The sequence below is a fragment of the Bufo gargarizans genome, chromosome 1, assembly GCF_014858855.1.
Source record: "Bufo gargarizans isolate SCDJY-AF-19 chromosome 1, ASM1485885v1, whole genome shotgun sequence".
NCBI classification, from domain to species: Eukaryota; Metazoa; Chordata; class Amphibia; order Anura; family Bufonidae; genus Bufo; species Bufo gargarizans.
This window is the reverse complement of record NC_058080.1, coordinates 501019390-501163568: the sequence shown is the minus strand read 5'-3', so window position 1 is coordinate 501163568 and position 144179 is coordinate 501019390. Positions and strand designations below refer to the sequence as shown.

At 43.2% G+C, this 144179-nt stretch overlaps 1 protein-coding gene across 4 annotated transcripts; it reads right to left on the bottom strand.

Annotated features, from left to right (window-relative positions):
* Positions 1-74830: 74830 nt before the first annotated feature.
* Positions 74831-138398, bottom strand: RIPK3 (receptor interacting serine/threonine kinase 3). Of its 4 annotated transcripts, XM_044274856.1 has the most exons (17): positions 138336-138365; positions 137353-137424; positions 132847-132942; positions 131433-132439; positions 127018-127339; positions 125219-125352; positions 109512-109561; positions 98235-98393; positions 98008-98090; positions 95831-95969; positions 95479-95549; positions 93380-93416; positions 91321-91409; positions 91169-91205; positions 84597-84637; positions 78843-78870; positions 74831-75866 (listed from the first exon to the last, which is right to left on the bottom strand). In XM_044274856.1, exons 4-17 carry the CDS (start codon positions 131564-131566, stop codon positions 75490-75492), a joined length of 1701 nt encoding a protein of 566 aa, XP_044130791.1. In that variant the 5' UTR covers positions 131567-132439; positions 132847-132942; positions 137353-137424; positions 138336-138365; the 3' UTR covers positions 74831-75489. The 4 variants fall into 4 exon arrangements, with proteins under 4 accessions (XP_044130791.1, XP_044130783.1, XP_044130768.1 ...); XM_044274848.1 differs by lacking the exon at positions 132847-132942 and having other exon boundaries at positions 131433-131594; positions 138336-138398; XM_044274833.1 differs by having other exon boundaries at positions 131433-132942.
* Positions 138399-144179: the final 5781 nt, after the last annotated feature.

The following is a 144179-nucleotide window of genomic DNA, read 5'->3' as shown; positions in this document are numbered from 1 at the left end:
GTCCGGCCGCTCGGCAACTCCCGGATCTGACATGTTAACTTATTACGAGGTGGCCGCTGGTGACTAAAGGGGCCGGAACAATCCCCTTCCCTCCGGATACAAGTTCTTACCGGTATCGCCGGGTTCGCGCAGGCCAAATCTCGTGAGACTCCGGACGTCCTGTGTACGCGGTGACGTTGCTGACGCAGGAAAAGCAGGGCCGCGGCGGTGCGATGATGAAGAGGGGCGGGATTCTCTGTGTCTTTGAAGGGATCCGCCCACGGAGGTCCTCAGCAGCGCGGGAAACTTTACTCCAGGCGGCCGGTGGCCATCTTGATCACGATTCCCTGACAGCAAGCAGGGTGTTGCAAAGTCCAATAAATCACAGTCCACAAATACGATTTTCCCTCTGGGGGTAGCGCAACACAGTACAGCGCCTCTGATTCCTCCCAGGCACAATTTTAATCCACCGGCTTGGAAATAAAGGGTTACAGTCTTTGCCATACGGTGGTGAAATAGTTAAAGCACACAGTTCACACTTCTCTGCACTGTAGAAGTATGCGGATCCTGTTCGTGACGCCAAAAAGAGCGATGCAGTGTCCCAGGGGGTCAGTAGTGTGTGCTGGGCTTTGTAGTGCAGATTGACCACTAACCTGGGATCCACTGTCGTCTTCAATTGGGGCAAATACTGGAACAGGCAGGTATTTAACAGTTCGTGACGCCAGTGTCAATTAAACGGTGACACGCCGTGTAAAGTATGGTGGACGCATGAAGCAAGCACAGGATAGCCAACAAAAACTGGAACTTTTACTGAATATCAGTCAGGATAATACATGGACACAGGTACAGCACAGTTCCATGAAAGACGGTTGGTTTCTTATAACAATACAGGTGGTTCTTGGGAGTTACAGAATGGCCGGTCCTTAGCAAGGCATTATACAGAGTGTTGATTACAGGAGATGCAGTACAGGCGGATTGCTCAATATTCCTGACTGGTCCTGCTACATGTGACTTTCTCTCCAAGGTCTAATGCCCTTTATCTGGCGTACCCTTGAATCTGTCCTTATCTAGTACCTCCTCTGTTGTCTTGAGTACCTCTTGCTTTCTCTGATCGGCCTCTGTGGTATTCTGTGTCTTCAGGCTGATTAGTTATGCCCTTCTGACTTCTATGCATGGACTCAGGAGGAAAACCTCTCTGCACTGAGTCTGGAAACTTCTCCCTTCTGAGCTAGGCCCTAGCCTATTTATACTGAACTGGGGGCTCCCTCTGCTGGCTGTGACAAGAATTACCGGTAACCGGCCTGACTGGCTTAAAGGGAACTACACACTCAAATCTAGCAGTGTCGGGTAGCCTACCCGTATGCTGCATCCCCACTTAGAAAAAAAAGCAAACGGGACAGTAGCAGATATTTTATATATTTTTTGCTTTAAGCCACTTCTCTGACCCCAACCAATTCCTATCCATATCCAGTTTGTAGCCCCACACAGTAATAGTGCCTCTCTGTGCCCACCACTCATTGAGGTTGCCCATAAACAGTAACACTGCTCCTTACTCTCTCTCAGACTATAATGATGGCCCCTTTCTGCCCCCAGACAGTATAATGCCCCGTTAGTGCCTCCTCCATCTGTATTGTACCCCCATGCAGAATGATGCCCCCTTAGTGTCCCCATGTAGCATGATGACCCCTTTGTGCCCCCCAAGCAGAATGATGCCTGTGGCGAAACCAACCTCGCCACTGGGTTTTGGAGAGGGCTGTTTAAAAGCCTCTTGCCTCAGGATTATGGCCCATAGTAACTTTAAAGGAGAAGACAGACCGGCCGCACAGCTTAAATCTGTCTGTAGAATTGTATTTTATGTTATTATGCGTTCGGTTAAATTGTATGTTATGTGAGGGCACCCAGATAGCTAATATTATTGTATTCATGTATTCTGAGTGCCAGTCACCTAATGATATGCACTCAGACTTGAGCTATCTGGGGATATGTTAAATGTCTGTGTTTGCTGTGGGGGTGTGCCATTGTGTGTTTGGGTGGTGATTCCTGTCCTGTTGTCTCCACATGTGTATTGGTGATCTCCCCTTTTTCCTGAGAGATAATTGGATTGTGTTCGGTCGTCTCCGGGACGGAGGGGAGGAAACCATGATGCATTGTGGGGATATGTTGTATCTGTCCTGTATCTGCAACAAACTGTAATAAAAACCAGGCTGGGTGTGCCAGCACATGAGAGCACTGCTTGACCCTCAACACGGAGCCTTGTCTCGTTATTGGGGGGATTCCCTGTATGCTGTTGGAGACTGATTGCCAGGAGTGTAAGCCGACTGAATGCTTTTCCTGTTCGCCTGCTGACAGCTACTCGCGAGGTTCCAGTTTGGAGTGTTATTTTGTATCCAGTTCGGGAGGTTGGTGTTCTGCAGTAGCTGTGCCTGTCTCTCGGAAAGGGGCATATCGCCTAAACGGATTTTAACCCCTTGTCTGCTGAAACCGTGCCGTTACATTGGTGGCAAGCAGCGGGATCGTTCCTACAGCCAGAAGGACAGCTACAGGAGACACCATTTCTGTGGATTCTACAATTTAAGGGCAACGCATGTCCCAGTACAGCGACCCTAAAAGCACCAGGATGGAACCAGCAGTGTTATACGAGGAGGAGGACCTGGATGGCCGGGATGCATTAAGGAAAGGCATCTGGTACCAGGCCCTGGATAATCTACAATACCAGCGGGGTGAGAGTCTCCCCAGTGAAGAGCAGCGGTTGCAGAAGCAAGTGGCCCTGCGGATGCCCTTCCTGGGAGAGCAGCCCCTGGAGGAATGGGTGAAGGAACTAGAGCACCGGGTATGGCAGGAGCTATGGCTGGAGGATGCCTACCAGGCGCTTTGGTGGTATATGGCACAGTATATACCCTGGACAGCCGAACATGACAAGCCAGAGGGAGAGGAGTTTGATGGTCCTGGCTTGTTATGGGAGTCCTTTGCAGAGCCTGACTTCGGGAGCCCTGCACAGTCCAGACTTCAGGACATTTTTTATGAGAGGGAGGCTAGGCATGAGTGGGATGACCCCCATGAAGTAGAGCAAGACCTGGCTCACCTAGCAACCCTGGAGTGGGAACTGGAGCAGGACTACCGAGATCTCTTCCACTCCATTGAGAAGGCTCAGCAGGACGGTAAGGTGACAGACCCAGATCCAGACCCATTCCGCTGGGCAGATATTGTAGAGTGTTACTGGGAAGGACCCCAGGTGGCCGGTAGAGATGGGACCGAGGTCTCTCCACCGGTCCTGCAGGGAATTGGGAGCCTAGTCTCCATTCCCCAGCGGCAGGCTGAGTTACAGGGGGCAGAGGTAGTTATTCCTGCCCCCCAGCAGCAGAGTGATATGCCGGGAAGGCAGTGTGAAATGCAGGGAGAGGAGAGCAACGGCCTCCCTTCCCAGCGGCAGGCTGAGTTACAGGGGGCAGAGGTAGTTGTTCCTGCCCCCCAGCAGCAGCATGATTTTTTGGGAATTGGGAGCCTAGTCTCCATTCCCCAGCGGCAGTGTGAAGTGCAGGGAGGGGAGAGCAGCGGCCTCCCTCCCCAGCGGCAGGCTGAGTTACAGGGGGCAGAGGTAGTTGTTCCTGCCCCCCAGCAGCAGCATGATTTTTTGGGAATTGGGAGCCGAGTCTCCATTCCCCAGCGGCAGACGGAGTTACAGGGGGCAGAGACAGTCGGTCCTGTCCCCCAGCGGCAGAGTGTCCTACAGGGAATAGAGAGCCCAGTCTCCTTTCCCCAGCAGCAGGACACTGTATTGGGAGCGGAGGCGGTCGGTCGCCCTCCCCAGCGGCTGGAAGTATGTATGGGAGAGGAGCACGTTACCCCCTCTTCCCAGCGGCAGCTTAACACACCAGGGGGAGACAGTAAGCCCCACAACTGTGCAGATGGGACCGTGGTCTCTGCACTTACAGCACAGGGGGTAGGGACAGTCGGTCCTGTCCCCCAGCAACAGGGCTGTTTAGCCAAAGGGGAGACAGTCGGTTTCCCCCTCCAACAACCAGACTCCAACCAGGCTTCTTTCGTGGTAACGCTGGCACCAGGACAGAGTCCCGCTGATACCTGCCCACAAAGCAACCTCCACTCCAAGCCAGGGAGCAACACAGAGACCGGGAGTACCAGCTACCAATATAATCTTGGTGGATTCACTGGACAGAGACAGTCTACTAAATTCTACAGGTCCAGTATTGGGTTGTGGGTGGCCTGCCAGACTAACTCAGGTACCGACCGGCGTGAGGTCAGGTATCTGGTTAGTCTTCCCTGGGGGGGGGAGATGTGTGGCGAAACCAACCTCGCCACTGGGTTTTGGAGAGGGCTGTTTAAAAGCCTCTTGCCTCAGGATTATGGCCCATAGTAACTTTAAAGGAGAAAACAGACCGGCCGCACAGCTTAAATCTGTCTGTAGAATTGTATTTTATGTTATTATGCGTTCGGTTAAATTGTATGTTATGTGAGGGCACCCAGATAGCTAATATTATTGTATTCATGTATTCTGAGTGCCAGTCACCTAATGATATGCACTCAGACTTGAGCTATCTGGGGATATGTTAAATGTCTGTGTTTGCTGTGGGGGTGTGCCATTGTGTGTTTGGGTGGTGATTCCTGTCCTGTTGTCTCCACATGTGTGTTGGTGATCTCCCCTTTGTCCTGAGAGATAATTGGATTGTGTTCGGTCGTCTCCGGGACGGAGGGGAGGAAACCATGATGCATTGTGGGGATATGTTGTATCTGTCCTGTATCTGCAACAAACTGTAATAAAAACCAGGCTGGGTGTGCCAGCACATGAGAGCACTGCTTGACCCTCAACACGGAGCCTTGTCTCGTTATTGGGGGGATTCCCTGTATGCTGTTGGAGACTGATTGCCAGGAGTGTAAGCTGACTGATACACTTTTCCTGTTCGTCTGCCGGCAGCTATTTGCGAGGTTCCAGTTTGGAGTGCTATTTTGTATCCAGTTCAGGAGGTTGGTGTTCTGCAGTAGCTGTGCCTGTCTCTCGGAAAGGGGCATATCGCCTTTTAACCCATTGTCTGCTGAAACGGTCCGTTACAATGCCCACTTAGTGCCTCCCCCCTCTGTATGATGCCCCCTCTTGCTCCGATGCAGTATGATATTCCCTTGGAGCCCATAGAGACTGCCCACTTTGTAATAGTCATCCTTAATGCCCCATGAAGTATTATGCCCGTTAGTTCCCAACATGAAGTTGTATGCCCTCCTAGTGCCCACATGAAACATTGTGCCTTCTTAGTGACACCATAAAATACGTCCCCTTAATATCCCATGTAGTATGATGACCCCTTTGTGCCTTCCCACACAGTATGATGTTCCCTTGGTACCATTCCATGCAGTATGATACCCCCTTAGTGCCCCCCACACAGCATAATGCCCTCTTATTATCCACATGCAGTATGATGCATCCTTAGGGTGTCCATACACATAAGTCAATAGTTGATCAGAACAGAAAATTTTTAACCAAAATGAACATTTGTTGGTTTAAATTTAACAATGAATGATTGTTTTAGTTGACTGATGAAAAAAACATTATCATCTGGAAAGACGTCTGCCCTGTTTAATATTCTTGTCCGATAGTTAGACACAAAAGTTTCGTTCACAGAAGGATCATTTGTGAACTAAAGATCCTATAAAGAACTTTTGTTATCGCCCAGTTTCATCGAATGTGTATGGGCAGTTTAAACCACTGAAACAACCAATATGGACTTGGACATGTGCATAGCCGTGTCTGTGAAACAAACATTCACCAGTTGATTGTATGTTCAACTGCTGTTCAACCATCAACCAACTTCTATCTAATGTGTATGGCCATCTTTAGTGCTATCCATGCAGTATGATATCCCCTTAGTGCCTCCTCACACTGAATTATGCCTCCCCAGTGCCCCCATGAAGTATGATGCTCTGTTAGAGCATGCTCACACTCTATTATACCCCTTTAGTGCCCCCGATGAATTATTATTCCCGCTTAGTACTTCCAAACTTCATTCCTAGCTCCCGTGATGAATGGAGCTCACCAGCTCCACAGGACTCTTCTGACCAGTCCTGTATGCAACTCACAGCAGGCATGCAGGGCTCCCTGCTTCACCAGTATGGTCAATTGTATCTACGTCCTCATGACACAGATATAGTTGAAAGTGGGAGCTACTGCAGCTCTCCCAGGACTGCGGGACAATGCCGAAAATCTAGTACTGTTCTGTGGATCTGGGATGTTTTGGAGGCATGCAGAGATGCACTAGTAAGTTTACTGCCGCGCCTCAGTGCAAGATTCACAGCTTCACTCTTCAGTAGTGCTGTATGATGTCCTCCATACTGTTGCTGCTTCTGAGGGTGTGTGACAAAGACATCAGAATCTACTATTCTCTTTGGGTGCTGTGTATGGGAGACATCTTAGCAGCTAGTCTCCACCTGCTAGTTTATGGAAAGCTGACAATTGCAGATAGAGGTTGTATACGGGAAAAAGCATACAGCAGCATACAGTATATTGTACTGTACACACATGACAGTATATGCTGAAAAGTCAGTGACAGGTATTCTTTAAATACGCAAAAATTGAAAGAAGCTGGTTGATAAAAATCTGGTTTGTCAATCCTCTTTTCTCTGGTAAGGCTCTAGTGCTTATGTTTTCACCGGATTCCTGAGAAATCCATCATAATCCTTTATCATTTGTTTGGCATATCCTTCATAAACTCATTTTTCGCCTCATCCACTTAGGGTCTACCTGGTTTCCATTCTGTTACTTGGTCAGCATGCTACCCTATTAGATCATACCAGATGGAAACGGACTAATGCAATAGGGAACACATTTTGGTAAACAGGGTTGATTCCTGTCAAACATTTACAGTCATGTCATGTTTTTTTTTGCTGCAATTTGCCGAATCGTGGCCAAACTGCTGCGTGGTGTAGTGTGCTGTAGGTTGTGATTGAGCAGGCTTCTGCAGTCATCCACACAGATTAATTGAGGTCATGCTTTCGTCTCACGTGATCTGTTATATAACAGTAATGCTCAGATCATTATTAGACATGGTAGGGGCTGCTTAGCACTAATGCTTAGTATAGCTGAGGCTCTGTAGTGTCTTCTTACATAGGTCACGTCTATAGTCAAGAAGAAATGAGTACTGTATGTGCAGCCAGCTTCAGCGCCCACTGTTCATGCTGCATGTCCATAGACGAGGGTTAAATAAGTAGGTCGCCATGCCTTTTGGCTAGCAATTAAAATGTCATATAGGCTCGGCTGAATATTTATTCAATGGAGCAAAGAGAGCCAGATACTTCTGAACCAATCCATAGTCTCCACAGTATATGCTGTTAGAGGATCCAGTAGCTCTGTGCAAGCGTTCCAATGATATAACCAAGTATTCTGGGGATTGCCCAGGCGTCTCAATGGAGTTTTGTTAGATTTAATTAACTATATTACTGAAAACCATGACACTCGCAAGCAAACACTACACATATTATGTCTACCAGACATTTGCAGAAAGTAGTTTGTTCCCAGAAGAAATAATTATACGTAGCTTTCTATATTGAAATAATCTGGTTCTGTCATGGGGTGTCCATCTGTTCTCTCCCGAGGGAGAATTATAGGCTTGGTCGCTGTGCAGGTAATATCTTTCTGAAACGTATATTTCCATTACTAAAATAATAAAGTATATGGATTGAGAGTACACAGATGCACTGCAGGGGTTTATCGGTAGATTGCTATAGCAGAGCTTTCCATGGATTTGTGGTACAGAATGTGAGAAAATCAAAATGACCGTGCTCTCAGAAAATGTACTTTGCTACGCAGGTGTCTTTAAATTCCAGCTCGGCGCTTGTTTATTTTGAGCACAGTTTTTTCCTGTCTCAACCTGATATACGCTCCACACGATTTATGAAAACATTTGATTGGAACTAGGCTGCCCTCTGGTGATGGCATTGTTGTTTTGTGCCAGTGAACATAAACTGGGCATAAAACAATAAAAAAAAGGCATAACCCACCTTTATTCAAAATGAAAATATTACAATTCTATGTCAATTAATATTTTTTTCTAAATAATATAAATTACGGTACGTCTGCAGATTTGCTGATCTGGGCAGTGTTTTATGGTACCTCTAAATTAGATTTTTTGAAATCTGCTGGAAAAATCCACAGTGTACCCTAAGAAACCAGATTTTAACACTGCCAAAATCTGCCACTTATGCCGTGGCATAAACCCGATCGGTTTCTCTCGCAGTTGTTCAGCTTGGAAGCCACTCAAGGCTTAGCTCTTTTGGATGGAGCTAAATTGTTGTGGCTCCAAGTGGCAGCTGTCCACACACCATTTCAAGAAGAGACTACTGTTGAATATTTGAATCGCAAATTTGAGAATTCGCAAATATTTAGAATATAGTGCTATATTCTAATTGGGAATTTATCGCAAATTTATTGCAAATATCAATACCAATAGGAAAGTTGCCTACCCCTTAGGTCCCTTTCACATGAGTTTTCCGCGCAGGTGCAATGCATGACGTGAACGAATAGCACCCGCACTGAATCCTGACCCATTCATTTCAATGGGTCTGTGTACATGAGCGTTTTATTTTTCACGCATCAGTTCTGCATTGCGTGAAAAACGCAGCATGTTGTAGATTCAGCGTTTTTCACGCAGCCCTGGCCCCATAGAAGTGAATGGGGCTTCAGTGAAAAACGCATTGCACCCGAAAGCAAGTGCAGGATGCGATGCGTTATTCACTGATGGTTGCTAAGAGATGTTGTTTGTAAACCTTCAGTTTTTTATCACACACGCGGAAAAAACTGAACGGAATCGCAGACAAAACTGACTGAACTAACTTGTAAAATGGTGCGAGTTTCACTGAACGCATCTGGAACCAATCCGACAAGCTCGTGTGAAAGAGGCCTTAGGCCCCTTTCATATGGGCGAGTATTCGGCGCGGATGCAATGTGTGATGTGAACGCACTGCACCCTCACTGAATCTTGACCCATTAATTTCAGTGGGGCTGTGTACATGAGCGATGTTTGTCATGCAGCACTTGTGCGTTGCGTGAAAATTGCAGCAGATTCTGTATTCTGCGTTTTTCACGCAACGCAGGCCCCTTATAAATGAATGGGTCTGCATGAAAATCGCAAGCATCCGCAAGCAAGTGTGGATGCGGTGCGATTTTCACACATGGTTTCTAGGAGATGATAGGGATGAGCAACCCCGAACCCCATTAAAGTGTATTCACTGTATTATTTTCCCTTATAACATTGTTATAAGGGAAAATGATAGCATTCTTAATACAGAATGCTTAGTAAAATGTCAATTGAGGGGTTAAAAACAAAAAACAAAAAACTCACCTCATCCAATTGATCACAGTCTTCTTTCTTCTTCTTTTAGGCCCTGCAAAAGGACCTTTAATGACGTAATCTTCTATCTTCATTCAGCAGGACCTGCGCTGACGTCCCCACACTTACCACGTGGTGAGCGCAATTATGTCAAAGATCCTTTTGCAGGTCCTGAAAGAAGAAGAAAGAAGACGATGCCGGCTGCGCGATCAAGTGGATGAGGTGAGTTATTTTTTTTATTACCCCTAAATTGACATTTTAGTAAGCATTCTGTATAAAGAATGCTATTATTTTCCTTTATAACCATGTTATAACGGAAAATAATAAAATCTACAACCCAAACTTCAGTGAAAAAGTCTGGGTTCGGGTCTGGGTATCACAGTTAGTTTCTATCACACGCGTGCAAAATGCATTGCACTCATGCAGAAATAACTGAACAACGTAACGCAATTGCAGTCAAAACTGACTGAAATTCCATGCGCACTCGCGCAGGTTTCCTACAATGCACGCGCGACGCATCCGGAGAAAATCCGGGAGGACCGTGTATAAGAGGCCTCAGTGTTGATTGTAAATATTCTAATCGCGAACTTTTATCGCGAATATATTTCATTGCCGATTTTTCGCAATCAAGTAAATAATGGTTGGAGATCACGAATTCTCTATAATTTGCGAATTTATGGTGAATATTCAACCAAAAATTGGCGAAATATCGCGAATTTGAATATTGTCTATGCAGCTCATCACTAGAAGAGACATGGCTTGGTCATGGCTTTAAACTGCTGGCCTACGAACTGCAGCCCTGCCTCCCACTGAAAACAACAGGAGGCAGAAACCACAAGGTCGCTGACAGAATTTGGTGCAAGGTCCACGTTTTTTTCTCTCGTTGATAAAATAGTTTGGTTTGTTCCACCTATTTCAGATAAATCTGCGTAAGCCTGTGTTCACATCTGCATTGTTAATTCCTTTGTACTGCTCCACTATAGGTACAAAAATAGGGGCAGTGTTGGAGTTCCTCATGGTATCTATAATTTTACCGGACAGAATAATGCAACTTGCTGCTCTTTTTTGTCCAGCATTTTTATCATAGAATCTGCGATGGAGTCTCTTAAAGGGGTTGTCTGGGTCAGAGCTGAACTTGGACATACCTCCATTTTCACCCCGGCAGCCCACCTGACATGAGCATCGGAGCAGTTCATGCTCCGATGCTCTCCTTTGCCCTGCGCTAATACGCTCAGGGCAAAGGCATTTTTTAGATATCCAGTGACGTACCGGAGCTCTCCATGGGGCTGCCATGGGGATGTCACCGGCACTGATGGGCGGGATTTAGCTCTGCCCTAGCCAGTAAAACGGCCCATCAGAGCCGGTGACGTCACCGAACACACTGCCAGGCGGATGTTTCCGCCCGGCAGTGTGTTATTGAAAACAAAAGAGACCTTGCCCTGCGTGATTTAGCGCAGGGCAAGGGAGCGCATTGGAGCATGAGATGCTCCGATGCTAGCCTCAGGCGGGCTGCCTGGGTGAAAATAAGGGTATGTCCAGGTTCAGCCTGCAACATACAAGTGTGAACGAGGCCTAATAATCGCTGTGTCCATCAGTATCGCTCCCACAGGGGTTTGAAATAGAACATAGGTATGCACAAACCATTAAGTGTATCATTAGATAACAGGACAGATTTGCAGTTGGAGAAAGGTACCGTAAGTGAAATTCCTGTTAGGCTATGTTCACACGTAGCAGATGTCCTGTAAATTTGCCACCATAGATTTTGCATGCAGCATATCCACAGAGTTTTAGAGTACCAGCAATATCGATTAAATTTTAACACCTCTCATCAACACACTGAAAAAAAATCTGTAGCATAAATTGACCTGCAGTACAGATTTTAAATCTGCATCATGTCAACTTATCCACTGTGGATTTTACTCTTTGCTATGCACAGAAATCTAGCACCAAAATCCACAAATCTGCAGTGGAATTCTACAAATTCTGTTACGTGTAGTGCAATGAGCCGGACTGTGGGTACATTTACACGGACGCCAAATTATGCAGTGGGTCAGGATATGGGTATAAAAGTCCATGGTTTTGTTTGTGACGCCAATTGCAGCATGCGCAGGGTAGTGACACAGGGCCCTTTAACCATTTAAGGACCACAGGTTTATACCCCCCTAGTGACCAGGCCCTTTTTTACAAATCGGCACTCCACAACTTTAACGGTTTATTGCTCGGTCATGCAACTTACCACCCAAATGAATTTTACCTCCTTTTCTTCTCACTAACAGAGCTTTCATTTGGTGGTATTTCATTGCTGCTGACATTTTTACTTTTCTTGTTATTAATCGAAATTTAACTAAATTTTTGCAAAACAAAATGACATTTTTCACTTTCAGTTGTATATTTTTTATTTTTAAAACGACATCCATATGTACATTTTTCTCTAAATTTATTGTCCTACATGTCTTTGATAATAAAAAAATGTTTGGGTAAAAAAAAAAAAAAAAATTGTTTGGGTAAAAGCTATAGCGTTTACAAACTATGGTACAAAAATGTGAATTTCCGCTTTTTGAAGCAGCTCTGACTTTCTGAGCACCTGTCATGTTTCCTGAGGTTCTACAATGCCCAGACAGTAGAAAAACCCAACAAATGACCCCATTTCAGAAAGTAGACACCCTAAGGTATTCGCTGATGGGCATAGTGAGTTCATAGAACTTTTTATTTTTTGTCACAAGTTAGCGGAAAATTATTATTTTTTTTCCTTACAAAGTCTCATATTCCACCAACTTGTGACAAAAAATAAAAACATCCATGAACTCACTAAGCCCATCACGAAATACCTTGGGGTGTCTTCTTTCAAAAATGGGGTCACTTGTGGGGTAGTTATACTGCCCTGGCAATTTAGGGGCCCAAATGTGTGAGAAGAACTTTGCAATCAAAATGTGTAAAAAATGATCTGTGAAATCCTAAAGGTGCTCTTTGAATGTGGGTTGAGATAAATATCTCGGCAAAAGACAACTTTTCCCATTTTTTTTATACAAAGTTGGCATTTGACCAAGATATTTTTCTCACCCAGCATGGGTATATGTAAAATGACACCCCAAAACACATTGCCCAACTTCTCCTGAGTACGGCGATACCAGATGTGTGACACTTTTTTGCAGCCTAGATGCGCAAAGGGGCCCAAATTCCTTTTAGGAGGGCATTTTTAGACATTTGGATCCCAGACTTCTTCTCACGCTTTAGGGCCCCTAAAATGCCAGGGCAGTATAAATACCCCACATGTGACCCCATTTTGGAAAGAAGACACCCCAAGGTATTCAATGAGGGGCATGGCGAGTTCATAGAATTTTTTTTTTTTTGGCACAAGTTAGCGGAAATTGATTTTTTTTGTTTTTTCTCACAAAGTCTCCCTTTCCGCTAACTTGGGACAAAAATTTCAATCTTTAATGGACTCAATATGCGAATACCTTGGGGTGTCTTCTTTCCGAAATGGGGTCACATGTGGGGTATTTATACTGCCCTGGCATTTTAGGGGCCCTAAAGCGTGAGAAGAAGTCTGGAATATAAATGTCTAAAAAATTTTACGCATTTGGATTTCCGTTAGGGGTATGGTGAGTTCATGTGAGATTTTATTTTTTGACACAAGTTAGTGGAATATGAGACTTTGTAAGAAAAAAAAGAAAATCAATTTCCCGCTAACTTGGGCCCAAAAAAATGTCTGAATGGAGCCTTACAGGGGGGTGATCAGGGAGTCTATATGGGGTGATCACCCCCCTGTCATTGATCACCCCCCTGTAAGGCTCCATTCAGACGTCCGTATGTGTCTTGCGGATCCGATCCATGTATCCGTGGATATGTAAAAAACATATGGCCGTCTGAATGGAGCCTTACAGGGGGGTGATCAATGACAGGGGGGTGATCAATGACAGGGGGGGTGATCAATGACAGGGGGGGTGATCAGGGGTTAAAAAGGGACAGGGGGGGGTGTAGTGTAGTGTAGTGGTGTTTGGTGCTACTTTACAGAGCTGCCTGTGTCCTCTGGTGGTCGATCCAAGCAAAAGGGACCACCAGAGGACCAGGTAGCAGGTATATTAGACGCTGTTATAAAAACAGCGTCTAATATACCTGTTAGGGGTTAAAAAAAAAAAAAAAAAAAAAAAAAAAAAAAAAAATCGCATCTACAGCCTGCCAGCGAACGATCGCCGCTGGCAGGCTGTAGATCCACTCGCTTACCTTCCGATCCTGTGAACGCGCGCGCCTGTGTGCGCGCGTTCACAGGAAATCTCGGCTCACGCGAGATGACGCCAATCGGCGTTAGTGTAGCCTGAGAGCACCGCAGCAATGACGCCTTTCGGCGTTAGGTGTGCGGAAAGCGGTTAAGGTGTTGTAACTCACGTAACAGGTTAGGAATGCCAGAGTGGTGTAATGTCTCTGTGTGGTAGTAGTAATAGTGTCAACAGTGTCTCCTACCTTGGTACGGCTAGACTCCTGGATCCTGGCTCACTTGCAATAAAATGAGTGTATTGCTAGTAGGAGTAATTGAGAGATTTGCATCAATAATTGAGATGCAGACTTGGAATATAGTTCAAACTGGTCTTTACTTGATCGCCGCTGGCAGGCTGTAGATCCACTCGCTTACCTTCCGATCCTGTGAACGCGCGCGCCTGTGTGCGCGCGTTCACAGGAAATCTCGGCTCACGCGAGATGACGCCAATCGGCGTTAGTGTAGCCTGAGAGCACCGCAGCAATGACGCCTTTCGGCGTTAGGTGTGCGGAAAGCGGTTAAGGTGTTGTAACTCACGTAACAGGTTAGGAATGCCAGAGTGGTGTAATGTCTCTGTGTGGTAGTAGTAATAGTGTCAACAGTGTCTCCTACCTTGGTACGGCTAGACTCCTGGATCCTGGCTCACTTGCAATAAAATGAGTGTATTGCTAGTAGGAGTAATTGAGAGATTTGCATCAATAATTGAGATGCAGACTTGGAATATAGTTCAAACTGGTCTTTACTTGATCGCCGCTGGCAGGCTGTAGATCCACTCGCTTACCTTCCGATCCTGTGAACGCGCGCGCCTGTGTGCGCGCGTTCACAGGAAATCTCGGCTCACGCGAGATGACGCCAATCGGCGTTAGTGTAGCCTGAGAGCACCGCAGCAATGACGCCTTTCGGCGTTAGGTGTGCGGAAAGCGGTTAAGGTGTTGTAACTCACGTAACAGGTTAGGAATGCCAGAGTGGTGTAATGTCTCTGTGTGGTAGTAGTAATAGTGTCAACAGTGTCTCCTACCTTGGTACGGCTAGACTCCTGGATCCTGGCTCACTTGCAATAAAATGAGTGTATTGCTAGTAGGAGTAATTGAGAGATTTGCATCAATAATTGAGATGCAGACTTGGAATATAGTTCAAACTGGTCTTTACTTGATCGCCGCTGGCAGGCTGTAGATCCACTCGCTTACCTTCCGATCCTGTGAACGCGCGCGCCTGTGTGTGCGCGTTCACAGGAAATCTCGGCTCACGCGAGATGACGCCAATCGGCGTTAGTGTAGCCTGAGAGCACCGCAGCAATGACGCCTTTCGGCGTTAGGTGTGCGGAAAGCGGTTAAGGTGTTGTAACTCACGTAACAGGTTAGGAATGCCAGAGTGGTGTAATGTCTCTGTGTGGTAGTAGTAATAGTGTCAACAGTGTCTCCTACCTTGGTACGGCTAGACTCCTGGATCCTGGCTCACTTGCAATAAAATGAGTGTATTGCTAGTAGGAGTAATTGAGAGATTTGCATCAATAATTGAGATGCAGACTTGGAATATAGTTCAAACTGGTCTTTACTTGATGCAGCTTTCAGCCAAGTGAGATACAGCAATAGTCTGAAGTCCCAGCAGGTATTGGCAATGTGTGGCAGGAATCTATCTTCTGCTTGTATCATGTGCCTGGAGCTCTTTTGAAGGATAAGTCGTCTGCTTGTTGCTCTGTAATTTGGCAGGAATTAATATCTTCTGCGCTTACTATCTTTTACTGTATGGGGACTGACTAGCTGAGGAGGAATATGTCTTCTCCTGGTCTCTGGATGGTACTCACAGTTGGTTTTACAGGGTATGCTTCTTCCTGGAATACTGGAGGTGGCTGCTTGCTCTCTACCAGCTGAGGCTGAAAGGCTCAGACTGGGAATGATGATCTTTTGTCTCAGCCGAGATAAGATACTGGCTTGGATCCCTAGAACTGGGAGCTCCTACAAGCACAGCCTTCCCCTAGCCGGGATGGCTGGCACACTAACTCAACCTTCTTCTCTCCCCATGAGGCAGGACATGGGCGAGCCCACTCTGCTAAAATAGGGGGGAGCTAAACTGGAATAAACTATTCCAGTCTAGAAACACTAAACTGAACTAAGTCCCTGCTAAATACATTGCTGCCACCTGCAGCAATATTCATGTAACAGGGCTTATAATGCACATTTGTGAGAAAATTTGATAAAATCCCATTAGATGACAGTATAAATACACTTAACAGGTTGTAGCGGGGTAAAAGAGTTTCGTAACATAACTCTGGGATGTTACTGTAGCAGTAATTTTTTTTGACCAAATTGGTTGTGAGCTAGCGCTTCAAGAAACAACTTCATAGAGAATAAAACATTTTCTGTCTTTCATTCCCTTGAGATCTGTTTCTGCTTGCCTTGCATGAAAATCTGTGGAAAGTATGCAGACATTATGATTTTATTATCCATATATTGACTGGGGTCATGGTTCTGCTTCATCTGCAAAGAGTGTTGGGGTTTAGCAGCAGCTGCAGCTTAAAGGGGTTGTCTGCTTTTTTATATTAATGACCTATCCATCAATATCAGATCAGCAGGACCCTGACTGCCGTCAATCTCAACAGTCAGCTGTTTGAAGAGATCGACAACAAGCAGCTAAAATAGTGAAGGGAAGGCAGCGCTCGTACGAGTGCTCTGATATTGATGACCTATCCTAAGGAAGTCGAAAACCCCTTTATGGGCTGTTTCACACAAGCGAGTCCATTGTGGGAATCATGCTCTGTGTGTGAGCGCGATCCTCCATTCTGGACTTGCAGGAGCAAACGGCATTATCATGATTTATAATGCTACGTGCCTCTACATGACCTTACTTCTAAAAGAGCATAGTGCCACAAAGCTGTTTGTATGATTCTGTAGAAGTTAGCTCATGCAAAGTCACACAGCATTATAAATCATGATAATGCTGTGCAGTCCTGCATCGGAGAACAGAGGATCACGCTCACACATGGAAAACAGTCCAAATGCTGGAGGAACTATGTTGACCTGACAGTAGATGGTGCTGTTCCAGTGTATGTTCTCTCTGGTCATGATGGAAGTCTCTTATGTTCTCAATCTTGATGATGTTACAAATAATGGTTGCGGTTTGTTTCAGGTAAAGCAAACCAGTTTGTTCTCCCATAATGTCTGAGTGCAACAGGTTATGGACCAAGAACACAGCGCAATTTGGTGAGGGGACTAGCACCACAAATCTTTCAGGGGTCTCATCCTAGGAATAAAAGTAAGATACACTGTCTATACATATCTGTAAAGAATACAGTTGCAAGAAAAAGTATGTGAACCCTTTGGAATGATATGGATTTCTGCACAAATTGTTCATAAATATGATCTGATCATCTAAGTCACAATAGACAATCACAGTCTGCTTAACCACTTAAGGACCACAGGTTTATACCCCCCAGTGACCAGGCCCTTTTTTACAAATCGGCACTCCACAACTTTAGCGGTTTATTGCTCGGTCATGCAACTTACCACCCAAATTAATTTTACCTCCTTTTCTTCTCACTAATAGAGCTTTCATTTGGTGGTATTTCATTGCTGCTGACATTTTTACTTTTTTTGTTATTAATCGAAATTTAACGATTTTTTTGCAAAAAAATGACATTTTTCACTTTCAGTTGTAAAATTTTGCAACAAAAAAACGACATCCATATATAAATTTTTCGCTAAATTTATTGTTCTACATGTCTTTGATTAAAAAAAAATGTTTGGGTAAAAAAAAATGGTTTGGGTAAACGTTATAGCGTTTACAAACTATGGTACAAAAATGTGAATTTCCGCTTTTTGAAGCAGCTCTGACTTTCTGAGCACCTGTCATGTTTCCTGAGGTTCTACAATGCCCAGACAGTACAAACACCCCACAAATGACCCCATTTCAGAAAGTAGACACCCTAAGGTATTCGCTGATGGGCATAGTGAGTTCATAGAACTTTTTATTTTTTGTCACAAGTTAGCGGAAAATGATGATTTATTATTATTATTATTATTTTTTTCTTACAAAGTCTCATATTCCACTAACTTGTGACAAAAAATAAAAACTTCCATGAACTCACTATGCCCATCACAAAATACCTTGGGGTGTCTTCTTTCCAAAATGGGGTCACTTGTGGGGTAGTTATACTGCCCTGGCATTCTAGGGGCCCTAATGTGTGGTAAGTAGTTTGAAATCAAAATGTGTAAAAAAGGACCTGTGAAATCTGAAAGGTGCTCTTTGGAATGTGTGCCCCTTTGCCCACCTAGGCGGCAAAAAAGTGACACACATCTGGTATCGCCGTACTCAGGAGAAGTTGGGGAATGTGTTTTGGGGTGTCATTTTACATATACCCATGCTGGGTGAGAGAAATATCTTGGCAAAAGACAACTTTTCCCATTTTTTTATACACAGTTGGCATTTGACCAAGATATTTATTTTCACCCAGCATGGGTATATGTAAAATGACACCCCAAAACACATTGCCCAACTTCTCCTGAGTACGGCGATACTAGATGTGTGACACTTTTTTGCAGCCTGGGTGGGCAAAGGGGCCCACATTCCAAAGAGCACCTTTAGGATTTCACCAGCCATTTTTTACAGATTTTGATTTCAAACTACTAACCACACATTAGGGCCCCTAAATTGCCAGGGCAGTATAACTACCCCACAAGTGACCCCATTTTGGAAAGAAGACACCCCAAGGTATTCCGTGAGGGGCATGGCGAGTTCCTGGAATTTTTTATTTTTTGTCACAAGTTAGTGGAATATGAGACTTTGTAAGGAAAAAAAATAAAATAAAAATAATCATCATTTTCCGCTAACTTGTGACTAAAAATAAAAAATTCTAGGAACTCGCCATGCCCCTCACGGAATACCTTGGGGTGTCTTCTTTCCAAAATGGGGTCACTTGTGGGGTAGTTATACTGCCCTGGCATTCTAGGGGCCCTAATGTGTGGTAAGTAGTTTGAAATCAAAATGTGTAAAAAGGACCTGTGAAATCTGAAAGGTGCTCTTTGGAATGTGTGCCCCTTTGCCCACCTAGGCGGCAAAAAAGTGACACATCTGGTATCGCCGTACTCAGGAGAAGTTGGGGAATGTGTTTTGGGGTGTCATTTTACATATACCCATGCTGGGTGAGAGAAATATCTCTGCAAAAGACAATTTTTCCCTTTTTTTATACAAAGTTGGCATTTGACCAAGATATTTATCTCACCCAGCATGGGTATATGTAAAATGACACCCCAAAACACATTCCCCAACTTCTCCTGAGTACGGCGATACCACATGTGTGACACTTTATTGCAGCCTAGATGCGCAAAGCGGCCCAAATTCCTTTTAGGAGGGCATTTTTAGACATTTGGATCCCAGACTTCTTCTCACGCTTTCGGGCCCCTAACATGCCAGGGCAGTATAAATACCCCACATGTGACCCCATTTTGGAAAGAAGACACCCTAAGGTATTCAATGAGGGGCCTGGCGAGTTCATAGAATTTTTTTTTTTTTGGCACAAGTTAGCGGAAATTGATTTTTTTGGTATTTTCTCACAAAGTCTCCCTTTCCGCTAACTTGGGACAAAAATTTCAATCTTTCATGGACTCAATATGCCCCTCATGGAATACCTTGGGGTGTCTTCGTTCCGGAATGGGGTCACATGTGGGGTACTTATACTGCCCTGGCATTTTAGCGGCCCTACAGCGTCAGAAGAAGTCTGGAATATAAATGTCTAAAAAAATTTACGCATTTGGATTCCGTGAGGGGTATGGTGAGTTCATGTGAGATTTTATTTTTTGACACAAGTTAGTGGAATATGAGACTTAGTAAGAAAAACAAAAACAAACAAAAACTTTCCGCTAACTTGGGCCCAAAAAAAATGTCTAAATGGTGCCTTACAGGGGGTGATCAATGACAGGGGGTGATCAGGGAATCTATATGGGGTGATCACCCCTCTGTCATTGATCATCCCCCTGTAAGGCTCCATTCAGACGTCCGTATGATTTTTTACGGATCCACGGATACATGGATCGGATCCGCAAAACACATGCGGACGTCTGAATGGAGCCTTACAGGGGGGTGATCAATGACAGAGGGGTGATCACCGATATAGACTCCCTGATCACCTTCGTCATTGATCACCCCCCTGTAAGGCTACATTCAGACGTCCGTATGATTTTTTACGGATCCACGGATACATGGATCGGATCCGCAAAACACATGCGGACGTCTGAATGGAGCCTTACAGGGGGGTGATCAATGACAGGGGGGTGATCAATGACAGGGGGGTGATCAGGGAGTGTATATGGGGTGATCACCCCCCTGTCACTGATCACCCCCCTGTAAGGCTCCATTCAGACGTCTGTATGCGTTTTGCGGATCCGATCCATGTATCCGTGGATCCGTAAAAATCATACGGACGTCTGAATGGAGCCTTACAGGGGGGTGATCAATGACAGGAGGGTGATCAATGACAGGGGGGTGATCAGGGAGTCTATATGGGCTGATCAGTGGTTTATAAAGGGTTAATAAGTGACAGGGGGGGGGGTGTAGTGTAGTGTAGTGGTGTTTGGTGCTACTTTAGTGAGCTGCCTGAGTCCTCTGGTGGTCGATCCTAACAAAAGGGACCACCAGAGGACCAGGTAGCAGGTATATTAGACGCTGTTATCAAAACAGCGTCTAATATACCTGTTAGGGGTTAAAAAAAAATCACATCTCCAGCCTGCCAGCGAGCGATCGCTGCTGGCAGGCTGGAGATCCACTCGCTTACCTTCCGTTCCTGTGAGCGCGCGCGCCTGCGTTCACAGGAAATCTCGGCTCACGCGAGATGACGCCTATTGGCGTTAGTGTGACCTGGGAGAGCCGCCGCGATGACGCCTTTCGGCGTTAGCGTGGCGGCAAGCGGTTAAACTAATAACACACAAATAATTAAATGTTACCTTTGTTTTTATTGAACACACCATGTAAACATTCACAGTGCAGGTGGAAAAAATATGTGAACCCTTGGATTTAATAACTGGTTGAACCTCCTTAGGCAGCAATAACTTCAACCAAACGTTTCCTGTAGTTGAAGATCAGACGTGCACAACGGTCAGGAGTAATTCTTGACCATTCCTCTTTACAGAACTGTTTCAGTTTAGCAATATTCTTGGGATGTCTGGTGTGAATCGCTTTCTTGAGGTCATGCCACAGCATCTCAATCGGGTTGAGGTCAGGACTCTGACTGGGCCACTCCAGAAGGCGTATTTACTTCTGTTTGAGCCATTCTGTTGTTGATTTACTTCTATGCTTTGGATTGTTGTCCTGTTGCAACACCCATCTTCTGTTGAGCTTCAGCTGGTGGACAGATGGCCTTAAGTTCTCCTGCAAAATGTCTTGGTAAACTTGGGAATTCATTTTTACTTCGATGATAGCAATCTGTCCGGGCCCTGACGCAGCAAAGCAGCCCCAAACCATGATGCCCCCACCACCATACTTCACCGTTGGGATGAGGTTTTGATGTTGGTGTGCTGTGCCTCTTTTTCTCCACACATAGTGTTGTGTGTTTCCTCCAAACAACTCAACTTTGGTTTCATCTGTTCACAGAATATTTTGCCAGTACTGCTGTGGAACAGCCATGTGCTCTTGTGCAAACTGTAAACGTGCAGCAATGGGTTTTTTTGGACAGCAGTGGCTTCCTCTGTTGTATCCTCCCATGAAATCCATTCTTGTTTAGCGTTTTACATATCGTAGATTCGCTAACAGGGATGTTAGCATATGCCAGAGACTTTGTAAGTCTTTAGCTGACACTCTAGGATTCTTCTTCACCTCATTGAGCAGTCTGCGCTGTGCTCTTGCAGTCATCTTTACAGGACGGCCACTCCTAGGGAGAGTAGCAGCAGTGCTGAACTTTCTCCAATTATAGACAATTTGTCTTACCGTGGACTGATGAACAGCAAGGCTTTTGGAGATACTTTTATAACCCTTTCCAGCTTTATGCAAGTCAACAATTCTTAATCATAGGTCTTCTGAGAGCTCTTTTGTGCGAGGCATCATGCACATCAGGCAATGCTTCTTGTGAAAAGCAAACCCAGAACTGGTGTGTGTTTTTCATAGGGCAGGGCAGCTGTAACCAACACTTCCAATCTCATCTCATTGATTGGACTCCAGTTGACTGACATCTCACTCCAATTAGCTCTTGGAGATGTCATTAGTCTAGGGGTTCACATACTTTTTCCACCTGCACTGTGAATGTTTACATGGTGTGTTCAATAAAAACATGGTAACATTTAATTATTTGTGTGTTATTAGTTTAAGCAGACTGTGATTGTCTATTGTTGTGACTTAGATGATGATCAGGTCACATTTTATGACCAATTTGTGCAGAAATCCATATTATTCCAAAGGGTTCACATACTTTTTCTTGCAACTGTAAATCAAGGCAACTGGACTTACTGTAGATTTTTTCAAAACGTTTCACTCGTTCTTCCAACGAGTTTCTCAATTCTGAGTGACTGTACAAGAATTCTCTGGGAATAAATATGTAACTGAATCAACATCTGGTAATTATACCCAGCATGGGGTCAAAGGTGTTGATAAGGATAATGTGACCCCATGCTGGGTATAATTACCAGATGTTGATTCAGTTACATATTTATTCCCAGAGAATTCTTGTACAGTCACTCAGAATTGAGAAAGCTCGTTGGAAGAACGAATGAAACGCTTTCAAGAAATCTACAGTAAGTCCAGTTGCCTTGATTTATTCTTTACAGATATACCATGACCTGGATAAATGAGAACCTTCACAGACACTGTCTATACATAAAATACAGTGATCAAGTGAACAATGACAGTTACTAGCTGTGGAAATTTAAAGTGGAGATGTTACTATCCAGAGATGACTTGTGGGAGGTTATTACTACAGAGAGACCAGAGATCAATTATCAGGAATGGGACAAGAAAAATAGACAGACAAGGGCCTCCATAAATCTATAAACGGAGGATGACCAACCGTTCCACATCAGACATGTTAGCACTGCAAAAGGCATGTGGACTTCTCTGCAAAAGTTGCATGAAAGAACCAGTCTAGCAAGTTATTTCTACTGAGAAAACTGTACAAAATGAGGTATAACAAAGAAAAGGACACGCTGGAGCATATAAATGCAATGCGGGAGGTGGTTACACAACCGAGGTCAGTCGGTGAGGATATTAGACACCCATGTTGTAGCTATACTACTGTGTACTTTGCCTGACACATACAGTTCACTGAATAACGTGTTGGAGACGAGACCTGAGGCAGATCTGACACTGGAATTTGTGAAAAGCAGACTGATAGATGAAGACCAAAAAAGAAAGGAAAACATGCAGGACTCCAAAGAGAATGACAGTGGAATAGCTCTTAGAGCTACAGAGACAAGTTATCACAAGATGGAAACAAGAGCATGTTTCACACGTAACAAACAGGGACACCTAAAGAAAGACTGCACAAGCAGAGCAGTAGAAAAAAATATCAGAAAGGGACCAAACAAAAGGTCAAAACCACTATCTCTGATCTATGTACAGATAATTGGAATGGCATATTTAAAGCGACAGTCAGATGCTGCAAGGCTGGTACATTGACTCTGGAGCAACCAGTCACATAAGAAGTGACAGAAACTTTTACATGGAACTAGACTTAAACAACAAGGAAACCATCTATCTGGCAGATGGAAGCAGAATAAATGCAGAAGGAACAGGACATGGGATGTTTATGATTATTTGTTGCAGATTCAGTCGCAAAGGGGATTTGCATCCGAATCTGCAACTTCCTCCCATTCCACGCCACGTACACCAGTTCTAAAATAAGGAAGCATGGTGTGGATGGGAAAGAGGGTGGACCTGCAGACCCGTCTCATTTATCCATTACTTTGGCAGTTTTTGGCATAGAAAATTATCTAAATCTATGCCAGCAACGGTGTTGGCGTAGATTTAAGGCTGTTAGGTCCCGACAGTGGATGCGTCCAAGTTATGTAGAGTTGCCTACAACCCCAGTCTTAATAAATTACCCCAAATATAGCTATACTGGTGAAATATGTTCTATATGTTCATAATCTAGAAGGAGAACTGTTAATCTGTGAAACAATTAACAGCAAAAGGAATTTCATTGTGAAATTTCAAAGCAACTTTGTCATCCTGAACGGAAAGCAGGTCATAGCCAGTGCCAAGGCAGATGAACATCATCTCAAAATGGTGAAAGAACAGGTGAGGGTCTGCCTTCATGGACACAATTATTGTAGGCCACAGACATCCAGACATGATACAGGAGCTACAAAAGCGAAACCTAACAAAAGAATTTAAAGTGTCCACCTCTCCAGTAACAGTTGGATGTGAATGTTGAATTATATTTAAAGCTACATGGGTCACACTGAAAGACAGACTAGAGCCTCACAACCACTTGACCTAATATTCAGTGATTTTGGTGGTCCTCAGCAGCAACAGGTATACAGTAACCTTCATAGATGACTACTCTAGATACACAGGGAATTATCTAATGAAGAACAAGGATGAAGTTGTGGATAAATTGCAAGACTATGTAAGAAAGACAAGTAAAAGGTTTCAGAGAAAACCTTTTATATTTTGAAGTGGTAATGGAGGCGAATTCACAGGAGACAAATAAAAAATAATGGGGAAAAGAGGATCAAAAGACAGTCCCGTATACTCCAGTGCAAAATGGGGTAGCCAGAAGAAAGAACAGAAGTCTCAAATGATTAGATTCATGCTGACAGATTCTGGATTACCTTAAAACAGACTTTTCTCTAGAACGGTGGAGAAAACTCCATATGAACTAAGACATGGTGTTAAACCAAGCGTAAAGCATTTAAGGTTTTTTGAAAGTAGGAAATCTGTATATATTCTACAAGAAAAACATCCTAAATGCCAAAATGGAGCAATATAAGGAATCCCTGTCAGATACAGTGACTACTGCAAAGGGTAAAGAATACTAAACAGTGTCATTTTTGTGGAGGATCTGAAAGATGGTGTGATGACATCATTGGAAATGAGCAGAATAGAATACTGAAACTGACACCAATCAAACTACTTGTGAGTCTCCTGAACAAATAGCTGAAGTTAATGCAAGCCCAAACCCTGCCATTGAGACACAACCAAACCCAGTTACAGAGCCACAACGTTCAACAAGAGAAAACAAAGGTAAACCACCTGCATGTCTGTTATACAAGATGTTCACAGTCAGCCTATAAGAACCTACAGTACATCTTACAAAGAGCTATCCTAGCTTCCATAAGTGGAAGCCAACATATGGATTAAAGGGGTTTTCTGAGATTTCAATACTAAAACTAGAGATGAGCGAATTTCTCAAAAATTCAATTCAGTCAGTTTGCCGAATTTTCCAAAAAGATTTGTTTCGATCAGAATTTATTCACGGCGAATCGCGTTTAAAAACAGCAATATCCTGGTTGCAGAGAGCCTGTATAGTGGTGTAGAACACTGTGCCTTGCAGTAACACTCACATGGAGTCTGCTGTGGTAGTGAAACAATACTGTGAGTCAGTATGACACTCACAGGACAGGCTTCGATCTTAGAATCACTGCATACTTCACTTATTCGGGCAGTTATGGGGCCAAAACTGACTAAATAACTTAAGTGTGAACTTAGCCTTACTGTAACGGTCCGCAAAGAGTAGTCAGGTGGGAGCCGAGGTCACAATACCAGGAAGGATGCGCAGTACAGGAGGAGCAGGCAAAGGATTGTCAGGGAACAGGATCAGGTGAGTATTCAGTAGTCCAACAAATAGCCAGGAACCTAGAATTAACAGACAACCTGTGGCCAGCAGGCTGCCTGTATTTATAGTGGGGTCTGAGGGTCATGTGACATGCCCAGCGTCACATGACCGTCAGACAGACAAGTCGAGCACCGAGTGATCAGCTCGGCGCTCAAGGCAGACCTAGGAGCAGGAGCCTCCCAGCTAGCAAAGCTGCCCTGGGAACGATGCCAAACACAGATCCTCTCTCCTGAAGCTAAGCAGCAGGTCTGTGGCTGATGGGAGACCAAGTGCACCTTTGGCGCCCCGTGACACTTACAGGTCGATGTTAGCGCCAGGTATAAAGAACCGTGCAGAGGCCCAAGATCCTACTGTAGAATGACAGAGCGTACTCCTTTTACACCATCGTCAGCTGATTCCACATAGATGTCTACAGAACCTGTTCTATTAAACGCTTATACAAGTAGAGCCCCCCTGACAGAGTGGAGAGGGTGTCAGCAGTAAGTTTGTGTTGACGTAACTGATTATTTTGCCCTTCCTCTGATCCTTCAAAACAATAACCCCCCCCAAAAAATCCTGCTTGTTGAGCATCTGCCTTCACTTTCTCAGCATTTGGTCAGTAATCAATCCGTATTGCTAAAGCCCCAAAAAAACCAGGAGTGGATATGGAAATGGAATATTTGCATGTCTTCTTTGTTTTGTACCCACTCCTGCTTTTGGCTACCAAATCATCAGCCAATTCTGATGGGACCATACAGACCTTACAGCTGCTACACAGACAGGATCCGTTGTGCGTCTCATTTTATCTTCCTTCTGACAGATCAGAAGGATCAAATAAATGATGATGTCAACCAGGCCAAAAAGGCAAAATAGTGGCCTAGTCATGGGGTAGGGAGGGTGGGAGAACAGCTTGAGAAGTCCACACAGTGGCCCAATGACATAGTGTAGAGGTAGCAGCAGCATGAGGAGACCACAGAGTTGCCCAGTGACATAGTGGGGAGGTGGCAGCAGCAGCAGCATGAGGAGACGACAGAGTGGCCCATTTACATAGTGTTGAGGTGGCAGCAGCATGAGGAAGCCACAGAGTGGCCTAGTGATATAGTGTTGAGTTAGCAGCAGCATGAGTAGGCCACAGACTGGCAAGGTAACATAATGTGTAGGTGGCAGCAGCAGCATGAGGAGGCCACGGAGTGGCCCAGTGACATAGTTTCGAGTTAGCAGCAGCATGAGAAGGCCACAGAGTGGCCCAGAGACATAGATTTGAATTAGCAGCAGCATGGGGAGACCACAGAGTGGCAAGGTGACATAGTGTGTAGGTGGCAGCAGCATGAGAAGGCCACAGACTGGCAAGGTGACACAGTGTTGAGTTAGCAGCAGCATGAGGAGGCCACAGAATGGCAATGTCACATAGTGTGGAGGTGGCAGCGGCAGCACCATTAGGAGGCCACATACTGTCAAGGTGACATAGAGTGGAGGTGGCAGTAGCAGCATAAGGAGGCCACAGAGTGGCACAATGGCAGAGTGTGGAGGTGGCAGCAGTATGAGGAGGCCACAGACTGGCATGGTGACATAGTGTGGAGGGGGCAGCATCAGCATCAGCATAAGGAGGCCACAGAGTGGCACAATGACAGAGTGTGGAGGTGGCAACAGCATGAGGGGGCCACAGACTGGCAAGGTGACATAATGTGGAGGTGGCAGCAGCAACTGCATGAGGAGGCCGCAGAGTGGCACAATGACACTGTGTAAGTGGCAGCAGCATGAGGAGACCACAGAGTGACACAATGACAGAGTGTAGAGGTGGCAGCGCAGCATGAGGAGGCCGCAGACTGGCAAGGTAAAGAGTATAGTGGTGGCAGCAGCAGCATGAGGAGGCCACAGACTGGAAATGTGACATAGTATGTAGGTGGCAGCAGCAGCATGTGGAGGCCACAGACTGGCAAGGTAAAATAGTGTGGAGGCATCATCAGCAGCAGCATGAGGAGGCCATAGAGTGGCACAATGACAGAGTGTGGAGGTGGCAGCAGCATCAGGAGACCACAGAGTGACCCGGTGACAGAGTGGGGAGGTGGGCGGCAATAACAGTACCCACTGATGATGGTGGGTGTAAGAAGAAGCACTTGGCATGAGATGTGTAGCATCAGGCGGATGGCAGCATCAGAATAGTAGCTGAGGCAGGTAGCCAGAAGAAACGGTCTCTTTTGTCATGGTTTGGGTGAGGCAGCATGGATGATCTAATCTGATGCATCAGGCATTGGTGGGTGGAAATCCTGGCTAATTCATGCCTGATTTATCTTGACAAAGGTCAGTCTCTCCACATTTTGGGTGGACAGGCGAGTTCTCCTTAACTTTGGGGTAACTATGGCCCCCGCCGCACTAAACACCCACTCTGATGCCACACTGCTGCCGGGCAGGACAGCTTTTCCAGGGCAAACTCGGACGGTTGCGGCCACAAATCCAGTTTGGCTGCCCAGTAGTCCAGCGGATCTTCAATGTGGGGTGGCAGAGTGCTGTCCAAGTATGCCACCACCTGCTCCAGGTGTAGCTGCTGCTGATAGGATTTGAATTGTTGGTCACCATGGTTCCGATTTTGAGTTGTTGCGGAGAAAGCCAGGATTCGATTTATTGATGAAGGTCACTAAGCAGTTCCTCCTCTGTGTGACTCCATTGATCCAGGCAAAGGAGGTGTATGTCTGTGAAGGTTCTCATTTATCCAGCTCATGGTATATCTGTAAAGAATAAATCAAGGCAACTGGACGCACTGTAGATTTCTTGAAAACTTTTCACTCGTTTTCAAGAAATCTACAGTACGTCCAGTTGCCTTGATTTATTCTTTGCAGATACAAAGGAGGTGTAGAACAGCATGACACCGCCGTGCCCTGCACATGTGGTATGCTGGAGGAGCACTGTGAATTGTCCCTGCAGTGAAGGCTGAGGACACAGTAGCGGATGAGGAGGCAGAGGTGGACATTGTCGCAGGACCAACAGCGTGAGAATGTGGAGGCGGAAGTGGCGTCACCTGGCCAAGTTGCTAGTTTGGCTGGGCAGGTTACAGGTCCACACGTTGGTGCTGCCGTGCACTTTGGCAGACACTGACAGGCTCAAGGACTGGACCACCTTCTGTTCTACATATTTGTGCAGGGCTGGTACTGACTTTTTGACAAAGAAATAACGGCTTGGGACTTTTCACCTCGGCTCGGCACAAGCCATCAGTTCTCTGAAAGGTGCAGAGTCCGCCACTTGGAAAGGGAAAGACTGCAGCACCAGCAACTTGGCCATCAGCATGTTCAGCTTCTGCGCCGTTGGATGAGTGCACATATACTGTTGTCTCTTGGCAATCACTTTGGTGATCAATTGCTGATGGAGCGACTGACAAGGAGGGCGAGGAGCAGGAGCATCAGGACCGGTAGATGATGGTAAGGACAGACAGCTGCCTTTGGCTGAGGTGGTGGAGCCTTGACTGCCTGAAATTGGCTGTGTGCCACTGGGTGATGCAACGGTTGCTGCGACAGGCTGGACCACTACATTGAAGCCACGGTTCTCCCAGGCCACTTTATGGTGATGCTGCATATGTTGACGCAGAGCCATGGTGCCAACATTGGCACCCTCGCCACGCTACACCTTTTGCCCACAGATTAGGCAAATGGCCATGTTCATCTCCTTTGACGGCTTAACAAAAACTGCCACACTGCTGAGTAGGTGAGCAGGGAGCTCAGGCCTCTCGAAGTGACCCCTGCTGCCAGACCCCCTTACTGTGCTGCGACCTGTGTCTGCGCCAGAAACATTTAGGTCTCTGCCTTTCCCCTGTGTTGGGCCTGTCACTTCTCTGTCTGACATACTGTTAGATCAAATAAGTAAATAAAAAGGAAATTAATACACCCCAAAAAAGGCTGTAATTTTGTCATTTCAGCACACAAAGGCAAATAATAATTTTTCCCACTAATACATGCCAAAAAAGGCTTTAGAATATATAACTGCACTGCTGAACGGCAAATAATATTTTTTTTGCCACTAATACACGCCAAAAAGGGCTGTAATTTTCTCACTTCACTACACAAGGGCTAATAAGCCATTTTTTCCCACTAATACACACCAAAAAAGCTTTAGAAAATATAACTGCATCGCTGAACGGCCAAAAAAGCTTTAGAATATATAAGTGCACTGCTGAATGGCAAATAATACTTTTTTTTGCCACTAATACACGCCAAAAAGGGTTGTAATTTTCTCACTTTACTTCACAACAGCAAATAATATTTTTTTTTGCCACTAATACACACCAAAAAAGGCTTAAGAACATATAACTGCACCGCTAAACAGCAAATAATACCTTTTTTTGCCACTAATACTTGCCAAAAAGGGCTGTCATTTTCTCACTTCACCACACAACAGCAAATAATACTTTTTTGTGCCACTAATACATGCCAAAAAAGACTTTAGAACATATAACTGCACCGCTTAACGGCAAATAAGCCCTTTTTTCCCACTTATACACACCAAAAAAGGCTGTAGCATACATAACTGCACCGCACAAGGGCTAATAAGACGTAGAAAATGTTCCTAGTAATACACCCTGTTAATGGCTGTATCACCCAGCACTTGCACCCCAATAAAGAGAACGGTTTGCTGGAATTACAGAGGTATCATCTATTGAAAACCTGAAAGCAGCAGTATAATGGCAATTTGGATCCCCAATCAGTGCAGCAAGGTGTAAGAGGATTCACTCCCCTATCTGACCCTGTTCTGCTTCAATACTGTTGAATAATTCCTCCCTTTCCTTTCCGTACACTTCGGATCGAATTCCACTTCGTCAACTTCGATTCGCTCATTTCTACTAATAACCTATCCTCAGGATAGGTCATCACTATCTGATTGGTGAGGATCCTACACCCAGGACTCCTGCCGATCAGCTAATTGAGAAGGCACTGGCGCTCCTGGTGAGCGACATGGCCTTCTCTCAGACTTCTATAGGCCAGTAACAACAAATTCATCAATCACCTGGTTAGTGAGCTGTGAGAAGGCCTCAACGTTCACAGGAGTGCAGGTGCCTTCTCAAACAGCTAATCAGATACTGATGACCTATCCATAGAAATACATTCTCAGAAAACCCTTTTAAGGCAGCAGAAGAACAAATTAGATCCATGCACTACACCAAAACATGGACTGCCACCCGGGAAAAATCTATAGGCTGTAAAAAATGAAACTCAGATATTGTATAGTACACAACAATCTCTTTAACAAAGCTAGAACCAGCCCTGTACCGCACATGTATCCAGAGATCTCCACATTCATTGCTCTGCTAGATTTATATCAAGCTCACAGCTCAAGAGGAGTGTCTTTTCTGCTGCAACCAAGGGTGTGTGTCCTTTCTGCTGCAGCTTTCTTGCTATCACAGCACAGGAGGCAGTTGAAGGATGAAACTAAGCATGTGCAGCCTTCTCAGTGAGCCGGACAAAGAAATAAGAAAAAACAAACAGGTGGCGCTATACAGATGACATTTTATTGAATTGTTATTGTCCCTATGTGGTCTAATCTGGTGCGAGAAGCACCTAAACTATTTATGGTGACCCCTCTTATTTGGGTTCCTCTATCTATTTATTAGTGTCTGGTGACATCTCATCATAGTATGGGGTCCTTCTCACTATTGTTTAAAAATCTGTTTATTTTTCTATGTTTTTCTTCCCTTTCAGTAATGGTAGCTAGTGATAATTTATCTGTACCAGATATACTATTGCTATATATATGGAAAATGCCTTTTGGGGTCGATTATAAGTATCATTTGGGGGCGTAGAGTCCATATTCCTAGTGGGCCTCTTCCTTTGACCTTATGTGCCTTCTCTTCTGTATACTCAGAGCGTTACGTTCCACACGTGCGTTTCGAGTACCGGAAGTCACGTGCTTGCGCTTCACCTATGCGCTCCATTGGCTGGAAGTCCTCTCTCCGGCGTCCGGAAGTTATTAGTGGAGTCTGCGCTTAAATTCTAAGCGCCGGCGTCTGTCACTAAGTACAATAACACCCCTGAATATCGGTGTGCCAGACTTTGTGGGTTTACCCGTGCCAGTAAGTATAGCTTTGTCTGATATAAGTCCACTGTTAAACTGTGTAATTGGATGGTGACATATTCTCTCCAAACATACTTTTTCCAGCCTCATATATCGACTGTTATGGTGCGCTTTATTTCAACTCCACAAGTGACCTCAGAGAGCTAAGTAACCATTTTATCTATTGATTTATCCCTACTATTTTCTTTAGTGATCTTTGGTGAGCCGCGAGTTGTGGAGGAAACATGCCGGGTCGCAATATTCTAGCTTATTTGGATACTTTCAGCAGTATATACATGCTGGGTATGTACTTGTATGTAGGGTTTCAACAGGGTATTGTTCAGGGCTTAGGTACGGGGACAGGGTACCTCCACCATCAGGGGGCATCCCTGGGCAGAGACTACCATCAGGGCTGGATAGGGATAGATTTTGTATCTACCCAGCCTCCTTACATCTGCCACCCCAGAGATATCGCTTATACCTGCTCCGTTCCTGTAAACGCATCTATTCCATACATTTTTATTGTTAGGCGAGTGCTATTTTTTCACATTTTGGTTATCAGTAGGTTTGTCCTATTACCCATATTATATAAATAAAGGTAATTTTAGAAGCACGTACATTTCTCTTTTTTACTTATGCTAATTTAATTATTACGTGTCCGTTATCTGAAACATCTGTTACTATATTCTAATTTTCACTATCGCCAGTTTTATGTCTGGGACTCTTTTTACTGAGGCTTTAATATAAGAAGCCCGAGATATATTTAAAAGATCTCTACACCGGATATAAAGAGAACATAAAATCGTGGTGGGAGGTGAGATCTCTAGAAAGCTATCTTGAAATTGTACCAAAGGGCCTTTGGATACCATCAAACCAGCAGCCAACATTTCATCCTCCCAATTATTAATTAAATGGGAGCAAGAACTAACTAATAGTTCATTAAAATTGATGTCCCTCTTGTTGGAAGAAGAAAAAAGGGTTTTCAAGGATACTTCAACTAAATTGAAAGAACTCACTGAATGTGCACTTAAATTCAAGTCAGATACTGATTTTAACAGGAGAGAATCTTCTCTTCAGACCTCTGTGGAGTGTTTTCAAAATCTCTTGAAGGAAAGGAAACATCGACAGTTTAATAAGGACTTAACAGAATTTAGGGACAAGAAGGCATATAATTTTGAGAACAAAATAGTCACTGATTTAGAGTCAGAGGTTTCCTCATCAGAAGTTGAATTCTCTGATTCGGAATCCACAGGGTCGTATAAGAACACGAATTATAATAAGAGCGGATACAATTCATCCACTCGTAGACCCGGATGTATGTGGCAAATGGGGGAGACAGCGAGGGAATGCTGGTTGAGCAGGCGGGGGTTCGCCTTATCTGCTGCCCCACCCTCCTCTTCCTCGTTTGCTTCTTCCCATCAGCCCAGGTCCCTTTTTTATCCAACTAAAGCCCTTATCAGTTAGGAGACTGCACAAAGGGTGGGGACAATCGCCCGTAACTGAAATTCTTCAAATTATCAATCTTTTGTCTCGTATTTTAACCAATATTGAGACAGGCGTATTACAGAGAGGTCTCTCCTTTGTACCTACGTCTAAATTAAATTTTTTACATGGATTAAAGATTTGAATCTTTTCTGTAGACGACTTAAGTGGCACAAGTTACATTTGAATACCAATAAACAAACATGTACTGAATTAGGAATTAATGTAGATGATTTTCCTGATTTACAGACCCTGATGGACTTATGGGAGGGGGGTTTGAAAGAACCAGGTCAGGGTCCCTTTACCAACTTACGTCTAATGAGCACTAGATTACCACCTCCGATAAATTCGTAACATATAGATATTTTTTTACAGTTAGTAGGTACCGCATTGGAGCAGCTTAACAGCAACAAATCAATATATCACTATTTGTCTCAATATGAGTCAAAAGCTCTTAGGAGCCTTGAAATTCACAACACCATCGTAATAAAACCATCTGACAAAGGTGGTAACTTGGTCATACTTGACCACCCACAATATCAGAAAATGTGCTTAGATCTGCTAAAAGATAAGAACAGCTATAGGACCCTCCTTGGTGATCCCTCCCCTGTGTTTCAGACGCAACTTAAATTCATCCTTCAGGAAGGTCTTGAAAAGGGAGTTATTAACAAAACAGAATATTTATTTATTTTTTCAAAGTCTCCACAATTGGCAACTTTTTATTGTCTCCTGAAGGTGCATAAGGGACTGCATGTCCTTAAGGGTTGGCCCATTGTATCGGGGGTTGACTCGCTTACACATCATTGCAGAGTGTATCTAGATAGGGTTCTGAGGGATTTTGTGCTGTCTTTGCCGTCATACACAAGAGATACTATGGATTTCTTATGCAAGATTGAAGCGATTTCTGTAGATTCTAACTGCTTCCTTGCCAGTATAGATGTGGAATCCTTATACACATACAGTACAGACCAAAAGTTTGGACACACCTTCTCATTCAAAAAGTTTTCTTTATTTTCATGACTATGAAAATTGTAGATTCACACTGAAGGCATCAAAACTATGAATTAACACATGTGGAATTATATACATAACAAAACAGTGTGAAACAACTGAAAATATGTCATATTCTAGGTTCTTCAAAGTAGCCACCTTTTGCTTTGATTACTGCTTTGCACACTCTTGGCATTCTCTTGATGAGCTTCAAGAGGTAGTCATCTGAAATGGTCTTCCAACAGTCTTGAAGGAGTTCCCAGAGATGCTTAGCACTTGTTGGCCCTTTTGCCTTCACCCTGCGGTCCAGCTCTCCCCAAACCATCTCGATTGGGTTCAGGTCCGGTGACTGTGGAGGCCAGGTCATCTGGCGCAGCACCCCATCACTCTCCTTCATGGTCAAATAGCCCTTACACAGCCTGGAGGTGTGTTTGGGGTCATTGTCCTGTTGAAAAATAAATGATGGTCCAACTAAACGCAAACCGGATGGAATAGCATGCCGCTGCAAGATGCTGTGGTAGCCATGCTGGTTCAGTATGCCTTCAATTTTGAATAAATCCCCAACAGTGTCACCAGCAAAGTACCCCCACACCATCACACCTCCTCCTCCATGCTTCACGGTAGGAACCAGGCATGTAGAGTCCATCCGTTCACCTTTTCTGCTTCGCACAAAGACACGGTGGTTGGAGCCAATGATCTAAAATTTGGACTCATCAGACCAAAGCACAGATTTCCACTGGTCTAATGTCCATTCCTTGTGTTCTTTAGCCCAAACAAGTCTCTTCTGCTTGTTGCCTGTCCTTAGCAGTGGTTTCCTAGCAGATATTCTACCATGAAGGCCTGATTCACACAGTCTCCTCTTAACAGTTGTTCTAGAGATGTGTCTGCTGCTAGACCTCTGTGTGGCATTGACCTGGTCTCTAATCTGAGCTGCTGTTAACCTGCGATTTCGGAGGCTGGTGACTCGGATGAACTTATCCTCCTCCGCAGAGGTGACTCTTGGTCTTCCTTTCCTGGGGCGGTCCGCATGTGAGCCACTTTCTTTGTAGCGCTTGATGGTTTTTGTGACTGCACTTGGGGACACTTTCAAAGTATTCCCAATTTTTCGGACTGACTGACCTTCATTTCTTAAAGTAATGATGGCCACTCGTTTTTCTTTACTTAGCTGCTTTTTATCTTGCCATAATACAAATTCTAACAGTCTATTCAGTAGGACTATCAGCTGTGTATCCACCTGACTTCTCCACAACGCAACTGATGGTCCCAACCCCATGTATAAGGCAAGAAATCCCACTTATTAAACCTGACACCTGTGAAGTGAAAACCATTTCAGGTGACTACCAAACTTTTGGTCTGTACTGTATATATACAGTATACATATTGTGGTATGTAGTTAGCTTTACAAATGGTAGGCAGTCGGCAGGATTGGATGCAACATAAGAGTTTTGTTGCAAAAAACAACAAAAATTGTTCCAACAGGATGGCTTGGCTTCAGCCCATCAAAGTTAAGTCACATAAAGTACTTATCTTCAGCTCTCATGTGTCATATAAACAATTAATTTTTAAACAGGCAGAAATATAGAAGTCACTATTGTGCAGAGTCTTGTCTCTTTACTTCTTTGGAACATTGTGGATAGGAATGCTCCTAAGTCCTCTCCAGACTAACACACACACACACACAAATTAGCTTCTAGCTGTGTGAGGTGGTAACACCCGAGATGGAGTATGGGAGTGACCTTCCCACCCAAACTCTTCAGTCACTCCTAAATCCAGGACCCAAATTTCAGCTACCACGAACTCAGCGATCTAACATCACTGGTGGCCATTTACATCCGGGATTTACATCACTGAGAGCAGCAACCTCAGTGACACATACTTGCCCTCAATAACCTCACCCCTTGGATGCTTACAATATATATATACACTGCCTGCCACAAAAAAAAAAAAGATTCTCAATGGGGTTAAGGTGATGGCCAATCCATGTGTGAAAATGATGTCTCATGCTCCCTGAACCACTCTTTCACAATTTGAGCCTGATGAATCCTGGCATTGTCATCTTGGAATATGCCCGTGCCATCAGGGAAGAACAAATCCATTGATTGAATAACCTGGTCATTCAGTATGTTCAGGTAGTCATCTGACCTCATTCTTGGAGCACATACTGTTGCTGAACCTAGACCTGACCAACTGCAGCAACCCCAGATCATAGCACTGCCCCCACAGACTTGTACAGTAGGCACTAGGCATGATGGGTGCCATGATGGATCACTTCATCTGCCTCTCTTCTTACCCTGATGCGCCCATCACTCTGGAACAGGGTAAATCTGGACTCATCAGACTACATGACCTTCTTCCATTGCTCCAGAGTCCAATCTTTATGCTCCCTAGAAAATTGAAGCCTTTTTTTCTGGTTTGCCTCACTGATTAGGGGTTTTCTCATGGATACACAGCTGTTCAGTCCCAATCCCTTGAGTTTCCTTTGCATCGTGCGTGTGGAAATACTCTTACTTTCACTATTAAACATAGCCCTGAGTTCTTCTGTTGTTTTTCCTTGATTTAATTTCACCAAACGTTTAAGTGATCGCTGATCACGATCATTCAGGATTTCTTTCCCGCCACATTTCTTCCTGGAATACAATGGGTCCCCACTATCCTTCCAGTTTTTAATAATGCGTTGGACAGTTCTTAAAGGATAACTTAGACCCTAATTTCAATTTTCATATATGTAGTTACTAATAACATGATATTCCAGAATCAGTTACTATTAGACTGACTTACCCCATATTTAATAAGATTCAGCCCTTAGCAACCAGTCTGCATAAAACTGCAATTTCACTATTCAGTTAAGATGACCGCCACTGCCCTCACCCTGAGGCTAATCCCGCCTGCCCTCACTAGCCAGTAACAATAGCCCCCCAAAAGTGTCAGTAACCAGAGCCCTCCCCCTAAAGGATTAATATCCTGCAGCACAAAGGGGTCCTCTTACCACATGTTGCTTTCATTTATACACTGAGCAGACGGCAGATCTCCCTTCCCTGGTCTGTGCTGCTTCAGCTCTGCCTTCTCCAGCTTTGCTGAGTGAGGGAGCGTCTGCCAAGCGCAGGGACAGGGAGAAGTGCACACAGCCGAGGCACTGTTATCAGCTGCTGGGGAGGACCTGGCTTTAATCATTTACTTACAGTCCCTGGCTGTCAGTAATGTGACCTTGCAGGCTGCGTGCTTCTGCGTCCTCCATCCTTCAACAGATAGACGGCCCACGCCTAGCAACCCTATTTTAAAGGGATTCTGTCACCAGTTTTTGACCCCCACATTCAAAAATATGGTTATGTGCATGGTGCCCTTGTGATTCCTAATGTGGTCTTATAAGCTAAATCTGTAGGCTCATTTAGTGTAAAAAACGTTTTATCTAACCTGTCATTCATCAGATTAAGGTGCCCAGGAGGACGCTCATGTCTCCAAGATGCCGCCCGCCGCCGCCGCCGTTCGTGCCCAGCTCCTCCTTTGCTTTCTGGGCACCTTAATCTGATGAATGACAGGTTAGATAAAATGTTTTTTACACTAAATGAGCCTACATATTTAGCTTATAAGACACACATTAGGAATCACAAGGGCACCATGCACATAACCATATTTTTGAATGTGGGGGTCAAAAACTGGTGACAGAATCCCTTTAAGCACAGGTAAAAGTAGGCAGTACAGGGAACAAAACTGTGGAATTAAGGGGTAATTGAATACACAGTGAAAAGTTGAAATAGGGCCACCAAGGAGATATTAATCACCACAATCCAATACTCCAAAAAAAAAAAGATGACAGTTATACTTTAACCAAATTTTAGTAGTTTCTGCAATCTCCTTAGATGTTTTCTCTGCTTGATGCATGCCAATGATTTGACCCTTCTCAAACAGACTAACATTTTTTCCACGACCAGAGATGTGTCTTTCGACATGGTTGTTTAAGAAATGAGAAGCAACTCATTGCACCAGTTGAGGTTAAATAACTCATTGCCAGCTGAAAGATAATCGCCCATGCAGTAATTATCCAATAGCAGGCTCACAACTATTTGCTTAGTTAAATCCAGGTGGCGACTTTTTTTTTTGGGACAGGCAGTGTATATTTATGCAAAAAGAACAGAGTAACCCTTTTTATTTTTTATATTCCTGATTTACTTCTGCACTTACTGTAACCAGCTTCTTCTACTATTTATTATGCAGTGAAGCTTTTGCTTGCATTATAGTCATCACTTTATATTCAAAGCCTTATCTATAAAAATAAGCTATTAGTAAACCTTAGTAATTATACTTTCCTAGAGGTTATGTCGAAGCATAAATTACACGGATTGATGTATGGCCTTCAAGCTTATTACCTTAGAACTTTTGATCTCATAAACTTTTCCAGGCAACAAGAAAGTGCAAAGTACAATTGGTACATTTGATATGTACAAATAGGTTAAGCGCCAAATATATAATCCATGGAGAGCACTCATTAAATGCTAAAATAGAAAGAAACTATTTTTCAGCACATCCATTTAAGAGGTCCACAACCAGAGATGAGAAAGAAGCAAATCTCAGAGCCAGTGCCTCCAGGTACGATGGGTGGAAGATCACCAAAATTTCCTCTCAGTGTCTTTGGAATGCACTTGAATTACAGTTTACAAAAGTACAGTAGGCATGATATGGCAGTTTATCAACATTAACCTTTGCACAGTAACATTAAAATAGTCAATAATTCCAGCCAGATAGGATGAGTAATAGATTTATGGAAATGCTGTGAAGATATCGTGCAGTCCTTATCACATGTAAACAAATACGGGAGGCAGGAATGCTCTGCCTGCACATATGAGCTTCATATCAGAAACTAAATGATGCTGCTTTATTATAAAGACACCCCGACCAGGCAGACGGTTATCGGGAGGGAAGCATTCCCTCCTGGCAATCGCCTGATCGCTTGCTGAGGAGACCACAGCTATTACATGCAGCGATCTCCTCCACAGCATGGGGAGGAGTGATTGCTATGCCATCGCTCGTCCCCATGCTGTACAGTGGTTTGCCGGTGGCAGATCACTATTATCCTGAACTTTCCGCATGCTGAATGATCTGGATTGCCCGATAAACGAGCGTTTACTCGTTCATCGTGCAATCAGTGGCATTATTACACTGCAAAGTGATCGCTAACTAGCGTAGTATACATTATGTCAGTGCTATCCAGTAGAGGAGGACAGCATTAACTGACAATCCCATAATATATGTAAGATCAGCAGGCTGAAGAACAGCCCGAGGTCAAAAACAGGCAGCAAGTGATCGGTTGCCTAGGGTAAGCATAAGCATTACTAATCAGCAAGTGGAGATTTGCTAGAAGGCACAACTGGGATTGGTGACTTGAAGTCAAAGGTTAGGTCTTAAGCTAGCCATACACATTAGATTAATGTTGGCATGTGTTTAGAGGGGGTGATTTGGAGAGATACTGTAGCTGTCCAAGCCATATTGTATGCATTAAAGGGAGTCTTCACCAGTAAATATTTTATCAATGAAATAGATAAAAAGGACATTGTTTGTATACCTACCTTTTTGGCCCTTTTGGCTACAGGGTTATCAATATAACCTTTCTAACTGCTGCATTGATGGCAAGTGCACAGACACAAATATTATGCCCCTAAAATTTGATCCTAGTGATAATAAATCCTGAAAAGCACTATGGTCTAATTCGACCAAATAAATCCCACTAGGGATCCTCACAAAGCTGTAGTTAAAACTTAGCGTTTAATAAGGATTTTATTAAAAAAAGAGAAAAATATGTACACCAAAAATATAATTAAAATTATCAGCTGCCTGCTAAAACGTATTCTTGGACTGCAAGACTGCAAGTGTTACTGGTTCAAGTCTTTGGGCTAGCATTCATCACTCTGCAGCCATTAGTAATGTATGGACAATGTCTAGATGAGATTCATTTAGGCTGGATTAACACCATGTTCTGCTCTTTATCAGATATATACTTAACAAAATATACTGCAAAAGGGGATGCACCTGTACCTCAACTATATGATAAGATCCATCAAATGTATCCATTGAAAAAGTATATATTTGCTGCCTGTTTTTTCACTTGAATGGGACTGAGCTGTGACTGATGAACTTGATGTCACATTGTAAGACCCTGACGCAGGGATGCGTTCGCATGTGCGCCGGAGGGGAAGACCGCATGGCTTTCGGGGACAGCTTGGCCAGGCTAGTGGCAGTGCGCCGCGGACGAGCTTGTCTCCGGTGTCTATTGCAGATTCTATTCCGGTGTCCATGTCGACATACTCGCGCACTCTAGCAGAGCTTGTCATGCATCAACATTTACGTTCGAAAACGGTTCACAAGGAGATACGCGGTCACGCGTACGCGCTTCTTATGCGCTTCGCCGACCAGCGAAGGGAATAGCACCTGGCCGCAAGTTCAAAGCAGATTAGGGGGCCGTCATTTGTCTAATTGACTAATGACTGACCAAAGCCTTGTACATAGGTGTAGGGCAGGATCATGACCTATGGGGAGTGGACATTTGGCGCCCTGGGATTTGTTAGCAGGCAAATAAAAGGTGGCCTCCCAGGTCGGTCAGTGCCCACTGTTATCCTTCCTTATCCAGGTACAGGTCAGTACTGCTAGCTACTGACTGAAGTTTGCTGGGACACCGTCCGCTCCAGTGGGACCCAGGAACCGGGACTTTCCGTGATGCATCCGTTTACCTGGCACGTTGCACAAAGACTTATGCACGGATTGGGACTACTCCTGGCTTTCCTTCGTTTTTTGTTTGCCTGATATTTGCCCAGAGAAGTTTACCTGGACTTTGTTTATTTTGTTAATAAACCCCTTTGACTTCATGCTCACTGGTCTGTTTCGTTGGTGCCTTGCATTACACACATGGCCTAGGAAGAGACCTAAACTCTCAAGATGTGTGGTGGCCTCTTTGCACAGTCGATCCAACTCCCGGGTCCTCTGCCAATCTAATATTTATTACCTGTCCTGAGGATAGGTCACCAATATGTAAATCCCGATGAACCACTTCATATGGACCTTTTATAGGGAGGTCTGCAGCATGGGAGAGACTTGAACAAACCTCTGGCTGTTTTAAAGCCTGGGTCTGGAGCTGGAATTCATTCATACATTGTGTGTGTATATATATATATATATATATATATATATATACACTTTTTAATATATATATAGAGCCATACAGCAAACCTCCTCCCCCATGCGTATTTGAATTTATATATATACACACACGCATACACTAGTACATAATTTGGGGTGTTGGGGTAATACACATTAATAATAATTGAGTACTGTATCTTTAAAGGGAACCTGTCACCGGGATTTTGGGTATAGAGCTGAGGACATGGGTTGCTAGATGGCCGCTAGCACATCCGCAATATCCAGTCCCCATAGCTCTGTGTGCTTTTATTGTGTAAAAAAAACTATTTGATACATATGCAAATTAACCTGAGACGAGTGAGAGCTTCAAAATATGACTCTTCTCTGGTCACACAAGTAAGATATGACTCTTATGTTAATTTGCATAAAAGTCGGGAAGTACAAAAATGCATAATACTTATTGAATTCGTCTGCAAATGAAATAAAAGTGTAATTTATATGTTTAGGGTAACACAATGAACATTTAGAAACGCTCAGTGAGGGTAGCATAGTGGAGGTGACAGGTTACCTCTCAATAAAATGGCTGCCAGCCTGTCTGAGGTTACACAATGACACACTAACTTCTGTCCTGTTTCTAAAACCTATCATTTTTTCAGTAATTATCATTTTTACTGTGAACTAACCTTTCTGACCCTAATGCCATTGCTCTTCCCAATAAGGAATCATTGTTTACCGCAGCAGAGTGCACAATCTGCCGCTATCTAATGATGATTTAGGTGTCGGCATGAATTATCCTATTACCCGATGAATGAGCTAAACTTATTGGGTAATTGGTGGCACCCTTACACAAGCAGATTATTACCAATGAGTGATACACTGCCTGAACATTGGGCAGTGTAAAGGGCCCTTAAAAGAAGTTCTGTCCCTCCAGTGTAGAAGCCCACAAAAACATGGCAGATCCAGGCATGGGATCCTATATAGTGCCAATGGAACCTGCACTAACATCATGATTGGCTGAGGCTGACTGCAAGCCCATTATAGGCAAGCGAGCTGGACAGGGTCACATGATCCTCCTTCTTCATCTTCTTATTTTCCCTGTATTTTGATATACGGTATAATATGCCAGACGCCATTTTGATTGATTTATGCAGGATGAATCCCTAAAACTTTGGATTTATTGTAAATCAAAGTTTTTGAGAGTTGGGAAATTAACTTTATTAGTTTAGAATCAATTTGCTGATCTCTAGCAAGGCTACAAAGATGACTTTTAAGTTCCCTTGCACCTCTATTATAAGAATGTCATTATAAATTCAGAACCAAAAAACATATTAAGAAATTGCTATGTGTGTCATTTTGTCAAATAATTGCATATTTTGGAAAAGGTAAATCTATGCTTTAAAGCATGGCTCTTATCAGTGTGGCCCACCCAGCACATAGCTCTCTTCTCATCACATTCATCAATCCAGAAGTGTGCTTGGTTCTGGCTATATATGTGAAAAAGCATCAAAATGAAAGGCTCTTTTCATTTTAGCAGGAGGCAGTTCATTAGATGAAACATTCCAGTCCCTTTTAAAATTCTCCTCAGAAGCTTTTCTCTCATGGTATGAATATCTAGAAATGACAAGTGCAAAGTGAATTCAGTTCAAATGAAAGGTAAATGAAGTACACAACATCATATTAAAGGGGTCATCCAATTTTTGAAACAGCCCCCCCATGTGCCGGGCCCCTTACAGATAATATACTTACCCCGCTCCTGGCACCGCTCCTGGTCCCCGCCGCTGCTGCTTCTGCCTGTACACGGATGAAAACATCCGGTGTTGGGGGGAGCAGCCAATGGCAGGCGGGGACGGGCCTCGCGGGTGACACTAGGGAGGCTCGTCCCCGCCTGCCATTGGCTGCTGCCCCCGACACCAAATGTTTTCATCCGTGTACAGGGAGAAGCAGCGGTGGCGTTTCGGGGACCGGGGTAAGTATATTACCTGTGAGGGGCCGCCACATGGGGGGGGGGGCTGTTTCAGAAATTGGATAACCCCTTTAACTACAACCATGATATGAAATCACATTGTTGTGTGCATCTCTTCATTGTGTCTGCTTTAGTTTGAACTTTTTTATGCACAAACTAAAACAGACCATAGATTTGTAGATCTTTTTTAAACTTTTGACAAAATCCCAGGTTTTAGACTTCCAGATCTGTAGACGGTTGAGACTGAGACTTGCTTTGACAGAAGTAGTACAATACACTGTACTCCATGCTGCAATACAATGCAGATCATCTGGAGAACATCACTTTTAATTTATTATTTGTAATATCAGTTACATTATTGTTGGCATCTTATGTAAGTACTGTAACTAAAATGATGTGTAAACGATAGAAACCATTTTTATCTGTTCTGTATCAATATATACAGCAGTATAATTTGGATTTTTGCTTACTGTGCTGCCATACAGTGCTGTATAGGAGAGCACCTCTGTACACGCAGAATCCTCTGGAGTGTTGTACATTTATCTTTCTGTTGAATTCTATGCCTCCATATAAAATTAGAGGTGTAGGAAGGTACGGCCATGTATAGCCATATGCCATGAGGCCTACTCAGGGATGAAAACATAATGGGGCAGATTTACTAATAGTGGCACAATTTACACTGTCTATGATTCTAATCACAGTCTTAATATTAGACAAATTTACTATTTATTATGGTGCATGGATCTTACCCCAGTTTTATGCTAGATTTGTCTGTGTGCCAAAAACTTGTACGTGCACAAGAAATTTGTTTGTGAGCCAAAAATTCTGTCTATGTGCCTAAAAGAATGTGTCTGTGGGCCATAAAACTGTCCAGTCTTAGTTTACAACACCTATAAGTTGGTGTACTTTTACTCAAAAGAATGAGCCAAAATTTAGGCGCAATTTTTGGCACCCCGATCTGCAATTAGGCCATGCCCCCTGTCCAGCCACACCCCTTTCTCACTAAGCTATGCTACCTTTTTGGGCAAGGAGTAAAATAGTTGGTAAAAGTGGTGCAAAGCATGTATCCAGTTTTTTGGTGCAAAATGCACCAAAGAAGTGGCACATTTTCAATAGTACTTCTGCCCCCATGAGAGGGATTAAGGGCTCATGAACACGGCGGTTTTGCAATACACGGGCATCGGCGGTGTGCATCCCGCATCGCAGATCACTGACCCATTCACTTGAATGGGTCTTCGATCTGGGAGATGCAGAACGGAGGCACAGATCGGAAGCCCACGGAAGCACTACAGCGCATGCACTACTTTTTTGCGGTGCGGACAGATCACGGACCCATTCAAGTTGAATGGATCTGGATCTGTCTGCGGCAGCCACACGGATGTTGCCGTGCATTGGAGACCGCAAATTGTGGTGCCCAATGCATGGAACGGCCGCACTATGGTCTTGTGCATGAGCCCTAAAGCAGAGGACTTCAGCTTCCTGAAGCTGGACAAGACACGCAGAAAAACTCAGCCTTTAACATGAGAAGATGTTGACCATCACCAAATCTGAAACAAATTGAGGGATATTTATCAATAATGAAGTAATTTGCACCAAAAAAAATCAAATACAAATCAAAAGTGGTGATTTCTTTTATCTAATATATATAAAGGCACACAGCACTTTTAAATGTGACTTTTAAAATATAAACCTGCTTATCTGCCTATTTCTATTTGACATTTTAATGCCAATAGCACTAAAATGTGGCTTTTTTAAACTGAAATGTGTCATTTCTGCCAACCCTTGCAAGAACATACATGTGACATTTGAAACATGTTTGCAACTTTTGAAGCATATTTTTGACATTTCCACTGGGAAATTGCGACTTTTGTATCAGACTCGGGACACTTTCATAATTGTTTTGTTTTTGTTGAATGTTAAAGGGATTCTGTCATGAGATTTTACCCCTATAACCTAAACATATGCTCATGTCTGGAGTAATAATAAGAATCCTAAGCTGGCCTTATTATACTTCACTGTGGCACTATTTGCCCAAAAAACAGGTTTTTATAACCTGTCAATCACTTACTTAAGGTGCCCAAGGGGAGGTCTGTTAATACAGGGTGCCCGGCCGGACCCCTCGCCGTCGGGGGCCCAGCACCGACTTCCCTAGCTCACCGCCGCCTCCGCAATCCTATCCGTCCCTCTGCCAGATCCCGCACCTGTGCACTAGGCTCAGCCGGATGCGCCGCGGACTCCTGGCAGCGGTTTCGTTGAGTGAAGTGCGCATGTGCATCAGGTCGGGGGTAAAATCTGATAACAGAATCCCTTTAATTTACTAACAAAACCCTGCGGTTTTTCAGTTTAGCTCATTTATATTAGAGAAAAATAAACGCATCCTGTTACTTACCTATCATTTGTTCCCACGATAAGTTGGTTTTTCTTTTCATAAATGCAACTTTTTGCACAAAACACCACCACATAAGCCGGCTTAATTGTCGGTAACTATTTGAGCCATTTCTGCTGAGAAGACGATGAAAAATGAGGCGTAATATGCGCCAATTTGATAGCGCCGTACACTTGACATTTAGAACTCATTTCTGGTGTGATGCATTCTTTATGGTGAAAATTCTGGAGAAAGCAGTTGATATATTTGGCGCAAATCAAAACGCCATTCTTTTTGGCGCATTTTACACCATAATTCTGGAGCAACATGCTTAGTAAATGTCCCCATTGTCTTCTGCACAGCCAGTTCTTTTTATTAAGTTGTATAGAATAACAACAAGCACCCATACAAATGTCCACAAATATTACAATTTTTGCTATTTTTTTTGCTGGCACTGTCAATTAAAGGAGTTTTCTGAGATTTTTATATTGATGGCCTGTCCTCAAGATAGGATATCAATATCTGGTGACATATTGGACAGAGCTGGTAAATGCAGGGCTGCTCCCATTCACTTCAGCGGAAGCAGCGCTGCAGTTCCTAGCATTGTCCATTACACAGTGGATAAAGCTGTGTACTGTGCAGATTAGAAACAAAGATAATAATTTTTTATATAATGTTCAATAGCTGTTAATAATTAATCAAAAGTGAAAGAACATTTTTGTTACTAAAAAACACCATAAATAGCTGATATTCCATTACTGATGTCCTGAAGGGATTGTTTCAAGCACAAAGCAGACAGCCAGACGTCAGTGCACAATGTACTGACTTTTTTTTAAATAGTGCAATAGTTATTTGCCAAAATCATAACTGAGAGTGATGCAATTATACTTTCACCTATTCATTTCACTATGTCTTTGCCTAATGGCTCCTAATATCCCCTGGGTCCCTGCTTTACCTACACGAGTCTACACTTTTTCCAAAAATATTTTTCATTACAGATTTTCAACTTTCTTAACCTTTGTCTTTCCTAATAGAGACAGCGCATGTACAGTCGCTGCTCCTGAAGCCAAATTTGAGCTTCGGTGCCTGGCCCGGTCAATGAACAGGCAGGTGGGTGCTACTTCCCTGTGGGGACTGCACTTCGCAGGTGAAGAACTCCTGCTAATGAAACAAATCGGTGGTTTCACTCATCCCTATGTCTTATCTGTATCCCCAATACCTGGAAACACCAACAACTGTTTTTTATGTTACTTACGCAGCATCAGACAGGCCATGGACCCTACTGGGAAGATTCCAGGTGGGCTGACGCCCAGGGGTCCATCCGAGCCCTCCTCATAGCTGCCCACCGGGTACATAATGATCTTACACTCCCAGCATTAATTGCTTATGTACCTGATTGGTGGCTGCAGATGCTATCCTGAATTTGACCATATCACGGTCCTCAGGACTGTGAAACATTTGAATGCTGCAACGGTGCATGGGAGTTGATGACTCCCTGCCTCACTATTCACCCCAATAGGCCCCAGACCACCAGGCCTGAAGCCTATTGCAGCAAGCACCTGAGTAGTCGATGTAGAGAACAGGAGTGGTAGTAGCCCTGATGAGATGTGTCCCAATGTACTCCCTCATGCCGTCGCTTCCTGAGGTTCGGTGCAGTGAAAGGGTGAAGTGAGAGCAACAGGCAGAAGTAGAAGTACCACAAACATTTTCCTTTACTGAGTGCAAAGGATGAGTTACAGTACATCCAGCTGTAGTCTCCAGATGATGAGGTATGGGGGCAGGCAAGATGGCAGATAATAGCACTCTGGAGTAAGCCTTCTGTCTCTCCTGATTTCCCTTAGCTAACAGCAGTAAGCTAGTACTGTGTCTATAGGTGTCCACTTGCGAAACGCTGGCTTTTGCATGTGCCTGCCCTGAACTGTGGTGATGGGTGTCTTACCTTGTTATCCTCTTACCTCTAGTGGAGTCTGTGTGAGATTGTGAAATAGCTATTTCTGCATAATGTCTGTACTTAAACTGTCATTTGGCATTCCGGGCACTAGCGGCCACTGTTTTGCAGCTACAGCCAGCACACTCTGAAATTTGAATATGCAAAACAGATGATGACTCATGCTGCTGCCTGTGAGTGAATCAGGAAGTGTGTTGATCTGGCATGGTTGAAGGATTGTGCTGTGAGGGACTGAATCCGATTCTATCCTGGCTTGCAGATGTCTGGCAGTTAATGGGCACTCAGAAGAAGGAGAGTAGCTGTAATATCCTTTCTGTATCCAGCTCTTTTGAAAGAGAGGTTGTCCCAGGAAGATCAGTCCAGTGTGTGGACAGAAGGCCTAACTATCAAGCAAGGCCGCACGGTTGCTGAGAGGTTGGTGGCCATCTCTGGTAGGCTGCATCCTCGGGCCCAGAACGGACACAGGTCAGCACACCTGGTTACTGATTGCAATATATTGTGTGGCGCCTGAAGTTACAGAGACTAGCCTAGGCCTAGCATTAGTTAGTCAGTTAGGATTTATATTGTTTTGCTAGGCTGTACTGTACTGGACTTCAGCACAGTTATTAACTTGCAGACTTTGCTGCGTTTGCCACTGGCTAGGGGTGTTCTCTGTAGCGGCACAGCACGACTTGCAGGCTCTGCTGTGTCCGCCATCGGCTAGGCCTGTCCATTGGGCAGGGATATTTACTGTGGGTCTGGGATATAGCATTTCTATGCATGTTTGTATTGCTTTGGTGATGCTTATGTTATTACTTGTTGTTTAAGTAAAGTTTTCTGTTCTTGCATATTAAGCTGGTGTCAGTGTCGCTTTCCTTGTCTGTGACTTCGCTGTATTCTGGGGAGCCCACACGGATACACGGCTTACAACTTGGCGTAGTCGACAGGATACAGCGACCATTATGGACGGGAACGCGGCGGGAGATCGTCCCCCGGCGCCAGTGGTGCCGGATCAGGACCCAGCCCAGGGTGCAAAGGCGCAAGTTCAGCTTGCCCCCAACAATATGGCTACCCCAGTAGGATACATCCCTGTAGGGGCACTGCTGCGTCATCTGCCAAAGTATGACGGTAGCAACATGACATTGCAGGACTGGACTGAAAGGGTGCGAAGTGCGGTTAAAATGTGTAACCTGACCCCCGAACTGCAGGCCGAGGTTGCATTGGGAGCCCTAGAGGGTGACGTCAGGCGGACAGTGATGGTAAGGCCTGACTCCGAGAGAGATACCCTAGAGAAGATATTCTCTCTGCTAGAGAGAGCCCAAGGGAGGCGGGCCAAAGTGGTACAGTTACGGAGTCACTTCTTTAACCGACCCCAGCGAGAGGGCGAGACCCTGATGCAATATTCCAATGCTCTACAGGAGACACTGAATGAGATACAACGACGAGACCCTGAGGCTATGGGTGCCTTCTGGGAGGTGGACCGGCTTCTACGAGATCAGTTCATAGTGGGATTCTCCAATAAATTCCTACAAGATAAATTACAAGAGATGACTCGAACAACGGCCGATATGACATTCTACAGCGTTTATTTAGCCGCCGTAGAGAGGGAGGAAGAGCCCATACCTACTGCAGTGAGAATGGTGAATAGCGCGCATGTTACAAGGGACCGGCTGGGATCTGAAGAATCAGAGTCCTCAAAGGATGTGGTCCAGGCCCTGCGGGCGGAATTGAAAGAGCTTCGGCTGGAAGTGTCCCAGATGAAGGCATAAGAGGGCCCCTCTGTTGAGTTTGCCGAAAGTACGGCCATATGGCCAGAGAGTGCCCAGAACAGGTAGCGTCAGAGCAGATGTTTAACTTCCGACCGCTGCAGTAGCTGGGCGTCCTGTGGCAGGACGAAGTTAAGCCCTCTGCGTGAAGAACGTGATCTGTATGCCAGCAGCCGAGCTAGAAGGCCGAAAGGTTTGCGGCCTAGTTGATACAGGTTCAGAGTGCACGCTAATGCCTTTGGAGTTCTTCGAGAGGCACTTCGGGCATATGATGAGCACGAAGATGGGAGCGTCATTAGGCTGACGGCTGCCGATAATAGAGAGATGGATGTTCGAGGGATAGTCTGGATGCGGGTCCGACTGTTTGGGCAAGACATCGGCAAGAAAGGGGTCGTGCTGGTGAACCATTCGTCCCGGAAAGGATTGGACGTGACTCTGGGCATGAATATACTGAGAGACCTAGACCATCAACTCTATGCCAAGGAAGGGCCGAAGTACTGGTAACGGGCCACCGCACACCGACCTACCAAGAAGGTCTTACAACAAATGGTGAGGAGCTGTAGCCTGCAAATGAGTAACCTGTCCAGACGGGCCATTGGAGACGTGAGGGTGCTACGGAGGACTCCGTTGAAGATCCCACCTCGACAGGAGCGAATATTGATGCTGCCAGTGGGGGCTGGACAACGACTGAATGGACTGGAGGTCCGGATCGAGCCTACTTATCAAGAAGAAGCGCAGATTCGCCCACTGGTAGCCCGGGGCCCTTGCCATTGTGAAAGACGGATGTGTGCCTATACGCTGCTGTAATGTTGAGGACTGCGAGTTAACCATCCCCGCAAACACCCTGCTGGCCAAAATTTGTGTCCGAAGGGGGTGTCGCTCAACGAAGGGGCTTTACGCTGCAGCCGAATAGGAGATCAGCCTGGACCTATGCTGTGGAGATCCATTCAAGGGAAACCCCGACAGCGGAGTGGAACGGTTGGGTGATCATGGCCCATATGGGAGTGGACTGCAGAACTCTGACCCCGGGGAACAAAAGCTGCTGGAAGACACCCTCTGGGATTTTCAGGAGGCCTTCTTAAGACATGATGAGGACTTTGGGTGTGCTACTGCCATCGAACATGAAATCCCAACCGGCGATGCTGCGCCGATCAGGGAACGCTACCGGCAGATCCCATCTAAGATGTATCAGGAGGTGAAAGATATGGTGGCCAGCATGTTGGAGAACCGGGTGATCCAGGAGAGTCAAAGTCCGTGGACTGTTCCAGTAGTCTTAGTGCGGAAGAAAGATGGGAGTCTCCGGTTATGCGTGAACTATCGTAAGCTGAATGCTCAGACTGTCCGGGATGCCTACCCCGTTCCGCGGATTGAAGAGTCATTATCATCCCTAAGCCAAGCTAAGTTCTTCTCAACTCTTGACTTGGCTAGTGGGTACTGGCAGGTGCCGGTTGCCAAGATGGACAAAGCCAAGACGGCCTTCATTCTACCTATGGGACTCTACGAGTTCAACCAGATGCCCTTCGGCCTCTCCAATGCTTCGGGGATATATCATGTGATTGATGGAACACTGTCTGGGGGACCTCAACTTTGAATCAGTGTTGATATACCTGGATGACATAGTAGTGTTCGGGGTCTCCTTTGAAGATCACCTCCAGAAGCTGCGGCAAGTCTTGGGACGGCTACGAGACCATGGGCTCAAGATCAAGCCAAAGAAATGCCAGCTGTTCCGACAGCAGATAGAGTACTTAGGACATGTGGTCACCCAGGAGGGGGTAAAACTGGCCCTCAGCAAGGTGGGGGCCGTTCAGAAGTGGCCCCGGCCAAGTACGCTACGGGAGGTACGGGAGGTACGGGGGTTCGTGGGACTGGCCGGCTGCTACAGGAGGTTTATACCCAAATACGCTCATCTGGTGGGCCCGTTAAACGAGTTGCTAAGAGGCACTGATAGGGGCCCGAAGAAACACCCCGTCAACTGGGGGCCCCGGCAACAAGAGGCCTTTGAAGCGGTGAAAGAGGCGCTGACCAATGCCCCGATCCTGGCTTACGCGTGGTTTAATACCCAATTCCTGCTGTATACTGATGGAAGCCTACATGGTCTGGGGGCCGTCTTGTCCCAAGTCCAGGATGGACGAGAGAGAGTCATCGCCTATGGGAGCTGGTCCCTAAGAGAGTCAGAAAGCAACCCTGATAACTATAGCTCCTTTAAACTGGAACTACTGGCACTGGTGTCGGCCATGACCGAAAGGTTTGCAGAATACCTGACTGGTGCAGAAGTGACCGTGATAACGGACAACAATCCGTTGGCACACCTGGAGAATGCCAAGCTTGGCGCACTCGAGCAAAGATGGTTGGCCCGCCTCTCTAAGTATCAATACCCCATCAAGTTAGGGAGAACGGCAACGCCGATGCACTCACTCAAGTTCCAGTAGGAGAGTCGACTCGATGAGGAGTTAGAGGATACTGAAACTCCTGACCTTGGTCGCTTACCTCTGTTCCCAGATGTGGCACATTCAAGTGGGGTGGCGTCTGGAATGACGCTGGTGCTGGGGAAAACGTTGACTGATTGGGAGGGAGTCCAGGATAGCTGCTGGGATTTGTGGAAGGTGAAAGAATGGGTTCGGAGCAAGATCTGGCCTCGGCCAGAAGAACAAGCCCTCCTGACCCCAGAGGGTCAGAAGTTGTTAAGGCAGTGGGACAAGCTGACAATTACTCGGGGCCTCCTGTGCCGGATCATATACTTACAGTCAGAGCTGCAGTACCGGCAACAGATTGTCATTCCCATGTCGTTGGGAATAGGGAGCTCATTTCGGGAGCGACAAAACGTTCAAGTGGCTCCAACGGCTGGTGTACTGTCCAGATCTGTCCGACATGGTGGCCACGGCATGTCTTAAGTGTCGATCCTGTGGGTTGAGTAAGAGTACTGAACAGCGGGCTCCTGTGCAGACCATCCACACCTCAGTGCCTCTAGAACTTCTGATGATCGATTATGTACAGATCGGATATTCTACCTCGGGACACTCGTACTGTCTAGTTATGACAGATCACTTTACCAAGTATGCAGTGGCTGTGCCCACCAGAGACCAAACCGCAGAGTCGGCCGTCGAAGCTGTCTGTAAACACTTTATACAGGTGTTCGGGTGTCCACGGAGGATACATTCTGACCAGGGAGCATGCTTTCAGGGTACTCTAATGAATGAACTGTACCAACTGTATGGGATTGAATGCTCCCGAACCACTCCATATCACCCACAAGGAAACGGGGCGTGTGAACGCTTCAATTGCACCTTGCTTCAGATGCTGCGGACTCTGAAAGACAGTCAGAAAGCCCAGTGGCCCGCATACCTACCTGAGTTGATGTGGACCTATAATAACAGAGTACACAGTACCACCGGATACTCTCCACATATGCTCATGTTTGGACGAGCCGGATGGGAGATTGAAGATCTCCACATGCCTAACCCGATGGAGCCACCACCGAGGAGTACCACCACATGGGTGCAGGAGCTCCGCCGCCGGCTGAGAGCGGTCCACAAATTTGTGGGGGAGCGCCTGGGACAGGTGGTACACCCTAACCCAAGACCAGTGCAGAAAGATGGGTATGTCCCTGGTGATCGGGTGATGGTCAACGCCAAATGGCCGTCAGGAAAGTTGGATGGATGGTGGGAGGCAGTTCCATACACGGTGAAGAGAAGGGTAGACCCCACTATTCCGGTCTATGAGGTAAAGCCAGTAGGGACAGGGGGACCCTCACGGAACTTACACCGTAATATGTTGAGACGTTGCAATTTTGATGAGCCGGTGTGCGTAGAAGGGGTGCCCCCTCAGACGAGGAAGAGGAGGAATGGTGGGCCGTCCCTGCTGAAGTGTCCACAGAGGTTCCGGCCGTGGCAGGTTTGCCACCCAGATGCAATGCTGAGCAATCAACAGCTCTTCTCTTGTCAAATAGGCCTGATGTCCCCAGTATTTCTGAAACCCCCAATCTGAGAAGGTCAGCGAGGCCCAATGCTGGTGTGCCTCCACAGCACTATGCTCAGGATGAGTTTGTATGGGGATAGTTGCCGAGGGCAACTTCTAGTGGGGTGGCATGTGAGATTGTGAAAAAGCTATTTCTGCATAATGTCTGTACTTAAACTGTCATTTGGCATTCCGGGCACTAGAGACCACTGTTTTGTAGCTACAGCCAGCACACTCTGAGATTTGAATATGCAAAACAGATGACGACTCATGCTGCTGTCTGTGAGTGAACCAGGAAGTGTGTTGATCTGGCATGGTGGAAGGATTGGGCTGTGAGGGACTGAATCCGATTCAATCCTGGCTTGCAGATGTCCGGCAATTAATGGACACTCAGAAGAAGGAGAGTAGCTGTAATATCTTTTCTGTATCCAGCTCTTTTGAAAGAGAAGTTGTCCCAGGAAGACCAGTCCAGAGTGTGGACAGAAGGCCTAACTATCAAGCAAGGCCGCATGGTTGCTGAGAGGTTGGTGGCCAACTCTAGTAGGCTGCATTCTCAGGCCCAGAACGGACACAGGTCAGTACACCAGGTTAGTGATTGCAATATATTGTGTGGTGCCTGAAGTTACAGAGACTAGCTAAGGCCTAGCATTAGTTAGTCAGTTAGGATTTATATTGTTTTGCTAGGCTGTACTGTACTGAACTGCAGCGCAGTTATTGACTTGCAGGCTCTGCTGCGTTTGCCACCGGCTAGGGGTGTTCTCTGTAGCGGCACAGCACGACTTGCAGGCTCTGCTGTGTCCGCCATCGGCTAGGCCTGTCCATTGGGCAGGGACATTTACTGTGGGTCTAGGATATAGCGTTTCTATGCATGTTTGTATTGCTTTGGTGATGCTTATGTTATTACTTGTTGTTTAAGTAAAGTTTTCTGTTCTTGCATATTAAGCTGGTGTCAGTGTCGCTTTCCTTGTCTGTGACTTCGCTGTATTCTGGGGAGCCCACCCCGGTACACGACTTACAACTGTATAGCTGTACAGTCGTGGCCAAAAGTTTTGAGAATGACACAAATATTAGTTTTCACAAAGTTTGCTGCTAAACTGCTTTTAGATCTTTGTTTCAGTTGTTTCTGTGATGTAGTGAAATATAATTACACGCACTTCATATGTTTCAAAGACTTTTATCGACAATTACATGACATTTATGCAAAGAGTCAGTATTTGCAGTGTTGGCCCTTCTTTTTCAGGACCATTGAATTTCGACTGGGCATGCTCTCAATCAACTTCTGGAACAATTCCTGACTGATAGCAACCCATACTTTCATAATTACTTCTTGGAGTTTGTCAGAATTAGTGGGTTTTGTTTGTCCACCCGCCTCTTGAGGATTGACCACAAGTTCTCAATGGGATTAAGATCTGGGGAGTTTCCAGGCCATGGACCCAAAATGTCAACGTTTTGGTCCCCGAGCCACTTAGTTATCACTTTTGCCTTATGGCACGGTGCTCCATCGTGCTGGAAAATGCATTGTTCTTCACCAAACTGTTGTTGGACTGTTGGAAGAAGTTGCTGTTGGAGGGTGTTTTGGTACCATTCTTTATTCATGGCTGTGTTTTTGGGCAAAATTGTGAGTGAGCCCACTCCCTTGGATGAGAAGCAACCCCACACATGAATGGTCTCAGGATGCTTTACTGTTGGCATGACACAGGACTGATGGTAGCACTCACCTTTTCTTCTCCAGACAAGCCTTTTTCCTGATGCCCCAAACAATCGGAAAGAGGCTTCATCGGGGAGAATATGACTTTGCCCCAGTCCTCAGCAGTCCATTCACCATATTTTCTGCAGAAGATCAATCTGTCCCTTTTTTGGGGAGAGAAGTGGCTTCTTTGCTGCCCTTCTTGACACCAGGCCATCTTCCAAAAGTCTTTGCCTCACTGTGCGTGCAGATGCGCTCACACCTGCCTGCTGCCATTCCTGAGCAAGCTCTGCACTGGTGGCACTCCGATCCCGCAGCTGAATCCTCTTGAGGAGACGATCCTGGCGCTTGCTGGACTTTCTTGGATGCCCTGAAGCCTTCTTAACAAGAATTGATCCTCTTTCCTTGAAGTTCTTGATGATCCTTTAAATTCCTTGCCTGTGAAGCCATTTTTATGCAACGCAATGATGGCTGCACGCGTTTCTTTGCAGGTCACCATGGTTAACAATGGAAGAACAATGATTTCAAGCATCACCCTCCTTTTAACAGGTCAAGTCTGCCATTTTAACCCAATCAGCCTGACATAATGATCTCCAGCCTTGTGCTCGTCAACATTCTCACCTGAGTTAACAAGACGATTAATGAAATGATCTCAGCGGGTCCTTTAATGACAGCAATGAAATGCAGTGGAAAGGTTTTTTGGGGATTAAGTTAATTTTAATGGAAAAGAAGGACTATGCAATTCATCTGATCACTCTTCATAACATTCTGGAGTATATGCAAATTGCTATTATAAAAACTTAAGCAGCAACTTTTCCAATTTCCAATATTTATTTAATTCTCAAAACTTTTGGCCACGACTCTGCTGACTGTAAATGCTGTAACCTGCAGATCTTCTAGTTACCTTATTATTCTGAAGCATACGCCAGATACATAACATAATATGAAATTACAATATATGATAAACAATTGCAGATACTCTATATGGGAATTATGAGGCAGTGTATAAATGGTGCAAGTCAATTACAACATTAGGAAGCACTACTGAGGGCAATTATCAACTTTTTGAGATTTAGTATCATCTGCGCTGCGATATGTGGTCAGCCATTTTGTGATGTATGGTAAAGGATCCCATAAATGCACAGGAGGCCCAATGAGACTAATAAACAAAAGAGAAGATAGGCGTTCAGTGTCAAGCCCACTCCTAATGGGTGACATCACCAAATTCATTGTACTGAAGCTCGTTTCACAATCACCGGATGTCACTGGAAGACTCTTAACTGCTGTCACCACTGGTTTCAGATTTTCAGGAATCTCTACACCACCATTATCAATGTAGTCTCTGAAACCTTCACAGATGGATGCATAGCTGAGACGGAATCTTTTGCATAGCTGCTCCAGCTTCGCTTCACCTTCAAACCACGGACTGTCCACATTGATTGGCCAGCGTTGTAAATTCAGGATGTAAATTTCAGAGACAAGAGTTTCAAATTCACTTGACTGTGATGAAGCTGCAGGTCTGTTGCTCGCAGTTAAAGCAGGAGCGTAAATTATCCACCAAACTTTGATAAAATTGAGGGAGATTTATCCTCACTTGGCCTTTTGAACTCTCTGGATCAATGGTCACACCTTTGAAATTCCCTTTCTCCAGAGATTCCATGACTTCTTTCAGATGTTTGCCAGGCATGTCTAATTTTTTCAACTGCACGAACTGAACGAAGTGTGAGGTCATCATCTTTGTACAGCTTCAGATAACAGTCCCATTTCCTGAACAGCATCCGCAACCCCAGGTTTAACAAATAATCTTCTCATGTCAAGACCTTGTTAAGGCCACTAAATACAGATTTCTGCTTACTGTTATGAGTGGAGCTTACGCTTGCTTTCAGGAAATGACTGTGTAGTGCAGGATATGACACCAAACTGCTCGTATAGCAACCCATCTAACTGAAAAAACGTTTCCAATTTTAAGAATCTGTACTTCTAATTCTTTTGCACATTCTGAGAGCTCTGCTAGATTTTTTGGGTGACTGATAATACATAGCATACAACTATTTAAAAAATTATGTTACATGATGAAGACCAGGAATAGAATCAATTGTATCTGAAAGGCACAATTCAAGCCTATGACACAACTAGTGCCATTTCACAATCTGTGGATATTTTTGACTGAGTCGTTCCAGAACACCCAACTTTTTTCCAAGCATTACACTTGCACCGTCACTGCAAGCTCCAATCCAGTTTTCGGCAAGAAAGTCATTACTGAAACCCAAATTTAGAAAGACAAGCTAGAAGAGTGGCTTCAATAGACTGTGCATCTGCTTTAGGCCGAATGCACACGGCCGTGTTCCGTGGCCGAGAGTGGTCCGTGGTATGCCGGGCTGGATTCCTGTTCAGAGCAGGAGCGCATGGCATCATTGGTCGCAATGACGCTGTACGCTCCTGCTCTGAAAAGGAATCCAGCCCGGCATACCACGGACCGCTCTCGGCTGCAGAACACGGCCGTGTGCATTCGGCCTTAGGCAAATGAAGCAAATCGAGAAAGAAAGTGACTGGGTCTTTTCCGTTAACAGAGGCACGAATATATACGATTAACACTAAATGGGTAGAAACTGTTGTAGACTCATCAATATAAACAGAAATTTTTTAAGCCTGCTCAACAATTGCTTTGCAAAGCTTTTTTCTCATTTCACTAGCAATGCAATCTATTATTTGTGCTGCTGTGTACTCACTATAGAGAATACATCCTAAGTCAGCAACATTTGCAACTTACAAGCTGTTAAGATCTCTGAAAGTCTGTGAAAGGGCAATTTTATTTCGCACAAAAGTAGGCAGTGCGAAATAACTTAGTGGTGGACGCAAACTTCTGCTTCTGCTGTTCTGCAATATTGGATTGCAGAATCTCCTTTCTGGATACTGCATGGATATCTCCTGCCTTTACATGTGCTTCTGAAATCTTATGTATGAGGATTTTTTTACGTAGTGAGGTCAACATAAAAATTTTTGGCCATATGGAGTAATTGTACCAGTGCTCCATTCTTTAGAAATGGATACACCTTGTGAAACAGACACTCCAAGGTGTTTAACCTCCCGACACACTTTGCACCCTAAAAGATCATTGTCTACAAACAGCCAAGGGTACTTTTTTTATTTATTCTAGCCACTGATTCTGGTCCCAACTTTCTGGAAGAATGTTATCACTGACATCCGCATCTTCAGCCACATCAGTAACCATGTCCACTACAGCCGATTCACTGGTGTAGTTTCTGTAGCGGACACCACCAGCTGAAGCAAAGGCTCAGACTGAGTGGGGCAACTTGCAGAATAAGCATGTGATTTTTTTTTATTGGATGCCTTTGTGAAGAAATCTGTAATGCTGCTTTTTCGTTTACTCATTTCTGTACAAATAAAAACAATTAAAAAAAATTGTGTAAAATCATTTTCATTTAAAAATATAATATAAGATTCTGATAAAATGACCTCTTTAGGCAAATAATTCCCCATCCGTTCTGTTATTACCTCTTATTGTGAAAAACTCTTTTTCTCTGTTGTCTCTGGTGGCAGTGGTTCGGTGGTCCGGTGATTGTAAGGTTCAGAGTAAGGCACAAATCAGCACAATTGTATGAAATAAAAATCTATCATTATTCTAAAAATTATTATTTTTTAAACTTAAATGATCTAACAATTAGTCTCATATATGAGTCCAGTGGATGTGACACAGATATAATTTTATTTTATTTTTTTATAACGCATATTTTATTAAAGTTTCAAGACATTAACAAATATAATCCAGTTTCAGTATTACAATATGACATCAGTAGAAAAGCTGGCACACACGCCATGCACATAGTGAAGATGTGGAGAGCTCCACAATACAGAATTGAGATCATAAGTGCACACTGAGTGGCTACCGGTATCATATCTGTAGATATGAAAACAAACAAGTATAAAGAACAACAAAGAACAACAAAAACAGCACCAGGGTACAGAACAGCTAAAAGAGCAGCCCCTCAGGACAAAGTAACAGCGGTCAGTTGAAATGAGTGAAGGTGAAAAAATCTATTCCTTATGGTTTCCCCTGAGGGTGATATCTCCCAGATATTGACTAAGACTCGTACCATGAACTGGATATCCATCCCGACCATAATGCATTGAACTTTGACATTGAGGGCAATCGGGTGTACCAAATTTTTTTCGCGCACGCAAGTGGAGTTAACCAACGCCACTACCTCACAGAGAAAAGGGATGTCCGGGGTTTTCCAGTGGCTAGTGATAACCAGCTTAGTGGCCATGAGTATGTGGGCCGTTATCGATCTGTGGGTATATGACAGGGCATCAATGTTAATAAAGAGGAGGGCTACCTCTAGGGACACAACTATGGGAGTAGGGAGAAGAGTATTTAAGAGGTCCTGAACTTTCCTCCAAAGGTCAGTGATCTTAGAGCAGGCCCAGAGGGTGTGAAGGAGAGAGCCTCTGCTTCCACACTGTCTCCAGCAGGCAGGGCTGGCTGAGGGAAACATCAAATGGAGTCTAGACAGCGTGTAATACCACCGCGGGCTTGTTTTGAAGATTGCTTCTTGGTGGCTCACACAGCGGAAGACTGAATGGGTCAATCGGAATGCAGTGCACCACTGATCTTTGGAAAAAGTTCGACCCAGATCTGTCTCCCATTTCCCTAGGGGGGCGGCTTAGAGATATCAGTTATTTTAACCCCTTAAGGACACATGACGGAAATATTCCGTCATTATTCCCTTTTATTCTAGAAGTTGTGTCCTTAATAGTGATGGACGAACGTTCGCGCGATCGCGTTCGCAAACCGCAAGTTCGCAGCGGGTGCCATTCATTTTAATGGCAATTGAACCTAAAAAACCTTTAGCTCATATTTGCAGCTAAGAAATAATTACTAGAAGTGCACAAATAGTCCCACAACATGGACAGTGACATACCAGATGTATTATTCGAATTTGCAATCTCCATGAATTATTATTTTTTTAATGTGAAATATCGGCAATATAATTTTCGTGTATGTGCATGCACAAATGCACTATACAGTACCCAAATGCACTATAAAGAAAGTATATTGATATATAACACCCCGCTTCAATCAGTTTTTTGGGGGCTGACTGGTAAATCACACCAGTAGAAATTATTTATCCCAATAACGCTTGTCCCTCTATATACCTGCAGTATCGCAGCAGAACCGCACACGACTGCCACACAATACAAATGCACTATACATAGAAAGTATATTATAACATTGTACAAGGAAGTCAATCCATTAGAATATACATAAAGAAAAAAACATAACCTTTAATAATGTTACTATGAGGGTCCATTCACACGTCCGTAAGTGTTTTGCGGATCCACAAAACACTGACACCAGCAATGTGCATTCTGCAATTTTCGGACCGCACATCGCCGGCACAATAATAGAAAATGCATAATCTTGTCTGCAATTGCAGTCAAGAAAAGGACATGTTCTATTTTTTTGCGAAAACGGAAGCACGCATGCGGAAGTGCGGAAACGCAAATGCGGATGCAGATCTGCAAATGTGGATGCGGACAGCACATTCCGGCCCCATTGAAAATTAATGGGTCTGAACCCGTTCGGCAAAATTGCAGAACAGATGCGGACCTATTTTGCGGACGTGTGAATGGAAAAGATAACCCTCAAAATGAAAATAAATTCAATTATTAAAGTTAAGCAAAAAGTATAGATGTAGTAGGCAATAACAAGTGCTCAGCGGCACTAAATCAGGTGCTCGGCGGCACCAAATCAGAAACCATATGTCCTACCACAATTCGGGGGGTTCCAGTGCACATCCATGAATCCAGGAGGGAAAGCAAAAAACATTTATCCCTGGGCTAGATGATGATGTGGTATTGAAGGACAAGGTGGGCAAAGAACTGTCCCTGATATTGCCCTACAGGGGGGTGCTATTCTGGCCCTGATAGCCTAACCACAGACCACCCGCCCTGATAAGAGCGACCCCGTCCGGAACCTTACCATATATAAAAATGGCCCTGGTAAGCCCCTAGGCCCCTGACTTCCAGGTGATCACTGTATACAGTTGCAAGAAAAAGTATGTGAACCCTTTGGAATGATATGGATTTCTGCACAAATTGGTCATAAAATGTGATATTGTCACAACAATAGACAATCACAGTCTGCTTAAACCAATAACACACAAAGAATTAAATGTTACCATGTTTTTATTGAACACACCATGTAAACATTCACAGTGCAGGTGGAAAAAGTATGTGAACCCTTGGATTTAATAACTGGATGAACCTTCTTTGGCAGCAATAACTTCAACCAAATGTTTCCTGTAGTTGCAGATCAGACGTGCACAATGGTCAGGAGTAATTCTTGACCATTCCTCTTTTCAGCAATATTCTTGGGATGTCTGATGTGAATCGCTTTCTTGAGGTCATGCCACAGCATCTCAATCGGGTTGAGGTCAGGACTCTGACTGGGCCACTCCAGAAGGCGTATTTTCTTCTGTTTAAGCCATTCTGTTGTTGATTTACTTCTATGCTTTGGGTCGTTGTCCTGTTGCAACACCCATCTTCTGTTGAGCTTCAGCTGGTGGACAGATGACCTTAAGTTCTCTGGCAAAATGTCTTGATAAACTTTGGAATTCATTTTTCCTTCGATGATAGCAATCTGTCCAGGTCCTGACGCAGCAAAGCAGCCCCAAACCATGATGCCCCTACCACCATACTTCACAGTTGGGATGAGGTTTTGATGTTGGTGTGCTGTGCCTCTTTTTCTCCACACATAGTGTTGTGTGTTTCTTACAAACAACTCAACTTTGGTTTCATCTGTCCACAGAATATTTTGCCAGTACTGCTGTGGAACATCCAGGTGCTCTTGTGCAAACTGTAAACGTGCAGCAATGTTTTTTTGGGCAGCAGTGGCTTCCTCTGTGGTATCCTCCCATGAAATCCATTCTTGTTTAGTGTTTTACGTATCGTAGATTTGCTATCAGGGATGTTAGCATATGCCAGAGACTTTTGTAAGTCTTTAGCTGACACTCTAGGATTCTTCTTCACCTCATTGAGCAGTCTGCGCTGTGCTCTTGCAGTCATCTTTACAGGACGGCCACTCCTAGGAAGAGTAGCAGCAGTGCTGAACTTTCTCCATTTATAGACAATTTGTCTTACCATGGACTGATGAACAGCAAGGCTTTTGGAGATACTTTTATAACCCTTTTTCAACTTTATGCAAGTGAACAATTTTTAATTGTAGGTCTTCTTAGAGCTCTTTTGTGTGAGACAACATTCCCATCAGGCAATGCTTCTTGTGAAAAGCAAACCCAGAACTGGTGTGTGTTTTTTATAGGGCAGGGCAGCTGTAACCAACTCCTTCAATCTCATATCATTGATTGGACTCGAGTTGGCTGACACCGCACTCCAATTAGCTCTTGGAGATGTCATTAGTCTAGGGGTTCACATACTTTTTCCACCTGCACTGTAAATGTTTACATGGTGTGTTCAATAAAAACATGGTAACATTTAATTCTTTGTGTGTTATTAGTTTAAGCAGACTGTGATTGTCTATTGTTGTGACTTAGATGAAGATCAGATCACATTTTATGACCAATTTGTGCAGAAATCCATATCATTTCAAAGGGTTCACATACTTTTTCTTGCAACTGTAGATCTATGTGTTTTTGACTCATTATAAAAGTATATTATAAGTATATCGCACCCCTCTGTGTATCACACCTATCGATAGCACACCTATACCAGTCCTTAAAAAACTTTTGTGGCCCTATTAGCTAGCGTTTGGTGTCCCTAACAGCCTGTCCCTGCTCCACACAGCAACCTCTCCCTACACTGGCAAAACACTGAATGTAAAATGGCAGTCAGATCAGGTTTATTTATAAGGTAGGGGGTATGGTCATGTGCGGAAATGTCTCAATTGGCTGTCCTGTACCACCTGATGGATGTGTCATGGGTCAAAGTTGTTCCCAATGTAAAAAAAAATTGGCGGGCGCAAATATCTCCATATGTTCGCATGTTCGGCGAATCGCGAAAACGCAAAGTTCGCCATGAAACGACCGCTGGGCGAACCGCAAGGCCATCTCTAGTCCTTAATTACATATGGTTTGTGATTTTGTTTGCTACCCTTTAGGGACTTTTGTACACGTTGTGATCAAAACGTAAACAAAAACTGGAATTTGCGCTATATGTCTGTTCAGGCGTAATTCGTTTCATATTATAAGCTCCCCTTATATATCATTTACTTACAGTTCTGAAGACTCAGGGGTGCTGGCTGGCTTGGCCTCAGGGGTGCTGGCTGGCTTAGCCTCAGGGGTGCTGGCAGGCTTGGCTTCAGGGGTGCTGGCAGGCTTGGCCTCAAGGGTGCTGGCTGTCCTATTGTTTGTACAGGGATTTCGGGCGGCACTGTGTTTGTTTAAGTGGGTGCTCGGTCAGCGGGTGTCTACTCACTGTTTGACAAAGGCGCATGTATACGCCAAAATGCGCGTCACTGCATATATGAGTGACCAATAAAGAAAACACCATTCAGCAAATTGGAGTGCCGGTTTCTTCCTCATTCATGTCCTATTGTTGTCCGCAGCCACGGACAAGAATAGGCATTTTCTATGAAAGTGCCGGCCATGTGCACACATGGCTGGTGTCCATGTTTTGCGGATCCGCAATTTTTAAACTGCAAAACACTTGCGGACGTGTGAATAGACCTTTAGAGATTATCTGGCGGTGTAAATGCACCGCTGATTACCCGATGAACGAGCAAAATTCTTATTCATCGAGTAATCGGATCGTTTGTGTGAACACGATCTGCTGCTGGGAAACAATGAGTCTGTAAGGGGAAGAGCGATGGCATTTGTGATCACTCCTCCCCATACTATAGAGGAGATCGCTGCATGTAAATACAGTAGTCTCCTCCACTGAAAATCTGCTGGTACATCGTCCCATGTAAAGGGACCTTTAACCACATCCCCAAAATCGGCCTAAAATAAAAAACTGTCAAACCAGGAAAAAAGGATGAAAAAACAAACAAAGAGTAATTTTGAATAAAAAATAAAGACTGCCAAAAACACTCAAAATTAGACCAAAAAGTAACAAACAACAATGAAAAACAACCCACATTCACTTTTCTAGTACCGTACAATACTGCAGATTTGCTGCATAAAAATCAGTTGTAGCAAATTCACAGCTATTCAGTCACTTGTGAACCCAGCCTAAAAAAAAGGTGTATGACTCCTCTATGGATGATTCAAGGGAAGTTTAGAAAAGCAAAAAAAATAAATGACTAGAGAGAACACTGTACCTCTCTTCTATATACTTGAAAGGACATGTGTCAGAAAGGAGATTTTTTTTATAAACTCAATAATCATACCAAACTTTTTTTACCATTAAAAATTACATACAAAATATTTTCCTTCTGTAGCAGTCAGTCAAAAACATAACCTGTTGTCAGTTTACTGCTGCTGTGAGGGGAAGATTATTTGTTAGTGTAATGGTATTTTTCTCTTGGTAGACCTAGATAAAGAGTCACTCCCCCCCCCCCCCTTCCCTCTCTGGCTGGAGTGAATGGTCCGGCTGAAAAGGTTGACTGTTTGACTTGCTAACAGTCGAAACAAAGGAGGAAGTTAAATAGCCAGGACAGGAAGTAGAATACATGGAGTGACTTAAGAAAAATATCCCCAAAAAATATAAATCTACACAGAATATTCACATATAGGCTGTAAATATATGCCACAGTTTCTTTTTATGGTATTGTCCCTTCAAATATCTGAGATATTCCTTTAATTTCAACTTGTTAATTTGTTTTTCTAAATGACACAATAAAACTCTGCTTAACCACCTCACATCTGCCCATAGGATATAAACGTTCTGGAACGTCCATTCAGAGATCGCAGCTGGACGCTAATCGTGCAGCTGCAGAGCGGGTTGCCCGCTGTCAGTGACAGCAGGGCAACCCAGAGAGAAGGCAGGGACAGTTCCCAGGTGTCCCTGCCTTCTAGATCACTGCATACACAGTGCTCACTGAGTGCTATGCGCTTCCTGTTCCGGTCCGGTGGGCATGTGACCGCCGGGGCCGGGAGAGTGCAGGAGCTGTGGGGTCTAGTATAGTGCTGTACAGCCTCTCTGGTTTGTATTTCCCCTGTAACTGGGGCTACTATGAAAGTGAAAAATAAAATAAAAATTAAGTCAGATGTCCCCCAGAAGTCTTGTATGACCTTATGGGGGACACAAAGTATAACATTTAAAATAATATAAAGTGTTTTTTTTTATAAAAAAAAAGTTTCACATGTAAAAAATAAATAAATCCCCAATTAAGTAATAAAAAATATTAAAAATAGGAAAAAATAAATAAAATAGACATCACGGTCGGCTCTATAAACATGTCACATGATCCACCCTGTCCGATAAACACCATAAAAAATAAAAACTGTGTAAAAAAAAAAGCCATTTTTATCACCTTACATCACAAAAAGTGCAACACCAAGTGATCAAAAAGGCGTATGTCCCACAAAATAGTAGGAATAACTCTATATTAACAATGTGTTTGCGAACTTATAATGGAAATACTGTTTACTGCCTGACAAGAACGCTTAAAATTAATAATTTATTCTGATAATATTACAAATGTTGTGGTTACCCGCCAACAATACAATTCAGGCTAGGTGCAGTTGGGTAGTGGACTGTTGGTATGATATTCAGCCACTAACTCCACTAGTACCAATAATACTTCTGTGTGCAGTACTGGATATAATATACTCCTACGACTGAACAAATAACCCCTAATAATAATGAAAGGTACTCAAATTTATTATCAAGCGAAAAAATCTTTATTGATGATAAAAGTTAAGACACGGTGAAAACAAAAAGGGAGTAGTAGAGACCACACTAGAGAAACTCAGGTTGTGAGCCCACAAGGATAATGGTTTCGAAGCCAGAGGGTTGGCGAAACGAGGATTGGGGCAGCAGCACACTGAGAACCTCGGTTCACCTGTCCACTATGGGTAAATGATCTGTGTTATTCTTAGTTACATGTTGTCATGACATGCAGTTCATACATACAGTGGGATGCAAAAGTTTGGGCAACCTTGTTAATAGTCATGATTTTCCTGTATAAATCGTTGGTTGTTACGATAAAAAATGTCAGTTAAATATATCATATAGGAGACACACACAGTGATATTTGAGAAGTGAAATGAAGTTTATTGGATTTACAGAAAGTGTGCTATAATTGTTTAAAGGGAGTCTTTCACCTAAAATGACCATTATACACCACAAACATGATGATATCCATTACATTCCCCATATTATAATCTTACCTTTGATATTGCTGTCCGTCGCCTATTCGCTCTTAAAAACACTTTTATTCCATATGCTAATCAGGTTCTGAAGGTGCCCAGGGGCGGCGTTTATGCGGCCGGTGCCCAGGCTCCACGGCGCTGTTCAAATCAAACCCCTCCCCTTTCACCCCTCTGGCCCGCCCTCGGTTCTTCAGATACCATCCTCCAAGTCAATGACAAATCCGGCGCCTGCGCCTGCGCACTCCATTACTCACTAGGGCAGAGGCAGCAGAGCGTTTAATGCGCATGCGCCGGCCCGTACATCCCGATATTTTGGCAGTTTACTTCCGCCGGCTAGATCGGGATGTACGGGCCGGCGCATGCGCATTAAACGCTCTGCTGCCTCTGCCCTAGTGAGTAATGAAGTGCGCAGGCACAGGCGCCGGATTTGTCATTGACTTGGAGGATGGTATCTGAAGAACCGAGGGCGGGCCAGAGGGGTGAAAGGGGAGGGGTTTGATTTGAACAGTGCCGTGGAGCCTGGGCACCGGCCGCATAAACGCCGCCCCTGGGCACCTTCAGAACCTGATTAGCATATGGAATAAAAGTGTTTTTAAGAGCGAATAGGCGACGGACAGCAATATCAAAGGTAAGATTATAATATGGGGAATGTAATGGATATCATCATGTTTGTGGTGTATAATGGTCATTTTAGGTGAAAGACTCCCTTTAAACAAAATTAGGCAGGAGCATAAATTTGGGCACCACAAAAAAGAAATGAAATCAATATTTAGTAGATCCTCCTTTTGCAGAAACTATAGCCTCTAAACGCTTCCTGTAGGTTCCAATGAGAGTCTGGATTCTGGTTGAAGGTATTTTGGACCATTCCTCTTTACAAAACATCTTTAGTTCATTCAGGTTTGATGGCTTCCGAGCATGGACAGCTCTCTTTAAGTCACACCACAGATTTTCAGTTATATTCAGGTCTGGGGACTGAGATGGCCATTCCAGAACGTTGTACTTGTTCCTCTGCATAAATGCCTTAGTGGATTTTGAGCAGTGTTTAGGGTCGTTGTCTTGTTGAAAGATCCAGCCCCGGCGCAGCTTCAGCTTTGTCACTGATTCCTGGACATTGGTCTCCAGAATCTGCTGATACTGAGTGGAATCCTCGCGTCCCTCAACTTTGACAAGATTCCCAGTCCCTGCACTGGCCACACAGCCCCACAGCATGATGGAACCACCACCATATTTTACTGTAGGTAGCAGATGTTTTTCTTGGAATGCTGTGTTCTTTTTCCTCCATGCATAGCGCCCCTTGTTATGGCCAAATAACTCAATTTTAGTTTCATCAGTCCATAGCACCTTATTCCAAAATGAAGCTGGCTTGTCCAAATGTGCTTTAGCCGACCTCAAGCGGCTCTTTTTGTGCTGTGGGCAAAGAAAAGGCTTCCTCTGCATCACTTTTGCATACAGCATCTCCTTGTGTAAAGTGCGCCAAATGGTTGAACGATGCACAGTGACTCCATCTGCAGCAAGATGATGTTGTCGGTCTTTGGTGCTGGTCTGTGGGTTGACTCTGACTGTTCTCACCATTCGTTGCTTCTGTCTATCCGAGATTTTTCTTGGTCTGCCACTTCGAGCCTTAACTTGAACTGAGCCTGTGGTCTTCCATTTCCTCAATATGTTCCTAACTCTGGAAACAGACAGCAGAAATCTCTGAGACAGCTTTCTGTATCCTTCCCCTAAACCATGATGGTGAACAATCTTTGTCTTTAGGTCATTTGAGAGTTATTTTGAGACTCGCATGTTGCTACTCTTCAGAGAAAATTGACCCCCTTAAATACTCTTTCTCATAATTGGTTTCACCTGTGTATGTAGGTCGGGGGTCACTAAGCTTACCAAGCCAATTTGAGTTCCAATAATTAGTGCTAAAGGTTTTGGAATCAATAAAATGACAACAGTGCCCAAATTTATGCAACAATTATAGCACACTTTCTGTAAATCCAATAAACTTCATTTCGCTTCTCAAATATCACTGTGTGTGTCTCCTATATGATATATTTAACTGGCATTTTTTTATCGTAACAATCAATGATTTATACAGGAAAATCATGACGATTAACAAGGTTGCCCAAACTTTTGCATCCCACTGTACTCTAGGATGCGGTTCCACCATCACATTACTTTGTGATACAGGTGACCGGACCTTTCTTTGGGGCTATTTGGCCCTCATACATTGTATGTAAACAGCACATGTTTGCGATCGTAATTCCAACTGTTGCATCAAGTTCCTACTGTGTGTAATTTGGACTGCATGCACAACTACTACCTGTGGATATTAAACCATTATCCTCGTGGGCTCACAACCTGAGTTTCTCTAGTGTGGTCTCCACTACCAGGGGTTTGGGGTGAGGGGGTCTTGCGGCCACCTACTCCCTTTTTGTTTTCACCGTGTCTTAACTTTTAAAATCAATAAAGATTTTTTCGCTTGATAATAAATGCGAGTATCTTTCATTATTAATAGGGGTTATTTGTTCAGTCGTTGTAGGAGTAGTACTATATATACCTAGGCTCCTCTATGATTCTTTGCTGTTATATCTGAGGTATGTGTCGGTTCTTACTGGATATAATCTCCACCAGAATAACTGCTCTCAGAATAGATACACTTTATGTTTGTGGTGTGTATCTTGAGTTAATAGGTCAAACAGAGCTAATGGCAGCACTCACAGAGTGAGGGGGTGATTGCTTGGATGTGCGTTTGTAGCTAGCAATCATACCCCTAACAGCTGTCACGCTCTAAGTCCTAGTATAAGGCTCTGTAGTGCATAGTCCCTGCCTAATGCAGTGTCCACTCGACGTGTTTCTATGCTGACCAGTAGGGGCAGTCTATCATCAGGAGCAGAGTGACTTTGCTCCCATTGCGTGTCGCCTATGTGTTTTAGAGTGACTGCATATGGGAGAAACAGGGAATAATGCTGCACGCTGGAGGAGCCACTCGTACAGTCAGGTAATCGCACAGCCTCCGGCTCTATGACGGCCGCCTAGAGCGCTCTTTACATCGATGGGGCCACTCCCACTAGGCGGAGCTACAGGCGGCAGAGATTGGACGAGGCAGAATAAAACCTCCCCTCATGCCGTCCTTCATATTGTGCATAGCGCTGACGTGGGTAATAGTTGATTGGCTATAATAGCTGCTTAGTAAACAAAAATATAGATCCTATCTGTGGATTATGGGCTACATCAAGGAAAGGGATCTAGACAAAGCTATGTCAACAGGGCCGTCTTTAATATCGATTGGACCCTGGGCAAGAGGGAGAACACAAGTACCGCTGCCGCATTCATGGGTCCGTACTTTATTAGCTAAGTAGCAGGACATGTAGGGCATACATGGGGGATGTCCCTGCACTTACTATTAAGTGGCACTGTGGCCCCCGTTACATTCTCCCACGCTGTATGCTAAGTAACAGCATCAGAACACCACGGAGGAGACATCAGATTTTCTCCCTGGGCGTTCCTTCTCCCTGACTATGCCCTACATGTACTGCTACTTAGTTAATAAAGTATGCATTGGGCCCCCCAGGAGCAACTGGGCCCGGGGAAGCTGCCCCTTTTGACCCGCGTTAAAGACGGCCCTGTATATCAATGAAAGATGGAAATCAGTCTCCCTAACAGGGAAACGATTAGTAATGACACTATATGTAATCTTCTATTTGCGATATATACAGCACATAGGTATTGTTGATAACATCAGGCTGAAAATGTTGGAGCATATACAGTATGCATCAGATTATTTTGGCATACAAACAGCATGGTTCATATATTGTATCTAGCTGCCACTAAGGAGCAGCAGATGTAATATCTAAGCTTAGATGAAGCTGGTATATGAAATAAAGTCATTCAAGCCGTTTGGTTTGAGTGTCTGTAATGTGAAGGTCCACTGCGCTTCCTTGCGGAACAGTAGGTTGTCCACATCACCCCCTCTGGGGGAACCCCTCACATGTTTGATGCCTTGAAATGTGCTGCAGTTGTTCACTCCCGAATGACATTCCATGACATGTTGCGCAATTGGTGTGTCATCCTGTTTGCTAATATTGGAAAGGTGTTCCCCTATACGCCTCCGAAACTCTTTTAGTTTTGCCCACATATTGTTTGAGGCAAATACATGTGGCAACATACACAACACCAACTGTCCTACAATGTATGAAGGATCTGATGTTATATGTGCGTCCTGTAACAGTACATCTGACCACATTGCCTTTCTTGATTGCTTTACAAGCTATACAGTTACCGCACTTAAAGGTGCCCATAGGTTTGTTGATCAACCATGTTGCGTCAATGGGAGGATTGTATAGGCTATGTACCAGCTTGTCTCTCAGATTGCTTCCCCTTCTGTATGTTATCAGGGGATGGTCTCCCACTAGGTGACCTATTATTGGGTCTGATTTCAACAGTCCCCAATGTTCATTTAGTAGGTCATGAATTTCCATGTGTGCCACATCATAGGTCCCTATGATCCGGATTGTGTCGTCATTAGAGTCACGGTTTTTAGGGAGCAAGAGGTCATTTCAATTATTCACTGAGGCGTGTGCATACGCCTCAGTGAGACATGACTTTGGGTATCCTCTTTGGGAGAATCTTTTTTGCAAGTCATTAGCAGCCCTTTTAAAATCTACCCACTCAGAACAATTACGCCTAGCTCGTAAATATTGGCCTTTAGGTATACCACGTTTGAGCCTATTTGGATGAGCGCTTTCCCATCTGAGTAGGTTGTTGGTGGCCGTAAGTTTGCGGTACATATTAGTAACAATCTTTCTCGATTTGTCAATAGTGATTGAGAATTCCAGGAATGTCAAATGGGTGTCATGAATGTCACTGGTAAAGAACAGACCAAGATCATTGTTGTTTAACTGTGACACAAACCCATGGAAGGCTGCATGTGTGCCATTCCGTAGAAACACATAGGCGAGACCCAATTGGAGCCAAGTCACTCTGCTCCTGAAAAAAAAATAAAAAAAATGTTTTCTTCAAATGTGACATGGTGTCAAAAAAAACCAGTCCAGCAAAATCTGCCTGCCAAAAACCACATGGCGCTATATTCCTTCTGCGCCCTGCCGTGTTCCCGTACAGCAGTTTATGACCACATTTGGGGTGTTTCTGTAATTACAGAATCAGGGCAATAAATATTGAGTTTTGTTTGGCTGTTAACCCTTGCTTTGTTACTGGAAAAAATTTATTAAAATGGAAAATTTGCCCAAAAATTGAAATTCTGAAATTTTATCTCCATATTCCATAAACTCTTTGTAAAGTTTGTAAAGTTTGTAAAATCAGTTTTGAATACCTTGAGAGGTGTATTTTCCAAAATGGGTCACTTTTTTGGAGTTTCTACTTTAGGGGTGTATCAGGGGGGGCTTCCAAAGGTACATGGTGTCAAAAAAACAGTCCAGCAAAATCTGCCTTCCAAAAACCATATGGCGTTCCTTTCCTTCATGTGCGCTGCCGTGTGGCCATATAGCAGTTCATGACCACATATGGGGTGTTTCTGTAAACTACAGAATCAGGGCAATAAATATTGAGTTTTGTTTGGCTGTTAACCCTAGCTTTGTTAGCGGAAAAAAAGATTAAAATGGAAAACCTGCCAGAAAAGTAACATTTTGAAGTTTCATCTCCATTTCCTATTAATTCTTGTGGAACACCTATAGGGTTATAAACGTCTGTAAAATCAGTTTTGAATACCTTGAGGCGTGTAGTTTCTAAAATGGGGTCATTTTTGGGTGGTTTCTATTATGCAAGCCTCACAAAGTGACTTGAGACTTGAATTGGTCCTTAAAAAGTGGGTTTTGGAAATTTTCTGAAAAGTTTCAAGATGTGCTTCTAAACTTCTAAGCCTTCTGACGTCCCCAAAAAATAAAATTACATTCACAAAATGATCCAAACATGAAGTAGACATATGTGGAATGTAAAGTAATAACTATTTTTGGAGGTATTACTATTGTAGGAAAGCGCAAGGGGCCGCAATTGACGGAAGATATGTGTCACCGAGGTTCCTGGCCTCGGTGAGGTAAGAGCCGGTAATTTTAAGTGTCAGCAGCAGCTAGTGCTGACTGACACTATTGGTTATTTAGAGTGTCTGTAAAGCCGATCCGGGCCGGCTCTTACTGGGAGCAGCCAAAGTGCAGGGTGGGTGGCTGTTCCCTACGTTCCAGGCACGGTTTTGGTTAGGGATATAAAACCCAGCCAGCAGTCTCAGCTGGTGTGGATTATCCTCCATCTGACAATGGAGCTTTACCAGTCTCTGTGTTGGGGCCTGAGAGTTTGGGCCAGGATTAAGGCCTGCTATCTTGTTTGGATGAAAGCACGTGGATTTCTGTTTCACCCAAGGACTTATGTGTTGCTGCAGGGTGTGAACGAACACCAGACTCAAGGTGACAGTTTTTTTTCTTGAAACTGACTTTTTGTTGTCACTTTCCTTATGTGTGACTAAAACACTGAACTGTTTAAGTTAAAGGCGTTGTCGTTGCCTCTATACTGCGTCCGCAAGCCTGTCTACCAGAGCAAATCCCCACACTATCTGTTATAAACGTAGAGAAATTGAAATTTAGAAATTAGCAAATTTTTCAAAATTTTGGGTCAATTTTGTATTTTTTTTATAATAAAAAATGAATTTTTTACTCAATTTTACCACTGTCAAGAAGTACAATATGTGACGAGAAAACAATCTCAGAATAGCCTGAATAAGTAAAAGCGTTTTAAAGTTATTAGCACATAAAGCGACACATGTCAGATTTGCAAAAAATTGCTCTGTCAGGAAGGGGGAAATGGCCCGGATGTGAAGTGGTTAAAGAATCCAGTGGGAGGGGAGACCCAGGACAGCCAGCAGAGGGCAGTAAAGGGGTGTGGCTTTTTGCTCCAACCCGCACAGCCTTCACAGTAAGGTTCTGTGCACAGAGGCAGACCAGCTCCCTCCAGGGAAAAAAGATGACATCACAGGTCATGTGACCCCCAGCTAACCAGGACAACAGGAACACTGTAGATGAAGTAAGTGAATTAGAAAATCTTATACATTTGCTTAGTTGGAAACATACAAGGATCAAAACAATAATTTTGACAACCCCTTTAAGTATGCGATTGCAAAAGGTCCTGTTACTCATGTTTGCTAAATTTGATTCATCTTTAAAAAACTAATGAGGTGCAATTTGGCACTTGTGTCAAACTGTGCGACTTTTGTATGCCAGAAAGCTGGCGTAGAAACTTGATACATCAGCCCCTAAAACTAAACCTTACGTTAGGCCACTTTCATACAGTCTGCATTTGATCAGTATATTTCATCATTCTTTGTAAGCCAAAATTAGGAGTGGGTCCAAAACACAGAGAAGGCACAAATCTTTCAATTATACTTTTCTCACAGGTCCTGGTTTTTGCTTACAAATGCTCATACAAAATACTGACCGAATACCGACTGCATGAAATTGGCCTCCGGCTGTTTTTTTTATGCAGTTTATGAACCCAAAGCCAGTAGTGGATCCTAAATAGAGTAGAGGTATGGGTATGGAGTGAGTCCTCTCCTCGTTTTGAACACACTTCTGGTTTTGGCTTTAAATACTGCATAAAAAAACCTGAACGTGGAAACCCAGCCTCATGCACACGACTGTATGTATTTTGCGGTCCGCTAAAAACGGATCCGCAAAAAATACGGATTACATCCGCGTGCATACCGTATTTTGCGGAACGGAACAGCTGGCCCCTTATAGAACAGTACTATCCTTGTCCGTAATGCGGACAATAATAGGACATGTTCAATTTTTTTGCGGAACGGAAATATGGAAACGGAATATACACAGAGTACCTTACGTTTTTGTTTGCGGACCCATTGACATGAATGGTTCCGTATACGGTCCCCAAGAAGAACGGGACAGAGATGGAATGAAAATACATTCGTGTGCATGAGGCCTTATGGTACGACCACACAGTTTTCTGACTGTATCTGTCCTTTATACTTTCTCTTTCATGATCCACTCCTGATTTTGACTTCTAAAACTGCATGCACAAACCTGACCATGTTGCTGTACCCTTGGGTTATCGGAACACAGTGCCGATTACGCAACATTTTTTAAGTGCGGATTCTTGTGCAGAAAAATACACAGTGTAATACAGTACCAACAAAACAAATAAGATTCGATAAATCTCATGTACACTTATTTTTTTTCCATGTGGAAATTGACATGCTGTACAGATTTTGAAGTCCGCAGCATGTCAATTCTTTGTCCGATTTTAGAAGCCAATTTCATCCTTTTCAATGCAAGGGTTAGATCTGGGGAAAATCTGCATCAAATACACACTAAAAACCGCAAGTAACACATTCGTTCTTGTGCAGAATTTCTGCAAGACAGCCCCGTACCCGTTTTTAGGTACACCTTGCAGAAAAGGTGCGTTTTTTTCAGCATGGATTCATGTGCAGAAAAAACGCTGAGTATTACGGTACCAGCAAAGTGTATGGGATTACATACATCTCAAGTACACTTTGCAGATTTTTTCTGTGCTGAAACTGACCTGCCATGCAGATTTCAAAATCCTCAGCATGTCAATTAGGTTTGCGGTTTTAACTGCAGATTTTTCCAATAAAGAATGAGATCTGCAACAACATGCATCAAATCTGCACCAATATTGGCTGTTATGTGCATTTACCAGCACTCATGTGCAGGCCTAATTGCTGAGCCACACCTGTCCCTGCCTTGTTTTCTAGATGCACAACAAAAGTGTGGCCTGGCAATTAGTGGTAGCTATGGTTCAGCCACACTTGTGATTAGGGATGAGCGATTCGCATAAAACTTTGTTTCAATCGCATAAAAACGTCATAAATTGATTTCTACTGTAAACAAACATCTCCCAAACTCGGGTTCGGTTCCAAGTGGTACATTGGAACCGAACCAGAGTTCGGGAAATGTTCTTTTACAGTAGAAATCAATTTATGAAGTTATTACGCGATTGAAACAAAGTTTTATGCAAACCGAATGGGTTCGCACCCGTAATGCGGAATGCACACAGCTGGTGACGCGTGTATTGCGGAACCGCCGTATGTGTCCCTCAATACGGCCACGGGTGCACTACTGCCGTGTGAAAAAGCCCTAATACTGTATGGAGCGCTAGCTCCGTATAGTATTAAAACAAAGTTTTATGCAAATCGACTTCATATGTTTCATCTGAAGTCGACTGGCTCATCTCTACCCCTAAGGGTACCTGCACAAGGGTGCAGGTGAATATGCAGAAGATCCACAGAAATTTCCATGCAAATTTCTGTGTGTTTCTACACTCAAACTGCGCCAAAAAACACAATTTCGTAGATCTCACAATCATTTGAAAAGGGTGAAATCCACAACTAAAACAGAAAACATAATTGAAATGCTGTGGATTTAGATATCCGGACTGCAGGTCAATTTCAGCACAGAAAAAAAAATCTGCATTCTGATTAGTTTAATCTAATATACTTTACCGGTACCGTACTATATGGTGCTTTTTCCACACAGGAATACATGCACAAAAACCACTAGTATTCTGCAACATGTACAGGTAGCCTAAAAGGTAAAAAACAAATCCTCTCACCCCAAAGTCACAAAACCATGAAAAAAGTCATTGTCCTGTTGTGGGCTTTTCTGTGGTGGACATGCTGCCTTGAGCTACTTGTTGTGGGTTGCGTGCATTACTGAAATGTCCTTCAGGTGAGGTTTGTATTGGACGGATGTGGGATTCTTGATCACTCTTAACTACAGTCTCCTGGTTGAAAGGCTGATCTGGAAATGCTTCTCTTGCCGACGTGTTGTAATCTCCTTGAGTAGTCTGTCTTGTTTCTGGTCTCATCATTGCAAAATAGTGATTTCTCATGGTGGAGACTGGTTGCCTGTAGCTCATGTTTCGAAGTGGACTAGAATATTGTGGTTCTTTCACATTCATGATGGTATTATCTCCAATTTGAAAATTCGTACAACCGGAAATATTTATTGTAGTTGCTGAAATGAAAAATGAGTCATTGTGTTCACAATATAAAAGCACAGAGGGTTTTCTTATTATATATGTGGAAAGGTAATGGAATTGCTGTCCTCAAGCAGACAAGCACATCGATGCAGCTAATGGGTGGGTTATAGAATAATGAAGTGCACTGGTGTGCATATAATAGAGGCGGGGGGGGGGGGGGGGCTTTGAAAAGGATTACAATGGACCCCCCATTCCCCATTATGGTGTCAAGTTTAGTCACTAAGGATAGAAGGGTCTGGTATTTGTTTTCCTCTAAATACTCTTTACAATATCTTTGTACAAATTTGCCAACTACTTGCTTGCGAACAACACAATTCCTATGAAGAGGGGAGATATACATCAGCTCTTGACATTCAGTAGCAAAGGGGATGTGCACAACCAGGGTTGGATTTCATCTGAATACCTTGGTTTAGTGATGAGCAAATCAGTTCTACCGATTCAGAATTTGGTCAAATTTCCCAATTTTCTAACAAACCAGAATTTCTTGTGATTCATGTTGGGTGAATTGCACAGAGAAAGAGAGAACACATAATGATCCACTGAGATGAGACAAGCAAGTTAGTTATTTTTCTAAGAGGACAAGAATACTGAGTGTCTCAGGATTACACTTCTCTGACTGCAAGCCAGTTCTCCTACCAAAAGGACAAGAGTACTGGGTATCTCAGTATTACACTTTCAATATCTTTCCCACAAACCCAAAAGGTATACAAATTAGCTTTCCTTCCAAAAAGAAAAGAACACTAAGACTATACGAAGTCAGCAAATGTAAGTGTAGTGACTTGGAGCAGTCTGGACATTTGCCTGTTTCCCCTACGCAAAGTCATGAACTTATTTTATTTCAGTTTAGAGGGTTAACTTGCACTGACTTATACTGCTTAATACTGTGTAACTGCATTTTACTGTATATGTATGTTGTGATATATATCATGTTCATTTGCACTGCACTGTGGAAAGGGTTAATGAATACTGAGTGACTTTTGGGACTTTCTAGTTAATAAAGAGAAACTGGTACTTTTCCATAGTTACCATAAGAGTTGAAGAAGAGCATATTTTGGAAGGAAAAAGTCAGACTTGTTTACCACCAAAACCAGACTGACCTTTTAAATGTCAGGTGTAGCTGTTATTATGTCTGAAGGCTTGTTTTTGTCTGGAAAAATTGCTATGTCTTTGCCATTAAGTATTATTAGAGGTCTAATGCAAGTCTATGAGACACCAGAATTGTAACATTGTAACTGTTTGTGTCTCCACTCCACCTCTCCCAATAGAAGGTTCTTGTTCAGCTAGGAACTTTATATAAGGAGAGCAGTCAAAGGCCCCTAGTATTCTGTAGTTAGGGATCAGTGGATAGAATAAGAGAGTCATGCCAGTCTGTATGGGTGATCAGAAGAAGACGATGAGATGGGGATGCTGAGCTACAGACCATGGGTCACCAGCCCTGTGACCAAGAAGCCAGCCGGACTACTGAACCACAGACCCTGGGCCTCCAGCCTTTGGCTAGTGTACCAACCTTCTGAGAAAGAGTGACAGCTAGCTCAGGCCTTTTCTCAGGATGAAACCCTTCTTCTGCCAGGGAGGAGACTGGAGAAGCCAGCCCTATGCCTCGCCTGTATTGTTTTGCACTTGAGTTCCTCCAGTAAAGAAGCACACTGGTTTACTGCAGACCCTCACTCTTTGCACTTAATTCCAATTGGGGTGCACATGGTGACACCTCAACCGTGTCTGTGGGACCCAGCACAGGCATTGGGGCCACCCCAAAACCGGACACTGCATAAGCTACTACGATTTGCATATATGTTTCCCAGAAAGGCAGAGCAGTGTTGGCTAGACTACAATACTCCTCATGCATACTTGTTGGTCTCCCTAATGAGAAAGAACATCTCTAAGTACCTCAAAGGGCACTCAGTTAACTAGAGCAATTTTTCTTTTGAGATACCCAGCCAGTTCTATTCTCCTTTTGAAAGGAGAATTGGCTTGCACATTTCATTTCCAGTGAAGTATTATGACTTGCTCTTTCAGCTTCTAGAACTAATATTTATTCTCTGAATCTTTTTATAAAAATAGGAGTCCTAGGAAACCTAGACTGTTATATACCAATTTTCAGAGCAATTGGCACATATTTGATTGGGGTAGAATCGGAATATAATTTTTTTTTAAATTGTCGACGTGAAAAGAATTTCCACAAATTTACTCATCTCTACATGAACTTCTCAATAGACCTTATGTTTAACCTCAAAACTTTGTCAAATTTGATTGAAAATGGCAAGAGGGGTTGTTGAATGATCAAAAATCTTCACAATGTGATTTGGAGACATCTGCTTAGGGCTTTTTAAAACTTCAATCCATTATGAACACAGCAGCCAGACTGTTTAGCGGTTATACTAACAACTGTGCTCTCTGTCGCTCATTACACTGTTTTCTGTATAAGTAAATTAAAAACTCAAGCAATGCTGCACCATCATGCATCTTTGTTCTCATCTCCATCTACAAAACCAAGCCATGCTCTTCACGTAGCTAATGACATGACTTTCATCCTACCTTAGGACATCTTCTCGCCTGACTTCTCTCATACTGCACTCATACTGTGGAACTCACAGCCTATTAGGCTCCTATCAAATACATTTCTTTGAAAAGAGATCTATCTCACAAGACTATAGCCCATGTCCCACACACAAACTGACTTTGTAAATATCTTTATTCTTGGTGCAGCATATGTGTTAGTTCAGATACTGACAGGGTGAATGATTCATGTAGCTTTATTTATATTCCCCTTGGTAACAAAATACAGTAGCTGCCCCCCCCCCCCCCCACCCATGGGCATTGGGCTCTTTCCTTTTGTCTTATTTTTTGGTCATTTTGAATTTGATATACCGTATTGGCACTGTATAAATATAACATTATTATTTTATTATTCTAAGGTCTATTTTAGGATATAGTTTGGTAAATATACTTACGGTTAGATGTAGCAGGTTGAACAAAATTCTGAAAACATGAACAAAAAGGTTTAATACCTTATGCAATTTGCACACATTGACTATTACTGTATACTTAAAGGGGCACTCTCAAGGTGATGGCATATTGGTAGGATATCTCACCATTGTGCAGTTGCAGTCCCCTGCCAACCCCATGACTGAATATATAAAAAGGTCTGGTCTGCACTGAATTTGTGCGGTGAGCCGATGGACATAAGGTGCAAATCACAACCCTGAGCTTGGATACGAGATTTTTTTATTTTGAAAAGACGACGCGTTTTGGGGTACTCAGGACCCCTTTATCAAGTCTGAAAAAACAGAGTTGTTACAGTAGTCTAGGCAGTGTAAATAATCAAACGTTCATAGTAGCTGGAAGACAATAGTTAAAATAGTGTGTATACATATGTGCATACATGCACATATACACACATGCACGCATTTATATTTGTATATATAAAAATTGTTTGGATGCATGGATAGATCAATGAATGAAGACAAAAACATGAACATAATATATATCCATAGGTAGTTGGTTGGTTCAGTATTTTAGCTGGATGATTGATTAGACAAATGTTTAAATAGAGGATGGAAGTAAAAAAGATAGATAAAAATGGCTGAAGGATATAGATAAAATTAATTATAAATCTAAAAAGGTAAAAAACTAAGAAAGACAACTAAAAGACCCTGTTGGGGGTATATATAATCGCATTGAACGTTTTTGTAATTGTGTACAGGTGTAAATGTACAGATAGGTAAAAGTACATGGCTTAGGGTGCAAAAAAGGGAGTCCCTTACATGGCGGAGGATAATAATAATATTTCTCCCTCATAACGGAATGATTGTTTGAGAATTTAAACCCAAAGTAGAATGTTATCATCTGGACAGGAGTGCTAGACCTTGCTATTCTCTTGTTTAAAAACTGCAAGTTGTACCATACATAAGTGTTTTGTAATGAGAGAGTAAACCTGCAGTACCTGTATCCTTGGCACCGTGATCCCGCTGGTGCACTCTCCTGGAGGGTCCCTTTCAGAAGGACTACTAGTCAACGCTAGTGTGGTCAATGAGCGGGGTGGTGGGGGATAATAAAGAGAGTTTTTGGTGAGGTTTGATTGATAGAATGAGATAAAGGTTTTATTCTGTGTTGAGTTTTTGTTGTCTGTTTATTGGCTGGTGTGTTAAGAAGTGTATGTCTCAGGTTGTTGAGCAATCAGTTGAAAGTATATATTATATACATGTATACACATAATAGCATATAATGGTCTAAGCATGTTGTGATGTGTTGGTGTTATTACTGGCCTGTTGCCATGTAATGTTCTTATTTGCTGGTATATACTGTGGTCAGCAGTGGTATTGGGGTTTGATTATAGTGATAAATAATATAGGTAAAGTGGTTATGGGGTGTCTGGGTAATATTTGTGGCCAGTGACCCTGCGTTGTTATGGCTGCTGGCATCACATTATTATCCTCCTCCATGTAAGGGACTCCCTTTTTTGCACCCTAAACCATGAACTTTTACCTATCTGTACATTTACACCTGTACACAATCACAAAAAACGTTCGATGCGATTATATATACCCCAACAGGGTCTTTTAGTTGTCTCTTAGTTTTTTACTTTTTTAGATTTATAATTAATTTTATCTATATCCTTCAGCCATTTTTATCTATCTTTTTTACTTCCATCCTCTATTTAAACATTTGTCTAATCAATCATCCAGCTAAATTACTGAACCAACCAACTACCTATGGATATATATTATGTTCATGTTTTTGTCTTCATTCATTGATCTATCCATGCATCCAAACAATTTTTATATATACAAATATAAATGCGTGTATGTGTGTATATGTGCATGTATGCACATATGTATACACACTATTTTAACTATTGTCTTCCAGCTACTATGAACGTTTGATTATTTACACTGCCCAGATTACTGTAACAACTCAAAATAAAAAAATCTCGTATCCAAGCTCGGGTTGTGATTTGCGCCTTATGTCCATCGGCTCGCCGCACAAATCCAGACCTTTTTATATATCCAAATACCCACCCAAGTGGCAGTTTGGCCCCCGCCCAGGGTCGTCTCGGACACCATCCGGCAGCACCAACTCAGACAACCTCCACCATTCGAACCTCCCTCCACTAAGGTTGCACCACAACCAGTGCAAACCAAACCAGGTGAGTAACTTCACTCATCCTGGTTAGGGGGAAGGGACATCAATTTGTTTACCCTCACCTATGAGCGCCTTCTCTCCTCTCTTGGCCATCTGATAACCCCATGACTGAGACCTCTGCTGAAGACTGCAAACTAAGAATTCAAAGACCTTGCTTATTCTGTTCTAGTCTACACAACAAATCTAACAACATTTTTTTTTTCTTACAGATTTAGGCTGCTTGCACACGACAGTGAAGAAAAAAAGCCGTTAAAAATGGACACACTGTCAATTTTTCATGGCCATTTTTCAACCATTTGTGCATCCATTTCTGTCTGTTTCTAATGACCATTTTGCATCCGTTTTTCATGACTGTTAAAAAATGGCCATTAAAAAATTGATGAATTTCATTGGCTTTTTTAAAAATAAAATCCCAACCCCTGCAGTATACATTATGTCCCCCAAAAGTAATAATGTCCCCCATGGTGGCCCCAGCAGTAATAATGTGAAGGACCTGCCGAAGGAGCTGCATTCAAGGGTGATGATGTCACCACGTGCTCCCAGCATGATCACATGGTGACGTCATCACACTTGAGCACAGGTCCTTCAGCAGGTCCTTCAGTATCAAGAGAGGAATAGCTGTCCCTGCATGTGCAAGTGGATGAGGTGAGTGATTTTTATTTTCTGCTAAAAACAAACATTACAGCCAAGGGCCACTATGGGGGACATTATTACTGCTAGGGCCACCATGGAGGACATTATTACTTTTGGGGGACATAATGTATACTGATCAGAATCAAGAGAGGAGTGACTGTCACTGCATGTGCAAGTGGATGAGGTGAGTGATTTTTCTTTAACCTCTAAAAGGCCATATTGCACTATTGTACCAGTTTTTAACGGCCATTAGATGGGTGCACTACGGTCTAAGCACCCATTGAAAATGGTCCCAGTGATTTCAATAGGGTTTGACTGGCCGGGAAAATGGCCAAAATAGGACATGTCCTATTTTTACACGGCTGCTATTTACTGGCCATTAGTAAAAACGCCTATGTGAATAGCCCCATAGACTGCAATGGTTCTGAAAATGGCCATATGACGGCATGTAGCCTTGCAGTACTTGAATAGGACTATACTACAATTTCGGACAGTGGCCAGGCCACTACTGTGTAGGGAAAAAACAATGCTCTGAATCAGTGGTTCATCCCAGAGGTTAGACCCCCACCGATCGTAAAAATGATTGCTTATCTGTAACGGTCACGTCCACACACACACAGGGGGAAGGATAGTGACCACTGCGCTCCACCCTCACCCCTGGCCCTGCCTACTTGCCTCACGAGTCCTGATGACAGAGGACAACTGGACGACAGTCCCTTAATTAGGATATGTGCGGGGGAAGACAGACAAGACAAAATACGGAACTTGAACGGACCGGGTCAGAACCAAGAGAGCTACGCAGTACAAAGGGTTAAGCAAAGAATGGTCAGGAGAAGCCGGGGTCAAATACCAGGAGAGTAGAGAAGTACCAGAGGAGTCCGCAAAGAGTAGTCAGGTGGGAGCCGAGGTCACAATACCAGGACGGATGTGCAGTACAGGAGGAGCAGGCAAAGGATCGTCAGAGAACAGGATCAGGTGAGTATTCAGTAGTCCAACAAATAGCCAGGAACCTAGAATAACAGGCAACCTGTGGCCAGCAGGCTGCCTGTATTATAGTGGGGTCTGAGGGTCTTGTGACGTGGCCAGCGTCACATGACCGACAGACAGACAAGTCGAGCACCGAGTGATCAGCTCGGCGCTCAAGGCAGACCTAGGAGCAGGGAGCCTCCCAGCTAGCAAAGCCGCCCTGGGAACGAGGCCAAACACAGATCCTCGCTCCCGGAGCTAAGCAGCAGGTCTGCGGCTGATGGGCGCCCCGTGACATTATCCTAGCAATATGCAGTTTTTAAGATGAGAATATTAATTAATTAATTATTAATATTACATATTGTGTGTTCTATTGGATTTAGTTGGTGGACTGCTCGTGTGTTTTAAATAGCACTGTTTGTGCTCTGTCTGGAAAATCATTATATCTCAAGCGGAATCCTATAGTCTTAAAGGAAGAAATGCATAGAGAGGACAAGGGCAAAACAGGATATAACAGGTTAAGATGCTGGTGTAGTGTCATCCTTTTCAGGGTGAATACCCTACTTTCCAAAAAGCATTTAATAATGGAAATTTGGAGTGATAGAGTTATCCTGGTCATGACCATCATCATCAAGCATCATCACCAGTTGAAGATTCCACCAAGTATTATTCAGAGCTTTTGTACTGTACAGAGACTAACAGGGGATCTGGTAGGCAGTGACGGGGGAATCGTGAGGTATTACTTAAAAAAAAGTTTTTTTTAAGGCATTCTAAGACTTTTTTTTATCTGGCTGGGCAACCATTTAATTCTCAAACATATGAAGTGGTTCCAAACTGTACCTTCACTTTCAGTCTATAATGGCAGATGTACATGTCCTAGTAAATAAATTGCAATGTATTTTATACTAAAATATTCCTAATCCTAAAATTACCTAAAAATTATTTATATTGTACTAATGACTGCTAACTTCTTATACTGTATGTAGGTAATCCCGCATAAAAGTGACGCATACCTGTATAAATATAACAGTGAATACTATGGCCAAGAGATGGATTAGCCACCTGCATATCACTTTATAATAATTATCAGATAATTAAAAACCTTGGACAAGCCCTCCAGAATCATGTTATACTGACCCCTTTCTCCAGCGCTGTTCTCTGTGGCCCTCGTCTGGTTCTACTACCACTGCTTGTTTGTAAACTACGGTGGAGACGTTCCGGTATACAGCACGTGACCAATGCAACCAACCATTGTCCTCTGTGGTCTAACGCTGAGTGATTGGCTGAAGCAGTGAGGTTCTGTACACCTACACATCACTGTGCATGTCACAATGTTGGTGGAGTGTAGGTATATGGCGCTGGAGAAAGGGATGACTATAACATGATCTTTTAATTTAGGCTACTGGATGGCTTCTCTGAGATTGATAATTAGCTCAAACAGCCTATATAATTGCTTTCTTTGCCGAAAGTCTGCGGCTCCTTCATTTACATGCAGCAATCTCCTTCACTGTATGAGGATGAGGGATCACTAGTGCAATCTCTCGTTCTCATATAGATTAATGATTTCTGAGCAGCAGATTGCTGTTTAGACCACACTATCTGCTGCCCAGAAACTATAATCGGTAGTGCCTGTGTTTCGCTCGTTCATTGGGTGATCGGCGGCACAATTACATGGCAGATTTTGTGGAACGACTGTTCGCAAGAACGGTCGTTCCCGATAATCTGGACGATTATTGACTCATGTAACTGCAGCTTAACTGTGACCGCTATGAGTATGAGATTTGAGTAAAGATAGTCAAATGAATAAAGGGGCTTGAAGGTCCGGGCCCCATAAGACAATACAATGCCCGGCAGTAGTATTAGTAAAAGCAAATCTTACACATTGCAAGCAAAAACACATGACTGTTATTGATCAGATCTGAAACTTTAAAGTCCAATTTTTTTTTCTTGCTTTGGTAACTTACATAATAAGGTGGAAACAGTTGATTCCAATTTAGAGGAGCACCTGGAATAAAGCAAACAGATTTTTCCATAAATTCATATATTCAAAGAGACTGTCCACGTTTGGGTTATCCAGTCATGTAAAAAGAAGTTTAAGTGTTTGTATACTTAGGAGTGACACAAATTTCCAACAAGACATTGAGTCCAATGTCTGCTCTGTCCCTTTGTCATCTGATTATGCAGCATTTCCTGCTACGGCATACTGTCCCAACTGCCAATCACATGGGTTCCCCTGTAGTTTGCCCCTCTTCCTTAGATGAAACATCATTTATGAAGTAGACATCCAGTTGTCATGCAAGTGCAGTACTCCAGGGGACTACTGCAAGGGTTCATTTCTATTGATTGACTGTTTCTTGAGTTACATGTTGTGATCTGTTATATACATGCACTTAATGGCATTGTATGGACAACATGTGTCATACAACTTGGCCAAATATGTTAAGTTGTCAGAATATGGACTAGACTCCTTCAACTTAGTGTTGAAGGAGTCTAGTCTGAAACAGCCTGGTTGAAAGATCTGTCTGTTCTATCTTCTGCACAACTAGGCCCTAGTTCAGAGAACCCTAATGTCTGACCCTACAACTGCCCTAGAAAGCAGCCATACTACCAAAGTACTCCTGACAGAAAAACACACACAGAAATCAGAGAACTCACAAGGCTGTGCGCTGGACTCAGACAGCAAGGTATTGTGCTCGTTTATGGCAGAAAGGCTTTGTTGTTGTGGAAAGGAATATTACAAAAGCATCCTTCATACTTAGAGACGGATTGGCCATCTGTATCTACCGTAAATTCCTGCACCCCTTAATCCAGGAATTGCAGAAGGCAGGGGCGTAGGAGGGGGGCAGACAGGGCCCCCGGTGCAGAGGCTGGCCCTCCGCTCCATGCTTCACTGTTCTGCTGATTTCTGGTGCTCCCCCAGCTAGCAGCGCTGTGTGTGTGGAAGCGCGTCGTCAGGTGAGGGAAGCAGGTAAGTATTTCAAATTTTTTTTCTTCCATGGAGCTGGAGAGAGCACTGAGGGCAACAAGGAGGACATAACTACCGTAAGGGGACACAAAAGTGGCCATAAATACAGTGAGGGGGCACAAAAGTGGGCATAACTACAGTGAGCGGGCACAAAAGTGGGCATAACTACAGTGAGGGGGCACAAATATGGGCATAACTACTGTGAGGGCACAAAGGTGGGCATAACTACTGTGAGGAAGCACAAATATGGGCATAACTACTGTGACAAGCACAAAGATTGGGATAATTACAGTGAGGGGCCACAAGGAGAACATAACTACTGTGAAGTGGCACAAAGGTGGGCATAACTAATGTGAAGGGGCACCAAAATGGACATAACTAATGTGAAGCGGCCACAAGATGGGCATAACTACTCTGAGGAGGCACTGTGGGCATTTCAGCTGTAAATGAGGCACAATGTGGGCACGAGTACTGTGAGGGGGCACAATGTGGGCATTAGTACCGTGTCGAAGCACTATGGGTAAATGCCCTAGATTACCCTGTTATACTTTGGGATGGCTCGGTCTTACAGGACCAGCACAGTGCCCCCTCGTAGGTATTTACCAGGTACCTGGATCATCTCGCTGCTTCTTAATTATTTTAAAAAAATTTATGTGGTGAGCTAACCCTTTTAATATTAGCATTAAAATCTAGAATAATATGTTTTCAGCGCTATTTTTGCCGTTTTTACCTACTTTACGGCTTGATTTTATTGTATGCAGCTTCTGTTGACTGATCAGCATGCCTTCAAAATACTCAATGAAGGTCACATAATAATACCAGATCTGTCAAAAGCAGCATATTGGCAGTTTGCTGTAGCAACAGGGTATGAGCTCTATACCACTGAGTAAAAATGAACTTAAAATTAAAGGGGTTTTGCCATCACATACAATGGGGGCATATCGCTGGGATATGGCCCCATTGTCTCTTATGTGCGGGTCCCACCTCGGAAAGTAGTCGAGGGCGCACTGCGCATGCGCAGCCGTCCTCCATTCATTTCTATGGGGAAGCTGAAAACAGCTGAGCGCAGGCTTGGCTATTTCCGTTGGCCCCATAGAAATGAATGGGAGTGGGGGTCGCGCATGTGCGGTGCGCTCGCATTCACTCGTATGGGAGCAGGGCTTGGTGGTGGCCGGACCCCAGGAAGCCCAGGGTCCTCCAGCCACAACTCTCCACGCTCCGTTCTGGGACCCGCACCTATCAGACAATGGGGGCATATCCTAGCGATATGCCCCCACTGTCTGTGATGGGAATACACCTTTAAGTCCAAAACAGCAAAACTGGTGCTGAAGCTGTGATGTTTCACAAGACATCACCAGTTATATTTAATGACAGGGCTTCATTTTAAATATATTGCATTCAATGCAGCTTTGTGCAATGTAGAACGAAACCAATAAGTTTACACTGCCCCATATTCATTTTATATGGGTACTGCAAATTTATACCTGTGCGAACCCACTGTGAAAATTTGCAGCGTACCAATTTGTCGCTGTCGATACACGCCTATGCTAAACATATACCTTAATAGGTCATACAAAACAAGGTCGTTTTCATAGGACAACCCCTTTAAGCCCTTCCCAACTAGAGATGTGATAGTGTAAGTAAGCGTCATACCCAATGAACAGCTGTAGTATTATAATGTAGTGATAGCTCAGGAATGAGTCCTGCCATTACCAGCAGGAGCCTCCTCATGTCATTTAAAGGGAATGTGTCAGTAAAATTTGTATCTGCCAGTTATAAAACAGATAATGACGCATATCCTTTTTTTTATTCTGTTTTTATTGTCCGATTTAAGATTTTTAAAATTCTATTTCCGGAACATGATTATGAGGGCGACCATCTTGCCTGAGCCATTTAGACATATGCTTTACAGCAGCAACCATGGGCCATAGACAAAATAGTCAGGTGGGGACTCATTGACTTCTATGGGAGAGTTTTCTAGGCATGCTCTGTGACCTGTGCATGGGTCAGGAGAGAGCTGATAAGTTGTGATATCACCGATTGTAAATGGTGGATCATGTGTAAACGTTATATGGTTGATATTTGTCATTGTAAATCACGCATGTCATGATTAGCAGATAACTGCAGTAAAGTGATCTTTACAGACCAGGTAGTGGCCAGTGTGAAAATTGCATGATTATAGGATTTTGTTAAAATTCTTTTAAATATGTTTAACATAAAAACTTAATTTAAACGATAGGTAATTTTCTGATGACACAGTTTCTTTAACTCCTTTACTTTGACTTTTGAATACAAAGGATAAAATTATTGTTAATGTTTCCCAAATGGAACAAAAAAGTAAAGAAAAAATATGATTTATTCCATTGTATTTTTGCATTATCTCTCTTAAAGGAATTTTAACCCCCTTCAAGACCAAGCCAGTAGCGCCATAAGGACCAAGCCACATTTTGCAAATCTTCACTTTACATGTATCACTTTATGTGGTAATAACTCTGGGACGCATTTACTTATATAAGCGATTCTGAGACTGTTTTCTTGTGACATATTGTACTTCATGTTGGTGGTAAATTGGAGTCAATATGTTTCACCTTCATTTATAAAAAATTCCAACATTTACAGAAAATTTGGAAAAATTCACAATTTTTTAAATTTGAATGTCTCTGCTTTTAAAGCAGATTGTGATACCTAATAGAATAGTTGCTTTTGTACATTTCCAAGATGTCTACTTCATGTTGGCATCATTTTGTAAATGTCATTTTATTTTTTAGGATGTTAGAATGCTTAGAATTTTAGAAGCAAATCACTTTGTGGGGCTTACATAGTAGAAACCACCCATAAATGACCCCATTTTAGAAACTACACCCTTGAGTTATTCAAAACTAATTTTACAAACTTTTTTTTAACCCTTTAGGTGTTCCACAAGAACATATTTTCCATTTTAGTCTATTTTTCCCTATAACACAGCAAGGGTTAACAGCCAACGAAAACTCAATATTTATTACCCTGATTCTGCAGTTTACAGAAGCACCTCACATGTGGTGGTAAACTGCTGTATGGGCACACGGCAGAGTGCAGAGGGAAAGGAATGCCATATGAATTTTGGAGGGCAGATGTCGCTGGGATAATTTTAAGTTGACATGTCATTGAAGACCCCCTTATGCACCCCTATTGTGGAAACTCCCAAAAAGTGACCCCATTTTGTAAACTATGGGATGAGGTGACCGTTTAATTGGTACTATTTTTGGGTATATATGATTTTTTATTGCTCGATATTATTCTTTTTGTGAGGCAAGGTAACCAAAAAAGGCTGTTGTGGCACAGTTTTTATTTTTTACGGAGTTCTCCTGACAGGATAGATCATGTGTTGCTTTTATAGAGCAGGTTGATACGGACGCGACAATACCAAATATGTGTATTTTTGTTGTTTCAGTTTTACATAATAAACTATTTTTTAAAACTAAAATAATGTTTTTGTCTTCATTTTCTAAAAGCTACATTTCTTTTATTTTTCTGCCAATCCTCTTGTGCAGGGGCTCTTTTTTTGCAGGAAGAGTTGATATTTTTATTGGTACAATTTTTGGGTACATATGATTTTTTGATCAATTTTTATGACACTATTTTGGCGCAAGGTGACCAAAAAAATAGCTATTTTGGAACAGTTTTTTTTTCTTTTAAGGGCTGTTTCGCACGAGCGGATGCCGTGCGTGGCATCCGCTGCGTGAATGACAGCCAAGACCCGATGCTGACAGCAGAAGCACGGAGCATTAACATGACTGATAATGCTCTGTGCCTCTCTGTGATCTCTTTACTACGAAATCACAATGACAACTTTATCTCACTGTGATTTCGCAGTAAAGAGATCACAAAGGCACGGAGCATTATCAATCATGTTAATGCTCCGTTGCCTCTGCAGTCTGCATCGGGTCTTGGCACTCTTTCACGGAGCGGATGCCACGCACGGCATCCGCTCGTGTGAAACAGCCCTAACAGCGTTCAACTGAGGGGGTAGATCATGTGATATTTTTATAGAGCAGGTCATTATGGAAGTAGCAATACCTAATATGTTTATTTTTTTTATTTTTATTTCATTTTTATACAATAAAAGCATTTGTGAAAAAAAATCATGTTTTTTGTGTCACCATTTTCTGAAAGCTATATATTTTTCTATTTTTCTGCCAATCGTCTTGTGTAGGGGCTCATTTTTTGTGGAAAGAGTTTTATAGGTAGCATTTTTGGGTACATATGATTTTTTTGATCACTCAATATTACACTTTATGTTTTATTTTTGTTTTATGTTTTGAGTTTTTATTTTATTTTTTTATGGAATTCACCTTAGGGGTTAGATCATGATATTTTTATAGAGCAGGTTGTTATGAACGCGACGATATCTAATATGTCTACTTTTATTTATATATTTTACACAATAAAAACATTTTTGAAAAAAAATCATGTTTTTAGCATCTTTATTTTCTGAAAACCATATATATTATTTTTTTTGCAGGTAGAGATGATGGTTTGATTGGTACCATTTTGTGTTGCATATGACTTTTAGATCGCTTGGTATTATACTTTTTGTGATGAAAGGTGACAAAAAAATTGCATTTTTTGCACAGTTTTTTTTTATGGTGTTCACATGAGAGGGTAGATCATGTGATATTTTTACGTGGTGATACCTAATGTCTACTTTTTTAAAATTTTATTTCAATTTTACACTATAAAAGAATTTTTGGGGCGATTGTCTTATGTAGGGGCTCATTTTTTGCAGGGAGAGATGATGGTTTGATTGGTACTTGGCATTGGCATTTTTTGCATAGTTTTATTTTATTTTATGGTGTTCACCTGAAGTGGTAGATTATGGGACATTTTTATATAGCTGGTCATTACGGATGTGGAGATATCTAATATGTATGTTTTTTTTATTTTTTTAAACATATTTTTATGGATAGGGGGCTTTTTATTCTTACTTGAAACTTTCATTTTTGTATTGTTAAAAAACACACATTTTTTTTGCTTTTTATATTTGTCCCACTGTGGGACTTTACCTGTTCAGGGTTTGATCCCTGTTTCAATTCAGTACAATACATTCTATATTGTACTGAATTGAACTGTCAGCATCTTACACAGTAAGACGCTGACAGTTGCCTAAGAGATCAAGCCCTCAGGCTGGATCTCCTAGGCTTCCGTAGCTGGCAGGCCCCGATACCTGTCAACCATCGGCCCCCGGTCACCACAGCACAGGGGGCCTATGGAGTCAGAGCGCTGACCGTGGCATGTGAAAGGGTGAATCCTCCGGCACCACTGCATACAGCGATGTCGGCGGATACAGCAGGGGCCCGGCAAGAAGCCACATTCCCTCACGTACATGAACGTGAAAATGCGTGAAGGGGTTAATATTGGATAAGTCACCAATATCCGACCAGCGTGGGTCTGACACCCGGCACCCCCGCCGATCAGTTGGTTGAAGAGAAGGCCTTCCCTTCATTGTTTACCTGCTCGCCGTCAACAGTGCAGAGGCGAGCAGGTGTAATTTCAAGCCGTCCCATTCATGTGCTTTCTGAAGAAGAAATTTACCTGTGGAATATTGAGAAGGATGTCCATAGTTAGGTCCCTGGATGATAAAAAGAATATGTATGCATTAGTGAACTTTAATGCTAACATATAGAGTATAAAAATGCCACTGCAATATAAAAACTGTATACATAGATAACAAGGATATTCTATACCATAACTCCTGGTGGGTAACCGGGCGGTATAGTTACTTGAGGACCTCTTAGATGTTGACTTTGTGAAGAACTCCTTATAGGCACCGACTCTGAAGGACAAATATGAAAATGTAAAGAATAACTTGGGTATTAGAATTATGTACAGATGTAGCTGAGCTAAAATTGACTGTGATAACACGTCACAGTGTTATCGTGACAAAAGCCATTTAAATCCATTGAAAAAGTCAATTAACATTTTCTTGCCATTGTTTACTTAACGCATTAACCATCAAGTTTAGCTCTACATCAGTACTAATAGCAAGTAGTGATATTAGGGTATGATCACACAAGACAAAAAAAAAATCTGTGACAAAAAATCAGTGAGAAATCCACCAGATTGAAGTGGATTAGCAGTGGATTTCATCCTAGGCAAAGCAAAGAGTAAAATCTGTCGGGAAAGTCTGCAGCATAAAGCCCAGGGGGGTCCACCCAAGGTATCACTTGGAACTAAAACCGAGTTCGGTAAAACGTTTTTAACAGTAGAAATTAATTTCTGAAGTTATTACCTGATATCTCGCAAGACTTCGCAAAGTAATAACTTCGGCTCATCGGAGCCAATACATTCTAAAAACAAAAATTCTAGCAAAGTTTTATGCAAATCGACTTCTGATGTTTTACCTGAAGTCGATTTGCTCATCCCTAGCCACCACAGAGGGACAACTTTTGGGGCAATATATTGTGCTACACTGTGGTATTTTGCACTAGAGTATTGCTGACGGCGCCTACTTGTGTTGCCTCGCCTTCTGACAAGACCCGCCTATAACATAGGGCCACTTTTAGTTTTTTTTTTCTAGGGCCACTTTAAGTTCCCAGTCCTCCCCTGGATTCCACCTTTAATTTTTGATAGCTTCTTTGGAAAATGAATAGTGGAATCTGATTGGTTGCTATGGGCAACTAAACCAGTTCTACTTTACACCAGTTTGATAAATGACCCCATTAGTCCAGACTTAAAAAATGGAAATACTGACCACAGGTTTGATTGTTGAATGAGCTCAAAGAGTCTAGAAGCGAACCCAACCCAACATGTAGGATCCCATCACACCTTTTCATTCGTCCCATTCTCTTAACCCCTTCTCACCAGGGTTGCCAATCGTCCAGAAATTTCTGAACAGTCCGTAAAAACTTAACTTTTTTCTTACGTCCGTCAAAAATAAATAAAAAATAATAATAATATATATATATATATATATATATATATATGCTTCTGTGATTATTTTGAAGGTGCTGGTACTTGAATAGATTATCATCAGTTGTCAGCTCACAGTAAGGGCTCTTGCACACAAACATATTTTCTTTCTGCTTCTGTTCAGTTTTTTTTTGCGGACTGTATGCGGAAACATTCACTTCAATGGGTCCGCAAAAACAACGGAATATACTCCGTGTGCATTCCGTTTCCGTATTTCCGTTCCGTAAAAAAGTTGTGCATGTCCTATTATTTTCTGCAAATCATTGTCCGAGGCCCCATTCAAGTCAATGGGTCCGCAAAAAATACGAAACGCACACGGAACACATCCATATGTCATCCGCATTTTGCGAATCCATACTGTAGAAATGCTATGCCCAGCCCATATTGCTCATGTGTTTGGTCATTAATAAGTTACTGTTTCCGTTTCCGACCCGCAAAAACGGAACGGTTACGGAAACCATACAGATATGTTTTGTGGAATAACGGAACAGAAGAAAACTTAAATCAGAGAAAAAAAAACTCCGATACAGAACAACGGATCCGTGAAAAACGGACCGCAAAACAACAACGGTCGTGTGCATGAGCCCTAAATTCTGGTAATGAGTTCTTATCAGTATATAGTGCTATAGACCTGTATTATTTATAGTCTTTATCATTTATTATGGTTTTTAATTTGTATGTAAAAAATGTTGGCTGTTCGTGATTTTGGGAGAAGTTGACAAAAAAATGAAAAATTCTGGTTGGCAACCCTGCTTCTCACATTGCAGTGTAATAATATGTAATAAGCATGTCATACCTGGAAACTGCCATATACTAAGTGATAAAGATGTTTACCTGGGTAATACATAGATTTAGGTCTGTAATGAGATCCCTGTGTGACAAAATGAATAAATAAGCATTAATGCAAGCTAATATATTGTATGTACGGTATGTATATATATATATATATATATATATATATATATAAAATAAAGAAATTCCGCAGCACATCCACGTAGTAGAAAAATAAAAAGACTTTATTCACCCAGCGTGCGACGTTTCAATCCTCTCAATGGGATTTTCCTCAAGCAGCGACATGGTAGGTTGTGCACTGTGCATATTTAAGCACAGACCCATAATTGAACAATTGATGTGCCAATTACAATCATTACAGTTAGTGTACATAAACTATAAAATGAACAATATAAAAAATATAATAACACAGTTATATCATATCAAAAAACTATACGTGCAATAATGTGACATGAAAAATGTCCCCAATTCATTCAGTATATAATATACAGAGACATTCATTGATAACAGTAAAAATCAATTCAGGTGTGTATCATCCAAATAATTAAAGTGTGCAGGTGTACCTTCGAAAATGGATGGACAAAATTGCAGAGGTATGCAGCGGGGGTCAATGCTCGTGGATGTCGGCGTCTCAGGCATACCATTGCGCATGTCGCAAGGACCTTCCTGGGGCTCTCCATCACGTGATCGCATATCTTAGTCATTCCTTAAAGTGCGCATGTCCAAGGACCTTTCAGCATGTGATCAGCCTACGGTCATGTGCCTGGACATGTCACATGATCGGAATGAGTCAGATCGGAATCACAGTGTATGTTAATAGTACAAGTTCGTGTGTAGCTGATAACATTAGCAGTAAGTGTGTAGCAGTAATCGCATATAGCCATCAATATACAGATTATATCCATATATACATCCAAGTTTGTATCTGTGGAACATACAATTTTTGCACATACAATTTATACCTCCGTTGCATCGGCCCGTGTCAGAAATAAAGATCTCGCACACAGTCATGGGAATCACAGAGCCAATGAGCAGCGCGATAGGGGGGGATCGACCCCATTCCACAATGTATCGATCCACATGAAGGGCCACATATGGATCGATACATTGTGGAATGGGGTCGATCCCCCCCTATCGCGCTGCTCATTGGCTCTGTGATTCCCATGACTGTGTGCGAGATCTTTATTTCTGACACGGGCCGATGCAACGGAGGTATAAATTGTATGTGCAAAAATTGTATGTTCCACAGATACAAACTTGGATGTATATATGGATATAATCTGTATATTGATGGCTATATGCGATTACTGCTACACACTTACTGCTAATGTTATCAGCTACACACGAACTTGTACTATTAACATATACTGTGATTCCGATCTGACTCATTCCGATCATGTGACATGTCCAGGCACATGACCGTAGGCTGATCACATGCTGAAAGGTCCTTGGACATGCGCACTTTAAGGAATGACTAAGATATGCGATCACGTGATGGAGAGCCCCAGGAAGGTCCTTGCGACATGCGCAATGGTATGCCTGAGACGCCGACATCCACGAGCACTGACCCCCGCTGCATACCTCTGCAATTTTGTCCATCCATTTTCGAAGGTACACCTGCACACTTTAATTATTTGGATGATACACACCTGAATTGATTTTTACTGTTATCAATGAATGTCTCTGTATATTATATACTGAATGAATTGGGGACATTTTTCATGTCACATTATTGCACGTATAGTTTTTTGATATGATATAACTGTGTTATTATATTTTTTATATTGTTCATTTTATAGTTTATGTACACTAACTGTAATGATTGTAATTGGCACATCAATTGTTCAATTATGGGTCTGTGCTTAAATATGCACAGTGCACAACCTACCATGTCGCTGCTTGAGGAAAATCCCATTGAGAGGATTGAAACGTCGCACGCTGGGTGAATAAAGTCTTTTTATTTTTCTACTACGTGGATGTGCTGCGGAATTTCTTTATTTTATAATTTGGAGGTGGATCGCCGACTCAGCCGCTGGCACTCCCATTACAGAATACGGATAGTGGTGCTGCCCACATTACTTTTTCTATATATATATATATATATATATATATTTATGTTGAAAGTGATAGTGCTGTCATACCAAAGCTCCTTGTGGTGGAATTTCTGGACGAACCCTTGGAGGCTGACGTGGCATTTTGTGAGGCACAGACTCTGATTGGCAAAAAGGGAAATATAAAGAATCACCTTTATGAAAAATTATGTCTTGAGAAATATGGAAGTGGTTTAAACTGTACACTGGATAGGTGACAAATGTTAGATTGATATGTGTCTGACTGCTGGTCCTCCAGTTTTTGGCCAGTGGAGAGTTGTGTAAAGTTGCATACAAATCCTTCCCACTGTGGCTAAACACAGGAGATGCATGGGACTAGGGTGCCCTAGGAACCATCACTTAGATGCATGATAATGGTGGATAAACCACGTAAATAGATTACCCGATAATGCAGGTTGGGCTTCAGAAAACCTCAGAGTATGTAATCTGTGAACCATGTCCGACATTTCTTTAGTATTTACAGACGCTGTGTCCTTTTTATATGAAATATCGTTTGTATTACCAGAAGACACAGGAGAATCCTTAGGAACAGAAAAATGCCAAATAAATTCCATATCACACACAAAATAAGCATAGTTAATTATCCAGATAAAACCTAATAAATTATCTAAACGACCAATGTTAGGCAAATGGCGCTAAAGAAATAATATTCAGCATGAGACTGCATTATCTATTCCTTGATTTGCACAAACACTTTTTATTGTAGATTTCTAATGTGTGTCTGCAGTAAATCTTGTTGCCAAACAACTCGGGTGACACAATTGCATTTCTAACCCCTCAGTGACATTTTTTTTAATTCTATTTTGTATTTTTATTTTGTGGGAGTTTTTTTAGGAACCATATTTGGGGTCTATATAGTGTGTTAACTTTTAATTTCATTATGTGGGTCTGTACAATAATAATACTATATATATTTACATTTTTTTCCTCCTGCAGCCTGTCAGCTCTGCAACTGCTACTCCCTCTCCTCCTCCAGACTGACAGGGAAGGGGGGGGGGGGGGGCAGCTGCTTTAGCTGCTCATATCTTTGGGTTGGTTTTGTACTGTTTGCTGGCATTCCAATCTTTCACACAGTGCCAGATCATAATCTTCAGTACATGGGAAGATATCAGGCTTTCGGCAGCTTTCCAAGCATGGTGCAATACATAATATAGTGGCTGTGCTTGGTATTGCAGTTCAGCCCTATTGACTTGAATGATACATTTCTATAAATATATCAGCCACAGCACTCATCCAACTTGGTGCTTTTGTAGGGTGCTTGTCCTTTTCTTGTCCTAGAGAAATGATTAATTGTAATTGGAGGGCTGAGGAGGCTGCAGCACTAACCGGAGCACCGTGGCCTCTACAAACAACTGATCTGCATGGGTACCGGAAGTTGGACCACCACTGATTAGATATTGTTGACCTATCCTGATGACAGGTTATCAATATTCTACTCTTGAAAAACCCTTTAATAGAATATTTTAGATAAAGCCACACTTGTGCTTGTGAGGTGCTGTTCATAAGCTGACCATAGACTTGATATCAGGGGAAAGAAGAATTGGGCAGTTGGATTTCAACATGCTGTCTTTTTGTTCTATGGGGAGACAAGTGGCTGCCAGAGTTGCCTAGCAGATGATACAATGGGGAAGATTTTGCCCTGACACTGTCTGCGCTTATTGGACAGCCTCAGAGGTATCAACATGACTGTAGATGCTGCCTTTGCAAACCACTGCCCTTTACATATAGGGGGCAAATAAAACTGGGGACATATGTCGGGAACAGTGGGGCCCTAAAACACAACCTCATCTGGATTTATCATACATGCCTTTTCAGTTTAGTTCAATGCTGTCTGATAGTCAAGAGTGAATAACACTGGTCAGTATAGACAATCACAGCCATATTGTCTCACGAACCTCACATTTGCTGCCTAGTTGTTGAGTTGGAACACTAGTGACAGGACCTCTGTCATGAGAGAGCAGTCTTTCCATGGTGCTCTGCGCCTTAACCTTTTCAAGCCTTATGAGCATTTACAAGTCCAGCGGGAGTAATAATAATAATAGATATTGAAGGGGTTTCTTTCCTTTATCACTCTAGATTATTACCCTCAACTATCATACTAGAGTGCGTGTGTTTTTATAATATACTTGGTGTACCGTGTACCTCCTGGCGTTCTGTCACGAGGGTTGTATACAGTGGGCACCTTTTTTCTATCCATCTGTGTATGTGTTAGTTATTTACTGGTAGGCCACACCAGAACCAGCTTTCACCACCTGTCACCACCCTAGGGTTAGACAGGAGGCGAGGCTCGAGGACAGGGAGTCCCCACCACTAGGGGACGTCCCTGGGCTGAGGTGTAGACTAGGGTAGCAGTTTAGGGACACCTTCCCCCACCCATTAGACAGCTCACCCAGTCAAGTGTGGGCCTACCTGGGTAACTATATAGGTTAGTTTGTTATTCTTATTAAACATTAGTTATCTTTTTGTACTAAGGGTTTCATTGCTGGACTTATGAGCATTTCACACAAAACCACTATGGCAAATCTGTTCAAAAATTATTATTCTGTGAGACATACTTACCATCTTGTCTTGTACTTGTCTAACCGCTTGTCTAATATCTTTTTCATGTGCACTGAAAAATGTCTCCCATTTGTTACAACATTCTGTTAGTGGTAGAAAAAAGTAAATTCCTCTTAGAGAACATTCACACATGACAGGTGTCCCTGCTGTCTACAATCGCTGGTTTATTTCAGGCTGAGAGACACTCGTAGTAAGCATGGTTCATGGTCTTATCAGGTGCTACTTACCACTAAACGGAGGCCTCTTGGACTTGTCATTATCCCAGCAGTGTTTGGTGAACTGAATTGCCTCATTTAGATATCTCACTGACTTCTCCATTTCCAATTCCCGAAGGCATGGGCGCTGGCCATGAGAAACATGTTCACGTATCAAGACAGATTTGTCAACTGACAGAGAGGAAATATAAATGTGGTCAGTTTTTCTCATTTTTGAGAGTACCTGTCATTACAAAAAATACATTTTACAGTCAGTATTTAGGTGTACATGTATATTACATTTAGGTCAGCCCAAAATGTTGTATATTTTCCCTAACCTCTTCTCATTTCTGTCTAGCCAAATGAATACATGAACAGCTCAAGTCTGCTAGAGCAGTGTCCTCAACTCCAGTCCTCAGGGACCACCTGCCGATCATGTTTTCCTTAGTATTGAGCAGGTGATATAATTAGTGTCCATGCATCAGGAATACCACAGATATTCATTGTGTGGGATATTCTCAAATCATGATCGGCAGGTGGGCCCTAAGCACTGTAAATGAGGAACACTATTCTAGAGTATCTCGCTCAGTAATTTTTATATTCCCTAATAGGCATATGGACTGGGGTTGTGTTCATAAGAAAGGATTGCTAAGAAAGGTTGCAAATATGCATCAGGATCTTAGCCCTTCTACTATGGCACAGAGTGCAGTGAGTTAATGACCAGCACCATGGCGGCAGCTCAGGAACTGGTCCCACACCATTGATTGTGCAGTAGGTTATTTTCTGGAAGTCCCATACAGATGAAAGGAGTGGCAGTGTGCATGCCTGATCTGCTGCTCCATTCATTTCTGGTGGCCCAGTGGTGAACAGGGACCCTGTTCTTGTGATCGATTCAGTGGTTCCGTTCTACACCATTCCGCATCTCCGGATTTGCGGACCCATTAAGGGGAATGGGGTGATGCGGAATGCCCACGAAATGGCGCCCGTGTCCGCAATACGGCAATTTGAAATTTTTATGCCCAGCCCAATTTTTTCTATGTAATTACTGTATGATATATATGCCATACGTAAAAACGGAACAGAAAAATGGAACAGAAACGGAAACACAACAGAAACAAAAAACGTGAAAAACGGACCGCAGGGCCTCTTTCACACAACAGGTTTTTTTCCAGTTTATGGGCCGTTTTTTGCGTTTCGTATCCGGTCTGTATGCATTCCGTTTCCGTATTTCTGTTCCGTTGAAAGATAGAACATGTCCTATTATTTTATTGCCAGCAAATCACGTTCTGTGGCTCCATTCAAGTCAATGGGTCCGCAAAAAAAACGGAACACATACGGAAATGCATCCGTATGTCTTTCGTATCCGTTCCGTTTTTGTGGAACCATCTATTGAAATTTTTATGCCCAGCCCAATTTTTTCTATGTAATTACTGTATGCTGTATATGCCATACGGAAAAACGGAACGGAAAAATGGAACAGAAACGGAAACGCAACAGAAACAAAAATTTGAAAAACGGACCGCAGGGCCTCTTTTACACAACCGTTTTTTTTCCTGTTTACCGGACGTTTTTTGCGTTCCGTATATATGGACTGCATACAGAAGCATTCATTTCAATGGGTCCACAAAAAAAGAATGTACTTCGTATGCATTCTGTTTCCGTATTTCCGCTTCGTTCAAAGATAGAACATGTCCTATTATTGTCCGCATAACGGACAAGGATAGTACTGTTCTATTAGGGGCCAGATGTTCCGTTCCGCAGAAAACGGAATGCACATGGAAATCATCCGTTTTTATTTGCAGATCCGTTTTTTTGCGGACCGCAAAACACTGAAAAAGCCATTTGGTCGTGTGCAATAGGCCTAATGGCCCGTTCACACGAACATTTTTTGCGTTCCGTGTACGGAACCATTCATTTCAATGGTTCCACAAAAAACTGAATATATTCTGCATGCATTCCGTTTCTGTATTTCCGTTTTTCCGTTCCGTTCAAAGATAGAACATGTCCTATTATTGCCCGCAAATCACGTTCCGTGGCTCCATTCAAGTCAATCGGTCCGCAAAAAAACGAACACATACGAAATGTACTCCGTATGTCTTCCATATCCGTTCCGTTTTTGCGGAACCATCTATTGAAAATGTTATTCCCAGCCCAATTTTTTCTATGTAATTACTGTATACTGTATATGTCGAACGGAAAAATGGAACGGAACTGGAAACACTACTGAAGCAAAAAACTGAAAAACAGTTCCGTTAAAAACGGTCCGCAAAACACTGAAAAAGCCATACGGTCGTGTGAACGAGCCCTAAAAGAGTCTCTTGCAAACGGCCTATTGTAATGAATAGAGATGAGCGAATGAAAGTTGACGAAGTGGAATTCGATCCGAATTTCAGAAAAAATGTGATTCGCACCGAATCCGAATTTCCTCACGCTTCATGGTAACGAATAGCATTTTTTCCTAAAATGGCTGCTGCACATGTTAGGACATGGAGCAAAGAACTCTGGGAACGAGGGATCACCCACAATGCCATGCATGCAGCCAATCAGTAGCCAGCCCCTATAAATAGCCTCAGCCATCTTGGATTCTGCCATTTTTGCTTCATGCTTAGTGCAGGGAGAGACGTCAGCAGGCTCTAGGGACAGTGCTAGAAAAGACTTAATTGTGCTGAAAAAGCAATTTACAAGTTCAGGGAAAGATTAAACAAGGTGTAGGGAAAGGATAGGGAGGCATTATCTACACTATAAAAGGAGAACAGGGTGCAATATGGGAGTGCACAGCCTGGGTAATAGAAGCGATTCTATTACACCTTGCTGCACTAACTGGGGATCCAAATTTCAGTTATACTACAACTGTAAAGTTACATTTTACTACAGCCATTTACGGGGTGTATTAATAGGATAGATACGTACGTCCTATTAGCCGTCCTGCATTGATTTTAGATTGTTTAACTTTTAATTTGTTTTTTTTTTTGGGGGGGGGGGGGCGTATTAATAGGAAAAAAAATTAAAAAATATATGCCATTCGGAGGTGAAGTTACATTGTACTACAGCCATTTACGTGGTGTATTAAAATGAAATATACGTACGTCCCATTAGCCGTTCTGCGGTGAATTGTGATTGTTATATTTCTTTGTTTGGGGTATAGTAATAGGAAAAAGAATACGTCTTAATTGCTGTCCTGCGATAAATTGTGATTTTTTTTTTGGGGGGGGGGGGGGGGGAGTTTATTAATCAGAAAAAAAAAAAATATCTTAATTGCCGTTCAGCGGTGAAGTAACATTGTACTACAGCCTTTTACGTGGTGTATAAAAAGGAAATATACGTACAGTACAGGCCAAAAGTTTGGACACACCTTCTCATTCAAAGAGTTTTCTTTATTTTCATGACTATGAAAATTGTAGATTCACACTGAAGGCATCAAAACTATGAATTAACACATGTGGAATTATATACATAACAAAAAGTGTGAAACAACTGAAAATGTCATATTCTAGGTTCTTTAAAGTAGCCACCTTTTTCTTTGATTACTGCTTTGCACACTCTTGATGAGCTTCAAGAGGTAGTCACCTGAAATGGTTTTCACTTCACAGGTGTGCCCTGTCAGGTTTAATAAGTGGGATTTCTTGCCTTATAAATGGGGTTGGGACCATCAGTTGCGTTGTGGAGAAGTCAGGTGGATACACAGCTGATAGTCCTACTGAATAGAGTGTTAGCTGCTTTTTTCTTGCCATAAAACAAATTCTAAGTAAAGAAAAACGAGTGGCCATCATTACTTTAAGAAATTAAGGTCAGTCAGTCCAAAAAATTGGGAAAACTTTGAAAGTGTCCCCAAATGCAGTCACAAAAACCATCAAGCGCTACAAAGAAACTGGCTCACATGTGGACCGCCCCAGGAAAGGAAGACCAAGAGTCATCTCTGCTGCGGAGGATAAGTTCATCCGAGTCACCAGCCTTAGAAGTCGCAGGTTAACAGCAGCTCAGATTAGAGACCAGGTCAATGCCACACAGAGTTCTAGCAGCAGACTCATCTCTAGAACAACTGTTAAGAGGAGACTGTGTGAATCAGGCCTTCATGGTAGAATATCTGCTAGGAAACCACTGCTAAGGACAGGCAACAGGCAGAAGAGACTTGTTTGTGCTAAAGAACACAAGGAACGGACATTAGACCAGTGGAAATCTGTGCTTTAGTCTGATGAGTCCAAATTTGAGATCTTTGGTTCCAACCACCGTGTCTTTGTGCGACGCAGAAAAGGTGAACGGATGGACTCTACATGCCTGGTTCCCACCGTGAAGCATGGAGGAGGAGGTGTGATGTTGTGGGGGTGCTTTGCTGGTGACACTGTTGGGGATTTATTCAAAATTTAAGGCATACTGAACCAGCATGGCTACCACAGCATCTTACAGCGACATGCTATTCCATCCGGTTTGCGTTTAGTTGGACCATCATTTATTTTTCAACAGGACAATGACCCCAAACACACCTTCAGGCTGTGTAAGGGCTATTTGAACATGAAGGAGAGTGATGGGGTGCTGTGCCAGATGACCTGGCCTCCACAGTCACCGGACCTGAACCCAATCGAGATGGTTTGGGGTGAGCTGGACCGCAGAGTGAAGGCAAAAGGGCCAACAAGTGCTAAGCATCTCTGGGAACTCCTTCAAGACTGTTGGAAGACCATTTCAGGTGACTACCTCTGTGCAAAGCAGTAATCAAAGCAAAAGGTGGCTACTTTGAAGAACCTAGAATATGACATATTTTTTCTGTTGTTTCACACTTTTTTGTTGTGTATATAATTCCACATGTGTTAATTCATAGTTTTGATGCCTTCAGTGTGAATCTACAATTTTCATAGTCATGAAAATAAAGAAAACTCTTTGAATGAGAAGGTGTGTCCAAACTTTTGGTTTGTACTGTACGTCCCACTAGCCGTTCTGCTGTGAATTGTGATTGCATTTTTATTTTTTGGGGGTGTAGTTATAGGAAAAAGAATACGTTTTAATTGACCTTCTGCAGTGAATTGTGATTATTTTTGTAAGAAAAAAAACAATGTATGTCTTAATTGCCGTTCAGCAGTGAAGTAACATTGTACTACAGACTTTTATTGGGGGTATTATTTTCATTTTAATTTAATTATTTTATTATAAGTATGTCAGACAGACAGGTGACAGGCCCTTCAAAGGGAACGGGCAATAGCCAAAATGTTTCTGTCGCAGTCAGCAGAAGAAGGGGGGTGGCAGCAGGAGTCGCAGCGAGAGGCCTGAGCTCCCGGTGTCATCTAGCGGTCGTGTCTGGACCAGCAACCCAGCGGTGCTTGAATGGTTGATTTGGTATTTGACTTCATCGCAAGTGACATCAGACACCCCCATCTAAGAATCGGTGGGTTCCTCTGACACGACGCTTAGTTGGCATCGCTCGGGAGCAGGCCCTGTGCCCCCACCTGTCCTGAACCTGTCATTTTCAGTTCCCTCAACGCAAGAAGTATTATATCCGTAGGCTCGTCTCCGCTTTTCAGCGAGGGCGCGCTACTAGAGGACAGTCAGCAGCTACTGCCCAGCCAAGATCTGGAGGAGACATCTGCCGATTCCTTCGGTAGGCGGGCAAGTAGTGATGATGAGAGTCGCGTGGGTATAGGTGTTGCGAGTGGTCAAGGTCCTGGCCCTGAGACCGTTGAGGGGGACATCAGTGACGTGGTGGATTCTGCAACTTTCAGAGAACTCATGGCTTGTGCCGAGCTGAGGTGGAGAGTCCCAAGCCATCATTTCTTTGCAAAAAAGGCAGTATCAGCCCTGCACACATATGTAGAACAGAAGGTGGGCCAGCCTTGAGTCTGTTGTTGTCTGCCAAGGTGCACGGCAGCGCTGACATGTGGAGCTGTAACTACGATCAAGGACAATATATGTCCTTTACGGCCCACTGGATAAATGTGGTTCCTGCCCAGCCACACCAGCAACTTGGCCAGGTGACGCTGCTTCTACCTCCACGTTCTCACGCCGTTGGTCCTGCGACAATGTCTGCTTCTGCCTCCTCATCCTCCACTGTGTCCTCAGCCTTAACTGCAGGAACAATTCACAGTGCTCCTCCAGCATACCACATGTGCAGGGCACAGCGGTGTCACGCTGTTCTGCACCTAGTTTGCCTAGGTGGACGGAGTCACACGGGGGGGGAACTTCATCAAGAAATCGAATCCTGGCTTTTTCCTCAACAACTCAAAATCGGAACTATGGTGACCGACAACAGGAAGAACATGGTGTCGGCTCTGCGGCAAAAAGGGCTGAGCCAGCAGCAGGTAGACATAGAGCAGAACCTTAACCAGCAGGTTGTGGCATACTTGGAGTGCACCCTGCCACCCCATATTGAACATCCCCTGGACTACTAGGCAGCCAAACTTGATTTGTGGCCGCAACTGGTCGAGTTTACCCTGGAGAAGCTTTCCTGCCCGGCCAGCAGTGTGGCATCAGAGCGGGTGTTTAGTGCAGCAGTGGCCATAGTTGCCCCAAGGAGAACTCGCCTGCCCACTCAAAATGTGGAGAAACTAACCTTTGTGAAGATGAATCATGCATTGGATCAGCCAGGATTTTCAAACACCAGTGCCTGATGCATCAGACTAGATCATCCACGGTGCCACACCTACACTTTGACAAAAGAGACCTGTTTCTTCTGGCTACCTGCTTCAGCTACTATTCTGATGCTGCCACCCGCCTGATACCACACCTTCTGCCAAGTGCTACTACAGCCACCCACCATCTTCAGCTGGTTCTGGTATTGCCCCCCACCTCCCCACTATGTCACTGGGCCACTCTGTGGTCTCCTTATTCTGCTTCCACCTCACCACTATATCACTGGGCCACTCTGTGGTCTCCTCATGCTGCTTCCACCTTAACACTGTCACTGGGCCAATCTGTGGTCTCCTCATGCTGCTACCAGCTCACCACTATGTCACTGGGCCACTATGTGGTCTCCTCAAGCTGCTGCCACCTTACCACTCTGTGGTCTCCTCATGCTGCTGCCAGCTCACCACTATGTCACTGGGCCACTCTGTGGTCTCCTCATGCTGCTGCCACCTTAACACTATGTCACTGGGCCACTCTGTGGTCTCCTCATGCTGCTGCCAGCTCACCACTATGTCACTGGGCCACTCTGTGGTCTCCTCATGCTGCTGCCACCTTAACACTATGTCACTGGGCCAATCTGTGGTCTCCTCATGCTGCTGCCAGCTCACCTCTATGTCACTGGGCCACTATGTGGTCTCCTCATGCTGCTGCCACCTCACCACTCTGTGGTCTCCTCATGCTGCTGCCAGCCCACCACTATGTCACTGGGCCACTCTGTAGTCTCCTCATGCTGCTTTCACCTCACCACTATGTCACTGGGCCACTCTGTAGTCTCCTCATGCTGCTGCTACATCACTATTCTGTGGTCTGCTCATACTGCAGCCACTTCATCACTCTGTGGCCACCTCACCACTATATCACTGGGCCACTCTGTGGTCTCCTCATGCTGCTTCCACCTTAACACTATGTCACTGGGCCAATCTGTGGTCTCATCAGGCTGCTGCCAGCTCACCACTATGTCACTGGGCCACTATGTGGTCTCCTCAAGCTGCTGCCACCTCACCACTCTGTGGTCTCCTCATGCTACTGCCAGCTCACCACTATGTCACTGGCCCACTCTGTGGTCTCCTCATGCTGCTGCCACCTCTCCACTATGTCACTGGGCCACTCTGTGGTCTCCTCATGCTGCTGCCACCTTAACACTATGTCACTGGGCCAATCTGTGGTCGCCTCATGCTGCTGCCAGCTCACCACTATGTCACTGGGCCACTATGTGGTCTCCTCATGCTGCTGCCACCTCACCACTCTGTGGTCTCCTCATGCTGCTGCCAGCCCACCACTATGTCACTGGGCCACTCTGTGGTCTCCTCATGCTGCTTTCACCTCACCACTATGTCACTGGGCCACTCTGTAGTCTCCTCATGCTGCTGCTACATCACTATTCTGTGGTCTCCTCATACTGCAGCCACTTCATCACTCTGTGGCCACCTCACCACTATATCACTGGGCCACTCTGTGGTCTCCTCATGCTGCTTCCACCTTAACACTATGTCACTGGGCCAATCTGTGGTCTCATCATGCTGCTGCCAGCTCACCACTATGTCACTGGGCCACTATGTGGTCTCCTCAAGCTGCTGCCACCTCACCACTCTGTGGTCTCCTCATGCTACTGCCAGCTCACCACTATGTCACTGGGCCACTCTGTGGTCTCCTCATGCTGCTGCCACCTCTCCACTATGTCACTGGGCCACTCTGTGGTCTCCTCATGCTGCTGCCACCTTAACACTATGTCACTGGGCCAATCTGTGGTTGCCTCATGCTGCTGCCAGCTCACCTCTTTGTCACTGGGCCACTATGTGATCTCCTCATGCTGCTGCCACCTCACCACTCTGTGGTCTCCACATGCTGCTATCACCTCACCACTATGTCACTGGACCCCTCTGTGGTCTCCTCATGCTGCGGCCGCCTCACCACTATGTCACTGGGCCACTCTGTGGTCTCCTCTTGCTGCTGCCACCTCACCACTCCAAGACTGGGCCACTATTTGCCTTTTTGGCCTGGTTGACATCATCATTTATGTGACCCTTCTACTGATCTGTCAGAAGGAAGTAAAAATTAGACGCACAACAGATCCTGTCTATGTAGCAGCTGTAAGGTCTATATGACATGGTCCCAATTTTGCATCAGAATTGGCTCATGATTTGGTAGCCAAAAGCAGGAGTGGGTACAAAAACACAGAAGACATGCAAAGATTCCATTTACAGACAGGATCCGTTTTTTGGGGATCAGAGGAAGGTCAAAATAATCCGTGACGTCAACACAAACTTACTGCTGACACCCTCTCCACTCTGTCCGGGGGATCTACTTGTATAAGCATTTAATAGAACAGGTTCTGTAGACATCTATGTGGAATCAGCTGATGACTGTGTAAAAGGAGTGCACTCTTTCACGCTATAGTAGGATCTTGGGCCTCTGCATGGTTCTTTATACCTGGCGCTAACATTGACCTATAAGGCTGAGTTCACACTTTATTTGGTCAGTTTTAGCCCCGTAATTGACCAAATGAGTAAAGTGTGAAGTGAATCTAAGAGCGACGCCTGTCATCTGCGTGTCATACGGACTCACAGTATTGTTTCACTACTACAGCAGACTCCCTATGCGTGTTACTGCAAGGTGCAGTGTTCTACACCACTTTACAGGCTCCATGCAGCCAGGAAATAGCTGTTTTCTAACATGATTCGCCACAAATAAATTCAAATCGAATCTTTTCGGAAAATTCGACGAACTGACCAAATCGAATTTTTGAGAAATTCGCTTATCTCTAGTAATAAATAGAACCCATACACAAGACTCTATGGGTGAGGTACCACTCCAAAATGCTAATTCTGTCTCTCCATCCTCATTTAAGCTGGAAATGGTAAGTAAAGTAACACTTTACTGATTTTACTGCAAGATGCACACGTTAATGTCTGTAAACAACAATATTGGGACAGATACATTTATTAAGACTGGTAGTAAAACACTAGTTTTAGTGTAATGAATGAGCCCTCCCCCAGAGCGTTTAGCTTGGGGGAAACATGGGGGCACATACACATAAAGGGTTAATGTTAGTTAGTGTATTTTGCGCCTTTTTCTCTCCCCCCCCCCCTTTTTTTATTTCTTCAGGTGAATTTACCTCAAGCTAAGCTTACCTGGTGAACCGGTTCTGGCTGGTTTGAAGCGGTCCTTGGCAAGTTTGACAGGACCCTCCTGATTGGCTACGGCGGTTGCTGGGGGAGAAATCCGTCGATTTGAGTTGACAGGGAGGAAAACGGTGGGAAGCTGGCACCTTTATATTGCGGCATTCCGCTGTATTGAGGTGCTAGTTTAAGAAGACTGTGACCTGCGCCCGCCCTCCCTCCCTTGAGATTAATGTTCTCTGTGTATTGTCGCGTGCTTTATTAGTGGGATTTATCGCTCAGCTACAGCTGAGTGGATTGTGTTTTTTAATGGTTATTGGACGGAGTTTTAATGGTTAAATTAATTATTTATTTATTTATTTATGCTAATGTATTGAGTAATAATTTTGATGGTAATTTATTGGTAACTCATAATAAAGCATTGCGGCCTTTTCATCAAACTTTTGAGTTTGTGTTTTTGTTATATCTAAGTATTGTTAATTATAACGGGGATTATTGTGTGTAGTGTACCTCCATGTCTATGGCCAAATACACGGGGCACAGACCTTCTAATCAATTTGGTGCAGCTCCCAGCACTACGTGTGTTAGAAATTCAAATTTGCTCCAGCTGGGAGCTGTCCTAGATATGTACCTTAATTTATGCCGCCTCTGGCTAAGCACCGTGCTGTTTTGAAAAGTGTTAGGCCTCTTTCACATGACCGTATGTCTTTTTCAGTGTTTTGCAAGCCGTTTTTAACGGATCCGTTGTTCCGTTTTTTGGTTCCGTTGCATTTCCGTTTCTGTTCCGTTTTTCCGTATGCCATGTACAGTATACAGTAATTAGATAGAAAAAATTGGGCTGGGCATAACATTTTCAATAGATGGTTCCGCAAAAACGGAACGGATACGGAAGACATACGGATGCATTTCAGTATGTGTTCCAATTTTTTTTGCGGACCCATTGACTTGAATGGAGCGACAGAACGTGATTTGCGAACAATAATAGGACGAGACTCAAAATGTAGCGGAACGGAAATGCGGACATACGGAAACGGAATGCTCACGGAGTACATTCCGCTTTTTTTGCGGACCCATAGAAATGAATGGTTCCGTATACGGACAGTATACGGAACGCAAAAAACTTTGTGTGAGCGAGCCCTTAAGAGAAGTGAAAAAGTCACAAATTATGCCAAAAATATCACGTGTGCCATAATTTGTAATTTTGTGATGCCACTATTGTGGTGTATAACGTTTAATGAATATTTTTTTAAGATTCCATGCATTCCACAATTAACACTTTCTCTCCCTGCCCTACTTAGAAGCAGTAAACATAAAGTACAGTGCTTATAGAGGCACAGCTTATAAAAGCAGCAGCTATGTATATGCAAATATTTCTGGAGGTTAGTAGCCCAGGCCATTTGTGAGATAAACTGGGAATTTGGGGTTCAAGAGATTGATGAATAGCAGTCATTGCTACCCAGTGGAATTGGCACCTTACAGGTGACAGTACCTTACATTCAGCTATGTAGTTGTGATGTACTTTAGGTTTAGTGTCTCTTTAAAGAGCACCCTTATAAAACTCCCTTACATTATAAATTCCTACCAGGATAAGGACTTTCTCCTCTAAGCACCACTACAGTTAAGATGGCAAAGCTGAAAAACAAAAACATTTTAAAATGAATATTTCCATGGAATGTAGTATCAGAATATTTCGTATTATGTAAAAGGGTTAACAGTGTAAAAAAAAATACATTATAAAAGACATGGCAATATATAAAAATAATGAAAATATAGTTCTATTCTCCATTCCAAACCCCCTACGTTCCACACCACTGATCCAATCCTCCCCATAGGCTTTGTTTTCATGGCTGCAGCAGTGGCTGCCCGTATATCGCTCAACGGCTTCAGCCTATCACTGGCCTCAGCTGTTTCATGCAGTATCCCGCTGGGTATGGTAATTAGCTGTATTGCGCACATTGCGGTATGTAGGGCTTCATCGCTGCAGACAAAAACATGATGTTATAACTGCAGTGATAGGGACAATCTGAATGGTGATGCTGGAGTGGAGGGGGTTCAGAATGGGGAGTATAACTTATTTGACTTTAATACTTTCTAATGTATTTTACAACTATTTTTAAAGTTAGACTCTTTTTATGCAGGTTTTTATTCTAAAAATATTTTTAAAAAGAGTAGACAGGCTGACGCTTGATGCTTTCTGTAGCTCATATGTAATTTTTGCTGTTTGACTGGGACAGAACAAGTAGAGTCATTTCATTTTCATTAGAGGATGGGAACTTTAATGGCAGCTATACTGAACTGTCCGATGTCTAGAAAAGTTAGGCTATAACACCATACTACACACACAGGTAAGGCTCTGCCTGCATCTCTCCTGCCACTCTCTAGTCTCTTAGGGAGAAAGCTTTTTGAAGACAGTAATAGCCAACATTTTTGGGGTGCATGATGGTACATTTTTGTCCACACCTTTTTCCATGAAGCCATGCTCCTTGCCAGACAAGTCACTAAAAGCATCTAAAACAAAACATTTTGTGCAAAGCATGTAGGCCAGGTTTTTTTGGTGCAATATGTACCAGAAATCGGGCAAATTTTGAATAGTAAATCTACCAAATTATTTCTCATTAATAGACTTCTAATTTAATTAAACTAAACTGGCTTACCAGGGAGTTAGCTTTTTAAACTGACTCCATGGTTCTTGAGCAAATGTTTGGCTGAATTAAGCAAGTAGATCAGGGATGCTGAACCTGTGGCCCTCCAGCTGTTGTAAAACTACAATTCCCACCATGCCCTCCTGTAGTTTGATAGTTGTAGGCTGTCCAGGCATGCTGGGAGTTGTAGTCTTGCGACAGCTAGAGGGCCGCAGGTTGAGCATCCCTGAAGTAGATGATCCTGCTGTAGAGAACTCCATTGAGACCACATATCGAATACCTGTTCAGTGCTGGAGACCTTGCCTACAAAAAGACGTTGGTATGACAATAGAATGGGGCCAATTATTCCCATCACAGACATAGAAACATTGGGTTCACATTGCTAGAATATGTACTCAATGGTTGATAGGTGCGGGTCCCATCTCTGGGACCTGCACCTAAATTTAGAACAGAGCCAGCAAAGTACCAGAGGATGCACCGAACATGCGTGGCCGCCCTCTATTCATTCCTATGAGAGCTCTGAAAATAGACGAGCGTTGGCTCTGCTATTTCCATCAGCCCCATAGAATGGAGCGGTGGCCGTGCTTGTGCAGTGCACCTCCAATTTATTTTAATGTGACTTCTGAAAATAGCATACCGCTTGGATATTATCATCACTCCTATAGGAATAAATGAAGGCTGGCCACGCATGTGTGGTGCGCCCTCTGGGACTTTGCAGGCTCCATTCTAAGTATAGGTGCGGTTCCCACCTCTAGTGATATGCCCCCAATGTCTGAGATGGAAATAACCCTTTTAAAGGGTTTTCTGAAATCTAAATACTGATGACCTATCCTCTGGATAGGAAGTCAGTATCTGATCGGTAGCAGTCCGACAGCTGGGACCCTACCGATCAGCTGTTTGAGAAGACACCTTTTCTCCTGTGAGCGCCACAGCCTCACTGAGCACAGCGGCTGTGCTTGATATCACATCTGCTGTGCTTGATATCACAGCTCAGCCCCATTCACTACTATGGGGCTGAGCTGCACCTAGACCATGTGACCGATAAACGCTTTGTCACTCGGCCTAGGGAAAGCTGTGAGAAGTCTTGGGGTGTTGGACCCCCACCAATCAAATCTTGATGACCTATCCGAAGGATAGGTCATTAGTATTTAAGTCTCATCAAAAATCAATATAAAAGAAAAGTAAAAGAACTTAATCTGTATAGCTCAAAACCTATAAATATATTAAAGGTATAAATAAGGTTCAGGAGGGAAATGTTTTTAAGCAATAAGCAATTGAACACAAAAACAAAGGGGCACAATCTGAAATGAGATTGGGAAAAATCAGAAGCAAAATTATTATTTTGCAGAAAGAGTAGTAGATGCTTGTAGTTGGAAAATGTACAGTAGGTGAATGACTGGGATAAACATATCCTAATAAATAACAGACTACCCATGATGGCTAACCTCCAGCACTCCAGCTGTGGTAAAACTACGACTCCCAGCATGCTCCATTCATTTCTATGGAGTTATGAGAACAGCCAAGCAAGTGTGCATCTTGGCAGTTGTAGTTTTACCATAGCTGGAGTGCCAGAGGTTAGCCATCACAGGACTAGATGGACCATATGGTCTTTTTGTGCCATCAGTCCTTAACGTTTCTATGAGTTTGGACGATTGTACCATGCACATAATCTGTATGAAATTTTCCAACCAGGCCAATCATATTTTTGATAGACAGAAGTCCACCATTGGCCATCACGGATGATTGTTTGTGCTAGTTTTTTAAACAATCTTGTGTAATATTTTGTGTTCAGATTTGTGAAGATCCAAATCTTCACAAAGATTTCCAGCACTAACTATAAACATTTATTGGAACATGATAAAAACAACTTTCACAGCTATAGTGCGATGATACAAACCAACCGTTTTTGGATAACCTCAATATACTAACTCATGGTCTCAACATTGCTCAAGTAAAACAGAATTTAAAACAGGCCAGGGAAGCAAAGCCTCCACTGATGATGCTATTGTGCTTTGAATAAAAGTCTCTTCATATCATCAGGAAATTGAATGCCGATCCTTCTTCACTGTGTGCTAGGTGTTACACATCATCACAATAAAACATTAACCTCATATATGGAGGACATTCACAGTTCAACAGTATCTGATCGGTGGGGTTCTGTATCTGTTTTGGGCTTCTTGCTGCTCACCAAGCATAGCACTGTACATTGTATAGCAGATCTTTGTATCACGCTCAGCCCCATTCAATTGCATGGGGCTGAGCTGCTCCTAGGTCATGTGATCGATGAACGTGACATCACTGGCCTAAGAAAAGCAGAGAGAAGCTCAAATAGCTGACTGGTGGGTGGAGGACCCCCACCGATCAAATACTGAGGACTTATCTAGAGGATAGGTCATCAGTAAAAAAAAAAGTATTGGAAAACCTCTTTAAAGGATATGGACACCTTTGTAAAAAAAAAAAATCATGGTTCTGACTGTAGACCGCTGCACTAATGTTATCAGAAGAAATATCTATTGTGTCTACAAATAATGCACTTTCTACAGAATGGAAAGTGAGAAATAGATCTGCTGATTACAGGTTGTAGCATATTGTAAGACTCACCATGTTGTGGATTGGAATGAAATCTTACTACCAAGTTACTTGCAAGTTCCAGCACCTATATGCAAGTGGTTGCTAGCTGAGCTATGTAACAGGATGTGGGGGCGGCGCAGCAGAACTTGTGCTGGTGCATGTGAAATCCACAGAAACACTCACAGAGCCTCACAGGAGATGACCGCAGTGAGCAAAAATCATATCAGAGCATTTCTGAGTGCATGTGAAGCAAAGCTGATACCAGTAAACAAACAAGTGCAATTTTATTATGTGCTGCATTACGATAAGATATGGGGTTATTGTTTTTTAGTGCACAAAGGTGTCCATAGCCTTTAAACATTGTCTAATAAAAATAAGTAATATCTGTACAATGGTTAAGACCTTTAAGTGTACGTGTTTCCAGCTGCAAAATCCATAATGGTTCTCTTGCTTGTAGTTTATTCTGCCATTTCCTCTTTGTTTTGTTCTAGATACCTTTTCATAACCATATACAGTCGTGGCCAAAAGTTTTGAGAATGACACAAATATTAGTTTTCACAAAGTTTGCTGCTAAACTGCTTTTAGATCTTTGTTTCAGTTGTTTCTGTGATGTAGTGAAATATAATTACACACACTTCATATGTTTTAAAGGCTTTTATCGACAATTACATGACATTTGTGTTGGCCCTTCTTTTTCAGGACCTCTGCAATTCGACTGGGCATGCTGTCAATCAACTTCTGGGCCAATTCCTGACTGATAGCAACCCATTCTTTCATAATCACTTCTTGGAGTTTGTCAGAATTACAGGGAGTGCAGAATTATTAGGCAAGTTGTATTTTTGAGGATTAATTTTATTATTGAACAACAACCATGTTCTCAATGAACCCAAAAAAACTCATTAATATCAAAGCTGAATATTTTTGGAAGTAGTTTTTAGTTTGTTTTTAGTTTTAGCTATTTTAGGGGGATATCTGTGTGTGCAGGTGACTATTACTGTACATAATTATTAGGCAACTTAACAAAAAACTAATATATACCCATTTCAATTATTTATTTTTACCAGTGAAACCAATATAACATCTCAACATTCACAAATATACATTTCTGACATTCAAAAACAAAACAAAAACAAATCAGTGACCAATATAGCCACCTTTCTTTGCAAGGACACTCAAAAGCCTGCCATCCATGGATTCTGTCAGTGTTTTGATCTGTTCACCATCAACATTGCGTGCAGCAGCAATCACAGCCTCCCAGACACTGTTCAGAGAGGTGTACTGTTTTCCCTCCTTGTAAATCTCACATTTGATGATGGACCACAGGTTCTCAATGGGGTTCAGATCAGGTGAACAAGGAGGCCATGTCATTAGATTTTCTTCTTTTATACCCTTTCTTGCCAGCCACGTTGTGGAGTACTTGGACGCGTGTGATGGAGCATTGTCCTGCATGAAAATCATGTTTTTCTTACCTTGCAGACTTCTTCCTGTACCACTGCTTGAAGAAGGTGTCTTCCAGAAACTGGCAGTAGGACTGGGAGTTGAGCTTGACTCCATCCTCAACCCGAAAAGGCCCCACAAGCTCATCTTTGATGATACCAGCCCAAACCAGTACTCCACCTCCACCTTGCTGGCGTCTGAGTCGGACTGGAGCTCTCTGCCCTTTACCAATCCAGCCATCTGGCCCATCAAGACTCACTCTCATTTCATCAGTCCATAAAACCTTTGAAAAATCAGTCTTGAGATATTTCTTGGCCCAGTCTTGACGTTTCAGCTTGTGTGTCTTGTTCAGTGGTGGTCGTCTTTCAGCCTTTCTTACCTTGGCCATGTCTCTGAGTATTGCACACCTTGTGCTTTTGGGCACTCCAGTGATGTTGCAGCTCTGAAATATGGCCAAACTGGTGGCAAGTGGCATCTTGGCAGCTGCACGCTTGACTTTTCTCAGTTCATGGGCAGTTATTTTGCGCCTTGGTTTTTCCACACGCTTCTTGCGACCCTGTTGACTATTTTGAATGAAACGCTTGATTGTTCGATGATCACGCTTCAGAAGCTTTGCAATTTTAAGAGTGCTGCATCCCTCTGCAAGATATCTCACTATTTTTGACTTTTCTGAGCCTGTCAAGTCCTTCTCTTGACCCATTTTGCCAAAGGAAAGGTAGTTGCCTAATAATTATGCACACCTGATATAGGGTGTTGATGTCATTAGACCACACCCCTTCTCATTACAGAGATGCACATCACCTAATATGCTTAATTGGTAGTAGGCTTTTGAGCCTATACAGCTTGGAGTAAGACAACATGCATAAAGAGGATGATGTGGTCAAAATACTCATTTGCCTAATAATTCTGCACGTAGTGTAGTGGGTTTTTGTTTGTCCACCCGCCTCTTGAGGATTTACCACAAGTTCTCAATGGGATTAAGATATGGGGAGTTTCCAGGCCATGGACCCAAAATGTCAACGTTTTGGTCCCCGAGCCACTTAGTTATCACTTTTGCCTTATGGCACGGTGCTCCATCGTGCTGGAAAATGCATTGTTCTTCACCAAATGGTTGTTGGATTGTTGGAAGTAGTTGCTGTTGGAGGGTGTTTTGGTACCATTCTTTATTCATGGCTGTGTTTTTGGGCAAAATTGTGAGGGAGCCCACTCCCTTGGATGAGAAGCAACCCCACACATGAATGGTCTCAGGATTCTTTACTGTTGGCATGACACAGGACTGATGGTAGCGCTCACCTTTTCTTCTCCGGACAAGCCTTTTTCCTGATGCCCCAAACAATCGGAAAGAGGCTTCATCGGAGAATATGACTTTGCCCCAGTCCTCAGCAGTCCATTCACCATATTTTCTGCAGAAGATCAATCTGTCCCTGATGGTTTTTTTTGGAGAGAAGTGGCTTCTTTGCTGCCCTTCTTGACACCAGGCCATCTTCCAAAAGTCTTCGCCTCACTGTGCGTGCAGATGCGCTCACACCTGCCTGCTGCCATTCCTGAGCAAGCTCTGCACTGGTGGCACTCCGATCCCACAGCTGAATCCTCCTTAGGAGACGATTGTGGCGCTTGCTGGACTTTCTTGGACGCCCTGAAGCCTTCTTAACAAGAATTGAACCTCCTTCCTTGAAGTTCTTGATGATCCATATAAATTGTTGTATTGAGGTGCAATCTTAGTAGCCACAATATCCTTGCCTGTGAAGGCATTTTTAGGCAACGCAATGATGGCTGCACGCGTTTCTTTGCAGGTCACCATGGTTAACAATGGAAGAACAATGATTTCAAGCATCATCCTACTTTTAACAGGTCAAGTCTGCCATTTTAACCCAATCAGCCTGACATAATGATCTCCAGCCTTGTGCTCATTAACAAGACGATTACTGAAATGATCTCAGCAGGCCCTTTAATTGACAGCAATGAAATGCAGTGGAAAGGTTCTTTTGGGATTAAGTTAATTTTCATGGCAAAGAATGACTATGCAATTCATCTGATCACTCTTCATAACATTCTGGAGTATATGCAAATTGCTATTATAAAAACTTAAGCAGCAACTTTTCCAATTTTCTATATTTATGTAATTCTCTAAACTTTTGGCCACGACTGTACACGTAAGGGCTCATTCAGACAGCCGCATGCTGTCTGCAAAAAAATGGATTGTATTCAGTTTTTTTGCTGCCCCATAGACTTCAATAGGGCCATGTCCTGATTTTCACTGACAAGTAAAGGACATGGTTCATTTGTTTTGCTGAGCCATGCAATGGAAGAAAAGGCCCCATAGAAGTAAATAGAACAGCATCTAACCCGCAAAAAAAGGATCCACATTTAAGGACAGCATAAGGCCATCTGAATGAGCCTTAACTGTGAGATATTTCCATTATGTCCTCGTTTTGATGCAGCCAACATATTTCTGTTACTGTAACCAATATTAGTGATGTCTGCTAGATCCTCTGAAATTATCCTATGTAACGCCCTACCATGGCCAGAGCAGAGGCACAGAGCACCACTGACCTGGGAGGATAGCTTGGTTGTATATAGTGGCTGTGGTGAGCTGAAACATTGGTGCATATATACAGTTGCAAGAAAAAGTGTGAACCCTTTGGAATGATATGGATTTCAGCACAAATTGGTTATAAAATGTGATCTGATCTTCATCTAAGTCACAACAATAGACAATCACAGTCTGCTTAAAGTAATAACACACAAAGAAATAAATGTTACCATGTTTTTATTGAACACACCATGTAAAAATTCACAGTGCAGGTGGAAAAATTATGTGAACCCCTAGACTAATGACATCTCCAAGTGCAAATTGGAGTGAGGTGTCAGCCAACTGGAGTCCAATCAATGAGATGAGATTGGAGGTGTTGGTTACAGCTGCCCTGACCATTTGCTTTTCACAAGAAGCATTGCCTGATGTGAATGATGCCTCGCACAAAAGAATTACGATTAAGAATTGTTGACTTGCATAAAGCTGGAAAGGGTTATAAAAGTATCCCCAAAAGCCTTGCTGTTCATCAGTCCACGGTAAGACAAATTGTCTATAAATGGAGAAAGTTCAGCACTGCTGCTACTCTCCCTAGGAGTGGCTGTCCTGTAAAGATGACTGCAAGAGCACAGCACAGACTGCTCAATGAGGTGAAGAAGAATCCTAGAGTGTCAGCTAAAGACTTACAAATGTCTCTGGCATATGCTAACATCCCTGTTAGCGAATCTACGATACGTAAAAAACTAAACAAGAATGGATTTCATGGGAGGATACCACAGAGGAAGCCACTGCTGTCCACAAAAAAACATTGCTGCACGTTTACAGTTTGCACAAGAGCACCTGGATGTTCCACAGCAGTACTGGCAAAATATTCTGTGGACAGATGAAACCAAAGTTGAGTTGTTTGGAAGAAACACACAACACTATGTGTGGAGAAAAAGAGGCAATAGCACACCAACATCAAAACCTCATCCCAACTGTGAAGTATGGTGGTGGGGGCATCATGGTTTGGTGCTGCTTTGCTGCGTCAGGGCCTGGACGGATTGCTATCATCGAAGGAAAAATGAATTCCCAAGTTTATCAAGACATTTTGCAGGAGAACTTAAGGCCATCTGTTTACCAGCTGAAACTCAACAGAAGATGGGTGTTGCAATGACCCAAAGCATAGAAGTAAATTAACAACAGAATGGCTTAAACAGAAGAAAATACGCCTTCTGGAGTGGCCTAGTCAGAGTCCTGACCTCAACCCGATTGAGATACTGTGGCATGACCTCATGAAAGCGATTCACACCAGACATTCCAAGAATATTGCTGAACTGAAACAGTTCTGTAAAGAGGAATGGTCAAGAATTACTCCTGACCGTTGTGCACGTCTGATCTTCAACTACAGGAAACGTTTGGTTAAAGTTATTGCTGCCAAAGGAGGTTCAGCCAGTTATTAAATCCAAGGGTTCACATACTTTTTCCACCTGCACTGTGAATGTTTACATGGTGTGTTCAATAAAAACATGGTAACATTTAATTATTTGTGTGTTATTAGTTTAAGCAGACTGTGATTGTCTATTGTTGTGACTTAGATGAAGATCAGATCACATTTGATGACCAATTTGTGCAGAAATCCATATAATTCCAAAGGGTTCACATATTTTTTCTTCCAACTGTATGTTTGTTTTTGTTCAGATGCCAGCTTGCTTCATATGAACTTGCCTGAACTGCAGGATAAATTCATACAAACTATTTCCACACTACTGTTATGTTGTATTAGATGTTCAATCTATCTGTGCAGCTCCCATTTTTTATGCCAGGGCCTCAAGTAAAAAAGAGGAGCACATTTTTGCCCTTTTCCCTGGAATATCATTAAGTGATCCTTTAAATTAACTTTGTGTGTCTGAACCACAAATAAAAGATTGTGTACGGTGTAAAGCCGTCAGCTCCTACGACCAGTGTTGAAGAAAAGCAGGGACCCAACAAAGTCACTTCGTCAATCCGGTTTATTGACAATTCCAGCCAACTTACAGCGCAGTACAGCCGGGTCAGGTAGTCCCTCCATAAGACAAGAACAGAGTGATACAGGCTCGGGACTCACATAGAACCGTCCACAGGCCAGTGTTGCTTCACACGAGCGAGTTTTCCACGCGGGTGCAATGCATGACGTGAACGCATAGCATCCGCACTGAATCCTGACCCATTCATTTCAATGGGATGTGTACATGAGTGTTTTTTTTCACGCATCCTAAGGGAATTAAGTAATGTCATAGCCAGACCCTTATTTCTGATATTTGCAGATTCTATATTGACAGGGAATGTCCCACAGGATTGGCACATGGCAAATGTGGTGCCAATATTCAAAAAGGGTCCAAAAACAGAGCCTGGAAACTATAGGCCGGTATGTTTAACATCTGTTGTGGGTAAACAGTTTGAAGGTTTTCTGAGAGATGCTATATTAGAGCATCTCAACGGAAATAAGCAAATAACGCCATATCAGCATGGCTTTGTGAGGGATCAATCATGTCAGACTAATTTAATCAGTTTCTATGAGGTGGTAAGTTCTAGACTTGACAGCGGCGAATCAATGGATGTCGTATATCTGGACTTCTCTAAAGCATTTGACACTGTACCACATAAAAGGTTAGTATATAAAATGAGAATGCTCGGACTGGGAGAAAACATCTGTATGTGGGTAAGTAACTGGCTCAGTGATAGAAAACAGAGGGTGGTTATTAACGGTACACACTCAGATTGGGTCACTGTCACTAGTGGAGTACCTCAGGGGTCAGTATTGGGCCCTATTCTCTTCAATATATTTATTAATGATCTTGTAGAAGGCTTGCATAGTAAAGTATCAATTTTCGCAGATGACACTAAACTGTGTAAAGTAATTAACACTGAAGAGGACAGTATACTACTACAGAGGGATCTGGATAGATTGGAGGCTTGGGCAGATAAGTGGCAGATGGGGTTTAACACTGATAAATGTAAAGTTATGCACATGGGAAGGAATAATGCAAGTCACCCGTACTTATTAAATGGTAAAACACTCGGTAACACTGACATGGAAAAGGATCTAGGAATTTTAATAAACAGCAAACTAAGTTGCAAAAAACAGTGGCAGCTGCTGCCAAGGACAATAAGATAATGGGTTGCATCAAAAGGGGCATAGATGCCCGTGATGAGAACATAGTCCTGCCACTTTACAAATCATTAGTCAGACCACACATGGAGAACTGTGTACAGTTCTGGGCTCCAGTGAACAAAGCAGACATAGCAGAGCTGGAGAGGGTCCAGAGGAGGGCAACTAAAGTAATAACTGGAATGGATGGACTACAGGACCCAGAAAGATTATCAAAATTAGGGTTTTTCACTTTAGAAAAAAGACAACTGAGAGGAGATCTAATTACTGTACACAAACATAGAAGAGGATTCTTTACGGTAAGAGCAGTGAGACTATGGAACTCTCTGCCTGAGGAGGTGGTGATGGTGAGTTCACTAAAAGAGTTCAAGAGGAGCTTGGATGTATTTCTGGAGTGTAATAATATTACAGGCTATAGCTACTAGAGAGGGGTCGTTGATCCAGGGAGTTATTCTGATTGCCTTATTGGAGTCGGGAAGGAATTTTTTATTCCCCTAAAGTGAGGAAAATTGGCTTCTACCTCACAGTTTTTTTTTTTGCCTTCCTCTGGATCAACTTGCAGGATGACAGGCCGAACTGGATGGACAAATGTATTTTTTCGGCCTTATGTACTATGTTACTATGTTATCAGTTCTATATGCTGCGTGTTTTACTCAGCCCTGGCCCCATAGAAGTGAATGAGGCTTCAGGGAAAAATACATTGCATCCGCAAGCAAGTGCGGATGCAGTGCGTTTTTCACTGATGTTGTTTGTAAACCTTCAGTTTTAATCACGTGTGTGAAAAACACATCAAAACGCATTTCACCTGCGCGGAAAAAAAACTGAACAACTGAACGCAATCACAGACAAAACTGACTGAACTTGCTTGCAAAATGATGCGAGTTTTCAATGAACATTGGAGCCAATCCGACACGCTCGTGTGAAAGAGGCCGCTGACTTTTCAATCAGAACCATGGACATGGGCCACCTGCAAAACCCAGAGTGGATCGTGGGGAATAAGCACCCACCCAACTCTTTGCTTATTCCCAATAAATACCAGACCCGGATTAGCTGATACCAACTATACTAAGTACCAACAGTGTCCACTATCTATCCTAGTGGACGCACTAGCGACTGACTTTTACTCCACCAAGGCCGGGCACATTGATGACACGTCTCAGGTGAAATACAGCAAACCATGATATGCATCTCCTCTAATAGGTTTCCTGCACCATTCTAGGAGACACATATCTTCCCTCATATATGAGGCCTGTCACTGCCTCACAACGGCAAGATAAAAATGTAAAGATGGATTTTATGTCACCTCATATATAGGCAGGAAGGGAGCCTGCAGTGATTTTAGAACATGGACTAAAAGTTCATGACAGTCATGAGTTAGTTTACAGTCAGTTATCAGACAGAAATGAAGCCATCTTGAGAATATCTAGAATACCGATTGTCACATTTAAGGAGTGTAACTGTGGGGAGGAGGTCTTTTTATGGTGGTCAACTCCAGCATTGCAATTACCGATTCCCAATGTTATAGTAAGTAGCCCAAGTAAGGTCCTCCGGCTTGTGCTGTCATAATGTCTGTATATATTGGACCAATTTATTATGTTTTTTAACAGTCACAGTTAGTGCAAAAAAGTTAACACATCATTAACCCCTTCCCGACCTCAATCTGTATATATACGTGATCGCTGCACATACCCCGTGCAGCTACCACGTATATAAATGTTCTGGCAGCTCTTTAATCCAAGCGCTGCAAAGTGCTTGGATTAAAGCTTCTGCCCCTGCCCTGTATGCTGTCACGGACAGCATACAGTGCAGTAATGCCGGCAAGGGACCAATCAGAGTGGCCCCTTGCCGGCAATCAATCCGATTGGTTAGTCTGTACAGACTAACCAAGCGGATCGCGGCAGTGAAAAAATGCCGATTTCAGGCTCTGATCTGCGCTAGCCTGAAATCACAGTGTCCTCGTGCCCCCCCGATCCGTGCAGCCCCCCCATCTGTGCAGCCCCCCCATCTGTGCCCCATCTTGTATCCACAGTGCCCCCTCCTTGAGTCCGCCCCCTCCATTCCTCCTGCTGGCGTGACACCATCCACCCCCCCTTCCAGCGCTGCCCCCCGCTCGGTCTGCCCCCCTGCTGTGTTTGATGGCGGCGGCTCCATTCCTGAGCCGCCGCCATCATCAGAGTTTCAGCTCTATGCTGACACTCTGCTGTAAGTTCTGTAACCCCATAGATGTCGCGGCAGCGGCAACCATGAGGTTAATAGAGGGAGGGGGCTCCCTCTCTCCACCATCGGGGCTGCTGCGATGGCAGCCCCGATGGTTGCCATGGCAACCGGACGCTTTGCAAAAGCCTCCGCTGTTGCCACCTACAGGGCATCTGAATGTATTACACTTTGCAATGCAAGAGCATTGCAAAGTATAGTACAGCCCCACTGGATCTTCAAGATCCAAGAGGGACTTGATAAAAAAAAAAGTAAAAATAAATAAATAAAAATGTAAAATTAAAAAAATTAATTGCCTTTTCCTATAAAAAATGAAAAATAAAAAAACTACACATATTAGGTATCACCGCGTCCGTTACGACCGTCTCTATAAAGATATCACATGATAGACCCCGTCCGATAAACACCATAAAAAAATAAAATAAAAACTGTGTAAAAAAAAGCAATTTTTGTCACTTTACATCACAAAAAGTGCAACAGCAAGCGATCAAAAAGGCGTATGACCCCTAAAATAGTACCAATCAAACCGTCACCTCGTCCCGCAAAAAATGATACCCTATTTAAGATAATTGCCCAAAAAATAAAAAAGCTATGGCTCTCAGACTATAGAGACACTAAAACATCAATTTTTTGGTTTCAGAAATGCTATTATTGTGTAAAACTTAAATAAATAAGAAAAAGTATAGATATTAGGTATTGCCACGTCCGTAACGATCTTCTCTATAAAACTATCACATGACCTAACTCCTCAGATGAACACTGTAAAAATAAATAAATGAAAACTGTTCCAAAACAGCCAATTTTTGGGTCACCTTGCCCCATAAAGTGTAATAATGAATGATCAGAAAATCCTATGTACCCAAAAATAGTACCAATAAAAACCTCAACACTTTCTGCAAAAAACTAGCCCCTGCACAAGACGATCGGCAGAAAAATAAAAAACATATGGCGTTCAGAAAACCAATCCAGCACAATCTGCCTTCCAAAAACCGTATGGCATTCCTTTCCTTCTGCGCCCTGCCGTGTGCCCGTACAGCAGTTTACGACCACATGTGGGGTGTTTATGTAAACCGCGGAATCAGGGTAATAAATATTGAGTTTTGTTTCATTTATCTAATATATAAAGCTGAGTGTATGTATGTGGGGGCAGGATGCTGTGGAGGTCACTGTTAAAGGGGTGGGCGCTGTGGAAATCTCTGTTAAGGGGGCAGGGAACGGTGGAGGTCACAGTTATGGGGAAGGTCCGCTATGGAGGTCAATGTTAAAGGGTTTCTAGCACCTCATTTTGACCTAATTAGCTCTCAGACACTAGCGATCTGCTAGTGTCTGATCTACCTAACAATGCTATTTTCAGACCTCGGTCTACTCACACTGTATGCCGCCCCGCTCGTCCGTCAAGCCCGCCCATCTCCTCTAGAATGCCATCCTCCATCTCATTTATCGGCCGAATTCTCGCGCCTGCGCCGTGTGCGTCTGTATTCGGCGCAGTGACTGTCTGAAAGCTCCCTGCGCTGGCATCTCCACTGCGCCTGTGCCATCTGTTCCTCGGAGCACTCTGACGTAATCGGCGCAGGTGCAGTGGAGATGTCTGTGCAGGGGGCGGTCAGACATTCACTGCGCCTGCGACGCACACGGTTCAGGCATGAGAATTCGGCCGATAAATGAGATGGAGGATGGCATTCTAGAGGAGATGGGCGGGCTTGACGGACGAGCGGGGCGGCATACAGTGTGAGTAGACCGAGCCTCTAGGTGCTGAAAAGACGCCCCCATAGCACCTAGAGGCTCATTAGCATATCAATAAAAGTTAGTTTTTTTGTGAAACGGATCTACACAAAGGTCTGAAAATAGCATTGTTAGGTAGATCAGACACTAGCAGATCGCTAGTGTCTGAGAGCTAATTAGGTCAAAATGAGGTGGTAGAAACCCTTTAAGGGGTGGGGTGCTCTAGAGGTCCATGTTAAGAGGACGGGGTGTTGTGGAGGTCACATTTTAAGGAAACGGAGCTCTGTGGAAGTCACTGTTAAGGAGACGGGGTACTGTGGAGGTCACTAATAAAGGGGCGGCCGCTGTGGAGTTCACTGTTAAAGCGGAGGGCGCTGTGAATGTTACTGTTAAGGGGCAGGCTGCTGTGGAGGTCACTGTTAAAGGAGCTGTCACTGTGGAGGTCACTGTAAAGGGAGGAGGGTACTGTGGAGGCCACTATTAAAGGGGCAGCGGGGTACTGTGAGGTCACTGTTAAGGGAGTAGGTACGGTGGAGGTCACTGTTAAGGGAGCGGGGTACTGTTGCAGTCACTGTTAAAGCGGCAGTCGCTTTGGAGGTCTCTGTTAAGGGGACCGGGAATGGTGGAGATCACAGTTAAGGGGACTATAACCTATGTTCAGTGTTAAGGGGCGGGTGCTGTAGAGGTCACTGTTAAGCGGGCGCACCTCTTTGGAGGTCACTGTCAAGGGGGTGGGGTGCTGTGGAACTCACTGTTAAAGGGGCAGGCTGCTGTGAAGGTCAAAGTTAAGGGGGTGGACTGCTGTGGAGGTCCCATTTTAAGGAGACGGGGCACTGTGGGGGGTTCAGTTTTAAGGGGTGGGGGGCTGTGAAGGTCACTGTTAAGGGGGCAGGGTACTGTAGATGTCACTGTTACAGTGGATACTGTCGATATATATATTTTATTGACACACACAAACTTTAAATGAAATAGATGAAATATACCCATGCGAAGTTGGGTCCTTCAGCTAGTATATAATAAAAATATGAATCATGCTTACTTACCTGTAAACATCGGTTGATGCGCTTGGCTGGTACCCTTCTTGGAATGCTTCAGGTGGCATGTACTCCAGGGTACCCCCAACCCCATTACAGTCTTCAGGTCCACTTGTATACTTGGACAAGCCAAAGTCTGAGATCTGAAATTGCAACCAGAAATGGAAGGTTTTAAGAGGAACATAACATAGAACACAACTGATTCATAGTTTTTTTTGCACACAATTATTTATTATCTTCAGAGATTGATGATGTCTACAATGCTAAGGAGAAATACCCTAAAGAGATTATCTGATGTAGAAAAACATTTCAAAATGGCTTAGGAAAGAATTTTTTCTAGAAGATCATTTAGAAATCAGTGATCCTGCCCCCTCCATCTTAGGCTTTATTATACAATACAGTATAAAAACCTGAGATCTCTGACATTTTCTGGTTGTGAGGGCGTGGCCAAACGGTCAGGTTTCTGTATGCAGTTTTGGAGGCCAAAATCAGGAGTGAATTAACTAAAAGAGAAGTTGTATCTGTCCTGTATACGTTCTCTCCTTTTATGAGCTACTCCTGATTTTGGCTTACAAAACTGCATGCAGAAATCTGACCATGTGGCTGTACCCTAATACCGCTTCCAAATGTGTTGTGTTGGAGATTCTGCATAATGGTAAAATCGCGACTTGGCCAAAGTGACTTATGTATCCATGATTTAAGTTTAACATTTTATTGCTTTGATATTATTCTGCTCCATGTGGGGCATTTGACATGGTAAGAGTGAACCGTTACTTTGCTTCCCAGCTGCTTACGTCAACCCCATTAAAGTTCAGAATGGCCTCATAAATATAAATCGGAGAGTCAGGGTAAAAAAAAGCTGGTTACTGCAGCACTGCTACCAATCACTTCAATGGGAGCATAGCTTCAGTAACCAGCTCAATGGATGATGCTGTGTAGGTCTGGCACCTACTGCTGGCGTCAGAGCTACTTGGAATAGCTGATCAGTCAGAGTGTGGGGTGTTAGTAAAAATCCTGGACAACATTAGACCAGGTTCGGTCAACTGTATGAGCACCTCCTGACTTAACTTCGATGGAAGATGAGAATGGGTTGAGTTTCAAGAAAATCACAGAAATAAGATAATAATGCACTTAATAAAGTAGATGCAAGCATTATATATGGACAGAGTCCTCACTCTGATATGATAATATCTGAGACACTTAGCCAATATATTTTGATCAAAACACATCTGTGCCCACCTACCAAGCACCAATTGTCTCAGGTCAGGCGGGTCCTACGCAGGCATATGTATGAACAGAGGTCGCAGAAGCGCTTATCTGACAGCTATAGGACCAGCCTTAGGTCATAATGCCTGGCCTTGTACAAATTTGATAACCCTCTGCTCAGGTTCAGCACTTAATCGAAGTGTAACACCACAGGCATGAGATTAGATTTATGAAAGATCATGTTAACACAAAAATGTTATGTCTTCGAACAGTTCAATGCCCACTAGGGATGAGCGAATCGACTTCGGATGAAACATCCGAAGTCCATTCGCATAAAACTTCGGACAGTATTAGAATGTATTGGCGTCGATGAGCAGAAGTTACTGCTTTGCAAAGTCTCGTGAGACTTTGCGCAATAACTTCATAAATTAATTTGTACTGTAAAAAAACATTTCTTGAACTCGGGTTCGGTTCCAAGGTACCACTTGGAAATCTTTGCTCCGTACAGTATTGAAACAAAGTTTCATCCGAAGTAGATTCGCTCATCCCTAATGCCCAGTTTGCTATAACAAGCATTTCTAGTTAGTGAAATGGTTAATAACCTTTATGTGGAGCCCCTCATCTACTAGAACGTTCTTTGTTTTGAGGTCCAAGTGTAGCAGAGGAGTGGACAGATTATGCAGCCAGTTCATTCCTAATGTCACTTCATAAATGAAACGAAATTTCAAGGCCCAAGGAATGGGATTAACTCTCTCCATTAGTGTATATAAACTGCCATTCTCCATATATTCCATCACGATACCAGGAATTCCATGCAGATTTTCCTTCAAGATCCCATACAGGCGGATTATGAAAGGGCTGGCTGAGGCAGAATTCATCTTCTCTGCCTCAGAACAGAGATCTGTAAGGCCCTGTGATATATTCCTGTAACCAATTACAAAGCAGAAAGATGATACCAGCACTACATAATTCTTTCCAATAAAATTGAATTTGTCTATACTCATTGTATGGATGTCACCTATCTCTGTTGTAGTTTAATCAGCGTGTTCTGTTTTTGTGGGTCTTAGGCATCATGCACACAGTCATATTACGGATAGAATGGTATGTGCCCATACTGTAACTCTATTTGCCTTTCATTTTACACAAATTGAAGTATGCAAAGAGGTAAATATTTTGCAGAGTAAGAGAATCGTCTCACTGGTGCCACCTTCTAGAATTGGCTCCCTATGAGTTAAATAGCTTGGCTGTGTTTCCTTGCCATGCACAAAGGCTTGTTAAAAGATCACACATTGGCTCTAGGGAGCCATTTCCAGAAGGTGGCACTAGCAAGATGGTTCTCTTTCTTTGGGAGATACTTGTTTGCATATTATTCGCCCATGGAGTATTGCCAGTAAGTCTCAATACACAGCTGGTCTCCTTAACCAGTTCAAGATCAGGTCATTTACCCCTCTTCCTGACAAGGTGCATTTAAAAATTTTTTTAGTTCATGCAAAAGTTCATGCAAAAGTCATAACTTCATTTTTTCATTTGATTATGTAAATCATTTTTTCTAATTTTTTTGGGGGTGATACTGATTGCTCTTATGTTATGTTTTTATTTTACTATGTTTTTTTTTTATAAAAAGGCAAAATGTAAACAAAAGAGGAAAAAGTCTGTTTTTCAAAATTTTTTTAACAGTGCAATATGTAATAATGGTCTTTTTGATATATGGCACATATTGGTTATAGTTGCTAGGGCGGGGCTTGAAGCTGCCGTGTGGCATGTGGTGGCCTTTTTTTTCCATTTACCTTTTTTATTTTGTTGTCTTTATTTTTATTATTACACTTTATGTACCAATAAAGTCATGCAAATGCTGCATGCTTGTAGCCCACTGCTAAAAGGATTAATATCTGTGGGAAAAATGGTGTGAGGCATTTCCCTTTTACAGGCTTTAGAAGAGTTAACAGGCCTAGGTAACAGTTGCCAGGTGGGGGCTGATCCACCATCCCGTTAGGCTACTTTCACACTTTTGGCAGAAGAATCCAGCAAAACGTATGCCAACTGATTGCATTTTAAAACTGATCAGGATCCGAATCCGTCTTACAGATGCATTGCAAAAACGGATCCGTCTGTCCCTTTGTCATACGATATTTTTTTCACATTTTTACCGGACTGCGCATGCGCAGACTGGAAGGACGGATCTGGCATTCCGGTATTTTGAATGCCGTATCCGGCACTAATACATTTCCTATGGAAATTCAGGCAAGTCTTCAGTTTTTTTGGCCGGAGATAAAACCGTAGCATGCTGCGGTATTATCTCCATCCTGATCAGTCAAAAAGACTGAACTGAAGACATCCTGATGCATCCTGAACGGAATGCTCTCCATTCAGAATGCATGGGGATAAAACTGATCAGTTATTTTTCGGTATAGAGCCCCTGTGACGGAACTCTATGCCGGAAAAGAAAAACGCAAGTACCCTTAGGGAGAAATTGCTACAGATTATTGAGTGTAGCACAGTGAACTGTGTTGTGAGACTTTAAAGAGGACCTGCCACCAAAAAATGCAATATAATCTGAAAGCAGCAGGTTATAGAGAAGGAGAAAAGATATAGAGAAGGGAAAAGATTCAGTAAAACTTCTGAAGTCCTGTGACTATCCATCGGTACAGGAAGGAGGAGTTATCAGTGACTGACAGCTCTCTCTCTCTATGTACACTTATACACACAATGCTGTCAATCACTGATAACACCTCCTTCCTGTATCGATGCTGTTCACATATGGTGGAAAAAAACTGAGATATAAATGTATAAATACCACGTTTTACAGAATTTTTTCCCACAAAAATATATATCAATCTGCTCAGCTTTTCCTGCTCTACAACATGGTGCTTTCAGATTGCATTGCATTTTTTGGTGACAGGTCCACTTTAAGACAAGAAGCAAATAGCAGGTTGAGGAATCATCAGCCCACATGAGAGTCAGAGTGGTACAATAAACCAGCCTTTGAGGAAGCAATTGAGGATTATTTAGGAGCATATTGGCCTTTGAGGAGTAGTGTGTGATAAAAAGCCTGTGGAAATAACTTGCTTAAAGAGGACCTTTCATGGGTCCAGACTTGAAATAACTAGCAGGTTACTAGTTTGTCTGGGCGCTGCTCCATTCGCCCGCTGTGCCCCCCCCCTGCAGTTTCCCAGGCTGGTATGCTAATGAATAGCATCGGTACAGGGAGGAGGAGACTGCCCTGTTTCCAATCACAGCTGAGAGTGTCACAGCCAGAGAGAAGGTAAGTTTTTTTTTTTTTCTTTTAAACTGGCCTCATCATTGGGATTGTGGCTTGCCAGAACTTTTATCTTACAGGGTTCCCTGGTTTACATGCCACAACTACATCACCAACCCAAACCACCACCAGACAGAAGACCACTGACACCACAGTGTGCCCTAAGGGGAAGAACGGTCATGCCCCCTCCCGACACAACTATAAGCAACCAAATGGAGAGCTGGAGAAGGATTGCCTCTGTCAGAACTACCACTCCCATTCTCTCCACCCAACAACTCATCTGAGGGACATTTAACTTTACATTTCTTTATTGGTGATTGGTGTTAACAAGTTAGCCCCAGTTACAGGGGGAATACAGCCCTCAGAAAGGTTGTACAAGGCTGTACAGCCTAACTGCAGAACTGATCTGGGTCCGCTGAGACCCGGCAGCTCACACAGACCCCCAGACCCTTGTGGTTACATGACCGCTTGGAGAGTAAAGAATATAATAATTTTAAGGAGTTGTCTGAGATTTTAATATTGATATATCTGATCAACTGTGGCACTCTGGTGACACTACACTTAGGCCACTTGACCAATAAATGTAACGTCACTGGCCTAGGCGCAGCTCAGTCCTATTCAAGTGAATGGGTCTGGGCTGCAGTACCAAACATAGAGACTGGATGGCGCTGTGCTTAGTAACTGGTGGAGGCCGCAGCACTTATTCTCCTCAAACAGATGATGTCTGACAATCTGGATCTCCACCTATCCGATGTTGATGAGCTATCCTGAGGATACCAATTATCTGTGTTTTTTTTCGTTGTTTGTCATAAGATATTATTTTGAATGTGGTAGGGTTTTTGTGCCTTTTTAAAAATATTTCTGAACGCTTTATTAAAGCAATTACTGCAGCAGTGATGTGCCATACACCCACGTTCCCCCTGCATCAAATCTTGGTTATCACGTGGGTGTATGGCACATCGCCGCTTCAGAACAATAAACATAGACCACCCTTTATTTTATTTTTTACCGGAAAACCCTTTCTACATGCCCTGTTGAGGCATATGGATGTGATGTACCCTGATCACAACTCATTAGAACTACATAAGTGCTGACCTTTTAAAGGGAATGTATCTTGACTTATTTATTAAATCATGTTTTTATGTTAGAGATATTTTTAAGAACTTTCAGTGCTTTTTAATTTTTCATGTCACGATCTACATTAAAAATTGTGAAATCTTGGAGTTTTAATACACTAATAATAGACTGACACCTGTAGGTTTGCTCTATAATTTATGCTAGTTTCTAACATGCATATTAGTAAAACTGCCAGGTCAGCTAAACTCTTCTAACTGGTTGGTAAAGTGGCAAGCAGCCAAAAGTCAAATTTCTTTTGTGGATGTAGTGCTTGCACCAAAACTTTACGACTTTTGTACGCCAGTATTTTAACATAAAGCCCTTGATAAATTCTAAGCTATGTGTCAGTATCTGGTTTTCATTAATAATTCCCTTTAAGTTCATTGACTGTAGCACTGTTTTAGGAAAAGTGTGCAATTGTCAAGTGGTAATTGTGGTGGCTCCCCTCTGTGATCAGTAGGTTGATGCCTGACCTACTTAGTGAGAGAGGATCGTCCACGGTGGACATCCCTTTCAGCAGGAAACATAACATGTATAAACAACATAAAACTGTCAAATCAAATGTTAATGTATGTGATTCTATTAATTACTGTATTATGCACATAATCTATGATGAACATAACACTCAGGCCAAATTAAACTTACCCTTTAAGTTTCTTAACTGCCACATCAACCTTAAAAACTTTATGCTTTGCTTTGTATACAGATCCAAAGTGTCCCTGGTCAATTTGGACCCAATCAGTTAGCAATGTGACTGGTACAAGTGTTTCCTTATTCATTCCTCAAGAGAGATTCATTCCATTTAATCTGAAGAAAGCAAAAGCAACAGTAGAGGTGATGAAAGATCTTTGAATTAATAATTGTTTTCTTTTACATTTTAATTACAGTTACAGGGGACTCAGGACCCCCACCAATCAAAAGAACGGTGGTCCTGAGTCCCCTGGTTTACTGGCTAGTGGCGCATGGGACTGAGAGAGTAAATGGACCCCTCACAGTCATATATTTATCACCTATTAGACAGTTAATCACTGTTGTTTTTGCGCCAATCCATTTAAGTGTTTAGCTTGTCTGATAAAGCTGACCATACAAATTAGATAGAAGTTGGCTTTTCCTGTTAATTTTTGTAGGATCAGCATAAGACCTACTGTGGTGCCACCAGACTGTCCACCGAAATCTCCAATGACATGTTGGATGCCTGATAAATTGTACCCATGAGGGTCTGACAATGGTTTATTTCCCACTTCCCATTAAAATAAATATGCAATCAGTACCGTTAGGACAGCGGCCCATGGCTGTCATTGCCCTTCTCTCCCCTGTGCCAGAGGTGCCCCACTGCTCACCATGCTGCTGTCCCCATGCTTCTACCTAGTACTCCAGCCTCTGTCCTCAGCAAATGGCTAGGGGTACCTGAGTAGCACACTCCACCCAGACGGTGCCTGAGCTTTAGGTTCCCTGGTGACCAGCAAAAGTGTTTGTCTAGTGCTATTGTGATTTACCTGCATTTATCCTGCGTTATTTCCTGCTTGTGTTCCTGCTGTACTCCAAGTTCTGTTTCCATCTTGCCTATGTTATCCTGTACTGCCAGTGTCAGTTCTGTTTGTCTTTTAGTTAACAAATCACTGATCTCCAAAGAGAGTATACTAAATTTAAACCTAGATGTAACGATATATAGCTCATATAAGCAATTTTCATTGTATAAGAGATAAGGAGCCCCAGAGCTAAAGGCCCTAGCTGGTAGATAAAAATGCAAAAGCACCACTAATAGGTAGTGAAAACAAGACCAATTTAATGTACAAACCACAATTAGAAAATAAACAACAGCTCCGTGATCGGATGGGTACTTATAACAAATCCACGGAGAATGAGTACCCTATTCTAAAGCCCCAACCTGTCTCGCCATTGAGCAATGGTTCATCAGGGGGCAATATTTAGTGTAAAACAGAGACATAATTTACAATACACACATAATCAAGAATATGTTAGGAATTTTTATGTTTGCGGCTAAAGATACCCATATTAACTATGGGTGCCAGTAAAAACCGAACCTAGTAACACTGACCAGTACCAGTCCATACAAATTACATTAGATTCTCCAATATGAGGAAGATGGTGCGCTTAGTGGAAGCTTCACGATGAAACGTTGATCTGCGATATACTGTAGGATACATAAATAGGATTAATGGAAACCCCTTCTCTCAGTGCAGGCAAATGTCACAATGAAGTCAGACTGGATATTCCAGAATGTACAGTACAGACCAAAAGTTTGGACACACCTTCTCATTCAAAGAGTTTTCTTTATTTTCATGACTATGAAAATTGTAGATTCACACTGAAGGCATCAAAACTATGAATTAACACATGTGGAATTATATACATAACAAAAAAGTGTGAAACAACTGAAAATATGTCATATTCTAGGTTCTTCAAAGTAGCCACCTTTTGTTTTGATTACCGCTTTGCACACACTTGGAATTCTCTTGATGAGCTTCAAGAGGTAGTCACCTGAAATGGTTTTCACTTCACAGGTGTGCCCTGTCAGGTTTAATAAGTGGGATTTCTTGCCTTATAAATGGGGTTGGGACCATCAGTTGCGTTGTGGAGAAGTCAGGTGGATACACAGCTAAGTAAAGAAAAACGAGTGGCCATCATTACTTTAAGAAATGAAGGTCAGTCAGTCCAAAAAATTGGGAAAACTTTGAAAGTGTCCCAAAGTGCAGTCACAAAAACCATCAAGTGCTACAAAGAAACTGGCTCACATGCGGACCGCCCCAGAAAAGGAAGACCAAGAGTCACCTCTGCTGCGGAGGATAAGTTCATCCGAGTCACCAGCCTCAGAAATCGCAGGTTAACAGCAGCTCAGATTAGAGACCAGGTCAATGCCACACAGAGTTCTAGCAGCAGACACATCTCTAGAACAACTGTTAAGAGGAGACTGTGTGAATCAGGCCTTCATGGTAGAATATCTGTTAGGAAACCACTGCTAAGGACAGGCAACCAGCAGAAGAGACTTGTTTGGGCTAAAGAACACAAGGAATGAACATTAGGCCAGTGGAAATCTGTGCTTTGGTCTAAGGAGTCAAAATTTGAGATCTTTGGTTCCAACCACCGTGTCTTTGTGCGACGCAGAAAAGGTGAACGGATGAACTCTACATGCCTGGTTCCCACCGTGAAGCATGGAGGAGGAGGTGTGATTGTGTGGGGGTGCTTTGCTCGTGACACGGTTGGGGATTTATTCAAAATTGAAGGCATACTGAACCAGCATGGCTACCACATCATCTTGCAGCGGCATGCTATTCCATCCGGTTTGCGTTTAGTTGGACCATCATTTATTTTTCAACAGGACAATGACCCCAAACACACCTCCAGGCTGTGTAAGGGCTATTTGAACATGAAGGAGAGTGATGGGGTGCTGCGCCAGATGACCTGGCCTCCACAGTCACCGGACCTGAACCCAATCGATATGGTTTGAGTTGAGCTGGACCGCAGAGTAAAGGCAAAAGGGCCAACAAGTACTAAGCATCTCTGGGAACTCCTTCAAGACTGTTGGAAGACCATTTCAGGTGACTACCTCTTGAAGCTCATGAAGAGAATGCCAAGAGCTTGCAAAGCAGTAATCAAAGCAAAAGGTGGCTACTTTGAAGAACCTAGAATATTACATATTTTCAGTTGTTTGACACTTTTTTGTTATGTATATAATTCCACATGTGTTAATTCATAGTTTTGATGCCTTCAGTGTGAATCTACAATTTTCATAGTCATAAAAATAAAGAAAACTCTTTGAATGAGAATGTGTGTCCAAACTTTTGGTCTGTACTGTACATAGTTATAATGATATAAATGTAGTGAAGGTCCACAGGGAACCGACCAGGAATTGTCTGATGGTGCAACTGTACTTTTATAAGTGATAAGGGACCATGGAGTAACTATTTCTGTTGTTGGGAGGTCCTCTGCAAGTCAACCAGCAGGTAGTACTCGATGGTTAGAGTGTAGGTGCAGTTGAAAGGGTAACCTCTCCATTTTACTGCAGTCTTATGTAAATTGGTGTGGCGAGGGCATTGACAGAGCAGATGTTTGATGGGGAATGCCATGCCTGATATCTGTCAGGCGGCTAATGCTTACATATGAGAAGTAATCCTGGTGATACACATAGCAGATTCAAGAGAAGATCCCGGCAGCCGTCAATTGCTATTCAAAATATTCTTTTATTTTGTCATAATAATATGTCTTATGACGTGTTTCGGCTCAACAGCTTTTATCAACAAAGTTACATGCAGGTATTCAGTATCTTCCTTATATAACAATTACAAATGATACACTGGTGACGTCAGACGCCCAGCTACGGAGGCAAGTGAAATAACACCAATCAGCTGCTTGGTTTCATTATATGCATGCAAAAACACAAATCCTGACAATTCCATGAATAAATAAGTAAATAAACTAAAATCAAATAAATGGAGATACCGTATCTTTCATCCGCAGGATAATAAGAATCAGGGATTGAAACATTGTTACAAAAGCATAATCTCATAATCATGATTCAAACCTCTAGGGTGTAAGGTATCTAAGGTATGAATCCAGTAGGCTTCTCTCCGTAAAAGGAGTCTTTTTGATGTCACCACCTCTCCTAGTTCTTCTTGATTTGTTCTAATACTTGGAACCTTAATTGTGACACTGTGTGTCCGCATTTGTCAAAATGGTATGGTAGTGGCAACAATAAATTCTTTGTTCTAATCGTGGACTTATGTTTCCCTATCCTGTCCTTAACTGCCTGTTTAGTTTCGCCTATGTATGCTAAACCACAAGGTTTTGACAGAATAGTGAGAAAATACTGGCACATACTGACTGAGACATACCCGGGGTTTGAGGAATTTAAAAATCCTCCCCTGATTTGCAACAAAAAAAGCCCTAGTTTTCGTGACAAATTGGTACGTGCGGATCTGGGCAGTTGTAGAGTGACTATGAGACAGAGTACATTGGGAACAGTGAGGAGGGGCACATTCCCCTGCCTCCATTGTTTCCAATGCTCTAATATCATCAAAGGAACAGAATTTTACCATCCACATACGGGACAAGCCTTTAAAGCTAGGGACTTCTTTACATGTGAATCCACTAACGTTATTTACATGATAAAATGCTCTTGTGGTTTAGCATACATAGGCGAAACTATACAGGCAGTTAAGGACAGGATAGGGAAACATAAATCCACGAATAGAACAAAGAATTTATTGTTACCACTACCATACACCCTAGAGCAGGGATGTCAAACTCGTGGCCCTCCAGCGGTTGCAAAACTACAACTCCCATCATGCCTGGGCATACTACAGCTATCAGGGAATGATGGGAGTTGTAGTTTTGCAACATCTGGAGGGCCATGAGTTTGACATCCATGCCCTAGAGGTTTAAATCGTGAGTATGAGATTATGCGTTTGTAACAATGTTTCGATCCCTGATTCTTATTATTGTATTATATTATTTTATAGAAATCCTTGCGCTGATCCTGCGGTTAAAAGATACGGTATCTCCATTTATTTGATTTTAGTTTATTTACTTATTTCTTCATGGAATTGTCAGGATTTGTGTTTTTTGCATGCATATAATGAAACAAAGCTGCTGATTGGTGTTATTTCACTTGCCTCCGTAGCTGGGCGTCTGACGTCACCAGTGTATCACTTGTAATTGTTATATAAGGAAGATACTGAATACCTGCATGTAACTTTGTTGATAAAGGCTGTTGAGCCGAAACGCGTCATAAGACATATTATTATGACAAAATAAAAGAATATTTCGAATAGCAATTGACGGCTGCCAGGATCTTTTTTTGAATTACACGTGGAGTTTCACTCCTTCCCGCTGCAGCACGAACGCCGTGGTCGAGTGCCGGCAGATTCATACTATTGGATGCACATAGCAGAGACCGCAGAGGGTCTGCCTTCATGCATGGTAGTCTCTATGGAGCTCCTTCTGCTCCGTTGTTTCCACTGCCATATTAATTGATATAGGGCCAACTTGAACAGCCTTCGGCTAGGGCACCCTTCTTTGGCGTGCACGCTCTGCTATGTGCAACATCAGGATTTTATCCGATACATGAGCATTAGCCTTCTGCCATATATTGGACTGTCTACAAGTCCATTCTGTGTCTGCCTTTATCTATGCTACCAGTGTGCTGTCTGGATCTCTGAAACCAGCATTCAAGTCTAAGTGACTGTTTAGACTGCTGCTGCAATTTTGGTGCGGTTTCTGCACCCCAAGTTTCTGGTGCCTGACTATAGTAGGACAGCTGCCAACTATACTGGGACTATCCCACGAGGTAGCGGTCTGGTTGATCCCTTGCAACGAATTCCAGATCCATGTACAGGGGTTAAAGGATGAGTACCAGGGAATCACCAGGAAAGCACCCTCAGGGTTAGCCCAAAGTCAAACCAGTTAGTTGGCATTAGTAACAAATATCCTGTCATTAAGCCGACTGCGTATGTCTTTGGTGGAGTAAGGAGAAATAGCTGTTGGATGGAGATCTTATGTATAGTAGCTTAAGATTTTTAAGTGGCCAGTCTCAGTGCTTACTTACAGTACAGTTTGTTGTGAGAAAGCTGCAGGTTATGTATTTATGCATATACATATAGGTGTTTGGGTGGAAGACCTGTAAGATAGAAAGAAAAAAATGAACATTGGCACAATTTTATCTGTTTTATGTGCAACGTGTCTCCTGGGGACCCCTACAAATATCTGAGCATGAACCATATACAGTATAATTGCCATGCCTATGCCTGAGAGAGACCCCATATACAAGTGAAACTCAACAAATTAGAATCTCGTGCAAAAGTTCATTTATTTCAGTAATGCAACTTAAAAGGAGTTGCATTAATACTCAAAATTAGAATATTGTGCAAAAGTAATACAAATTTAAAGGAATTGCATTAATGCAACTTAAAATTAGAATATTGTGAAAAGGTTCAATATTCCAGGCTCAAAGTGTCACAGTCTAGTCAGCTAATTCATCCATACCCCTGAGCAAAGGGGACCTGAGATTGTGACTTTGGGGGGTTCATAAGCTGTAAGCCATAATCATCCAAATTATACCAAATAAAGGCGTGAAATATCTCGCTTTGCATGTAATGAGTCTCATATGTTAGTTTCACTGTTTAAGTTGCATTACTGAAATAAATGAACTTTGCACAATATTCTAATGTTTAAAGTTTCATCTGTATAGAACATATCTGTATGTTCAGTGATTCCCAATGAACTTCATACAGAGAAGTAAAGCACTAACAAAACCCAGCACAGACATTTGTCTCACTCTCGGATATGCTTCTTGTGCTTCCAGTTTCGCAGATCTGTTCATGGACAAACCACACAGTGCAGAGAACTTTATTCAGACACAGCATGTGCTGACTAAACAGGAAATGAACTGTCTCACACAGTTTCTTGGAAGCTAGTGATTGCTGATGCCCCCTGCTTGATTCTACGCCGCTTGGACTACATAGAGCAGATGTCCTCGAGCAAAGAAACATGTCACCACCTTACAATAAACGTCTGGTATACTGTACTCACCTTGCTGCCTACTTCACACACATATACAGGAAAGCTTCTGGTTAATGTGATGCAACGTCCTGCCACCCCCTCCCACCACCCACAAGGGGAGTGACTAGGCAAGAGACTCTTCAAGATGTGCATTGAATGCATGTAGACCATGTACTGCTCAATCACTGAACGCTAAATCATGTTCATTTTCTCCTATAACACAATTGTACCGTTGAAACTCCTCACTCTAGAAATGCTACAAAAAGCTGCTGTCAACCCCTTGAGGATCAAGTGATATTTGACCTTGAGGTCCAAAAGATTTATTTTTCAATTTTTATTTCTCTAATTTTGAAACAGAAACTTTAAAAATCATAAAATGACTTGTTTTTTGCAGCACAATTTGGTTGTTTAGTACCATTCTGGGGTACATATAAGTTAGCATTTAGTTTCCATAAATGTTTTTGGAGAGTGGATGTAAAAAAGGAAATTCCACAATATTTTTTAAATCCACTGTTGATAAGTAATAAGTAACACATGGTAAACTTACTGTAATATTCCCAACATTTAAGACAGAATAACACCTGCACACCAGATTTGGCAGAAACACAAGCTACTTTCTTTACTCATTTACAATCCCTCTATACAGTAAAGGGGTTCTCCACCCTTTGATCAAATGTTTGTTCCCCCACGCTCGACCTGACATACTGTGGTTTGTCCTGGTCTCCCTTAAAGGGGTTCTCCAAATTTTAAACAAATGTTGGGTTCCCCCTTACCTCTAGACCTGTGGAAGGAAATATACTTACCTGCTCCTAACCACTGAGTTCTGACTCCTTCCATTTGCAGTGCTCTGGTCCATGCTTGTCAACTTCTGGCATGGATGGGTGTCACATGTGCTACTGCAGTCAATGACTGGCAGCAGTGGTGATATGTTCCCCAAGCAGCTTGGGAGACACATCACTGCTGCAGACAGTCATTGACTGCAATGGTACACAAGAACCCATTCCATTGCAGAATTTGACATACTTCAGTACCACGAATGGAAGGAGCCATAACAAAGCAGCAGGGAGAAGAGAAATATACTTCCCTTCATAGGTCCAGCGGGGAGCAAGGACCCTAACTTTGTTCAAAAGGTAGAGAACCCCTTTAAGAGAGGCCAGGATTGATGACAGCAGCTCAACCAGACTATGTTACTGGCAGGACCCCTTGTCTCACTGTCGGGTCACGAAACTAACTGCCCACGTCCAGTCCCTTTTGGTAAGTCACTGGTCACCTGCTAGTTACCTATACCTCTTTGGGGCGTTGCTAGGGTCTCAAAAGATTCGGGGCCCAAGCCCCAATGAATATGGCCCAGTTCTCTAAGTCGCAAAAACCCCTCTCCCCCACACACCACACTTTCGTGTACTTGCTATACAGCAGCACATGCCTGTCAAATCCAGGGCCTGCCAGGTGACGTCTCCTCTGATGTAGATCTTCTCTGTCATCATCTTCTCCATTTGGTCCCGACAACTTCTTTCAGCCACCTCATCTCTGCAGAGTGTGACACACGGACATCTTAGCTTCCTCACATTTCTATTATCATCTCCCAACCTGGAGTCCCCACAGTGTAACCCTGCTGCTCGCTGACATGTGCCCCCAATACCCCCTAATACTATACTGAAGAAATATTGTTGCCGCCATAGTAATAGTGCTCCACATAGTCCCACAAATAGTAATTCCCTTCTAGAATGCCCTTAATAGTATTACTGCCCCCTACAGTGCCCCCAACTGTAATAATGCTCCCCAAGAGTGCCCCCATTAGTAGAAGAGCCCTTCAGTATTATTAAAATCCTCACAGAGCCCCCAGTATAATAAGGCCGCCCATATTGCTCTTAGTAGAAATAAGGCGGATCTTAAGTCCCTCCTATAGAGCCCCCAGTAGTAATACGAATGCCTATAGTGTCCCCTGGATTTTCAGTGCCTCCTGTAGTTATATTCCTCCATCCACCATACAGTCCCATGTAAATAACATCACACCATCTCTCCTGCCCCCTCCAAAATACAGTCCTATGTAAATAGCATCACTCCCCTCCCTTCAGCCCCTCCAATATACGGTATGTAGATAACACTTTTTCCCTCCCTCCGCCATATAGTCCCATGTAAATAACATCACACCACCTTTTCAGCCCCCTCCAATATATAGCCCCATGTAAATAACATCCCTCTCTATCTACAGCCCCCTCCAAAATACAGTCCCATGTAAATAACATCGCATCCTCCCCAGCTACCTCCAACATGCAATCCCATGTAAACATCACCCCCTCAACATTCAGTCCCATGTAAATAACATAGTTCCCCACCACCACCCACCTTCAACATACAGTCCCATGTAAATAACATTGCCCCTCAACATTCAGTCCCATGTAAATAGCATCACTCCCTCCCTCCGACCCCTGTAACATTCAGTTCCATGTAAATAACATCATCTCCCTCCCACAGCCACCATCAACAAACAGTCCCATGTAAGTAACATCACTGCCTCCCCCAGCCACCTCCGACATATAGTCCCATGTAAAAATACATCACTCCCTCCCACAGCCTCATCCAACATACAGTCCCATGTAAATATCATAATCCCCTCCCACAGCCGCCTTCGACATACAGTCCCATGTAAATAATATCACCCTGCCCCAGCCCCAGCCCCCTCCAACACTCAGTCTCATGTAAGTAACATCACTCCCTCCCACAGCCGCCATCAATAGTGTTGAGCGAGCTTGTGTTTTAGGTTTGGCGTCTAAAGTTAGGATTCGGGTTATCGAAGAATCACATTATTGATTCCGCTACCATGGACTACAACGGAATTCGGAATCCATATTGGGATTCTTCGATAACCCGAGGCCGAACTTTAAACGCCGAACTTAAACCACAAGTTCGCTCAACACTAGCCATCAACATACAGTCGCATGTAAATAACATCACTCCATCCCCCAGCCCCCTCCAACATACAGTCCCATGTAAATAACATCACTCCCTCCTACAGCCACCATCAACATACAGTTCCATGTAAATAACATGACGCCCTCCCCAGCCACCTCCAACACACAGTTCCATGTAAATAACATTCCTCCCTTCAGCCCTAATATACAGTCCCAGTTAAATAACCACAACTCCCAGCATTGCCCTGCCTCTCCCTTCACTTGCCTCTCTCTCCTCATGTAGCAGCCATCACTACAGCTTCTTCTCCTCTTTACTGCCGTCCTCTCCTGCACTGGTCACATGATGGTGACATAATCGCAGGTCCTTCCCAACCACTGCCTGTTTTGCTGGTCACATGACCTGTGATGTCACCAAAGGTCCTTCAGCTCTTCCAGTGCATTATATTCAATTGTATTGCCATCCTGAGGATGGCAATACAGTTGTATATAGCTGGCAGGCAGCACATTTGGGGCCCAGGCCCTGAATGTTTTAACCTATCAACGCGCCTACCTCTTTAATCAGGTCTTATAGCTATGCCCCTTCCTAACCTGCTGTGCAGCCACCAAATCTCCTCCAAGAAGACCTTGCTGATTGAAGCACTGCGATTTCACCACCAAAAAAGTATGGTTGCTCTGACCCTTGCACACACCTCAAATGTACCTCTCCAGAGTGCAAAGAATTAAAAAAATTTCCAAACTAATATCAGGCAAGTAAACTCCACATATTTAATGATGCATGGCTCACAACCAGGTCTCCCTCTGCCACCTCAAATTTCTCAATGGCTTATTAAAATATTCTAATTACTAATATTTAATTACTATTTAATGAGAGACAGCTGCCTATGACGAAGCAAGAGCCGCCCGACGGCTCCTTGCTCCATTATTCTTCTCCCTACCAATGCTCCACACTGCAGGTCTGGCAGGGGGCAGGGCCGGTCGGCAGCTACGTGTGTCCTGCTGTTGCTCTTGTTGCTGCTGGGGCACAAGGTGAGTATGTGGAATTTTTTGTTTGTTTTTTTACTGCCTGTGAAGGGAGCATTTTACTGGGCATATTACAGTGAGGGGCACGGCTGGGCCTATTACTGTCAGGGGGCACAGATGGGCATATTACAGTAAGGGGGGAATAGCTGGGCATATTACAATGAGGAGGCACACCAGGGCATATTGTAGTGAGGGGGCACATAACTGAGAATATTACTGTGAGGGGGCACAACTGGCATATTACTGTGAGGGGTTACAGCTAGGCATATTACCGTGCGGGATTACAGCTAGGCATATAACCGTAGGCATATTACTGTCAGGAGGCACCACTGGGCATAATACTGTCAGGGGGCACATATCTGGGCATAACTACTGTGAGGGGGCACAGCTGGGGATATTACTGTGAGGGGGCACATAACTGGGCATAACTACTGTGAGGCAGAACATAACTAGGCATAACTACTGTGAAGGGGCACATAACTGGGCATAACTACTGTGTGACACAGGGAAGGGTGTGGTTTGGGAAGACAGGTATTTTCTTCCCAGCGTGTGCTGCTGGGCTGATTTCCAGCCAGGAGGGGGTCAAACACCTAGCTGTCCTTTAACCCCTTTAGGACACAGCCTTATTTCACCTTAAGGACCAGGCCATTTTTTGCAAATCTGACCAGTGTCACTTTAAGTGGTGATAAAACGCTTTGACTTATCCAGGCCATTCTGTGATTGTTTTTTCGTCACATATTGTACTTCATGACATTGGTAAAATGAAGTAAAACATTTTTTTATTTATATTTATAAAAAAATACCAAATTTACCAAAATGTTTTTTAAAATACCCCTCAAGGTATTCAAAACTGGGTGCACCATATGGTTTTTGGAAGGGAGATTTTGTGGGACTGATTTATTTACACCATGTCCCATTTGAAGCCCCCCTGATGCACCTCTGGAATAGAAACTCCGTAAAAGTGACCCCATTTAAGAAACTACACCCCTCAAGGTATTCAAAACTGATTTAACAAACTTTGTTAACCCTTTAGGTGTTGCACAAGAGTTATTGGCAAATGGGGATGAAATTTGAGAATTCAAATTTTCCATTTTAATCAATTTTGTCCAGTAACAAAGCAAGTGTTACAGCCAAACAAAATGCTATATTTATTGCCCCTATTCTGTAGTTAGCAGAAACACCCCATATGTGGCTGTAAACTACTGTATGGGCACACAGTAGGGCGTAGAGGGAAAGATGCGCCATATGGTTTATGGAAGGCAGGTTTTGTGGGACTGATTTATTTACACCATGTCCCATTTGAAGCCCCCCTGATGCACCCCTAGAATAGAAACTCCATAAAAGTGATACCGTCTAAGAAACTACACCCCTCAAGGTATTCAAAACTGATTTTACAAACTTTGTTAACCCTTTAGGTGTTGCACAAGAGTTATTGGCAAATGGAGATGGAAAATTTGCCAAAAAATGTAAATTCTCAAATTTCATTTTAATAATTTTTTTCCAGTAACAAAGCAAGGGTTAACAGCCAAACAAAATGCTGTATTTATTGCCCCGAATCTGAAGTTTTCAGAAACACCCCATATGTGGCCGTAAACTACTGTACGGGCCCACAGTAGGGCGTAGAGGGAAAGGTGCGCCGTATGGTTTTTGTAAGGCAGATTTTGCTGGAGTGGTTTATTTACACCATGTCCCATTTGAAGCCCCCCTGATGCACCCCTAGAGTAGAAACTCCATAAAAGTGACCCCATTTTGGAATATACGGGATAAGGTGGCAGTTTTGTTGGGACTATTATTAGGGTACATATGATTTTTGGTTTATCTATATTACATTTTTGTGAGGCAAGGTTACCAGAAATAGAAATTCTGAAATTTAATCTCCATTTGCCAATAACTCTTGTGGAACACCTAAAGGGTGAACAACATTTGTAAAATCAGTGTTGAA

Bases quoted from the DNA above. Each gene is read 5' to 3' on its own strand.
- RIPK3 (XM_044274848.1), bottom strand. From the start codon at position 131,566: ATGAATAAGGAAACACTTGTACCAGTCACATTGCTAACTGATTGGGTC. The intron at 95,970-98,007 runs GTAAGTATGTCT...TCTGTTCCTAAG, and splicing joins GACAAGTACAAGACAAGATG to GATTCTCCTGTGTCTTCTGG. The intron at 93,417-95,478 runs GTATGACAGCAC...TTTGTCACACAG, and splicing joins TTCCACCACAAGGAGCTTTG to GGATCTCATTACAGACCTAA.